This window comes from Sinohyriopsis cumingii, chromosome 19, assembly GCF_028554795.1.
Source record: "Sinohyriopsis cumingii isolate HCF-2022 chromosome 19, ASM2855479v2, whole genome shotgun sequence".
NCBI classification, from domain to species: Eukaryota; Metazoa; Mollusca; class Bivalvia; order Unionida; family Unionidae; genus Sinohyriopsis; species Sinohyriopsis cumingii.
Genome location: NC_142979.1, coordinates 38,228,372 through 38,372,550, shown reverse-complemented (window position 1 = coordinate 38,372,550; position 144,179 = coordinate 38,228,372). Strand labels below are relative to the sequence as shown.

The window sequence follows — 144,179 nt, the reverse complement described above, 5'->3', positions numbered from 1 at the left end:
AAGAGAATTTTCTTAACTAAATAACTGTTTCTTATTTTTTGTGCTTTTGTTGTAAAAGTCAGCAATAGACAAAAGTCGCATTGATAATTTTATTATTAATAGCCTGCACCGCCATCTTTATATGTTTCATTGTAGTTCTTGTGACTTCAAGAAAATGTCGAGTACGTAAAAATAATAAATGTGTTTGCTCGTGCTCCCCTATTTCCAATTGAATAGTTATGCCAAAGAAGTGAATATATATATATATATATATATATATATATATATATATATATATATATATATATATATATATATATAAGTTAGTGCATAAGCGTTAGTTTTAAGCATTAGGATTGTATCACATATTATGGCTGACTGTAACCAATTCTAAGGGTAAAACGCATATACGTTATCAAATATGGTTGATATTGGTGGCAATATTGTATATTACCTTTACACCTTAAGCATAGTCTTATTAATATTAAATATATGACTATATTTAAAGTGTACGCACTAGTTGCTGCACGTGCGATATTGCCAAAACCCACACACGTCACAAGCAATCGCATGCTGTCGTGGCCTAACTTTCGAGCACAATGAATGCAGTGAGCAAACGCCATCATACTAATTGCTTATCATTTTTTATAATTCGTAATAAATTGATAGACGGGTATAGAAAACAGATTATGGTGAAACAAGACGAAAAAATAAGTACCAAAAACTTAATTTTGTGTCGTTGAGATAAATTGTACACAGCAGGTAATTTAGTAAAAAAAATGCTAAAATTAAAATAAATAGAATGTAGTAAAGTTAGCTTGCAAATAAATCCCTAAGCACCTGAATCAGTGATCACCAGTAAATACTTTGCCGTTTATAAAGATATTACATGTTGTAATTATCTTATTATTTGTTGCTGCCATGCGCATGCACCTTATGGGAGTAGATGTTTTCTGGTCCCATAGGAAGTTTACAGACAATCGCCTTGGGTAGTTCAGTAAGGAGTGTCTCAGTAATCGTTACAAAAGCTTAAAATCGTATGACACATTCACTGTTGAGACTAGAGGCATGGGAAAGAGTTGTGATTGTAGAGACTTGAATTTGCGTCTTATCTGTGATTTACAAAGTTTCCTAACATATTAAATAAATCTGAGACAGAAAACAGGTAAAGGAAGTGTGAAAAGTTCAAGGCGATCGCTGATTCTTTCGTAATATCGGTACTACAATCTGCGTAATCGGTAAAGGTCTGCTGTTTGCTATCCGTGCTTTATTTTTGTCTAGGTGTTAATCCTCACTAACCAGTGCTTCAGTTTTGGCAGCTCAGTATTTTAGTAATATTTTGTAAAAATGTCATTGACTTAGAAGTGAATAGATATGGGTATTGTAGAAAAGCCTTTTCTTCTTCTTCTTCTTACTATTATTATCATTATTATTATTAATCAATCTTTTTAACCCAGGCCTTTTCCGTCGAGGTCCTTTCTGACTCGTACTGGCCTTTCTGGACCGGGCCTTTTTTAACCCGGGCCTTTTTGGTACCGGTCCATTCTGACCCATTACCGTCGGGATCTAGTCTTTCTTACCACCTGTGCTACTGAGTGCGGCCACCACAATCGCCAATTACCAAAATAACAAAGGAACAGGAAAACAAGAACAAAGAATAATAAAGAAGAGGAAAAGAATAGCAGCCCGGCAAGCCGTGAACAAAGTAAGTGCACAGACCTTAGGAACTCTCGAACAAAGGAACGATAGGAACACGCAGTAAAATAGTAATATAGTAATTTAAGCCTGCGGACAATTGCATTCTCTGTGCTGTTTGGAAGTATTTAAACTCGTTACTGTTAACACTACCCTTATATCTTTCTATTTTCTCTCAACTAACAATACCAATTTTATTCTATTGGCGCCATTATCCTAAAACAATTCCACTTTTCTCATCTCCACTAAGCAAAAATAAACTATTTAATCAAGAGTTTAAACCCAATTAAATAAACAAAATTCAATCAATACCTACAGCATATTACTGATAGCTCTACGTTACTACAACACTAATAAGAAATCCAGCTTACATAGGAAATTAAATAAGACAATACCATAAAACCAAAATTTACAATTAAAACCCTCAATTGAAATCAATCTATACACAAAGTTAACTAAACCTAAAACTAAAACTATCCAAACCTAAGGAACTTAAAAGAAAGGTCTCAACTTAATAGTAACAAATCATTATTCTCACTTAGTCAAACAGCTAGACAATATGGCTCAAAACAAGTATACAAACAAAATGGCGCTCAACGCCATAAAATAAATCAACATAGGCAACTTAACAATATAAAACTGCTCAACCAAATTTAGCAAAGTGGAAAACTACAACTCAGCTGGCAACAAGCAATTGTCATCCAAATCCCTAAAGCAGGTGAAGAGCGTAATAATATTAACTCGTATCGTCCCATCTCCCTCACTAATAACATATGCAAAATGATGGAAACAATCCTGGCCACCAGATTAAAACACCACCTAGAAAGTAAAAAGTCCTATCAGAAAACCAATGTGGCTTCAGTAATAGGTGCTCTACCACAGATCAACTTTAAAGACTAGAAGCGAATATCAGACTAGCTTTCAACTCCTAAAGAAAATCAGACAGACAATTTATAGCAGTCTTCCTTGACCTTGAAAAAGCGTTTGATCTTGTCTGGACCAAACGATTGATTGAAAAACTCAACCACTTCGGAATTACTGGATGCACGTTTAACTGGATCGAACAGGTCACAGAATAATTATTAGAGTAGGAAACACCACCTCAAAAGAATACCCCACAAGGGAGTGTACTCAGTCCTACGCTATTCAACATCATGATTAAGGACCTTGACCTCAACCTAGCGACAAAACGGGTTAACATGTCCCAATTCGCTGATGACAGCGGCATCTGGAGGGCAGGAAACCCTGCTATCAATCAAGTAGTCAAAGAAATCCAGAAAAGCCAAGATAACATAGGGAGATGGTCAGATAAATGGGGCTTTAAGATCTCACATGAAAAAAACGGTAGCAATTATCTTCTCCCATAAACGCAATAACCAGATAATTTAACCCAACTTCTATATTCAAAACCAGTTAATCAAATATGCCAAGGTAGTAAAATTCCAAGGTAAGTTCTTCGATAATCATCTAACTTGGAAACACCAGATTGAACAACTAATTCAAAATTGCAATAAAGATATTAATATCTGAAGAAAGGGATCCAATCAAGAAATCTTACAAACATCTATTGATCATATACCGTCGAAGCTAGAGTACGGATGCAAAGTTTACAACTCAGCGAAACAAGCATTATCTGTTTGCACTGGAACTCTACCATCGACATCATTGGACGAACTTCAAGTCCTCACCGCTGAACTGCCATTAAAAATAAGAAGACAGGAAATGCTCCTCCGATACTCCAATCGATTAACAAATCACCCCGACTCACATCCTACAAAAGTAACCATTAACAAACGCAACAGACCATTTAGCCGCAAACTAGTTCCTAACCCACCAGGTGGCAAACAAATCCTAGAACTCGGAGAAAAGCTGCCAACACTTGCTCTACAAGAAGAGTACACTCACTCCCCTGACCCCGCCCTTTGTACAAACCCTATCACTAGGATCAACACTAGATCACCACCTATGGAAACATATTGGAACAAGAATCTAAACTCAAAATCATCGTAGCAATGGAAATACAATACACCTACTCCGGCTTCTTAAAAATTTTCACTGACGGGTCCAAAACTACCGAACGCCCCAGAACAGAAGCTGCAGTGGTTTTTCCTTAGTTCAACATACAAATGGGATCTAGATTACCAGACCACTGCTTTACTTTCACCACAGAGTTGGGGGCAATATAATCATTAAAGTGGATTAAAGACCAAAAAGTTCCAAAAGCAGTTATCATCAGCAACTCACTTAGTGTAATAGAATCCATCAAATCTCACAGCACCAAACCAAGAGAGCAATTCTTGGCTGGAGATTTCTATATGCTTAAGGAATTATCCACAGCGGATCAGACAGTTGAATTCATGTGGATACCCTCGCATATAGGAATCCCTGGTAATGAGATTGCCGACAAAGTGGCAAAAACATGTTAGGAAACCCTAACCCTGCCCCACTCAGATATAGCATAACAGAAGCCCAAGGCATAACAAGGAACTATATTAACCAGAAATGGCAGTAGCACTGGAACTCCACTACCAAAGACAGGATACTCTACTCCGTTATAAAAGAAACCAATAGGTCCATCAAACCACCCAAAGTGAACAGCCGAAAAGAAAAAATATAAAAAACCTAAAATCATAAAATAAACAACCGACCTCACTTAAAAATATATTTCCACTAGCAGATGGGCATTCGTGACATGTCCTGGGGGACCTGAATACTCAGCTAGGGTGTCCCTATAGCTCAAAAATAACAATCTGTAAAACATACATAACCCACCCAAACACTCTCTAAAACCAGATTAATATATATAGACAGACGGACGGTTTTGATACGTCCCTGGGGACCTGAATACTCAGAAAAGGTTCCCGTCTTCTTAGATCACAAATATATCCTTAATAATCAACAACAAAATTTTTTTTACAAAATTTAAAAACAATATATATATATATATATATATATATATATATATATATATATATATATATATATATATATTAAAAAGAAAGAACCTATTCTTCTCTGCTCTCTACCTAGCCCTAACATGAAAGACAGCCAAGGTAATACTGCGGCCTACTTCCGTGATACAGACCATACTAACACTAAAGCAGCACATAGTTTTCCATCCAATCCAACCTAGTTCATCTTTAGAACAATTTCGGACACAAGAACCAAAACTCAAAATTCGTGCAAGTACATCCATTTAGACCAGTACCCTGGAATATGCGGACTCCTGCCTGCAGATGGTCGCCTGTCTGCCTGTCTGCCTGGTCACTTCCTCCTTTGCCTCAGTCAGACACAAATAAGCGTGCAACGCACATGAAACACCTAACATAAATAAAAGCAAAAATGAATGAGTAGCGAGTGCCGCTATGGTGCCATAATCCTCAAACAATTCTGTCAAGAAGCCCACAAGAACGACGCAGTCCAGCAGCTAGTAGAAGCAGATAACTACATTTCTACGCTACACAACTACCATTTTCCCGAAATTACCTGAGAGGAAAAAGGACTGCGGAGAAATTTAAAGAAGCAGAAGAAAAACTGGGAACTTTGCTTAAAAAGCCCTTCCAAGAGCTACCAATATTGCCTCTTATCCAGGGAACCATTTTGGCTTGGTATCCCGTTTCGATAAAACTATTATGTACACTAACTTGATCCTTCAATCCACTGCTTCAAAATTCAAACCTTGTATGACCCTAACAGTGACCAAACTTTTTATATGTCGCTCAGACATATTAGTTGTTAAAATTTTGTAGGGCATCTACAATGTACTATAATTTTTCCGATTGTTAGGACGTAGGAAAATTTTACAACTTATTTTGATTTGACCCATTGCACAAGTGGCCAGCACATTATTGGCATTTGTTATTGTCCTTTAGTACAACTAGATGAGATTGGGTTGTTTAAAAAATCTTGTTTGGGATTTTATTGGCACAGATAAATTCAGACAAGATAAGATTATAACTATTTGCGTTTATTGCTTTTTATATTGTAATAGGAAATGTTTACTTTCTATATAAGATTCATATATATATATATATATATATATATATATATATATATATATATATATATATATATATATATATATATATATTGCTATAGAATTCTTTAGAAATAAAGGTTTGAAAGGAAACAAAACTACTTATTCTTTATGTTGTTCCCACTTAGCAACATAATGCAGGTCAGCAAAATAAAGTTAGAATTTTTATTTTGTTCATTGAAATGACTTTACAAACTTGTTTCGTGTGATAAATTTTCTGGTTTTGTGCATGATCATTTTTTCTGGCTAAGATGTTTTGGAGGCTCTTGAAAGAGAAACCTTCTTTAGATTTAGAAAATGCATGTTTTATAATCTAAACTATTCATTAATTGCATTCAGTAATGGTCATATGGAAACCTTGAAAAAATTAATTTCATACTGGAAAAACCCTGGAAATGACCTGGAACTTTATCTTTAGAAAAGCGTGGGAACCATGTATCAGTGCCATTTTGTTGGAAACAAGAAGATATGACCAGAGGTAGAGGACCTGAGCAACACGTTGTCGTGTTTGATGAGAACCGCAAAGGAAAGGGCTTTGCAGAAGAATGCATATGCAGGCTCAAGTTCAAAACGAATAAGTATGCTCCCCCACCCACATTAAGATGGGGATGGAACTAGATCCAGCTAACGCAACAACGACATTATAAATTCTTTGCCCTGTCCACACTATTAGGCGGAGCGCTGAGTTGTTGGATTGTTAGGTCGCAAAAATGAACGGCTATCTGTAACAGCCAAATTTCCCGGATTTGAAATTTAACCAACTGAATTCTAGATGAGGATACAATCTTCGCCAAGCTGCTGCGAAAGCAGAGTATTACCATAGCCTTGATCCTCACAACGCTGGAGTACATAATGAATACAAATTGTGATCACGATTACAGTCTGCGCAGGCTTTCCAACGCGAACTCTCGTCATCCCTACGTCTAAGCTGGTCCGCCATTGAGTACAAAAGCAGCTGAAGTGACTGTCTGGGATGCTAAAACCACTAACAGAAAAGGCTTTTGCGGTGCAGCATGTATCATTGGCACCGTTGTCATTCTGTTAACAATAGCCGTGTCCTTTTCTCTATAACCGAGATTTTTATTACTCTCCGCTCTCACATTAGTAACCCATGACTGCATTGAGAGATCAAGGACAGCAGATGCAAGTGTGCTCATTGTTCAAGACTGGATAAACGTAATGGCCACAGGCCCCAACCAATGCTCGATGATGCAACTAATGCTGTTTTGATTGCATCTTGGTCTTTGACCTCTATAGATGCCAGCACATTTGTGTGGTGCCGATCTGTGTAGCACTTGTGTAAGCTTTGTTCGCATGCTAAAGCCTACAGCTTAATGTTCAACTGGCTTTGGTTGTGGCAGTGTGCCAGCATCGTTGACGGTATTCGTCATCCTTATCGTTGAGAGGCTCTAGTCTGGCTCGGGTAAGTCCTTGTGATGTGTCCAACATGAAATACACAAACCCGTTTGTAGCCCCGTTGCCCCAGCTGTCCAGTGCGAAGTAGTAACACTTCAGCTTCTTTGAAATGTCAAACGTATACGTTTTGGGATTCCATGTATCACATATCGGCTGGTAAGTTTACCTTGACACTATAGTTATATATTGTGTCCAGGCCATTGTTTTCGATGTGCTTCTGCCGTCAGTACGCGTGTTTATCCGCATTAAACTCGTGATAAAGGTGCTCTTAGGCTACGAAGTCTAAATCAGAATCATCTTCACGTTTTAGAAAATATAGAACTTGTAAGACTTTGCACCATCTTTAGTAACCTCGCATCCCCGAACAACAAGTGCTCGCGAACGCTGACGCCACAACCAGTGTTCGCGTACCAGAGAGCAAAGATTACTTGATTTTGCCCTCTTCCCCCAAATTAATCTCGCCTTGTGCCTGTAGTTTCGTAGTACTAACTGTCCACAATATTCTTCCACTGGGCAAAAGGTAGTGCTTTCTTATCGGCTGTGTCAGTAAATTTCGTCTGGTACGAAACATCACCATGCACAAACAGGTTGAAGCTGGGCAGCAGTTCTCTCTGCCTCATTATAGTTTAAAATGCCGCCGATTATGTACTGCGCGTCGCTATTAATGCGAAATACTTGCAACAATACCATGTGGGCCAAATAGGGTGGAATTTACTTAAACAAACATCAATATCGTAGCCTAAGACCGCCTTTATAACCGGTTTAATGTGGATAAACAATTGTGGTATTCCAAATAATTGCCACCGTTGAAGGTGTTGATATGCCTGTAGAGTCTGGTAGTCTATAATATACTAATGTACTGATGATATAAACTGTAATGATGTGCCAAAGGTTATTGTTGAATCACAGTAATATAATCCAAGATTTATTGTTTGCATGTACTATGATTCTTAGTTAATGTCTCTTTGAAAGAATAGTATTGAGCACTTTGTATTTCCAGAGAAAAATAACTGAAATTAAATAATTTCAGTACAAATCAAAATAATGAACATAAGAAATGATTCTGCCTCACGATCTTAAAGCACGAATGAATAATTTTTAGATAAACAAGATTATATCAAACAATAAAATATGACACAAGAAAAAAACCCGAATGTAGAACAAAAGTTTATTTCCAGAACAATCCAAGCTATAATTTGTCATGGTCTGTTACTAAAATTATAATAAAGAACATGGTAAACGTAATGTCCTTGATTCAGACCAAGATAAATATGTTTACTTCTCTTAACAATGATCCTACTATTAAACTTACACTCGAAGATAAAATATTAAATATGTATTAGTTGTTTAAAGATTTAAAATAAAATCAATGATTCTGGTCAGGTAGACAATGAACATGCTTTTGGACAAGGTCACATACACAAATCAATTTTACATAAACCATAGCATGTAATGAATAAAAAAAACTAACAAACATGCAAATTAAATACACAACACAATATATATGTATATCCAGCAAGGCATCGTGTGTGTAAGGAACTGATTAAGATAAATGTAATTAACTGACAACGAACATAACTAGCTTTCGACTTTAAATGAGTATTTTTGAAATGCAAATACAAAACACAGACAAAACAAACAGAGAACACAAAATCGTTGAGCTTACAAAATTTTACATGACTATTTCTACAGGAATAAAAACTTGAAGGTTTTGATGTTTCATCTAGTTGGCTTCAACTTGATTTTGATGCTGAAAAATATTTTATATTGACCTAGAAATCGGTAAGCCATATGACCATCTGTTTTTATTTACGATAATTTGCGTTACCGTAAATAATATCCCAGATATTTCATTGTTTTAGTAGTAATTTTAGGTCATCGGGTGACTAATAAGCAAATTGAAGCTGCAAAAAGATGATGATTTTATCTGTGCGTGGCTGTCTTTTTCTAGTCTTCTTGGTTTCAATATTCTAATGAGTCGAATCCAGTAAGATTCATTTTCTTTCCCTGGTTTGGGAACTCCGGTTGTGGTTCGAGCAATTGTACTGTGTTATAACACTGAATGTGTGGTCACGGGAAGAAAAGTGTTCTGTAACTGGACTTCTGTACACCTTTTTTGTCATCAAATCAGATCTGTGATGATTGATCATTTTGTGCGATTGTTTAGTTTCTCGGACGTACTGAAGGCTACAGATTTTACACGGGATGATGTCAATTACATTCTCTTTTTTGCAGGTTCTGTTTGGACCATTTATGTCCAGTTTTTTCGCTGTGCTAGAAAATGTGATGGTCTCTATCATATGTTGATAGGTTACTACTGGTTTGTTCGGAAGAATTAACTTTAGTGTTCACACGATTCCACGGTGGGCCAGTGTTTCCCGATGATTTTACCTACTTTGGGATTGTCTGGATGGTAAGTCAGAATAAATGCTATCCTATCACTATCAGCCTTATCCTTATCTCCATATTTAAGTAGGTCATTGTGGTTTGTTTGTTTGACCCTCCGCTATGAGGTCTTTGTCGCAGCCTCGGTAGCAGAAGAGAGGGTGATCAGACCACTATGGGTGGGGGGGTGGGGGGTCCAAACGTCGAAATAAGGCTTCTAACTAAAAAATATTTCGAGCTGAATTTTGCTTTAAAAAATGATTATCTAAACAAATTGAGGATTCTCCGGTTAGTTAGACCATTTATTTTCGTAATTTTTTTTTCTGATCTGAAAACTACTAGTACGAAAACGAACCAACTCGAGGTCGTCATCCTCTCTGCTGCTATAATTAAACCATCATCATATTAATACATGCCACCGGTTAGTAAATCTCACACCGCTAGATTAGCTCGAAAAAGACTAGAAGCAAGAAAGAAATTTATTCCCGTCCGAGATTCGGTGCGACAAAAATTGCAAGAACGTCAACAAGAACAAGTTGAATTTGCAGAAGGCGCAGAACAGTTATTTAAACCTGTTACGAAAGTTAGGGAGAGTCTACTTCCTCCGTTAGAACAAACTGTTAAACAAACTGAAAAGATAGCAAAACGAACTAAACAAACAAAAAAGATTTTACGAGATCTCCCAACCGAAATAGCTTCCGTACAACCTTATGGTGAAGTATTTGAAGGTATAGGCAGAGTTCGTGCTGACATAGATGAAATGAAAAGTCTTGAATCAAAACCAAGACAAGAGTGTGAACAAATTATACTGAGTGACAAATTCAAAATACTAGCATTCACTATATACGAAATATTGAAGACGTCGGTGCATTAGCAAATTTGCCGTGGATAACTTTGACGTAAAAGACAAATTTTTAAAATATGGATATAAACCAAAGAGTAAAATATATCATGAAACCTGGTACAAATGGATGTTTCGTATATATTACAATGAAAGTAAAGCTTCACATAGTGATCCAAAATATTATAATTTTCTCAAAAAAATAAAAGAATATAATGTAGAAAAACAAGACTTATTCACCTCAGCAGATGGAATTTGAAAGTCTTGAAGAGCGACAAGAAAAAGCAAGAGTAGCAAGAATCCAGAAAGAAAAAGATATTGAACAAGCAAGAAAACGAATGATGGATGAAGATCTCGAATCTGACAGAGTTAGACAAGGAAGAAAATCGCGGTCTTTACCAGGTAAGGCAAAAGATCTTGATGATGATCATCCTGGCGCTACTGGAAGTGGCCTAGGAAGTGGTCTCATTGATTGTCCGAATAATATTATTTCCGACGTAGATAGATTAGAAATACTGATTGGAGGAAAACGTGCAGGAAATAATTCTCCAGAAATTGTTAATGAAATATCTGATATTTGTCGAAGATTATTTACTGGCGATATTATGGATCTCAGCATTTATCGTTCACTTATTGATGAAATTGCTGATGCTTACTACAGTGAATAAACAACTGCTAGATATACAAAAAAATGATCATACACACTGCTCAACGTGGACCGATCATGGTCAGGTAGCAAATTCACGACTGCCAACTTACAAAGCAATTTACGGAGATGGACTTGGTGATGTTGTTCAAGGGCTATTTAGAAGGATGGCTCCAAAAGCTATACCGATTGTAAAAACAATTAAGGATGAAGGCTATTGAGGCTGTTCGTGATAAAATTCCTGGCGCTATTGGTAATCTTGCCAGTAAAGCGTTCGCGACAATCAAGGATAGACTAACTCGATAAATATGAAGAAAACCTCAGCAACCAGTGAAACTGGCCAGCACTGAAGTCATGCCCGCAAATGTCAGTAAAATAATAAATCAAGCCGCAAATAAAAAAACTAGCGGAATTATCTGAAGAAGCAGGAAAAAATATAGCTTCAAGTTTAATAGCAGGAAGCGATCTTCATGTCCTTGGCAAGTCAAAGTGACCATGATTTAGTTTATGGCAATTATAATAAATGTTCAAACGTGTATCCGATCCGGCGTTTGATATAGACGCACCAGTTCTCAAAGATGAATCGATACGGGATTATCAATTTTATTCCTACGACGCACGACAACCAAATCAACGTGGTCGAATCGAATTACAAGTTCATCTTACCTGCTGAAGTGTTTATTGAATTAGAAGGTGAAATTATAAAAGCAGATGATACAGAGTACGGAGGTGGTGTTAGAATCGGTTTTGTCAACATCGGTATTATGGCGTTGTTTGACAGTGCCACATACATGATTGATGGAAGAAATATTGAATCGATTAAAAAAGACGTTGATGTTGCCACAGCGATAATAGGTGTAGTAAGATATTCAGATGATTATACAAGATCAGCCTGTCCGACAGTGATGTTCGCCAAAGACACTTCTGATCACCCAGATCACAGAAAGTATAATATAAGATGACCAAGAAATTTTTGCCAATAACGCTGACGCTGATGTGTGGTCAGTTGTTCATGATGCTAATTCAGAGTTCAACTTAGGATTTTCATTACGACCATCGATGTTAAGAGGTAATCATAGAAATTTCGATGATGATGCAGTGACTAAAAGATATGTTGATAACGATTTTAATTCCTTGAATGGTAAAATATCAACATTGCAAATCGAATACTATGCTCATATATAGTATATTCACAAATGTTCGTAGAAATTTTTTCAGACTTAGTAGAATTGCCGATAATTTCTTCGGCACCCCGTAGACTATTGAAATAAAACTTTCTGAGATTAAAAGAAAAACATTGATACAACTAAAATAACATTAGATGATGTCTTAAGTGGAATTCCTAGCATCGTTAAAAAACAGGATTTGATTAAAATTTCTCATGCAAAAATCACTGACAGCGTATACATGATATCATCAATAGCTTTTACATGGTCCCGTCAAAATACTATTGTTGAACATATCGCATCAGTTACTGGTGTATATAGATTTTCAATATTTAGCAGCGAAAAATTCGAAATATTTACCACGTATCCATGGAGACATTCATCCGATAAGTTTTCTGGAACCGTGTCTATAATATTAAATTGGGGAGACACAGGAACATTTATATTGGAAGCATTTGATAAGGCACTGACTTCGGCAACAATATGGTGACGTCTGGAATTTGCAGCCGAAACACTTCAATTGGTTACTAATTAAAGTATATGGACACAATAGATTTTACGTCGCAAAATTACCGTTATAATCAAGCACGTGAATGGCAAATAAAATTAAAAGACACCATCGATCAATATACGGCAAAAATTAAAAGTTATCGTAGACGCATTATTGTCGTTGATGTAATTGTTTATTCTGTGTCTGCATTTGCTCCTGGAACCGGCTTATTTTTGTCAACAATGACTATGATGGATCCAGTAGCTGTAACTATTTGTATTTCTTCAGCAACAACAATTGCAGGTGCTCTCAATATTATTGCAAAAAAATCTGTACTTGCACAAATGTCAAGTTAAACGAATATATAATAAAATTACATATAGCAACTTCCGCGTACGTCAGTCTATCGTCATTGTTATCAGTAAGTATGAACGATGGAATAATTTCCGATTCTGAGTTCTCAAAAATGATTAAAATTTATCATAATGCCGCAACAGTTATAAATAAGTCCAATTTAAATGATGGCAATGTTAATAATGACGTCGCTGACAACGTCAGTGGAGCTATCCCGAGAATTACTCCAGCAAATCGCGACGAACACAACTCCGCCAAGAACCACGATGATATCGATAAGTTCGACTAATCCTGAATTTAATATTAATTTTCCAACTGCGATTTCAGTAAACGAGATCGCACTAGCGCAATTACGAGTTTATTTTAGTTGGCCTAATATCAGATCGAAATCATTTAATGGATTACAGGCAAATAATTCACTTGTGTACCGTATACGTATTATTCAAGTATATCTCATAGTCGGATTGGTCATGATTATAAACCAGCTGTTAATGACGATATATTTAAATCGTTGGCTAAAAAGGTTAAAGATGAACATGTGATTATTTCTGCAAAAGTAAAACAGTTGTTTAAAGATTATATTTTTGAATATCCTAACAATGATCTAAAAGAGGAAATAATTAAAACATTGCAGCACTTAAATCAAATTGTAGATGGCCTTAATCGTATTAATAAAATAACCGTCCATGATTTTTTATTTCGTGATCCAAATATTCCAAGCACCGGTATGAATACTTTTAAGAAGTTATTTCTATATTATTATAAAATAACTGAAGCAGATGCGTCAACGTTTGTAATGCCAGAATTTAGATCCGACGAATTAGGATCGTCAGTTACTAGCATTATTAATGAAAACTTTCATAAAATTGTCGATGCGTGGAGAAAAATAGTACCGCAGCACGATAACATTCTCAGATATAACAACGATCCACGCGGCGGCGGACGTCATGTTTCACAAGGAATAGTCAATATAACATCAACCATCGCGGTTAATCTTGTATGTGATGTAACTGATGGCAGCTATCAATCAGATCCTGGAAAGTCAAATCAGGCTCTACAAGGATACATTCTGTACACAGTCACTCCGCAAGTATCTCCAGGGGCTTTGATCGTGCAAGAACCAACCAATCATATTTATCTAAGGTGTCATAATAAAATATTATCACGAATAAATTTCAAATTCACTGTTTATTTGGGACACTTAATTGACGTGCGTGGGGAAGAACTGATCATAAATCTGTATGTGAAATCTTAAGATTTTTATCATAAGATCTTTAATCATAAGAATCCTAACTTTGTTAGGATCGTAGATCTTTGTAGTGTGAACATCAAATATGAAATAGAAAAAATAATCAACATTTCAGAATAATAATAAAATATTTCTGATAACAGAATAATAATCAGATATTTTTTTATTACAGAATAATAATAATATATTTCTGATAATAATACAATATTCCTTATAATAAATAATTCAGAATAATAACAAAATATTCCTGATGATAATAAAATTTTTCTGATAATAAATAATTCAGAATAATAATAAAATATTTCTGATAATAAATAATTCAGAAAAAATAAAATATTTATAATAACAGAATAATAAGATAATTCTGATAACAGAATAATAATAAGATATTTCAGAATAATAAATATTTCAGAATAATAATAAGATATTTCTGATATCAGAATAATAAGAAAATATTTCTGATAAAAAATAATTCAGAAAAAATAAAATATTTCTGATAACAGAATAACAATAAAATATTTCTGATAATAAGATATTTCTGATAATAATAAAAGTATTTCGAAAAGGAAAATCTGAAAGATTACACGTACTCAGTCACAGTTGTTTCGTTATCACCAGTAACAGACATAATTTTTCTTAATTGTCTTATACGAGTATAATCGTTTTCTTTGCTTCGTATTCACGAGATAATTCTGATCTAATTTTTTCTACTGCGGTAGAGAGAATTCCCTCACTTCGTTATCTTTTACTGCAGTTAGTGATTGAAACATCGCCGTTTGAATTTGTTTTATGAACTTGTATTCAGATGGTAGCGTGTATCCACCTTCATTTTTACGTTCTTCTAATATTTCAAAATCATAAATATTTTTTTCAGGATTCAGTTCATCAGTTATATTAATTCCATTTTATTCTTCTAATTTTTTTAATAGCAGAAATAATATCATTGATATATTCATGGTTTATTATACGGTATATGATATACTGCATATATATTTAAAAGAAAAACAAAAGATCATGGTTTATTATACATATATATTTAAATTGAATTTTTAGCAAAAAATAAACAGTAACATTATTCATGGGGTCGCAACATGATTCGAACCACTGACCCAGAACGAGAATCAGCAGGCCTCTACCACTGCGCCGTATTCTAATCTACTGGTATATGTTTCAGAAATTATTATATAGTTACCTCTACTGGGTAAAATTACAGCGTGGATTTATTTTCCAGAAAAAAAATTGCATAAACTAGTCACACAATGACATTCAAGGTTGAAACATAGCTATTTCTGTATCTAAAAGTAAATCACTTAATGGTGTTCTAGCTGAGAAAATCTAACAAATTCAGAGAAATAAAGATATTGTTTTGTCTATAAATATAAGATTAATGGCTCTAATCGCTAACAGAAGTATATCCCCTTTATAATAATGTTAAGGAACGTGATGTTGAATATGTCTTCATTTTTACTTCAAGGGCGAAATACTGAAAATGTAACGCCGATTTGGTTTGTTGTACCGGAGGAGAGAAAAAAAATCCAACCAAAACGATATAATTTATTCATTGTAAAATACAAGCAAGGTTACTCCTAACCAATTTTTGCGTATCCTTGACAGAATTATCTCCCTTCAAGTACAGCTATATGCATACTTGTCATACACCAAGAGTATTCTTGTAACTGATATCATCTCTTTACTGAATGATGAAAAAGAATAAAGTAATTACTCTACCCTAACAATAATGATACAGAATTAAATAAGAGTCTCCCGTCAACAATAATAAAATATTATGTTTTGTTTATTTTTCGAAAAGGCAGATCTGGTAATAGTATCTGCGACATATTGTACAGAACGTGGGTTAATATCAAAATGTCTGCCAGCTGCATTTATTGATCAAAATATTATTTATTCTCCAGTCTCTGTATCCAGAGATTTAATCGCACTCCTTGCAACTGTTTTATATATCCCAGCATTACCACGTACATAATTCTGAATCTGTGTGATAGCTTGTAAATTAATTAAAATATTATTAAGTTTTAGTTAATCAATGTGATCGACCACAATACCCTTCTCGATTAATCCGTTAAAACATTCAAATATGCATCGATGACAACAATAATTTTTCTTCCCTTCGCATGTGAATATGAGATAACCTTGATTATTAACAAAACCGACTAGTATTTTTCGTCGACAGTGTCTAATTACACCATCACGACTTGCATCGTAATTCGTTTTGATAGGATGTCTCACAAAATCGTTTTGCTCCGTTATATAATAATACTATTTGTCTAATTGATTATTTGTCTAAATCTTTACTTTGAAAATCATATCAGATAATCCTCTGGACTTACACACAAAAGCGTTTCTCCTCTAACACCGCATCGTAAGCAAGGTTTTGGACCTAGACTCCCCCTTTTCACGCTTTGCGAATGTTGTCCGCAGAATTCGTTTACACAGGATTTATTACAAGGAGTCGCAGAACCTTTCATCAGCCACTTGCATTTATTATTTATTTTAATCACTATATATATATATATATATATATATATATATATATATATTCAATTTAAATACTCGTCTTAATTATAATATGGGTGAATTTGAGAGATTATCGACAATCAAGCCTTGGAAAACAAAGTCTTCTGAAGATAAAAAATTTAATCTTGAGATAATATCCCCTGACTTACCGATGCGAGCTCTGGTTGAGCCGACGAATTAAACTTTGATAAAAAAAAATTCATGATGCCAATAAAGAATTTAGGATAGATGATGCATCTTATGAGTGGTCAACGTTTAAAATCATACGTGACACTAAAAATATCGATGCTACGATGAACGACCACCGAGCGGCAACGATCATTAACTACCTTGACAATCGAAAATATCTTTCTAAAGTCAAATTTGTTGGATTGTCAGAGACAGACAATTGGATTATCCGTGACAAATATGATCCTGTCTTTCACAATGAAGAAATTGCCATACTGAGTAGAAATTCCAAACCAGGAATGTTGACTGGTATTGACAAACCGTATTATGAAAGAGCATATCCTGTAACAGCTTTTATTTATGGAATTTATCCAATAAATGAGAAACCCAGTGTTGATAATCTGAAGCCAATGAAATTTTCAAAGCTAAGCTGTGTAGCCGAACGAGTAACAGAGCATTTTACAAATGCGATGCGTGGAAACGGTCTAACAGATCTACTCCGATAAATATCGTTGATCATAATGTGCGTGCGTGGACCAGCGCAGTCACAGTGTTTCCACGAAATCGAACTGTAAGATTTTACCCCTCAGAGAACTCTGGGAGAGGTATGTTTGATTTTATTAATGAAATAAGTAAAAACGATCCTGTGTCATTGTGGTTATTTAAAGGTTCAGATGATGACAAATATGATCAATTTGTACGACCTGTCAGTTGCGGCTCAATTTGCAAGAGAGAAAAATTCGTGGAAGGCAACACGATTTGAATTTCTCTAACGTACAATTAAGTTGTTGTGAATACGGACACGGCAGATTGTGGAATATTAAGTATAATTACAACGACGTTATTTCCGTTGATATGGTGGCGTGTTATCTATTAAGTTTAATTGGAATGGGGGGTGGGTGTTCTGGATATTTTAAAAAATGTGGACATCCCACACACGAGATGACTAGAGTATAAATAAATGGACCACTACCTGATTTTGATCTAACCGGATTCGCTCGTATTGTGTCATTCGAGTTTGCTAAGGGTCTTCATCCTATTTGTCATGTTTGGTTTGGTGGAAACTTTTCAGAAAACGTTGGGCACCAATAGTTTTAGTACGATATATGCTTGATTGTAAAATATTAATATTGTTGATCGTAAGCGAGGTAATTATATCATATCGGAAGCAGACCGAAATTTGGTTAACAGCCCATCAGAGTTCTAATGATGATGATGAAACCGCAAAAGATCTCGGTAGAAGAATAATTGGCAAGTTTACTCAAGGTAGGGCATATGATCATAAACGACATTATGCACGATTAATCATGGATGATGTTAAATATGATTTTATAATCGCCGACGCAACAAAGAGAGATATATTTGTAAGTCGAGAAAACGCTAACTTATCTGATGGAACACGGTTAGGTACAATTGTTGGTTATATCGATGGCGAGTAACCTCAATATACTCATTTAAGATCTTCAATGCTCGCTTATGTTTCTATAAATTTATTATCGATGATAAATAGATTCCCTGACACTGCAATTAGAGTTGCTACGGATTCGTTTTTTATCGAAAAAAATATTCGGAATTACTGACTCGTTTTACAACCACTGATGCATCATGGGGTTCGTGGAGAATAAAAGAAGAAATGTTATATAATTATTCCGAATCCGCAGATGTTGAGATCAAGGATATTTATTACAAAAATAATCAGATATCAGAATTATCGTCTGCGGCATCTGTGTATGATCCAGTATCTAGACACAAGACTGTTTATCTGGTAAGACGACTCGAGCGGTCGAATTATTTCGACAGAATTCAGATATGGTTGTTTTAACACCTACACACAGATTCGCAAGAGAAATGAAACAACGTGAAGTGCAATCATGTACCTGTCACAGCTTTTTTCGATACAAGGATGAAACATGGACTCCTGATCGAATGGGAGAGAAATACATTCCAAAGATTATCGTTTGGGATGAAATATGTACCGTTTCATTAGAAACATTAAAAAAAATTTCTTGATTGGCTATTAACAAAAAATACAGCTGTGATAAGGTGCGGCGATCACGGTCAACCACCACCTTTTGTTGGATTGTCTCCACATGATTGGCTGACGAATTTCGTTGATTATTATGAAGAAATAACTGATGATCATAGAACACTTGATCCAGAATTAAGTGAGGTTAAAACGTTAATCAGACTACAACCGAATAAAATTCAATGTGAAAACACTTCAACAGCGGTTGTTTTAGTTACATAAAGAAAAGTTTTCAGAATTACCAGTGGCGCTGTGTTATCGAGCAGCAGATACGCGACGGCAAAATATTGACGTTGATATAACAGGACCCCCTGACAGAGCCAGGAACAGAGTCAAGGAGGAAACACAATCTTGTGCTAAATGATATTGTTTTAGTTGGTGTCAATATTGTTGAATATGCGTTAAAAATAAATAAATCTCCGTGGACGCTAGGATACGCAATGACGATTCACTCATCTCAAGGGTTAACTATTTCTGATACTCGAGTTTGGATCGTCGATGATCGTATCGAATGGTCAAATTTAGTTTATCTCGCAGTGTCTAGAGTCAGGAGAATGTCTCAGCTGCGGAGAATTGTCATAGACGTTACAGAATCCAGTCGCGGCATCCTCGATGATAGTGATATAATAAGAAAAAAATTAGTTATAAATAGTGTGACAAAACAAATAAACGCGACTTTGAGCTTGATGTTGAATTTATCATAGCGCTGAAACAACAGCAGAACAATCATTGTGCGAGCTGTAATTGTATAATGTTGTCGCAGTATTCGTGTAATAATCCAAGACAATTTACCGCAGATAGAAAAGATAGTAGTCTTGGTCATACACGCGAAAACACGATGTTGACTTGTCTTGAGTGTAATCGGTGTAGAGGTGATAGTTAAGTGATCGCGGTGGTAATTGTGTATCTTCAGGAATCACCTGTAATTGTTCACGTGTAAATACACGTTGAGGAGCAGTTGAATCTAATCTGTAGATTGCGGGTCTACCAGTAGATCTTGTTATACTAGATATCCTGTGCGTCGTAATACTCCAAATAGGATCAGTCGCTCTTTTTTTACCACCTTCAAGTTCACCGGGCTCATATAAATATCTTACAGCAATATTACCTATTACTGGCTGCGCTGAAAAACAACGTCGTTGTATTGGTATATGTTTTTTTGTAATTGCATTAATGGGTTTCATGTTGGTTGTTCGAGTAATCTCATTATTTAACGCAGTTATAACACTTGGTAATCTTGCAACCCATTCGTGAGATCTAGTATCCTGAATTATTTCCTTCGCGTATTGATATCCAAATAACCGCTCAGCAAGTGTTCGATTAAATCATTCAAGAATTGCCTGATCACGATGAATTGCTGTGTGACCAAGTCTAATTTTAACATTATGTTGCTTCATTAACGATGATACTGGACCAAGAAATTCTTTGCCAGGATCAACCTGTAATAGTTGTGGCCATCGTAGACCACCTCGTTGATAAATTCGTTTAAACGCAGAAGAAACTTCAGTCGCTGTTTTAGTTGATAATGGTTCTGCCTCTTTATACCTACTTGCAAAGTCAATGACAGTTAACGCGTATTTGTACGTTATGTGACGTCTTCCAATTTTGATAGTATCGTGTGGTAGAAATAAATTATCCGCTTGAAGAACTTCATTAGGAGTGTTGACATCAAAATGTGCATGCTGAATTTTTTAAGGTGGTGGTAGTTAAATTTGCCATATTGCCTGTCGTGATAACCACGCTGCAGCGGCAGAACGCGTGACATTTGCTGTATCAGCGAGTTTACTAATTGCTGCTCTACCTTTCCAGTATCCCCTGGACTATAATAAATTGACTCCATTTTATAATAATTAATTAATTACCAGCCCCTAACGCCAGTTTACTTTCCATCGCGGATCTTACCAACCAATTAGCTAATGATTCTCTGATATTTGTATTTTTTATGGAATTTAGCGAATGAATCAACTTTACATCTGCAATATGTCTATGTTGTAGATCTTTATTGTTATATGCTACATCATGAACGTGACATGCTTTATCAATATCATTTATAGGATATTCACCTGGTTTTGGTTGATCTTGATTGTCAAGCCTGATATCGAGTCGAGTACCAGGACCACAATAATTATACCCTGTTAGATGTTTCATTAATGTAGCAATATCACCACCGTCTTTCGTTGAATTCTGCGTAAAAACGAAAATTTCTTCCTGTTACATATTGCACATCTTCCACTGTATGCTATTCTTTTACTTTTTATTGTAACAGTGGATACATCATTAATTGGAGTTTTAGCTCTACAACGTAAACAATATAAATCCATATAATTAGATATAACATGGATATAATTGATTTCTCAGCGACACGAAAGAAAGAACCAGTTAAACATCATCCAGCACTACCAAATTCTATCAAAATGATAATAATTGGTCCATCTGGATCGGGTAAGACGCAATTGCTACTTAATTTAATAACGAGATGGCTAAAGTGGGATAAGTTGTATTTAGTAGCTTCGTCAGTTGATGATCAGAGATGCTATGATGTGTTAAAGGATTTTAATACCAATGCAAAAAAATTGTTGGACAAAGATGGCGATGATAACATCATTGAATTTATAACCAATATTGATGAAGCGCCGAGTGTTGATGATTTAGACGGATTTATTAATAATTTAGTTGTATACGATGTTGTTATGCTGGACAAACAATCAAATCCAGCTAGGATTTTTTTCTCGAGGAAGACATAAAAACACTGTTGTTATTTATGTTACACAACGATATACACAAATACCAAAAGTAATACGAGATAACTGCAATATTTTAGTTGTGTTTAATGGAGTCGATACGCATACGTTGCGAAATATTCGTCAGACTTGGTGTGGTGGTGACATGGATATAATTAAATTTAAAAACTTCTTTTCACGAGCACAGTCAACCCAGTACGGGTTTATAACAATAAATTTACATGATCCTAGAACAAGATATCGTATTGGACTTAATAAAATATTTGGTGAATTTAATAGCAGCAGAGAGGGTGACGACCTCAGGTTGGTTCGTTTTCGTAATAGTACTTTTAATTTCACGAGTTTTCAAATCAGGAAAAGAAATTACGAAAATAAATGGTGTAACTAACCGGAGGATCCTCAATTTGTTTAGATAATCATTTTTTTAAAGCAGATATTCAGCTCGAAATATTTTTAGTTAGAAGCCTTATTTCGACGTTTGGACCCTATATAGTGGTCTGTTCACCCTCTCTGCTGCTTCGGTGAATCAAATTTCCAGATAACTCTTCATATCCTTTTTGGGAATGTTTCATCGTGGGAGCAGATTTTGCGTATCCTCAGTGCCTGTTTATGTGGGAGGTCCCGAATGCAGTGTTTTGTATGACAACTGGTTGGTGTTTATCAAGTGGTTTTGAGTAGATATCTATGTGGAGTTTGTTTTCTACTAGTCTGGTTGTTTTGTCCAGGAAAGCGTGGTTTGACTTGAAGACCTCTACCGTGAATTTTATTGAAAGATAGAAGTTGTCACATCAAAGCAGACACGATTTGCGTTAAAAAAAAATCGATAAAAGCCACGGTTCAGTTTATATACATTACTGTTTGATAGTGTCGAAAGTTGGACATACTGGCCTGATTTATAAAAGGTTTCAAAACATTTCTTAAATGTATTAATAAAAGAAATAACTAAATCTTTTCGTTACCATAAACACTGAATAGAAATGGGGCGGAGGGTATTAGAAATTCTAAAATGTAATAGCTCGTATCTATAATGATCTGATTTCGGTTAAGCTTGTACGAAGAATCATTTAAGAGTTGAAAATCAACCTTTGACGTTCTCTTAATATGTTTACGAAAGCAGAAAGAAATAAAATAAATCAGGTATGTGTTTTCTCATGGTCCGAAGCAACCCTTAATCTGGTCCGTATTAGCACGTAATTTGATCCGAATGAGCCAACATTCTCTTACAGTAACCTCGGGCAGAGTTGTCATACAAATCCGTCTCGCATTTTGTTGTTTTGAGTTGTTTTTGTTTTGTTTTAAGAAAAAGTTTTAAAATCTTGCTTGTGTTTACCACTAGTCCCATTTATCTTTAGCAAAGGCCCCAAAGCCCTGTTGAATCTGGTTTGGACTGAACCGTGCTGCGACTGCATTTCTTTTGAATTTTTGTTAGGATCAACCAGAGATATACGAGGGTCAAAGGGGCCCCGAGTGGTTGAGTGCTCACCGTTCCGAATCACTGCCATCTCACCTCTGTCTGCGTGGGTTCGAGTCCAAGGCTCGGCTAGCGTGGGTACGTGGGAAAGCCTGCTAGTAGCTTCTCGTGGGTCGGTGGTTCTTCCCTGGGTTTTCCGGGGTTCTTCCTCCACCAGTTATACTCACAGGTGCTCGACGCGAGCTTGATGTTAAGAAAAAAATAATAATCTAAAGGAAAAAAATCCTACAGAGTGACAAAAATACCCTAGATTACCCCGATACGATATCATAAAAGAGAGGGTCGTATGTCAGAACGGGTCATCGGGGTAATCTAGGGTATTTTTGTCACTCTGTAGGATTTTTTTCCTTTAGATTATTATTTTTTTTTTAACATCAAGCTCGCGTCGAGCACCTGTGGTTATACTGACCGCCATGTATAGCCTATCTTGTGCTGAAAAATGGCGTTAAACCCTAGAACAACAACAACAACAACGAGGGTCAAAAACATCCTGGCACCCTGGTTAGTAAGTTGCAACACTAGTTTTGGGGTGGCTCTGTATATCTTCGTATTTTGCATAAGAAGGCTCAAAATGTTAAGGAAAAATAATTTCCCTGGGTTTCTATACTGGTTATCGTATCTCTTTAAAAAAGAGTTTGCATGTCTTCTGTATTGTTTAAAGAACCTATAATTCGCTAATTCTAGTGTATGATTGATAGGTGTAATATGGGTAATACAGTATACAGCTTGGCCTTCAGATGTACGTCTCTAAAAATGATTGCTAGCTCCGCTTGTTCATTTTCACTTTCTAGATTTGAATTATAAAGAGAAAAAAAAAACCAATAACATTGTTTGTTTTTTTGTTGTTGTTTGTTTTCTTCATTTTATATATTTATTAATTCATTCATAGCACTCTCTGAAGCTGGTTTTTGTCTAGTACGGCAAAATTTATTTTACCTCTTTAAAAAATGCTAAAAATAGTGTAATTTGAACAGGATATTTTAGTTTATAAACCATAAGGGAGCAGAGCAGCAGGGGGGGGCGAATCCGACATTTTGTCCAATCGTTATTTGGCTTAATTAATACTTTCTGCAACTCAACGATCTAGTGTCGTCAGCGCCTGGTAAAAAAAAAACGACGTCGTCGTCGGGGGGATCGTCCGGACGTCATTTGGTTTAATTAACACCTTCTGCGCGCCGATCCCAGCGTCGTCAGCGTCCGGTAAGCACATCGACGACCGCGTCGATGTCATCGCCCCCCCTGCTGCTGATTTGATACAAATCCATGTGTAACATTGACCAGCATCGATGGGAAACTGTCCCCATCAATGGAGGAACTGTCATAGTTCCCATAAATAATTATTATGACATTTCCTCCATATGTGACGGATCAGTTTTGCAAAACAATTAATAATGACAGTTTCCCCATCAATGGAGGAACTGTCATAGTTCCTATAAATAATTATTATGACATTTCCTCCATATGTGACGGATCAGTTTTGCAAAACAGCATCGATGAAGGAACTGTCATAATTCCTATAAATAATTACTCTGACATTTCCTTCATTACTTTGTCATGTGGTATTGTTGTTGTTGTTGTTGTTTTACAAAATAAAATTTTTTTTTTATTAAATAATGCCCCATCGGCGGATTTTAACCGACGAGGATACCAATGAAATAATAAGACTCCTTGGGAAAACACCAATATCGGAAATAGCAGATCGATACAAAATCAGTTACCAGCGTATTTACAAAATATGGAAAAATGAGCCTGACAACGATATCAGAATGATTGACCTCAGCATCGACGATGAAATAAACCAAATTGTTGATGCGCCCAGTGATGCGAATTCATCCATGGACGCCATCGTGGATAAACAAACAATTCAGGACTTGCAATGGCGGCTAAATAATTTGACCAACGAGAATAAATCATTGCAACGACAGTTGAAAAACGCGTCAAGCACAGCCGATTATAATCGAGTACAACGGCGTTATGATTATTTGCAACAGCGTTATGACGATCTGCAACAGCGACATGATGATATGCAACGGCGTCACGATGATGCGCAACGACGTCACGATGATGCGCAACGACGTCACGATGACATGCGACGCATCATTGGTGGGCTTCAACACGAACTCGGAAATGTTCGGAAGGAATTGAATGAAGCGCAACACGATAATGCGCTACTGATTCAGCGAATCACCGAAATGACCGCTGCCCCCAGCGAGCCGGAAATAATCAGAAAAAAGAATAAACCCCGCGAGGACAGACCTCGCGAGGACAAATTTACGATCGACGAAATCCCCGGTGTGGTATCTCGCAAGGATATCAAGTTTGTAAACCGCATGGACAAGGCTCTTCAAGATGGCGACTAGGCCTTTCGTTCGGTAATTACCCATACTGTGCCAAATCGTTTGACATCATGGTCTGGGAACATTTTTTCATATTCTCGTTGGTAATATTTGTCGCGGAGACACAACCGGGCTTTCGCTGAACGACTTTCAAATACCATACAATCGTATTTATCCCCGCTGGGAAATTTCTGAACCGCATGAAATCTTCCGTTCTTGAATTTTACATTGATTGGCATTCTCGGGCAGGACTTTTTATAGTCGCTGATGACGCTGTCGAATTTCACCGGGTGATATTCCAACAACGACATTATAATTAAAGCCGTTATTTAATTAAATATTAAAATGATATCAGGTGGACGATCCTGGATGAACAATTGTGCCGAACACTTTTCCAGACAAGCTAGTTATTTCCTTGACGAGGTTGCCTCGGGGCGAATTAAACTAGCACCACCGAAATTACCATTATTTCGGTACGACAAAACCAGAATAATTTCCCCGGCGAAACAATTTTACAAGGACACTAGAGTCAATACTATCTGTTTAAATATCAACGAGAAAAAGATCATCGAATTTGATTCCACCGCGGAGACGTGTAAATGGTTTAACCTCAGTCCGGACACAATTCAACGACCCTTTTTTCAGGCCCGAGATGGAATATTATGGATCGTGCTGCGCGGTGATATCGGCGTGGAAAAGCGGGCTTGGTTCGATGACGTTGATACTCTGTTCAATAACGCGATTAATAGTCTTCCAGAAAAATATCGGCTGCGGGTCAATTATTTACTCGAGTCCGGGGAGAATAAAACAAAATACGGCCTCAACCCCAAAATACCCACGGTTGCTGTTAATTTAACTCAACGAACAATTCTGCGATTCAGTTGTATCAACGACGCAAATAGTCATTTTCATGTCAATACGTCGCGGAAGACGTTTTTTAAGTCAGCGGGGGATTATTGGATTGTAATTCGCGGTGATAAAAAACATTGTACCACCGAGGAGATAATTTCCGACGTGATGGAGAATTTAACACCCGACCAGAAAAACGCGATGGAGGAACTGTCATAGTTCCTATAAATAATTATTATGACACTTCCTCCATTGATGGGGGGGCTGTCTCCGCTGATGGAGGAACTGTCATAGTTCCTATAAATAATTATTATGACACTTCCTCCACTATCGGGAAAACCATCCATTAACCGACCACACATGAAATCGTAACATTGTAGTGTGTTCGTCCGTCGCGGTAACATTTCCCCCGGCGAATCCAACATCATCGATGGTCTCGTTGATCCACGCTGAATTATTTGCAAAATCAGATTCGGGCCAGTCGGGATAATACAGCACGTAATCGGATCGACCTGAGTGCTTAGTACCGTCCGATTGTAATCGACCGCCGAATCCCTTGTAGATCGATTTGATTTTTTCAACGATATTTTTTAGCGTTAATTTACCCCTTCTGAACCTCATGTCCGGAAATATATCGCCGAAATGTTTCAACAGCGCGTTGTACTTGTCAAGTCGGTCTGGTTGCGCCAGCATCTCAGAAATGCTATTGATTAACCCGGCGCGGCTCACAGGAACGCTCTTCACATCAAGTCGATCCGGAACTACATCGGGGAGTCTTAACGCGCCAAGAACGTTTCTAACGATGTTAAGTTGTTGCCGGGGGCTGATTTTATCGGACCGACACGGCGTCGTTGCCACAGCGTTACCGTTATTATACTCGTCGACGAGAACGCGCTGATATCGCTGCAGCCGCGAAATGTTTTTATTCAGATGTTCTATTCGGTAGTTATCTAGTTTTCTCACGTCGGTCTGAAACACGTAATTGAGATACGTCAATGCCTTTTCGTATGGCTCCAGCCGCTGTTCGGGGTCGTATTGGTAGTATTTATCACCAGTGATTTCATCACCAGTGATTTCATCACCAGTGATTTTATCGCTGATTTCACTATTAACCGCAGCAATTCTCTCTCCGATGGACGATTTTAAAAAATTATCTACGCGTGGATCACTATTAAGTACAGCGTCGCTGACTCGTTTCTGCTTTTGTTGTTTTTTTTTCCTTCCATATTTCGTATTCATCTGGTAATTCCCATTCAACTGAATAACCGGTTCGTTTCATCATTTCAACGAGTCTGCACGTGAAATAGCGTTTTGAATTGTTCTCGTCAATAATCGTGCTAATAAACATATGTCCGTAACCGGTATGCACGTCACAGCGATTTGGGGTTCTAAACAGCAACTCCGTCGACGATAAATTCCTTTCATGTGATTCGATTGCGGAAATAATATCATCGCGGGTCAATGGAAGCTCTGTGCGGCTCCGTTTTGTTGCTGAATAATGAATTTCCGAAATATTTCTGAAACGATGGATGGCTTGTTTGGTCGCCTCTACAGAACCTAATTCCTCGGAAAACACCGTCATGTACTTGAATCGCGGGTCCACAATGGATATCCCGGCCTCGACGGTACAATTATAGATCACCACGTCGATGTTTTCAAACGCCGCAGTGGTATCAGCGAAATCTCGCTGTTTTTCGGCCGGGTCGGTGTCCGCATGATAGTACTTTACTCGGTATCCTAAGTGCTGTAACAATTTGGCGAGCTTCTCCACAGAATAATTTCCGCGTCGTTTATTGTGCGCGAATACAACTACACGATTTCCCCGTCGTAACATGTCCAACAGTTTACTGTAGTTATCCCTGTGAGATTGTTCCACAATGAATTTTTTACCATGATCGGGCCGATATTCGTTGGTGATGAATTTCATGTCCGGGCGATTCAAGTATTTCCTGAATAATTCTAAGTCGTCATTGTTAGCGTCCGCGTCAAGTACAATTACCCGTTTCGCGGATGAAATCAGCCATGTCAGTGTTCCCCAAATCTGTTTACCGCGTCTTGATGAGACTATCTGTCGAAGAATTCCGTGCCACTCATCCAGCAATAGAACATCGGGAATTCCCTCGACTCGTACAATTGATTCTATTTGTGAAATAACCCTGCGATGCTTTTTTGTATCGAATATAATGTCTCCATGGATACTTTCGTACGATTCGAGATTGTAGTCAATGGCGGTCTTTCTGGTAAAGGTCTTTCTGTACGAGACGCACAACACAGACTGATCATCTCGTATTGATTTCCACGCCGACTCTGACTTGCCGAGTCCACAGTGGGATCCGTCCATGTAGTCGTCGTTGAGGATAATTTTACATCCCCGGCCGCCTTCATGAACGGGCGACTCGCGATAGGTGTAATCGGGAGTCCTCTTGGGAAACTCGCCACTGTAGTCTTTGCGGCGATAATTAAAACCCCTCACGTATCTCTCGTAGAGGGTTCTATCGTCATCACCAGTGATTTTATCACCATCACGCGGTATTATTATTTTTTGCGAGCTTCTGTAACAACCGATCACAAACTGATCAGAGTAAACGCGCACAAATGCGTCAATGGCCTTTCCCTCAATGAATCCACCGATCTCATTGTATCCGTGACGTCGCTGACATATATTGCAAAATGAGCCCGCAACTCGCCCCAGCGATATTATGTTGCCGAGTCGATTTGTAGTCCCGGTGATTTGATCGGGTTGTCCGGACAACAACGTGGAAAATTGTCGAATTTGTTCAGCGGTGATTTTATCACCGGTAAGATCATCACCAGTGATTTCATCACCAGTGATTTCATCACCGGTGATTTCAGGTTCCAATTGTTCATAACACGGCTGAATAGAAACAGGACAAGATAGCAGCGTGCCGGTGAATCCAACAGGATAAATCAATCGCTTATCAACGCTGTTTGGTTTCGCCGACCTGGTTCCGGACAATTTGATGCTATACAGTCCAGCTTGCGTATCAACATTCCATGCTGGTCTATCCGCGGCGACTTTCTTCAACAGCGATTGATGTTCCTCGAAATCCACCGGGATCGTTTTCAACATAATGTGATAACCGCCGCTGGTTTCAAAAACCAAAACATCGTTGATAGAATCAACTAACTCATGGAAATACGACAACAACTCGGCCAGCGATGGCGTCTTGGAATCCACGTCGATGGTAGGATATCTGCACCGGTGTTTCGGAATAATCTCATTAACAGCGGAATGTCCCTGAAATTCCCTTATGTCCGGATCATCTACGAATACATAGAATTTTCCCATTTGTTGGATGATTACTCCACGAAACCGATAGTTTGCAACGGTGAGGAGTTCCATTGCGGTCTTTTTACTGGAAACACTCCAAGATGGACCCAATTGTCTTCGGTAGTATTCTCGCACGTCGTGATACGTTTCCGGGGACGTAAAAAAGTCATCCGGGGACTCCTCATAGTAAGATGTTCCGCGCCCCAATTCGTCGATAAAGGTATTATTGGAATAATGATTATCCATTATACTGTATGCTTTTTAATATTTAATTGAATGTTTAATAATGGTTAATAATAATGGTTAATCCGGCGCTTGCTGTCAATAAATGCAAATGGCTTCCCCAGGGATCAAAAGCCCCATGTGGAAAAAACTGCTACGGTGAGTTTTGCGGGGTGCATAATAGTAGATCAAAACAGGGGAGCAAGGACGGTCCTCAGCCCTGTCTCGGATGTGGCACGGGAGTTCGAGGAAAGATTAGAATTTGTATCGGCTGTGGAAGCCCACAGTATCGGTCCGCGGTAGAATACTGCCAACGAAAGAATAAACCGATACCATCCCCGGAGGGGTTCTTAAAATCCCGGCGGGGTTGAATGGAATTAATGACCCGTCAACTGACAGTTTTCCCATCAATGAAGGAAATGTCATAATTCCTATAAATAATTATTTTGACACTTCCTTCATCGATGGAGAGTCCAAATACCACATTTTCGCCTCGCTGGAATTGGAATGATACCCCACTTTCCTACTACGCCGACCAACGGAATAAAAATTTGAAATTGTAATACTGTACATACTAGTAGTGTTACCATGCATACGTATTTGTTGATTTTGCTGGTTGCTACCACCGCGCATGCAGGGTTATATTTACCAGGAACCCCGCATAGTTGGTATGGTAGATCAAGTCGAAATTGCCCAAGATGCCGGGACTGCGATTGCTCTGAGTGCCCGCCCAAGCAAGAATGTCCCGTATGCAATTGCCCTACGTGTCCGCCTCAACGAACATGCTCGTGTCAGCAAGTGGTTGCTGAAAAAAATGGTGGAAGCGTTTATTCCTATGTCAGCAAGGACTGGCTTGTAAAAAACTGTGATTGCGGCATAAATATCAAAAAAAAAATTAATGGAGGATAAATGAATTACAAAAATATTTTTTTTTTCGCAGGAGAAAATGTCAATAGTTCTCCCATGGTTACCCCACCCCCCCGCGATGACGGTAACCGTGGAGGACTTATTACGTCGTGAAAATGGCTCTATCATCGATGAAGGAAGTGTCAGAATTACTATAAATAATTATTCTGACATTTCCTTCATGGCGGAGGCATTTAATGATTCACAAGTAAATTACCTATCGCGGCGATGAATTACAAAAAAATATCGCGGCAATAATTACAATTAATTTTTTTCTTTGCGGTAAAATATATCAGTTGTTTTTTATTGTTGTTGTTATTGCAAGGTCACTATTAGTAGTAACTGCTTAGGGGTCAATAACAACAACAATAAAAAACAACTGATATATTTTACCGCAAAGAAAAAAATTAATTGTAATTATTGCCGCGATATTTTTTTGTAATTCATCGCCGCGATAGGTAATTTACTTGTGAATCATTAAATGCCTCCGCCATGAAGGAAATGTCAGAATAATTATTTATAGTAATTCTGACACTTCCTTCATCGATGATAGAGCCATTTTCACGACGTAATAAGTCCTCCACGGTTACCGTCATCGCGGGGGGGTGGGGTAACCATGGGAGAACTATTGACATTTTCTCCTGCGAAAAGAAAAATATTTTTGTAATTCATTTATCCTCCATTAATTTTTTTTTTTTTTGATATTTATGCCGCAATCACAGTTTTTTACAAGCCAGTCCTTGCTGACATAGGAATAAACGCTTCCACCATTTTTTTCAGCAACCACTTGCTGACACGAGCATGTTCGTTGAGGCGGACACGTAGGGCAATTGCATACGGGACATTCTTGCTTGGGCGGGCACTCAGGGCAATCGCAGTCCCGGCATCTTGGGCAATTTCGACTTGATCTACCATACCAACTATGCGGGGTTCCTGGTAAATATAACCCTGCATGCGCGGTGGTAGCAACCAGCAAAATCAACAAATACGTATGCATGGTAACACTACTAGTATGTACAGTATTACAATTTCAAATTTTTATTCCGTTGGTCGGCGTAGTAGGAAAGTGGGGTATCATTCCAATTCCAGCGAGGCGAAAATGTGGTATTTGGACTCTCCATCGATGAAGGAAGTGTCAAAATAATTATTTATAGGAATTATGACATTTCCTTCATTGATGGGAAAACTGTCAGTTGACGGGTCATTAATTCCATTCAACCCCGCCGGGATTTTAAGAACCCCTCCGGGGATGGTATCGGTTTATTCTTTCGTTGGCAGTATTCTACCGCGGACCGATACTGTGGGCTTCCACAGCCGATACAAATTCTAATCTTTCCTCGAACTCCCGTGCCACATCCGAGACAGGGCTGAGGACCGTCCTTGCTCCCCTGTTTTGATCTACTATTATGCACCCCGCAAAACTCACCGTAGCAGTTTTTTCCACATGGGGCTTTTGATCCCTGGGGAAGCCATTTGCATTTATTGACAGCAAGCGCCGGATTAACCATTATTATTAACCATTATTAAACATTCAATTAAATATTAAAAAGCATACAGTATAATGGATAATCATTATTCCAATAATACCTTTATCGACGAATTGGGGCGCGGAACATCTTACTATGAGGAGTCCCCGGATGACTTTTTTACGTCCCCGGAAACGTATCACGACGTGCGAGAATACTACCGAAGACAATTGGGTCCATCTTGGAGTGTTTCCAGTAAAAAGACCGCAATGGAACTCCTCACCGTTGCAAACTATCGGTTTCGTGGAGTAATCATCCAACAAATGGGAAAATTCTATGTATTCGTAGATGATCCGGACATAAGGGAATTTCAGGGACATTCCGCTGTTAATGAGATTATTCCGAAACACCGGTGCAGATATCCTACCATCGACGTGGATTCCAAGACGCCATCGCTGGCCGAGTTGTTGTCGTATTTCCATGAGTTAGTTGATTCTATCAACGATGTTTTGGTTTTTGAAACCAGCGGCGGTTATCACATTATGTTGAAAACGATCCCGGTGGATTTCGAGGAACATCAATCGCTGTTGAAGAAAGTCGCCGCGGATAGACCAGCATGGAATGTTGATACGCAAGCTGGACTGTATAGCATCAAATTGTCCGGAACCAGGTCGGCGAAACCAAACAGCGTTGATAAGCGATTGATTTATCCTGTTGGATTCACCGGCACGCTGCTATCTTGTCCTGTTTCTATTCAGCCGTGTTATGAACAACTGGAACCTGAAATCACCGGTGATGAAATCACTGGTGATGAAATCACTGGTGATGATCTTACCGGTGATAAAATCACCGCTGAACAAATTCGACAATTTTCCACGTTGTTGTCCGGACAACCCGATCAAATCACCGGGACTACAAATCGACTCGGCAACATAATATCGCTGGGGCGAGTTGCGGGCTCATTTTGCAACATATGTCAGCGACGTCACGGATACAATGAGATCGGTGGATTCATTGAGGGAAAGGCCATTGACGCATTTGTGCGCGTTTACTCTGATCAGTTTGTGATCGGTTGTTACAGAAGCGCGCAAAAAATAATAATACCGCGTGATGGTGATAAAATCACTGGTGATGACGATAGAACCCTCTACGAGAGATACGTGAGGGGTTTTAATTATCGCCGCAAAGACTACAGTGGCGAGTTTCCCAAGAGGACTCCCGATTACACCTATCGCGAGTCGCCCGTTCATGAAGGCGGCCGGGGATGTAAAATTATCCTCAACGACGACTACATGGACGGATCCCACTGTGGACTCGGCAAGTCAGAGTCGGCGTGGAAATCAATACGAGATGATCAGTCTGTGTTGTGCGTCTCGTACAGAAAGACCTTTACCAGAAAGACCGCCATTGACTACAATCTCGAATCGTACGAAAGTATCCATGGAGACATTATATTCGATACAAAAAAAGCATCGCAGGGTTATTTCACAAATAGAATCAATTGTACGAGTCGAGGGAATTCCCGATGTTCTATTGCTGGATGAGTGGCACGGAATTCTTCGACAGATAGTCTCATCAAGACGCGGTAAACAGATTTGGGGAACACTGACATGGCTGATTTCATCCGCGAAACGGGTAATTGTACTTGACGCGGACGCTAACAATGACGACTTAGAATTATTCAGGAAATACTTGAATCGCCCGGACATGAAATTCATCACCAACGAATATCGGCCCGATCATGGTAAAAAATTCATTGTGGAACAATCTCACAGGGATAACTACAGTAAACTGTTGGACATGTTACGACGGGGAAATCGTGTAGTTGTATTCGCGCACAATAAACGACGCGGAAATTATTCTGTGGAGAAGCTCGCCAAATTGTTACAGCACTTAGGATACCGAGTAAAGTACTATCATGCGGACACCGACCCGGCCGAAAAACAGCGAGATTTCGCTGATACCACTGCGGCGTTTGAAAACATCGACGTAGTGATCTATAATTGTACCGTCGAGGCCGGGATATCCATTGTGGACCCGCGATTCAAGTACATGACGGTGTTTTCCGAGGAATTAGGTTCTGTAGAGGCGACCAAACAAGCCATCCATCGTTTCAGAAATATTTCGGAAATTCATTATTCAGCAACAAAACGGAGCCGCACAGAGTTTCCATTGACCCGCGATGATATTATTCCCGCAATCGAATCACATGAAAGGAATTTATCGTCGACGGAGTTGCTGTTTAGAACCCCAAATCGCTGTGACGTGCATACCGGTTACGGACATATGTTTATTAGCACGATTATTGACGAGAACAATTCAAAACGCTATTTCACGTGCAGACTCGTTGAAATGATGAAACGAACCGGTTATTCAGTTGAATGGGAATTACCAGATGAATACGAAATATGGAAGGAAAAAAAACAACAAAAGCAGAAACGAGTCAGCGACGCTGTACTTAATAGTGATCCACGCGTAGATAATTTTTTAAAATCGTCCATCGGAGAGAGAATTGCTGCGGTTAATAGTGAAATCAGCGATAAAATCACTGGTGATGAAATCACTGGTGATAAATACTACCAATACGACCCCGAACAGCGGCTGGAGCCATACGAAAAGGCATTGACGTATCTCAATTACGTGTTTCAGACCGACGTGAGAAAACTAGATAACTACCGAATAGAACATCTGAATAAAAACATTTCGCGGCTGCAGCGATATCAGCGCGTTCTCGTCGACGAGTATAATAACGGTAACGCTGTGGCAACGACGCCGTGTCGGTCCGATAAAATCAGCCCCCGGCAACAACTTAACATCGTTAGAAACGTTCTTGGCGCGTTAAGACTCCCCGATGTAGTTCCGGATCGACTTGATGTGAAGAGCGTTCCTGTGAGCCGCGCCGGGTTAATCAATAGCATTTCTGAGATGCTGGCGCAACCAGACCGACTTGACAAGTACAACGCGCTGTTGAAACATTTCGGCGATATATTTCCGGACATGAGGTTCAGAAGGGGTAAATTGACGCTAAAAAATATCGTTGAAAAAATCAAATCGATCTACAAGGGATTCGGCGGTCGATTACAATCGGACGGTACTAAGCACTCAGGTCGATCCGATTACGTGCTGTATTATCCCGACTGGCCCGAATCTGATTTTGCAAATAATTCAGCGTGGATCAACGAGACCATCGATGATGTTGGATTCGCCGGGGGAAATGTTACCGCGACGGACGAACACACTACAATGTTACGATTTCATGTGTGGTCGGTTAATGGATGGTTTTCCCGATAGTGGAGGAAGTGTCATAATAATTATTTATAGGAACTATGACAGTTCCTCCATCAGCGGAGACAGCCCCCCATCAATGGAGGAAGTGTCATAATAATTATTTATAGGAACTATGACAGTTCCTCCATCGCGTTTTTCTGGTCGGGTGTTAAATTCTCCATCACGTCGGAAATTATCTCCTCGGTGGTACAATGTTTTTTATCACCGCGAATTACAATCCAATAATCCCCCGCTGACTTAAAAAACGTCTTCCGCGACGTATTGACATGAAAATGACTATTTGCGTCGTTGATACAACTGAATCGCAGAATTGTTCGTTGAGTTAAATTAACAGCAACCGTGGGTATTTTGGGGTTGAGGCCGTATTTTGTTTTATTCTCCCCGGACTCGAGTAAATAATTGACCCGCAGCCGATATTTTTCTGGAAGACTATTAATCGCGTTATTGAACAGAGTATCAACGTCATCGAACCAAGCCCGCTTTTCCACGCCGATATCACCGCGCAGCACGATCCATAATATTCCATCTCGGGCCTGAAAAAAGGGTCGTTGAATTGTGTCCGGACTGAGGTTAAACCATTTACACGTCTCCGCGGTGGAATCAAATTCGATGATCTTTTTCTCGTTGATATTTAAACAGATAGTATTGACTCTAGTGTCCTTGTAAAATTGTTTCGCCGGGGAAATTATTCTGGTTTTGTCGTACCGAAATAATGGTAATTTCGGTGGTGCTAGTTTAATTCGCCCCGAGGCAACCTCGTCAAGGAAATAACTAGCTTGTCTGGAAAAGTGTTCGGCACAATTGTTCATCCAGGATCGTCCACCTGATATCATTTTAATATTTAATTAAATAACGGCTTTAATTATAATGTCGTTGTTGGAATATCACCCGGTGAAATTCGACAGCGTCATCAGCGACTATAAAAAGTCCTGCCCGAGAATGCCAATCAATGTAAAATTCAAGAACGGAAGATTTCATGCGGTTCAGAAATTTCCCAGCGGGGATAAATACGATTGTATGGTATTTGAAAGTCGTTCAGCGAAAGCCCGGTTGTGTCTCCGCGACAAATATTACCAACGAGAATATGAAAAAATGTTCCCAGACCATGATGTCAAACGATTTGGCACAGTATGGGTAATTACCGAACGAAAGGCCTAGTCGCCATCTTGAAGAGCCTTGTCCATGCGGTTTACAAACTTGATATCCTTGCGAGATACCACACCGGGGATTTCGTCGATCGTAAATTTGTCCTCGCGAGGTCTGTCCTCGCGGGGTTTATTCTTTTTTCTGATTATTTCCGGCTCGCTGGGGGCAGCGGTCATTTCGGTGATTCGCTGAATCAGTAGCGCATTATCGTGTTGCGCTTCATTCAATTCCTTCCGAACATTTCCGAGTTCGTGTTGAAGCCCACCAATGATGCGTCGCATGTCATCGTGACGTCGTTGCGCATCATCGTGACGTCGTTGCGCATCATCGTGACGCCGTTGCATATCATCATGTCGCTGTTGCAGATCGTCATAACGCTGTTGCAAATAATCATAACGCCGTTGTACTCGATTATAATCGGCTGTGCTTGACGCGTTTTTCAACTGTCGTTGCAATGATTTATTCTCGTTGGTCAAATTATTTAGCCGCCATTGCAAGTCCTGAATTGTTTGTTTATCCACGATGGCGTCCATGGATGAATTCGCATCACTGGGCGCATCAACAATTTGGTTTATTTCATCGTCGATGCTGAGGTCAATCATTCTGATATCGTTGTCAGGCTCATTTTTCCATATTTTGTAAATACGCTGGTAACTGATTTTGTATCGATCTGCTATTTCCGATATTGGTATTTTCCCACGGAGTCTTATTATTTCATTGGTATCCTCGTCGGTTAAAATCCGCCGATGGGGCATTATTTAATAAAAAAAAAATTTTATTTTGTAAAACAACAACAACAACAACAATACCACATGACAAAGTAATGAAGGAAATGTCAGAGTAATTATTTATAGGAATTATGACAGTTCCTTCATCGATGCTGTTTTGCAAAACTGATCCGTCACATATGGAGGAAATGTCATAATAATTATTTATAGGAACTATGACAGTTCCTCCATTGATGGGGACAGTTTCCCATCGATGCTGGTCAATGTTACACATGGATTTGTATCAAATCAGCAGCAGGGGGGGCGATGACATCGACGCGGTCGTCGATGTGCTTACCGGACGCTGACGACGCTGGGATCGGCGCGCAGAAGGTGTTAATTAAACCAAATGACGTCCGGACGATCCCCTCGACGACGACGTCGTTTTTTTTTTACCAGGCGCTGACGACACTAGATCGTTGAGTTGCAGAAAGTATTAATTAAGCCAAATAACGATTGGACAAAATGTCGGATTCGCCCCCCCTGCTGCTAGCAGTCCTTTTAGTTAGAGATATGCTTGGAACATGTACAACTTTCACAAGTCCAATATCCCAAGAAATTTCAGCCACAGTACATGAAAGTATCATAAAGGTGTACTAACGTTGTTCAAAACTGTGCATGCTGCAAATGTAAACAACTTGATCTTACACGCGCCACTCTCTCAGAAGTTCATAATATCTGTAGAACGCCCCCTTTAAAACACCAATCAGGGAACCCGGATGGAGTAAAAATAGCTAGTGGGGCTTTCCACACGACAGACGGAAACTCCCCAAAATAGATATATTTGCCATTTCTGACTAGACGAAAGAGGCCCTAAATTTCACATAGATGTAGATAAATATGTCCCTGTAAGAGGATTCAGTTTTGTAAGTATCTAGCTACGATGTCGTAGCCTCAACTTGATTTGTTGTGGTTGTCCACGAGGTACGAGTAAGGGTACTAATATTAGTACTAGTAAGTATCCTGCTGGATCATTTTCGTATTGTTCCCCTTTCGTCTTTTCACGTATGGTTTTTCATTTTGTCCTGTGCTTGACGCTTGACAGACTTCACAACCACTAACCCTGACAATCAACTAATGTATTCACAGGGGCTCGTATCGTTGCTTACAATTGACCTATCTTGCATTTACTATATAATAACCATAGTTATTATATAGTACATGTATGACAAATCAATTGTGAGCAACGATACGAGACCCTGTGCTTGTATTATGTTCAACGCACAGGTACCATAATAGTCCGATAAATCCACCACCCACCCACCCCATCTGTGTTGTTACTGATGGACGTTATACAGACGATTTATCGGCCTTGTACCAGTCATAATACGAGAGTAGAATGGTCAGATCATGAATATATAAATGAATATACGGAATTTTTATTATAATACATACCTTATTGCTAGGGCTCCGCCTTTTTTAAAATTCTGACATGGCCAGTCGCTACGAGTCATGTCAGAAAAAAAAGAGGAGATCTACTTGTTAGTATTATTATATATGAACCGAAAGGGTCATGTTTATAATAGATCATTTTTATGACTGAGTATGGTATCTTCACTACACATATACTGTTTCTATTCTATCACTGACCCATTTTAGTTACAAGCTTGTGCCAGATTCTTATGGTTCCTTGCAGATATATCCAACACAGTCCTGATATTCAGCATGTTGTGTAATAACACACGTAAGTGCACCTGTATAACTTTGTTTGAAAGTCAAAACTCCATTTGTGCTACTGCAAGAGACGGAAAATATTGCAGAATAAATTTACGGAATGACTAGGGATAAACATGATTTTCACTATAAATGTAGTGCACTGCAGTTAATGGACTGTTTGGAGCAGCCTTTACAACACCATGACACATCTCACTATACTGAATGCTTTAAGAGTGGACAAGTCTAAAGCACAATTATAATGAATGTAACCAAAAGAAAATAGATACACTTTGGCCATGCAGGTTCATTTAATAGACTATAAATAATAGTGTCCTATGTAGTTAAACTTAAATACTAACATGACCTTTGTGTAAAACATAAGCTATATTCATGATAATGCTTAAAATTTAGAATGATCATCAACTAGGTAAATTGGTAGGATATGTTGTCACTATTTATTCACCCTCATTGTCTGTATGACAATACATTCATGATATTCAGTTTCTTTTTATGTATTAGAGGTAAAAGAGTGAAGAAAAGTACACTGACTCATAAAATGAGTTAGCACAATTTATTTTCATTTTCGGGAAGCTGACTTGTGATGAAAATGACAATAATGCCAACAAAAGGAAAAGAAAATTAAGTGAAAGTTCCATTTGAGTGGTGATATTTGAGTATCAGTACCTAAAGTTTGTGTGAATTCTTCTAAATAGCAGTTCAACTCTGCAGTCTAAAGGTACATGTATTTAGGTACTGTACATGTATCGAGATTAATTAGCCTTTTCTAATGAGCCTAAGTAAGGTTGTATCTGACCTTTATCGGTTAGGGCCAACTCTTCAAGCATTTTACACTATTTTCTAATTAACATATTCATTTTGAGTAGTGTTTTTGCACATATGCTGCTTTGTATATTTTTTCATTCCTTGTTTACTTCATTTAATTACAGTAATTTTCATTTGGTGCAGTGTAATGCCAGGTGTTAACTATGTTTGTTTCTTTGGTGGGAATGGAAATGAGTTTTTACTTCCAGAGAAATTGCAAATAATCATTCTTGGGATTTAAATTTTTGTTGATCATTTTATTGTACAGTTGTGGTTTATTTTGGTTTTCACTGTGGTTGTAGGGGTAAAAATAACTATAAGTTTAACATTCTATTTACTTAAAAATATTTTGTTTTTAGTGTGATATTATAAATGACTAAGAAATCAATCCTGAAATGTAATTAAAAAAAAATGAGCATGTGCTTTTTTATTTTCTTTCTACCCTTTTGAAAGTGAGGGACTCCTATGTTTATGCCAGGGACTCTCAGACACCTCATCCAGAAATCCTGAAATACTTATAATAGTCACTCTAAAATTTATGCTTTATAATACTTTATCATGAGCCCAAATTGAAAGCTTTTTATGTCACACACTCCCCCAGCTCATAGTGAACACTAGACAGGTGATGCACCACTTGAGGTATTTAAGTCTACACTTTCAGAATTTCTGCTAAATGTTCTCCCCTGCATTAACTTAATCCTCAGATCTTTTTGGATTCTCTTTTGTTTTCCAGGATAACCAGCAATTATGCCAATAGAATCCTGCTTGAGGTGCCAAATACTTGCAGTCAGGTGATTGAATCTGGGACTGCTAACACTGACCAGATGCTAAAGCACTTAACTACCTGAGTTGACATTCCAGGCTTGTTCTACTGTAATTTATGTTAAGTGGTATGGATAAAAAATTTCATTTAAACTATAGCAAAGTGAAATACTTACTTGCGATAAGACTGTCACAAGAATCTGGTAATAATAGTGGGGGTGGATATTGACAGAGACTTACACAATAATTTGAAAAAAATGGTGATGGTGGCCATTGACAAATGCACTAACTGCCACAGCATTGTAATGAGGGAGTACAATACCAGACTCTATGACTTCCATGTACAGCATTGTAATGAGGGAGTACAGTACTAAATTGTATAGCTTCCATGTACAACACTGTAATGAGGGAATAGAGTATCAAACTGTGGTTTCCAAGTACAACATTGTAATAAAGGCGTACAGTACCAAACTCGATAGCTTCCATGTACAGCATTAAAATGAGGGAGTACAGTACCAAACTTATGACTCCATGTACAGCATTGTAATGAGGGAGGATGGTACCCAACTCTTTGACTTCCATGTACAGAATTATAATGAGGGAGTATAGTACCAAACTCTTTGACTTCCACGTACAACACTGTAATGAGGGAGTACAGTACTAAACTACAGCTTCCATATACAGCATTAAAATAAGTAAGTACAGTACTAAACTTATGACTCCATGTACAACATCATAATGAGGGAGTACAGTACTAAAATCTATGACTCCATGTACAACATTGTAATGAGGGAGTACTGTACCAAACTCTGACTTCCATATACAGCATTATAATGACATAGTATAGTACCAAACTCTTTGACTTCCATGTACAGCATTGTAATGAGGGAGTATAGTACCAAACTCCATGTACAGCACTGTATTGAGGGAGTACAGTACTAAACTACAGCTTCCATGTACAGTACTGTAATGAGGGAGTACAGTACTAAACTACAGCTTCCATGTACAGCATTGTAATGAGGGAGCACAGTAGCAAGTTTCATTAATTTCCAGGCAGCTATTTATGACTAAGATGTAGTAACAGACAGATAGACAGACAGAGGGTTCCACAGTATCCCAGTATTTGATGCAAAAAGCAAGGGGATAACTTTAAATTTTGCATTATTGCCACATATCCATGCCACTGTCACACTTACATTCAGATCCACCCTATATGTTAATACTTCTCTATGAGATACCAAAAGTTTCTAAGTTATGCCACTTGACAATACTTCTCTATGAGATACCAAAAGTTTCTAAGTTATGCCACTTGACAACACTTATCTATGAGATACCAAAAGTTTCTAAGTTATGCCACTTGACAATACTTCTCTATGAGATACCAAAAGTTTCTAAGTTATGCCACTTGACAATACTTCTCTATGAGATACCAAAAGTTTCTAAGTTATGCCACTTGACAATACTTCTCTATGAGATACCAAAAGTTTCTAAGTTATGCCACTTGACAATACTTCTCTATGAGATACCAAAAGTTTCTAAGTTATGCCACTTGACAATACTTCTCTGTGAGATACCAAAAGTTTCTAAGTTATGCCACTTGACAATACTTCTCTATGAGATACCAAAAGTTTCTAAGTTATGCCACTTGACAATACATCCACATCTTACATCATGCCTAATATGTACATGTCAGTTTGCCTTTGTATGCTGAGTGCATATCAGAACATCCTGAAACTACTGAGACCAAAATCTTTGCTTGTTTTGGTCACTGTATAGAGTGGCCAGTAAACAGGATTGATTAGCATTATTGTAACCAATTTAAGTGTATTCAGTATGTGAGAGGAGCTGCATTATTGTTCTCATTAGTCTCCAAGTTATGTTTTAGAGAAACAAATGTTTAAACTATACAGTAGCAAGTAGAAGACCAGCTACTTTTTGTGCCCCTGGGGTGGAGTATTTGTAAAGTGCCCAATGTACAAATATTTCAGTTTTGTTAGCTTACTGGACCAAGTGAGTTTACGAGATAGCCTTGAATCTGTGGTCTGTCACATGTCTGTTCAATTTTGATCAATCTCACAATATCAAGAGTTTGGACAAGTTAAGCTGCAGCATGACCCATGCATATTAATAACATGATCTTGCACCTGTTTGGCTTTGCCTTTTGCCACTCCAAAAACCAAATTTTAGATATAACTTTGAAAATGGGCTTCTGTCATTATATCCTCCAGCATATTTAATAACAAGTGAGATATGTATATATACTCAAGTTCTGATTTTGCATCTGAATTTTTGAGTTTGTTATTAGACTTGAGGCCATATATCTAATCTGATCCTGATCAAACTTGGATTATTGCATTATATCATCAATATCTTTGAAAGATATAATGAGTGAGATTCATGCATATGAAAAGTGTATTCCAGCATATGACTGACTGAGCATGTTACCACACTGGAGGCCATATTTCAGATCCAACTTTGGCAAAACTTGAAATAGTGTCTTACACCACATTGTTAATGTGGATAGATTTGCAGGAAAGTTTAAGAATATCAGAGAGAAAAGTAGGTATCTTAATTTCATATCCAGATCTGCCAGTACATGCATCTGTCAGTCCATTCATTCATAGATCCACTTATAACAGGAATTTCTTTTATATCTTTGACTTCCACTGATAGTGTGTTTGATTAATTGCAAGTAAATATCTCATACCTGGATGCCAATTGAAAAGTGATTATCTCATATCTGGTTGCCAATTTGAAAGTGAATACTGTTTCTCACATCTGGTTGCCAATTTCAAACTGAGTATCTCATATATGGTTACCAATTTGAATGTGAATATCTGATATCTGGCTGGCAATCTGAAAGTGAATATCTCATATCTTCTTGTCAATTCGAAATAAATATCTCATATTTCGTTGCTAATATGGATCATCAGCTGTTGGGAAATGCAAATTGAATTACATTATGATTTTATTAAATATCAGTTAGATAGTACATGTGTTATATTATATAATGAATATAAGGATAATCAAAAATGAAATGAGACTTTTAAAAAATTAATCCCATTATGTAACCATTGTAAATACAATTGCTCTTACTTTGACAAAGATGTATTAGTTCCAAAAGTGATTATCTTGCAATGGCATGCAATCACAATACCTCTACTTTTGTATTATAAGTACGAGTGATTATTCAGAAACTAGTTTCGTTTTATTTCTTACCTTTCAAAGCATATCATCATGGACTAAAAGTAAAACATACATTTAAATAAGCTAGATAGACACATATATTTCAATGCAGAATAAAGTTAACCAGAAAAAGACATATTTCTGACTCAGTGTTCAATACAGTTAAATTGAAAATCATTGTCCAGAGCTGGCATACTTAAGACTCCCATGCAGTCATGTAAATTTACACCAATGGCTATGACAGGCAAATTGACACTAATGTATAAGACAGGCAAATTGTCACCAATGGCCAAGACAGGTAAATTGACTCTAATGGCTAAGACTCATTACTTGATGCTCATTGCATAGACAGGTCAGTTGATGCTAATGACTAAGCCAGGTAAACTGATACAAAAGGCTAAGACAGATAAATTGACACTAATCCAGATAAATTGACACAAATGGTTAAGACCGGTAAATTAACATTAGTGGCTAAGACAGGACATTTGATGCTAATGGCTAAGACAGGTGAATTGATGCTAATGGCTAAGACAGGTAAATTGACACAGATGGTTAAGATGGGTAAATTAACATTAGTGGCTAAGACAGGACAATTGATGCTAATGGCTAAAACAGGTGAATTGATGCTAACGGCTAAGACAGGTAAATTGACACAAATGGTTAAGACGGGTAAATTAACACTAATGGATAGAATGGGTAAACTAACACTAATGGCAAAGACAGGACAATTGATGCTAATTGCTAAGACAGGCAAAATGACACTAATGGCAAAGACAGGTGAATAGATGGTAATGGATATGACACATAAATTAACACTGTATATAATGGCTTAGATGGGTAAATTGATACTATATATAATGACTACGAGAGTTAAATTGGCATTAATGGATTGAGAGTCTTATTCAGTTAAATTTATATATGCTTATATTTAATCAGGTAAGTAGCATGCAGTCTACACCATATTCACATGTGTTTGGTTTCCCAAATAAATAGGATACTGAAGATGCTTGTTCATTTCCAAAAGAGATTCTGGCAATAGCATTTTAGGATACAAGTAAAGGTCACTCAAGAATATATGATGTTCTTTTTTCAGAATTAAGTAATGATCAAATACTGAGCTTTCTCTTTGATTAATTTAGCACATTTGTTATACTCCAGAATATGCATTGAAGTACAATATACTATTCCATTTCAGTGTTTAATCTAGGGCATCAGTACATAATTTTAATTTAAAGAACTCTGGAGTATATGCAGTTGGATAGTGTACCCCACCTCGTGTCTGAACTGTCCTTTGATTTTGTTGTGTTTTGTTTATTAGCATAGTAGTTTATATTACTACTGCTCTTTAACTACTGGGAGTAAAGTCATAAACTTCTCACAGTTTCATCTGGTATAAACAATGTACATACCAATATGAGATCTTCACTAAAAGACTTCTGATTACTAGTATATGGTCCTAAACAAATTCCTTCTGAACAGATATTCATATTGACAGGGTTTTGACTGGAAGACTTTTAATGACTTACAGATGATCTTAAATGAGCTCTTTCTCATATGACATCCAGTATGGCTATCATGTTGACCATCTTGAAAATTTTCCTACTGCTACTCCTTCTGGAAAGATGGTCATAGGGATTTACATCAGAAGACTTTGTGTGCCATGTAAATGGTCTAAAATGAAAATGATGCTGATCTAACATACAACATGGCTGTCATAGTGGCTATTTTGCAAGTCTCATTACTGCTATTCCTAGTGCATAGATGTTCAGATTGATGGTAGGTAAATGGTCTGAAATAAAAACTTATGCTTGTCTGACATGTACAACATTACCACAATAGCAGTCATCTTAACAAATTTGTAATGCTGCAGCTGAAGGATTGTCATATTAACAATACGTTGGACAAATGACTTGTTGATAATAAGTTGGTCCTGCAGCAGAATAGCAAAGCATGACCTACCTATATAACCACCACAGCAGGTATTATGAAATCTTGTAATTGACATATTGACATAACATTTTCACTTAAATTACATTTTCCGTTATCAAATTGATCCAGTTTTAAATGATTCTAATCTAACATCAAAAATAGCTATTTTGGTGGTCATCATGAAAATCTTCTTATAGTTACTTCTTCTAAAGTGATGGTTGTATTGCAATGGGCTTTTTATGAAAACATTATAATGTTATATAGCAGCAGGTCCTAGATGAAAATGGTTCAGATCTGATCTCCAACGCAGTAATCATGATAACCAGCTAAACAGCTTAGTTAACACTTCTTCTCATCTAGCCATGGTGGCACTGGCTTTGGGTTTTACTCAAACACTTTGTGCAATTTGTAATTGGTCTTGAATAAGCAAAGTGCAGATTTGACACCCATGTCCACGCTGTTATTAATGGGTTTTAAAACTGGATCTACGCGACTTTGGGGTTAAGTTAGAGAACACTGCTTGCAGTATTGTACTTCATTTAGCTAATGAGTACAGTGACTTGTAATATATGAATGATTTTGACCAGACCTATATTTTGCTGTTTTTAATAAATAATTCAGTATGCTGATATTGATTTTAAGGTCAAAGGTCTTGGTTTGGGCTTTTATCTGAGATGGTTTGTGAGCATAAAAACACAAACAAGTGTAAATGAATGTCTCTTCAAACCAAATCAGTGGACATATGAAAAATACCTTCAGCTGTAATATTGTATCAAACAAGACATAGTATGTGGGATTGTCTTGATTATGTATTAGATGTGCTCACAGATCATCTATCCTTGACATATGTTCTGAGATCAAAGGCCATGATGGAGATTTTTTGTACTGCACTTTTTGTTGGAGCAAGTTCAAACATATAAGGAAATATTTTTGTTACTAAATTTGGTTTATTGGAGTTTGTTAAGAATATATCCAAGATACACACACACACATACATAAACATACATGCATACATACATACATACATACATACATACATACATACATACATACATACATAAATGGTGCTAAAATCTTGATTGCAATAACTGCATGAAAAAATAAAACATATTTTGTTTTTGTATTCAGATATTCAAGCATGAAATTATACCTAACACAAGCATAATGCTTACCATTGGCATGTCTATGTAAATACTGCTGATCTTAGCCCTCCCTTTATTTTATGCTATATATATATATAATCTCTGTGGATACTTACCATTGTCACATATATGTACATGCTGCTGGCAAACATTGATTTTACACCTCCCTTTATTTTATGTTAAATTTGTATTGCATGAAAAAAGTAATATATATATATATATATATATATATATATATATATATGTCTCTATGTACAGGGTAATGGCATATCAACACAATCTTGACTGTAATGTTGAGTAAATGCTAGATAGAAAAATTGGTAAAGGCAAAAACATATCACTGCCAAAATCAGCTGAAGATAAACCTAAAATCCAAACAAAAATTAATATGCAACATGAGATAAAAGAAGAATGGTAAAAATGCTGCAGAAATTCTTTTGGAATGCATACAAAAAGATCAAGGCATAAAAGTGTAAACTACATGGTGGAAACCTATTTTTGTCATATTCTTTTTAAGACATCCTAAGTTGGAATATCATTACGGGATGCATCCCATAGCAAATCATTTGCTTTAATTGCATCTTACTAAATGCTGAAATGGCATTTGACCTTTTCTATTCCAGTTAGTTGAGAAAATGGTGAAAAATTTTGAGAACGCTGTACAGACATGCTTTCTTACACTGATCCATTTGTATCACCCAACAGGCAGGAAACACTGTACAGACATGCTTTCTTGCATTGATCCATTTGTATCACCCAACAGGCAGGAAACACTGTACAGACATGCTTTCTTACACTGATCCATTTGTATCACCCAACAGGCAGGAAACACTGTACAGACATGTTTTCTTGCATTGATCCATTTGTATCACCCAACAGGCAGGAAACACTGTACAGACATTCTTTCTTACACTGATCCATTTGTATCACCCAACAGGCAGGAAATGCTGTACAGACATGCTTTCTTACATTATCCATTTGTATCACCTAACAGGCAGGAAATGCTGTACAGACATGCTTTCTTACATTGTCATTTGTATCACCCAACAGGCAGGAAATGCTGTACAGACATGCTTTCTTACATTGTCCATTTGTATCACCCAACAGGCAGGAAATGCTGTACAGACATGCTTTCTTACACTGATCCTTTTGTATCACCCAACAGGCAGGAAACACTGTACTGTGAGGCATGCTTTCTTACATTGTCCATTTGAATCACCCAACAGGCAGCAAACACTGTACAGACATGTTTTCTTGCATTGATCCATTTGTATCACCCAACAGGCAGCAAACACTGTACAGACATGTTTTCCTGCATTGTTCCATTTGTATCATCCAGTAGGTGATTTGCATCTTAACAGACAATCTAGAATTACATTTTAGGCTGTCACTGATTTAATCTGATTATTTTATGAATGAGGATAAATGCACATAACATACACATCTAACAGTTACCATAGATACATATTATTTTTTTCAGATTTAAGTTACAACATATATTTCTAGGCCATGACAGCAACATAAGCCATGGAAACAGAACAGTCCATTGGTTCAAAAATTTTCTTGCCAAAGAAATGCTACCCACGATTCAACAACTTCCAGAAGAAGTTACTCAGTGTCGGACAAAGGTTTCAAGTGACACTGGAAAAGTTTCACAAACTGACTAAAACTGAAGGTTATTAACCTTTAATAACAAATACCAATATTAAATGTATTAATTAGTTGTTAAAGCATACGTTGCAAATATATAATCATATTTTCTTGTGCAACTTTGATTTTATTCCCCGTATATCACTGAGGTGTATGTACAGTTTGATGCAGTCTCTATATTCATACATTTTCAGCAATATCATTGAACTACTCCACAATTGTTAAAACCATACTTGTGTCAATGAAGTAGTTGCAGATTGTGCCAACACTATAGGAAGTTTGATCTTGTCCATGGTGTGTTATAGGAGTAATAATGCGTATATTTCAGACAACACCTGAGGTCTGACATGCATGTTTTATCACCAAACATACGAATAAGCATTACAAAGCCTCAAAATAAGGCACCATAAACTTTCCCACAACCTGTAACACCCAACCAGGAACTTAACAGGCTGTGGGATATAATGTACACATTATGTAGATCTTCAACTGGAGATAGGATGGTAATGGGAAGATATGGAGATATGTGTTTCACATACACAGAAATCTTAACTTAAAGGGGCATTACAACTTTGCTCAATCCACGAACCCTATCCACACACCCAAATAAAAATATTGACAGGAATTAGTTCTTTTTCCACCAGCACCTAAAGCCTGGCATGTGCATTCATGGGGTGCATTGCTTGAGGTTGCTTGACACAATTAATATGCAATCATGCCAGAACTGGCAACTCTTTGACAGTAACAACCCTTTGACAATGGATCAAAATGTTTGTTGCCTCAGTATTCTGATTCTTTTAGTCGAAGCTTATATTATTACTTGGTGTATGTAGCACATCATTGATGTGCTTTGTGCATTATTTGTCAACATTTGCTCACTTCACTGGTTTAAAAAGACAATAACAAGTTAATGTAATTTTTTAAGAGAGATCATTTTGTCATATTTGACTTTAAAATCTTTTCCAATTTGTTCAACTATCATTAAGTATAGCTGCCATTAACATAAAAGAAAATGATAAATGACCTTTCTAACAAAAAATGCAGACAAAATTTGACAAAGCTGACTGCATTTAAACATTGCCCTGATAGGGTTTGCATATGTTGTCTGTTTACATATGGACAATGTTACAAATATTGAACAGAAACTTTTAAAATAAATTCTTATTGAAAACCTCTTAACAACATTCACGTAAACTTGTTGACAGTGGATCTGGAATCAGACCTCAATGCCAGGTGTGTACGATTGATACTAATTAGCCATAAACTGGCTTTAGAATTCAGTAATGATCGCAATCCAAACATAATGTTGAAGTGATCTTGCTTCAAATTGTCTTAGCTTGTTAACACTCAGGCGACCATATTTTTGATCAAGTTTTGATCAGACTTGGTATATGAGCTGGATTTATCATGATATCAGTAACGTTTAAATACAAGCGAAGTCTTCATATTTTGATACGTTGATTTTGCGACTTTTTTGCTGAGTTTATTATAATACTGGAAGTCTTATTTATAATCCATCCTGAAATATTGGCTTAGACTATCAAGATCTGAAATGAGTTTAATATTGAGAGAGATCCATGAATATTAATTTGATAATCTTGCATCTTATTGGCTGATCATGTCAACACTTTCATGACTCTGTTTATGCTCATATTTACTTAAACTTGGTAAATTAGATTATATCAATATATTTGGTGGGTTTTACTGTGAGCAAGATTTGCCCATATTAATAATGTGATCTTATATCTAACTGGTTGACCATTTTACAACTTGAAAGGTGGTATTTCTGGTCTGATTTTATTCATACTGGCTCCAATAACTCATCAAGTTGCTGGATGAGTTTCACTGCAGATGAGATCTATGCATATTCATGACATGATCTAGCACAGAGACCACATTTATGATAGGATTTGGATCAAACTTGTTAAATAGGTCTACGTCATCAAGATCTCACTAGAGTATGATCATGAGAAGGATCGAGAACAAGATTCACTATTATATATGGAAAAGCTGATTAGATTTTCAAGCCATTTTGAGTAAAAATATTAAACAAGGCAGACAGATGAAATTTGGTATGCTTGTTCAGACTCATATGTACCAGTATATGATAAGATTAGACTTTGAGATCATATTAGTAATGTTTTGAATTTTATATGGTTTTTCCAAAACTTTTTACTTTGAACATTTTGGATTGCCAAGCCCACCATAAGGGGGAGACTATTATGTTTTGTGTACGAGCTCATATTTTATTTCCACATAATAACTTCAGTTCATCCATCCTCCTCCATTACCAAGCTTAGGAAGTTGCTACTATTTGGAACTTGCAATAAAACTGATACATTTTGATGCATAAATTGTCAAAGGTTATGGTCATGAAAAAGGGAAAGCTATTTTCACACAGTAACATAAGAAATTCATTGATTTGGGGTCAAAAGGTCAAGGTCATGGTGACATTAAGAAGCAATATGGTTTCTGTATAATATCTTGAGCCTGTATCAAAAGCACAGAATTTCCTCAAAACTACTTATGTTCTATACCACATACTTTGAACTTTGTTGATGTTTTTTGCATATGAGACAAGGAATATGTCCTTTGTTTGGGGGTTAAAAGTTCTAAAATCAAGATCAGAGTGACTTTAAGAAGGTAAGCTGTTTCACAAAATAATGTAAATTATGTGCCACACTGCATGACCAAACTTTGAGGGTGGCTTACATTTAAGACAGAAAGGCCCCTGATCACATTAGAGTCAATCTGTCAAGTGTCAACATCAAACAAGACTGAAAGAAGAAAAATAGTGCCTGCAAGATAACTTGACATGATGGGTTTCTAGTGTACCACTGAACAAGTTAACCTGACATGACAGGTATATAATGTACCTTTTATGGTGCTTTCCTCTCATGTGTGTATCACAGTTAGTTTGTTTGATGTTTAGTCTGAATGTGTGTGTGTGTGTCTCTGTGTGTGTGTGTGAAAGAGAGAGAATATTATTTCATTTTACCCTAAGCACCTATTCTTGGGTGCTGTCACTTCCACATCTTTTTATTTTATTAGTGTCACAACTGATTTTATGCTTTGAGTAATTTCATATAAAGTTACAGAAATATATGAATACTAGAGGTAAAACTGCATGAATCTGTCTGTATTTCAGTCATTTAATATTTGAAATTTATTCATTTTTACCCATCTTTTTCACAGTTACAGAAGATCTGTACAAGATAATACAAACTGTCAAGGAAATGACAGATTCTCCTGTTGTCATGGTTGCCATCATTGGAAAGTTTCATGATGATGTGTCATCTCACAACTTGGTCCCTGCCAAAGACAGAAGGTACCTTACCCTTGACCATATTCCATCAAGACTGATGAGAAATGAATGCAAAGGTCTGTTTATGCAATCCAGTGATAGAGAGGGGAAGCCAGTTGTTTATGTCTACATTGCATATGTGGATGAAAATGACATTTTGCAGGCAAGTTCAAATATATAGTGATATCAAGATTATATTTCATTATTTTAACATTGTCACAAAGGAATATTATGAAGATCCTCACTCATCTAAATGATCTTAAACATGTAGGGTACCAACAGCAGGGCACGACAAGTCACCTCATAGTCTTAAGAAATACACTTGACAATGTCTACTCTGTTTTCATTCTGTGTTAGGTCTGGCTGCTTGTCAATCTTGATTGTCTTGTCCAGGATCTTCAAAATATTGATTGGAGTGTCCTCCTGATCAATGGCATTCTTCACAAACACTATAAATGGTGCATCAGCATTTTCTTGGAAATACTGGTGTCCTTTTCACACATACACACACAACATGTGACTGGTTTGAGTCTCGGATTCAGCCAATGTGGGTATGTGAGAAAGCTTGCCAGTAGCTTCTCGTTAGTCGGTGGTTCTTTCTGGGGATTTCCCGGTTTCTTCCTCCACCATTATACTGGCCGCCCTGTATAGCTTATCGTGTGCTGAAAAATGGCGTTAAACCCAACAACAACAGCACATGACTAAGAATTAATGTTACATTTCATTTGAACTTATTTTATTCATTTGTTGCAAACAAAAACTTGATCAGCTGAAAAAAAGTTTGGCTTGAATGCATCGGTGAAATAATGTAAACCTTTATTCTTTCAACTAACATTCACCAGAGAATAATTAAGCAGCTTTAAGTCTCTCCTCTGCCAGTTACTATCTCCATCAGCTCTATAAGTCTCTCCTCTGCCAGGTATTATCTCCATCAGCTCTTTAAGTCCCTCCTCTGCCAGTTAGTAGCTCCATCAGCTCTTTAAGTCTCTCTTCTGCCAGGTATTATCTCCATCAGCTCTTTTAAGTCCCTCCTCTGTCATTAGTATCTCTTTAAGTCCCTCCTCTGCCAGTAGTATCTCTTTAAGTCCCTCCTCTGCCAGTTAGTATCTCCATCAGCTCTTTAAGTCTCTCCTCTGCCAGGTATTATCTCCATCAGCTCTTTAAGTCCCTCCCCTGCCATTAGTATCTCTTTAAGTCCCTCCTCTGCCAGTAGTATCCCTTTAAGTCCCTCGTCTGTCAGGTAGTATCTCTTTAAATCCCTCCTCTACCAGGTAGTATCTCTTTAAGTCCCTCCTCTGCTATTAGTATCTCTTTAAGTCCCGCCTCTGCCAGTAGTATCTCTTTAAGTCCCTCCTCTGCCAGTAGTATCTCTTTAAGTCCCTCCTCTGCCAGGTAGTATTTCTTTAAATCCCTTCTCAGCCAGGTAATATCTCTTTAAGTCCCTTCTCTGCCAGGTAGTATCTCTTTAAGTCCCTCCTCTACCAGGTAGTATCTCTTTAAGTCCCTCCTCTGCCAGGTAGTATCTCCATCAGCTCGGTGATAGCATATAGCTTCTTTTTCATCCTTCAGCATTTCTCTCATGTTTATGTGGTCATAAATGGTATTTTTGTTCTGACTGGTAATACAACTTGCATGGGAATGAAGACATGTTCTGATCAAATCATCTAATGTTCTTAAACTGATGTCTGTTCCATCTTTTCCAGTGACTGCATCACTGGATTAATTATCAGTCACTTTCCGTCTCACTGTTGGAGGTTTTATCCTCATGGTTAAAATTATTTACATAAGCAAGAGATCATCTTTCCCTTTCCTATGGGACAGCATCATTGTCTAGAACTTCCAGCGGGGAATTGGCTGTGGCTGTAGGAATTCTTCCAAACTGAACTGCAAATAGATCCTCCATTTCCTATTCAATGAATAAGTGCAATTTACACTTAATACACTAAAGGTCAGACAAAATAATAATTATTATTTTTTTTAATCATTTACTGTGCAGTTAATTCTTTTGTTTCATTTGAATTTGTGGTCATGGATATTTTTCCAAAAATGTAGACAAAAATTGTTATCTAGATAGCCAAATATTTTTGACTGCTTTTCATTAAATAAAAAGATATTACTGAAAAAAAATACCATAATTTACCTGAATGCACCCGCTAGACATACCTGCTGGAATTAAATCACAACAAAAGTTTATATTCAAGGTCCAGAAATATTTTGTCCTAAATTACAAAGCTACCATTTGCCTTAGTAAAATATATACTGAATCTGTGTCTTTCTGTTCCTTTTTTTTTTAACTCCACTTTCTTTTCATATTTAGGATTAACTGTGTGGACTTCTAGAAACTTTCATTGCAAAAACGTCTTTATAATAAAATCCAAGATAAACATGTTAATTTTGTCATCTTCTATTCTTTTATAATTGCAATATATATATATATATATATATATATATATATATATATATATATATATATATATATATATATATAATAGTGCCTCAATTTATGTCATATGGTTGGTTTCAATACTCAGCAGGTGAAAAACAATCAAAATGATATGGACACAGTGGATTCCTACAAAATTCATTGAAAAGACACATTACTAAACATACCAGCTCTAAGAAATTAGAATTTCATGGAAAGTTCCAAGTAAAGGTTAACTAGTTTCATATTTCATTTTTTTTTATCTATCTTTAAGCAATATTAATAAATAATGGAATAATCAACTCAGTCGAGAGAAAACAACATCACAATAAACAGTTTTACAGAATCTTTGTTAAGGTCCAATTCTTTTCCTGTATAGGTTGTTCTACAGAGACAATTTGTTCCAGACATTTAAACTTGGAACTAGCAAAATTTTGATCGCTAGAGGCAATATTCAGAAATTTGGATGAGAAACCAAACAAATATGAATAAAGTTTAAAATTTTTACCATGGTTAATACATGTCTAAGTACATTTATTTAACTATTTGCAGCAGTATCCAGTTTGTTGTTCTCCAGGTGTGCTGTTTGATCATAAAATCCTTTAATATTCCTTAAAAATGCATGTTTTAAAATATGTGCTGTACCAATCGGTTACTGCATTAGTATGGGAAAATATGAACAAGTTTTTTGGATGTAAATAATACACAACCTTGGGAGTGCAGTATATCCATCTGACAAAATGAGTTCATTTTTTCACATACAAATGCAGTAACCTTTTTAATATACGCTCCTTTCCTTATTGTACCTAATGCTTAATTATATTAACAAAATACACTTCAAGAAACAAAGTAACTGATTGTATGCCGTATTCCAAATTAAATACACAAGTGTAGATTCATCATTATACAACAACAACATTATTACTGCACATATAACTCCGCCCAGATAAATTTGAACTTAGTTGCACAGTAGACTTAACTTTCAAAAGAAAATGGTGTGTCTAATTAAAATTGAAATTTGGAGTCATTGTGAATGAATGCGCATTGCAAAAACTATTCCATTTGACTGGAATTAATAGATTTTTGTACTTTTTTTTCAATTTTTCGAAATTTGTAAGTGACAATTCCACATGAAATACATTGGATTAAAGAAACAGAGGGAGAAGTGTGTTGACATCTGCAAATGTGTTTTTGTTTCTGTCATTGAATGTTTGAAATCATAATGTGGGAAAAATATGAAGTCTTTCAATTTCAATTATCAAACAGTTGCTATGGAATTTAATGCTTATTTGATTTTGAGTGCAGTAAGGAGAATGTAATTGCACTCAGGGATGGTCCTGGCTTTTAAAAAGCTATCGCCAAAAAAATCGCCAACCTCAATATTTTGTCGCCAATTTTCAAAAAGTGTCGCCAAAACAAGTAGTTTACATTTTTCCAAGTGTTACTTTAGTCTATTAATGTAACAGGCAATGAAAATTACAAAAGATGGGTTAGTTAATACTTTAATTACAACAAGCATTAACAAAATGTTACAAAGTGTTACATGAAGATCTGTCGCGATTTTAGGACTGCCCACTTGTTGAATGCAGTTTCAAAGTCTAATTTTTCACATCTGTACATGCTGATTCTCATTAAATTCTCGAGAGATGAGATGCAGAGCTTATTTCTGATGTCAGTTTTTATGAGGTTCATCTTACTGAATCCATGTTCACAGTCTACAGTGCTGACAGGTGACACCAGTGGTCTCTCAGCAGCCCCACCCCACCCCCCACCCTTTTATGGCTAGCTTCACAAAGCTTGTAGTGAATTGCTTCCTAAATCCCAAGAATGATCACTGAATGCTGTTTAAATTTTCTCGACAAGCAAAATGGGATCTCCATTCCCACGAATGAAACTTACACGAGCCAACACCTGGCAATATTGGACCGTATATATAAGCATAAATTCACACCCAATTTAGGGATTCTTTCACTCCTGTATTTTGCGAAATAAATAATTATTAATTATGCAAAACTGTTTTTTTTTGGTGCTATTTCTTTTTGCGAAGTTTAAGTCTCTGCAGCCGTAACACGGAATTGATGGCAAAAGGAAAAGATCAATGAGTAAAATGCTGCACTGGTGACAGATATAATTGTGATTGAGATTTTTTCCATTTGCTTTGTATTTATACACAGTAGGTACTTCAGATGTTATCAGTTTTCTATAAAGGTTCAGCAAAACTATTGTATTGGTATATGTAAAAAAAAAAAAAAATAACACAGAAGGATTAGCCATACAATTAATTGTATCTGTTCTATTCGCGTCTTAAGAAGTCGGTCAGTTGTAGGTATAGTGCGGTAGCATGATTGACCTTCGCAGCATACAGTACTCAGCCCAGATGTCAGCATTATCAGATTATGATGTAACAATGCACTGTAAAGATGGGGTCGTCAATAAGAACAAAGGATCGTTTGTGTAACAGATTGATTCCAATGCATTGCTTAGTCAAGTTTGTGGCTTCCTTTCGTTCTCCCTTTTAATTTATCCAGTACAAATCCATGATTGTAAGTACAAATTAAATAACCAAAAAGTATGTCGCTAAAAAAATCGCCAGATGGGATATTTTTGTCGCCAATAAGGGAAAAAAATCGCAATTTGCGACATTGGCAAAGCCCAGGACGATCCCTGGCACTTATTTTTGAAATTAAAGTACAATTTCAAAATGTGTAATCAAGATTGGGAACCTATGACATGGCTCATGTAATTCGGATTTGCAGAACTAAGAATTTACATTTTGAGGAAATTCATGATGTAAAACTGTAAGTATATTTGTTTGCCATTCTTATTACCAGCTAAAGATGACAGTTTATTCCCTGTTACTTGTATTTTATTTGTAAGGACCCTTTTTTCTGGCATCAACTGTATTATAGCTAACCTAAATCCAAAACATTGTATCAAAAAAGTTAATGCAGAATGTGCCAAAGCAGGTGGAATGTGGCAGTCCATGAAACATCTGCTTTACTTCATTCAGAAACAAATTTAATCAACCAAATCATAAAGCGTCTACTACGCAAGTGTACATGATTTGTTTACAAATCAAAAGTGCTGGTGTCTGCATCCATTGTTTGTTTACAATAGAAGTTAGTTCCTAAATGCAATATGAAGGTGTGCAATATTATAAAATATTGAATGATTCTGACAATGTAAAGTTAATGGAGAATAAAATGAGTATATAATAAAATGTAATACTTTTGTTTTTGAACATTCAGTACAAATGGCCTTATAAATGTGATCTCAGATATAAGTAAATTAAACTTGACATTTTACCAAACGGTTTGAATTTAAATGCCATAACAAAGCCCCATGCTTTTTACATGTATTTAGATGTCAGAAAATAAATTCTGCATTTTAGGGGACAGCTTTCTGACAAAGTGTGCCACGTAGTCTTAGAGCAAAAATCCCGTTCTCACCTTCCCCCTAACTTCCTTACTGTATTTCCTTGTGGCCTTTGTAACACAGCACAAGGTAATACTAAGAAATGTTGTTGCATACAAATTTTTTATTTACCTTTCATTAATCTTTTTCATGATTTTTCAAAGTAGCAGTGGTTTAAAATATAAACAAATGATGATTAGTATAAATATGAGCGATTTTGATCTTCAGACCAGAACAAAAAAGTAACAGCCATCTTGCTCTGCGGTAGCATAGTATAAATGACCATTATGCTGTCTGAGTATGTGAAACTGATGTAAGAAAGACGATTTAGCGATGGGTAGAAAACAATTTTAATGTGTCAGCCAAATATTTGTTTGGAATATGTTGGGGTGAAAAGATATACTGCTCAGTAATTTCTTCTAGATGACTATGCAGCAGTTATATTACTGAAGCTTGATCAAAGTTTTTTGTAGCTTTATCAAAATGGAAGTCTTTAGCCTAATATTTATGCATATTTAGAATCCAGAATATAGAAAAGTAGAGGATAAAATCTGGAAGCCCAAACTCTGACACTGTAGATATTGGATGTTTGGACCCCAACTAACATGGCCTCTGATTTATGTCTGTTTTTCCCCACAGGAGTTGGCACAGAACATCCAGAAAGATATAGAGTTCCTTGGCCTTCCATCTCTTAATAACCTACTGATACTAGTTGGGTTGGATCCTGTCCTTGAAATAGAAGAGTTTGCATTTAGAAGCTTTGAGAAAACTTTGAGGAATATCTTTTATGATACAACTGAAGGAAAATCGTATGATGAGTTTCATGTCTTTTTCAAGTCATCCACATATGAAGATTTGATATCATCTGAGGGAGAATTACCTAAACTGATCCAGTTCCATCTAGAATGGAAAGTGATTCAGCCATTGCAGGATATGAGAGAAAAGATTAAAGCAAATTTCCAAACATACAAGAGGAATACTGAGGAAATCTTTCAGGGTCCAGTTGCAGTGAAAGAGTCCCTGCAGGAGAGGTTATTAGTGACTTTTGAACACAATCAATTGTACTTTCAGGATATGCTTCTTGGTAAATTTATCCAGCAAAAAGGAGAAATGGATAGAGAAAGTATAGTAGAAATACTTCTAGAAAGCTTTACCAGAGTTTTTCAATGCCTCATGGTTCAAGTCTTAGCCAGAATATATGGGATCAGAGAATATCATCTTTATGACACATTATTCAAAGAGATGGAGTTCATGAAAGAGTACCAAACCATAATAGAAGATTGGATTAAAAAAGATGTCATTCTATCTCTTCCCCCAGGTTCTATAAAATATCCATGTGCAGATCTGAAAAAAGATGAGGAGAAGACAAAGTTTTGCAAACTCTTTTCTAAAACTTACCATAAAACATTTTTTAATGAATTAAAGAAAATGGTTGACAAAAATTTGATGAATATTGTCTGCAAACTTCATGAAGAGTTAGAAGAAAAGTTCATGGCTACAGAAAGAAATCTAGCCATACAGCAAAAGTTGAGTTTTGAGATTGAAAGGATACTCATGCAGACTGATGCCTCCAACTATGAAACCTTCAGCAAGCCATCACAAGCCAACCTTACTACAGAACTGAAGAAGGACCTGTTGAGGTACACATCTTTAGCTTTTTGCTCTTTTTGTGTAGCTTTCATTTTATTTTGTTAAATGGAATTTATTAATTGATAATTATTAATCACCATTTTAACACAGCACATGAAACCTTGCATAATTAAGTCAGTTATAAATCTTGAGTGGATAATTTTTATGCGCAGCTCAGTTTTTGATATCTGAACATTTGCATGTCATTATAAAGACTGATGAGATCAACCCAGAACCACCATTTTGCAGTTAGAAACTTGCAATGTTTATCTGCTTCAGCTTCAAATGTTAATTGAATCTTTTTGTTCCCATGCTTTTCAAATATAAGGTAGGGATTGCATTATTCTATGTATGTGTGCTTGCATGCATTTGTAAAGCCATGCAACTCCTACACCATTTGGGATAGAGATTTCAGACTTTGAGATATGATTGTTTGTAGTCTGCAGATGCGCGCAACATTTTGGAATTAAGATCCTTTCCCTGGTTGTGAAGCTTAGCAAGATGGGATTGGGTTATATATTTAAAGAAGTGTGTAGTAATAACTGACCAAAATGCTGTGATAATGCTACTTTACTGTGGACTTAAAGTCATATTATTGAGTTTTGCTGGGTAATAAATTAGACAGTAAAAACTGCCTTTATCAGTATTTTGTTCACAAATAGTCTGATTATGTGCATTTCATTAAAGCACTTCTTGTAAATACATACAAATCTGTTTTGGGTCATATCCATCCAAATCAGATATCTCTTGAGTTCGACTGTATTTGTTTAATCTCATTTTTACAATCACAGATTCCAGTTTTAAAAATATAAAAGTTGAATGTACTTCCCCAATACAGTCAAGGCTGCCCTAACAGCCACCCTTGCACAGTGGTCACCTATTCACAACAGCCATTGTAATACCCCTCTTAGAAATTTCATGGATAAATGTTATGTATGTAACAGTCACCCACATTTTGCTGTCAGCAGCAGGGTGTTTACTTTTATTGGTTTCACCCCACTCCAAGAAGTCAATAGAATGATGTATCAGCTGTGATCACTCAGTCTGTGCAAACTAAACTTTAGCCTCACAAGAAAGGCATTGTTTATATAAATGAATAACATGTGAACTGGCATACAAACATTTCTCATCTTGTTTGTACTCACATTGCTCCAGTCACATTGTCAATATAACTCAACGGTGTCAAATTTGCAAGTGAGTCAGATTTATGATTAGGCTAGAGGGTTGAAGCAATTTGATTGCAGCACTGCGGGAATAATAGTCATGTTATTGCAGCATAAATGGAAGAAGAGACTTTGAGTTACAAGCTTTCTTCTTAGGGTCAGTGGTCATTCAGTATTGAAAACTTGTCTGAATAGGCTGGCAAAGTTTCAGTTTATGGGTCAAAATGAATAGCAATATATACCTGCTTTTGATTCCCTATATATCATAGGCCACTCACTTAAGCCAACTCACAGTATCTGGGCTTAATGAACTAAGCAGCTGAATAATCCATATATTGTTTTTGAAGTACGAACAGCTGTTTTGAAGCCTAATTGGGCGTCAGATATCCATTTTACAGTCATATGTAAGCTGTGAATCAGCAGTAAAATTCAGGTAAGGTACATTCATGGTGCACAAAACGCACTAAAATCAGAAACTATTTTAAGTCAGTGATGATTTAATTTATGGATCAAAGTGATCTTGTGTGGAACATAAATTTGGGAGAGAACAATATATACACATACTTTATGATTTTGTGCAATAGTTCACATACAATAATCTTGATAAAGTAATACAATTAATAATAATAAGAATAATAACAATAAGAATAATGATATTTAGTGCATGGTATTTGTTCAGAAGCCAATTCAAAAGGTTCTGCACATGTGTACAAATGCAAGGTTTTCCTTTTTCGATAGTTGGCTGCTATCGATATAGTGCCAATATACACATTATTTCAGGCTGTTGGCATCAAAGCCTAGTCGTGAGAGTAACATCTCTGTATGGCAGTATTACTGGTTCTATGTTTTTAAATGATATTTTGGGGTGACTTGTTAAAACTGATTCAGGATCTTTCGCAAGTCACATACTTAGACTTACCATTTCTTCTTTTGCCAGGATTAATGGTGTTGAGGGAACCGTGATGGTCTGTGGGGAGGTTCAGGTCCATATCTCAAAGTTTCCATCTACTGACAAGGAGCAAGCCATTCTAAAACAGATACATGATGCCATGATGAGATATAAATATTGGCAAAAATACAGAGTAGGTGTCATCACTAAGAAACCTGAAATGTTCTACGCAGTTGGGAAAAGCCTCATATGTCCCAAGTCAATAGACAGGGTACCCTTGGTGGGTTCATGACAGATTTTGATGAAAATCTGTATTGCCTTACATGTGCTCCCATTGTTCTTGATAATGTTGATGTTCAGGTTGAAATTGGAGGACAACAAGTTGGACCAGTAGTGATAGGACAGGCAAGTGTGGTGCAGGGTGTGCAACAGGATTTCAATATGTATGTGGACACTATTGATATTACAGCTGTAAAGGTGAACCCAGACAACAGATGGTGATTATGAGGACAGTATGATGTTGCCACCGTTTCATGGCTCTTTGGGTCATGAACATCATCATGTCTACAAGTGGGGTGCCACAACAAATTTAACCCAAGATATCCTTCACACATGTCATGTGATGGTGTGCTTGATCAGTACACGTACATTTTAGTTGAGCCTCTTCCAATTGATAGTGAAATATGTCTCAGTCACTTTGCAGAGTAAGGTAATAGTGGGGCCATTGTCTGCCAAAAGAGAGGATAACATGATACAAACTATTGGCATGGTCCAAGGTAGAAATTTTGAAGTAGAAATGTCTTTGAAAATATGAAATATTCCATTGGGTTTTATTTGTGGACTGGTCTTGATAAGATGGTCATCAAATCAGGTGTTTGCTTAAATGCAGTGCCATTTTCTGAGGAAAATCTTCAAGAAATGCTGGAAGTTAATCTGATGCAGTTTGAGATGAAAACTCTTGAGACAACTTGCTGTTTGCATCCTAATCATATTGTGTCCTAATGAATAATGTGTGATACTGTATTAACATTCTAACTTATTTGTTTTTAGGTGAACTTATTGTATATTTATATCTGCAGTTTCAACCATTAGACCCACGTTTATAAGTTAGCACTTCGCTTGGTGTCTCTTAATCTACCTTAATTACATTAAAAAAATAAAGCACATTGTTTGGTGTCTCTTAATCTACCTTACATTAAAAAAATAAAGCACATTGTTTGGTGTCTCTTAATCTACCTTACATTAAAAAAAATAGCACATTGTTTGGTGCATCTTAGTCAACCTTACATTTTATAAATTTTCTCCTTTTAATTACCATTGCATAAATATGGGAGGGGAAGATAGGTTTACCCTTGTCTGTCTGTCATTATATATTTCCATACAAACGACCACATGTTGTAGACGTAGTTATCCAGGCATTTTCAGGCTCAGAGTCATGCAACTGTGTATGTACTTGTGTTTTGGTGAGTATGACACATATAAACCAAATGTAGGTCACTATAAGCAAATCATTCACACTCAAGTAGATCTGGTTAGTATTCATTTCATCCTTAAGTTTGGCTAAATTTATGTTTAGATCAATATATCTGCTGATATTGGCCACATATAACTGCAGCTTGGAGCGTGGATGAGTCTTTGCGAGAACAATAACACACTACCAAGTTTAGGTGAATGTGACCTACATTTGACAAATCATTGACTTTTAAAATGTGTTTAATGCACATGTCTTTTTTTCTGGCATTACTTCCCACATAGTACTTCAACTCTGGCATTACTTTCCACATAGTACTTCAACTCTGGCATTACTTCCCCCATAGTACTTCAACTCTGGCATTACTTCCCACATAGTACTTTAACTCTGGCTTTACTTCCCACATAGTACTTCAGCTCTGGCATTATTTCCCACAGTGTACTTCAACTTTGTATGTAGATGTGTCTTATTGAGTACAACATCATCTTGCAAATGTTGGTCACTAGGACATAACATTTTGCACTTTTTGTTGGTTTGGCTAAGTTTTGTGTTTGTGTCAGCTTCTCATGGGTTTTTGACCGCAGAGTCATGTAGCCTTATGGATGCATCTTAGTGAGTACAGTTCCACCATACCAATATTAAGTCACTATATTTTATATCTTTGTTCACAAATGCTGGCTGTAACTTTTCAAGAAAAGGTCTCCTCCTATGGGACAGGAATATGAGCTGTCATTAAGTTTAAATGTAGACATTTGGACAATTTTGTTGTAAAAGTAAAATTGTAAGCCATCCTTTATTCTGTATAACAAATTATAGGTTACCTGTATCTCAACACTCACATACATGTTTATATTATAAGGTAATGTTTCATCTTTAACTAGCTTCATTTTTGTGCTACAAAATGTGCTTCTAATGCCACAGATGACTAAATTATCTTCTATTGTTGGTATTAGGTAACCATTCTAAACCAAATAGTTGTCAGATATTCTTTAAGAAAGGGTGGGGGGGATATTGCAGTCTTGCCAAAAATAAAAATTGTAATAATATGGCATATTTTTTATGCATCTTTTATTTTTTATTAGCATTTCATGTAAACATCTGGGAAAAATTGTATGCTGAGTGAAATTTGGAAACAATATGAGGAAGATAAATTTAATTTAGTAGGAAGATTTGAATTTATATTTAAATGACCTGATTAGAATTTTAGGTCATTACTGAGATTTTTCAATTTTGTACATATTTCTAGTGTTGCCTTGGGTACTTAGAGACTTTTGTCACTGAATTTTGTATTATATGGTTCTTTAAACAAAGATCACTTGAATACAAATTAAATATGGGTTCATGCCTGATTAACAAAATCGTCCAAATGTCTACATTTAAACTTAATGACAGCTCAAATTCCTGTCTCATAAGAGGAGACCTTTTCTTGAAAAGTTACAGCCAGCATTTGTGAACAAAGATGTAAAATATAGTGACCTTTGCCTGGCAAAGAACAAATGGATTTATGGGTAAAGGTCTGTGGGGAATTATTAATAGAGGAGTAAAGTAGAAGGTGCACTTTCTTTTTAAAAAATCATTACATGTCCAGAAATTTGGATACACGATTTTACACCCAGGAGTAAGAGGCAAAGCAGTGTATGAAAGCATGTAAGTTTGCCATTGCCTAGAAATGCAAATCTTTCCAAATCTACTAGAAGGGACATATGCATTGCTTTTCTCAACACACAATCAAATAGTTTGAACTACAGTGAACACAACAGTGAATGGTCAGTACTATGTAACAATAATCAGATATAATTAGTGTGAGGATATTCACAAAAAATATTCAGACCTACTGAGGGATGGAATCAGTTTGCTCCAGGATAATGGCCCTAGCCTCACCCATGCAGATATTTACTACAAAGCTTACAAAACTTGGCATTGAAACCCTACATCACCTACCAGTCAGGCAATTAAGCCCAGACTGAGCTCTTTGAGATGTAGCATTTGCCCCAAAATTGAAAGAATACTAATGGAAAACCAGTATGAAAGCAAAGAAAATTAATATCACTGAAGTCTGTTACATAATGGACAACATGTAATCAGGAGATCGGTCATCAGATGAAGGATGTACATTAAGAATAAAGTACATACACAAAGACTTCTACAATTATTGCCACAGCTGAGTAACATTTTTACAGTATTTATTATAGAATTTTTTGATTAACCCTTAGAAAACAATCATGTTTCAAATAATTCTTGAACATCTTCAGTTGTAAAAAATAGTCTCTAACTTTAAACACTTCATGTCGAGAATTTTTACATCATATTCTCTAATCCATGTATATACATTGTCTGTTTGGGGATTAGTAGTCTCTTTGGACCAGTTAAGAGTGTTCTGACAATTCAAGACTCTGTTCAGGCTAATAAAGACAATGTTTGGGCAAAGTGAAAATCTGTTTGGGCCAATTAAGCATCTGTTTGGGTTGTTTACAAGTCTTTTGGGCTTGTTAAAACAATGTTGACACTTCTGTTTTTGTGTTGGAAATCAGTAATTAGTTGGCTCACAGGTATTGAAAAATTCTGCTGGAAGTATCACTTGTCTTACATTTTTACGCATCAATATTGACATTGCCTTTATTGTGTATTGGCCTGAAGTTGGTTCTGAAGAATTCGGATGCTTGCTCTAATAAGACTTTGTACCATCTATTTCAACCGATTGTGAAAGTATTGTCAGCTTTCTTTTGATCCTCAACATTACCTTCATCCTCCAACATAAAGGAGTAATACAGAAGTCATGTCTGAAGTGTCAAATAAGGAAACAACAGATTGATAGGGGAAGATAATGATTTCTTTTATGGAGGGGAAATGTTTGCTTTTAAGTTTTGCAAAAACTGTTTCCTGTTAGAAAATATATTTTCTGATTTGGTTTACTATGTTTATAGTTTCTGCAATTAAGTTTTGCATGTGTTGCATTATATATGCATGTGTGCAAAATGTAATAAGAAGAAATGGTATGTGGAGGCTTGTAGGTAACATCAAAAAATATTGTTCTAATATTATATATATATGATGATCAAATCTTCAATATGGATGTATATGTAAGCATGATTGATCAATAATACTTTTTGTCTTATTAATTATACATGATTATCAGGATAAATTAAATATTTTGCCAAGTGTTGCAAACATAAATGTATATTTAGTATATGTACCATCAATCAAGCAACAAATATCTGGTATCTCCTTTAACATGACACCAAAAATGGAAATTATTTCTGAAATGTCATTAATATATTTTTATTTAATTTATCTGGCAATTGCCTGCCTTTGACATATGCTGGGTGCAGTGGAGGGAGAGGAGCAAGAAGTTGTATCAGTTTTAATGAGACTATGTAGTAATATTTTGGTCTGCACAACCATATGTTGACTTTCTGTAACCCTGGAGGCTTGTTTATGAAATCCACAATTTGGAGGCTTTTCAAAAAACAATTGTAAAATTAAATCAAGATAGAGAAAATTTATTACTAGACAAACAAGACTTGGGGATTTCTGAAAATCATGACAAATTACTACTTTAATGATTTACAGATATGATAAATAATGGTGCAAAAGTACATGCATTGAAACCACAGTAGTTAGAGAGGTTATTTAAATATTACTCCTGTTTTTGTATCAAAGAGCAATGTTAATATCTAAAAATAATGCCACTTTGTTTAGAAGTTTGGTCAGGATAAAAAAATGGTGATAGATAGTTGTGTTGATGAATGATGAGAGCATAATAATGTTGCTTTTTGATTTTCAAACATTAAAACTGATGCAGAGAGAAAGAGAAAAAGAAGAAAGGAAATGCAGTTCATATTAAAAGAAGTAGAACTGGCAGGCAGAAAGAAGAACTCTTCTCTTTTACACACAAGGTAAAGTTTGGATTATACCAGAAACATTATGTTAGTATGCCTTATACAGAAAAAGAAGTAGATCAATATTTTTCCTTTTTTTGGAGACAATTTATGAGCATTTGCAGTGGCCAAGAGAGTATTGGACTATATTGGTATAAAGTGTACTTATTGGCAAAGAATTGTAAAGTCTACAGTTCACTGTCTGAACAAAAAAATGCTGATTATGATTTGGTAACAGAATGTATTTTAAAGGGGAAGGAGTTGGTACCAGACACATATCAACAAAGATTTAGGAATCATAAAAAGGAAACAGGACAAACCCATGTCGAATTTGCAAGGGGAAAAAAAAAACCTATTTGATAGTTTTTCTGAGCCAAGAAGGGTGGTGAAGATTAGGATAAACTTAGCTCATATTAGTTGAAGAGTTCAAGAACTATGTCCATTGTGATGTTAAGACCTTCCTTGATTAGCAAAAGGTAGAAACTTTGGTAAATGTAACCTATTCAGTTGATGACTATTCCTTGACTCATAAAATGTCTTTTGTCAACGAGTCTTCCTCTCATCAGATTTTGGGTAAAATGTGATCTGTCACATACATATGCTTCCAAATCTCAATCTCGCACAATGTTTAGTAATTAAACTTCTGGTAAGACTGATCAGAAATCCTTGTCTCTTCCTAACTGCACTAATCGTAAAAAGAAATGGCATGTTTTTTCTGATTCCTATGGACTGAAAAGTAAGCAGCAGAATAAAGACATTAATCCAAATGCTCTTATTTATAAGAGGTCAAGTTCATGGTCTGGTATTGAAAGCAATACATTTGTTGGGTCAAAAGAAAAACAAAGTTTGATTTTATTATGGAGAAATATGAACCATTTATGTCAAAAGGTTCTCTATCACTTATTGATGATTTTACCAAGGTTACCTCTATTGAAATATGAAGGGCACACGAGTTTCCCAGAATCTTTTATTATCTGGCACTTTGCCTTAACCTGAGAAGTCTTCTTCTAGTGAAAGTATTCATAATTAGTTACTAGACTGTAGCTTTATTAATTTATATCCCTATTTTCACAAAATAACAAGCTGATACTTATATGGCTTCAGTTTCGCTAATAACCCTGTCGTAGCTCTAGTAACTACACATACAACCTACAAAAAAGGGATTTAATTTACAATAAGAGCAATTTACTGATCTAAACAAGGCTTGTCAGTTACAAACGGATTAACCACAACCTTATCTCAAACTAGGTCACCAGAAAGTAATAAAGAAATCTTGTCAATGGCTAAAGAAGTCATCACTCCTAAAGTCACGGGTCATGAGAATAACTCTGATTATAAATCGACACAAGGGATTTAAGTGTATGGGATGTACATGTTATGTATAACTATATCACTGTGCAAAATTCGGAAACTAGTCAAGTTAAGTATAGTCTAAATCTGCCTGTCACTTTGTGAAAGGCACGCAATTACAAAAAATGCTGACAGAAAAGACGATCCTCCGAGGAACAGTTTAGGAGTGGTAGCAATTATTTGTTGAATTTTACAAACCTTGCTGGTTTTCACTCTTTTCTGTTATTTAATTCAAGACCCTAGCGTCGTAGCATAACACACGGACTGACGGCAGGCAACAGTCCATACCATCAGCTCTTCTGGTCTATGATGATGAATATAACGAAGCTTAAAGCAAACGTTCAACGTTATTTTTTACAAAAGTATATATAGACTGATTGATTGTGCATTAACAAGGCACCAACACTGTAGGGTTATTTAGCCTAACTCCCCTCAAGAAAAAATACATAAATAAGAAGCAGCGGGGGGGGGGGATGATCAGACCACTTTTTATAAGGGTCCTTTTTTGAAAACAAAGCCTCCTACAATAATGAAAATACAAACGTCACCGAGGCCTCTAACCGACCAACCGGGTTTACGTTTTTGTGTCAGATTTATTTACCTACCTGGACACTTTCTCTTGGTCCCCCACCCCACCCCCGCTGCTGTCTCTTAACCAAAATTTTGTATCGAGACCTATCCAATATCGTGACCGAGGATCATGTGCATTTATTGTGATAAATCCGTGTGAGGTAGCTTGTGCGGCCGAGAAAAGTTTTTAATCATATCCATATCCCCTGAACACCAAGTCTGATGGATGTTTCGCAGAGTATGTGTATCAACACCATTTAAAACAACCTGAAGATTGCTGTTATCCCTGATCACTTTAAGTACTTGTGTATATCGCTGAGTGACATACATAACATGTGTTTTTGTGTCTCCCTCGGGAAAATATCCGAGCTAGATTTGATTTATCTAGCATCACATCATCGTATACTACGAGATTATTAATGCATCCATCAAGATCATGCACAGATGGAGCCTAATCGATATTGGTAATAAACTCAATAATATCATTACCGTCCTCATCCGATGACTTTGCTTCTTCATTAATATATTTAAGCTTATCCTAGCATTGATGATCATCTACATAGGCGGCTCAGACAGAGGGTATCACTAAATATAACTTATCCCACCTGAGCCATCTCATTATCAGGTTAAGCAACAACTGCATCTTACCAGTTCCAGATGAACCGATGATAATGCCTCTGATAGAATTTGGTAGTGCTGGATGATGCTTTATTGGCTCTTGTTTTCATACCACTGAGAAATCAATTATATCCATGTTGAAGAAATATAATAATTATATGAATTTATATTTTCTTTGATGCAGAGCACCCGCTCCCATCAGCGGATTAAAAAAACTAACGACGAAGAATAAAAAGTCGTTCACTTATAGGCAAATGTGTAAAATGTGGTACAAGCAAATACAAATGTATTCGTCTTGTATGAAGACGGGCGGAGAAATTGCTGCATTACTGGGAAAATTACCAACGACTCCATGGGCTACGTATGCTGGTGAGAAGCATCTCTTTGGATATAATTATTGTGGTCCTGGAACCCGACTTGACGAGCAAGACCAGCCAAGACCTGGAGAGTATCCAATAAATGTGATTGAACTAGCGTGCCACTTTCATGATGTCGTGTATAAAAATCCAGATAAAAAACAACGACATACTGCAAACATGAAGTTGATTCATACTTTAAAGTCTGTAAAAAAAAAAATCTCTAGAGAATCGCTTGTTAATTGGCTAGTAAGATCTGCGATGAAAGGTAAACTAGTGTTAGAGGGTGGTAATTAATCATAGATAACTATTATAATGGAATCGATTTATTATAGCCCAAGAGGATATTGTAGGGGTAGAGCAGCGATTATTAAACTTCTGATGCAGAAGGTGTCGAACATTCTGTTGCTGCAAATTGGTTAGCACGACAGGCAATATAGCAAACTGTATCTACCACCGCCTAAAATAATTCAATACGCACATTTTGATGTCAGCACTCCCAATGAAGTTCATCAAGCAGATACTTTGTTTTTACGACATGATAGTATTAAAACACATCGACGTCAATCGCGCACATACAAATGCGCGTCAACTGTCGTTGACGTTGCAAGTAGATATAAAGAAACAGAACCATTATCAACAAAAACAGCAACTGAAGTTGCATCTGCGTTTGAACGAATTTATCAACGAGGACCCTTTATGATGACCACAGATTCTAGAGGTTGATCCTGGCAAACGATGTCTTGGTGCGGTAACGTCGTTGATGAAACAACATAACGTCAAAATCAGACAAGGACACACCGCAATTCATCACAATGAGGCAATTTTTGAGCGATTTAGTCGAACACATGCTGATCAATTGTTTGGATATCAGTATGCGAAGGAAATATCCATCGAACTTAAGTCTGGGGATAAGATATCTCGTGAATGGGTTGCAAATCTACCAAGTGTAATAGCTGCATTAAATAATGAAATCACTAGAGGAAATTCTATGAAACCTATTAATGCGATTACAAAAAAAAAAAAAAAAAAAAAAAAAAAAACCACATACCATTTAAGTGAAATGAATATCGCTCAAAAGAACCAGTACAAGGTAATGTGACAGTCAGATATTTATATGAACCTGGTGAACTTGATGGTGGTAACAAAGAGCGACTGATCCAGTCTAGAGGGTAACCATTCATACAATTTCCAGCGTGGTAAGATCCACGGGTAGACCTGCCATCTATAGACTTGATTCAATTACTCCTCAACGTGGATTTGTACGTAAACAATTACATGTAATCCCTGAAATAACACAATAACCACCGCCTTCACTTCTGTAAAAGTAAGACACCAGCGCCCCCGATTACACTCAAGACAGGTCAACATCACATTTTTGCGTATATGGCCGAGACTACTATTAATTATATCCACAGTAAACTGTCGTGGGTCATTACGATAATACTGCCACAACATTGTTGTGTTACAGCCAGCACAGTGATTATTTTAGCGTCATGATAAATTCAGTATCAAGATCAGTCACGTTACATTTATTGTCAGGTTGCTGATAACCAGCTAATTCTTTCCTTACCATACCATCGCCAGTATTTGCAATGAAGTCACTGTGCAGTCTATGATAACCCTCCGTAGCTGATACATTCTTCTGACTCTCAACACTGCCAGATAAACTAAATTTGACCATTTGGTCCGATCATCAACATTCCATATAGTTGTATCGGAAACTGAATCTTTGTGAAGAATGAATCGTTATAGCATAGCATATAGTCCATCGAGATTTACACATCGTTAACGCGCTCTCAACATCACTTACAGGAACAACAACATCATAAAGAACGAATTTTTGTTTCTCATTAATTCCAGGAATCTCAACCTAATTGTTTTGTTTGCGCGTATCTGCTGGTCAATAACACACTGGCACAGGTAAATTTGAAAACGTTTCCTTATGTTACAGAAATAATTGCACTTGAAGTGTAGCACGAACTATTTTCCTACTTGCAACTATCAAATCATCTGGTCTCCACATATTCCAAAAATCACTCCTCACAGTCTCTGGAATTACTTCACGCATTATCTCACATGGACTCGTACAGCTGCAGTCTGCTTAACTTTTTAAATATCCATCAGCTATTCATCAATAAATCTATGGTCATCAGTTATTTCCTCATAATAATCTATGAACTTTTCTAGGCATTCATGCGGACATGACCCAAGAAATTTCTCGTCAACAACCGATCAAGAAATATTTTTAATACCTCCAAGGATACCGTGTATATTTCATCCCAGATAATGATCTTAAGGATATATTTCTGGCCCATTCGTTCTGGAATTGATAATCTCTCTTCCATCTAAAGAAACTGTGATAAGTGCACGATTTTACTTTGTGCTCGCTCATTTCTCTAACAAGTCTATGTGTGGGGGTTGACACGATTATATCTTAATTTCTAATAATTCAATCGCACGCTTTTTTTTACCAGAACCTCCAGATCAGTTAAGATAGTTTTATGTCTAGCTACGGGATTACATATCGATGGAGCCGATAACGACGCTGACATAAAAATATTTTTATAATAAATATCCTCGTGACTATAATCAGGAGATTCAGAATAACTAAGTATTTTTCTCGCTTTATTCTCCATTCGCCGCATGATGCATCAGCGCCAATATGTAATTGTTTTAACAATCCTGTGTATTTTTATTGATATAAAATTAATCTGGGGCGACTCTAAATGCGTTATCAGGAAATCTACTTATCATTGATAACAAATTTATTGAAACATACGCGAGCATCGAAGATCTTAAAAGAGCAAACAGAGGTGAGTCACCATCAATGTAGCTCACAAATGTATCTAATTTAGCTCCGTCCGATAAGTTAACATTACTTCGACTTACAAATATACTTTTCTATGTTGTATCAGCAATAATAAAATCGAGCTCAGCATCGTCGATAATTAATCGTGTACAATGCCGTCTATAATCATATGATCCTCCTTGTGTAAATTTACCAATTATTTTTCTACCAACATCTTTTGCGAGTTTATTTTCAAAATCGGAAACCTCTGGATTTTCATCAGGGGAATATTTATTCTGTTGTGGTAACCAAACTTGTTTCTACGGATGATATGATATAATTGCTTCACTTACAACCAACGATATCAATAATTTTACATCAGGCAAATATCGTAATAACACTATTGGAGCCCAACCCCGTTCTCTAAAATGTTTTCCAAACCAAGCAGCGACAACCTGATGAAGATTACGTGCAAACCTTAATGCCTCAATACATGTAAATCCAGTAAATCAGAATCTGGCAAGGGTCCATTTACCGCAAATCTGGTCATCGCGTGTGTTGGATGTCTAAATCTTTAAATTACTTAGAACACTCTCTCATTGCAAGAAGTTTTCCAGGACAATATGCAGCCATATCAACTGAGATAATAGGTTATAATCGTATGTATTATTCAACAATCGGCCCTGTCCGTATTCAGCACAACTATTTTGGACATCTTCAAAAAAACTCCGATCTTGTCTGTTTCCATAACATTTCCTTCTGAGCAAAGTGAGCAGCATCTAACGGAACGGTAAAACAATTACAGAGTAATCGTTCAATAACACAAGTATCGTTGGTGTATAGTATAGTATAGTTGGGGATTGTTCTTTTTGCTCGTCCCCATGTGTGGATAGTATATTTGTTGTTTGTATGCGTGCGCGTATGTTTGTGTGGATAGTAGAGTGTGTGTTTGTATGTGTGCACGTACGTTTACGTGTATAGTATATTTGGGTTAGTTTTTTTCCTTCCAGAGTGTGGATAGTATATTTGGTTTTTGTTGGTTTTTTTTTTTTTTTTTGCTCCTTCCCGTGTGTGGATAGTAAATTTGGATTTTGTTTTCTCTCCCGTATGTGGATATTACATTTGTGGTTTGTTTGTTTTTTGGGGTTTTTTGTGCTCCTTCCCGTGTGTGGATAGTAAATTTGGGGTTTACTTATTTCCTCTTCCCGTGTGTGGATAGTAAATTTTGGGGTTTGTTATTTGCTCCTTCCCTTGTGTGGATATTAAATTTGGTTTCTCTTTCTTCTCCTTCCCGTATGTGGATAGTATATTTGGTGTTTGTCTTTTCCTCTTCCCTCTGTGTGTGGATAGTATATTTTTGGGTTTGTTTTTTCTCTCCTTCCCGTGTGTGGATAGTAGATTTGGGGTTTGTATGCGTGTTCGTACGTTTGTGTGGATAGTAGAGTGTGTGTTTGTATGCGTTCGTGTACGTTTGTGTGGATAGTAGAGTGCGTGTTGGTGTGGATAGTATAATGTGTGTTTGTATGCATGCTTGTACATCTGTGTGGATATTATATTTTGCTTTTACTTTCTGGTTTTTTTTTTGCTGTTCTTTCAGTGTGTGGATATTATAGTTGGAGTTTGTATGCGTGCGCGAACGTTTGTGTGGATATAAGAGTATGTGTTTGTGTGTATAATAGAGTGTGCTTGTATGCGTGAGCGTACGTTTCTGTTGATAGTATATTTGTTTTTTCTTTGTTCTTACCTCTGTGGTGTGCGTGTGTGTGTATTTGTGTGTTTGTATACATGCGCGTACGTTTGTGTGGATATTATATTTGGGGTTTGCATGTGTGCGCGTACGTTTGTGTGGATAGTAGAGTGGTGTGTGTTTTTATGTGCGTGGGCGTACGTTTGTGCGGATAATATATTTGGTGTTTGTTTTTTCTCCTCTTCCCGTGTGTGGATAGTATAATTTGGGCTGCTTTTTTGTGTGCTCCTTCCCGTGTGTGGATAGTATATTTGGTGTTTGTATGAGTGCGCGTTCGTTTGTGTGGATAGAAGAGTGTGTGTTTGTATGGATAGTCGAGTGTGTGTTTGCATGCATGCGCGTACGTTTGTGTGGATAGTACATTTGGTTTTGTTTTTTCTCCTCTTCCCGTTTGTTGAAAGTAAATTCGGGGTGGGGGTCTCCTTCCCGTGTGTGGATAGCATTTTTGGAGTTTGTTAAGAAAATTGGGGAAGAATAAGAAGTTGGTGGAGAAAAAGAAGAAATTAAAAGAACAAGAAGAAGAAAACCAAAGGCCCTTTTCAGGGCCACTCATATGACTCGAAAAGATATTTATTCTCTTTGACTAAAAATATTCCGGGTCTTGACGGGGCTTTTATCGTAGGACAGGGCGGTAGGCAGGTAAATTTATAGTGATAGTGGAATCTTTCGGGTCCGGTGGGGATTTTCAGCGCTGGACAGGGCGGATGGCGGGTAAATTTATAGTGACAGGGAAATCTTCTGGGTCCCGTAAGGACTTCAATCGCTAGACAGTTCAGCCTTCCTATCTGCGTTAAAATGGGTTTGAAGATGATTTTCCTTCCTTGGGATTTACTTCTCCTGAATATGAGTCAAGGCATGTGGTTAATTTATTCAGTCAATATGGGCAAGCAGACGGAAGACACTCTGTCAGGTTTGGTAAAGAATATTCAAAATTGGCATAGTTTATGCACTAGTTCAACTTTGCCGCCACCCGCTACCCGCTGAACTAGCTGAACTTACCCGCTACACCATGTCACTGTTTGCTGTTTGGCCCGATTGAAGTCAGCTTCTTGCCACAGTGTTGCCAATGTCTAGTATCGTTACGTCACATCGCCTATTCCATCTTCCTTGTCGCCTGGGGCGGATTAAGGCTCACTGGTGCCCTAACCACTGACAAATCTTGGTGCCCCCCTCCTTGTGGTACACCTGGGAAGATAACCCTAGGGTGCACCATGATCAAGAAACAGAACATTATGATCAATTTACACTAGTTTTATCAATTTTTTTTACATATCTTCATTCCTTTTTTTTTTCGTTTCACCCTTTTCTCAACTTTGTGGTGCCCCCTTTGGCCCTGGTGCCCTAAGCACGTGCTTAGTCTGCTTAATGGTTAATACGCCCCTGCTTGTCGCCATATCACCGTGAAAGGCTATAATGCTTGTCGGGGCGGGTAAGTTTAGATAGTTCAGCGGTGAAACTATACGAATAAAACGATGCTTGGCGGTGCGGGACATATAACTAGATAGAATGATTGGCGGGTCGGGACATATCACTTTATAGAACGCCTGATAGACATTGCTGCCCATGTCCAGTACCTTGACGTAACCTCACTTATTCCATTCCTATTATCCCTATACAACAACCCCACTTTCCCTTGTCCGTAAACAGTCCCAACATTCCCCATGTTCAATTCCCACTGTTCGTAAACGTTCCCAGTGTGAGCTGAAAAATCTTGTCCGTAAACGTTCCCGGGTGTGTGTGTGTCTATAATGTTTAATGTCTGTAATGTATTTTCCCATTGACCCAAAACGTGTCCATTGTCATTTAAAAAGCGTTGACCCTAAACGTGCCCACGACCTTTATACCACTGAATTTCCATTGACTCTAAACTGCCCTACTATACTACTAACGCTAAATAAATCTATCTGGATGAACCTAGAAGCCGATGTCCTTGTCAGAACCTGTTCTCTCCAAAATGAATATAAACACATGGAAAGCTACGATGTATTCCGATTGCAAGAACCATATGATTAATCACCCAATCGCAGCGTGTCAGCTTGATTAGTGGCAGTGACTGAAACACGGACATGGATTAATTTGATTTTGGTGAGCTTTAATTGTACCCAACCTGTACATGCGCACACGCACATAGGAAAAAGTGTGGGGTGGGTATTTTCCCTGGATTCAAGCAACATAAGCAACCAACGAAATAATTACTGGTCAGTCATTTTATAACACTATTTATCCCACTCTATATTACTAAGAGGAAATTAAAAACAATATTATCATATTTACTAATTAGTAATTGTGTGACTCTTTCTGATGAGATAAGGAGAATTACTGCTTGTGACAGTTTAATATAAAATTTTGTTTACAGGCTGGGTACAATTAAACCTACCTTCAAAATCTAATTCCTCTAGTAAAATGTTGTCCGCATTTCGGTCACTGCCACTGATCAAGCTGACACGGTGCGTTTGGTTGATTATTCATATGGTTGTGACAATCGGAATATATCGTAGCTTTCCCCATGTTCAAATTGGTTCTGGGAGAGGATAGGTTCAGGCGGGGACTGGTTCTGATGAGCTGCGGATGCTTACAGACTGATGTCAAAAGTTCGTTTTGTCAATGTCGTACCTCATCAGAATCTTGTATGTCATACCAATTTTGGCTTTTCCAGTTTTATGACAAAAATATATCAACTATCTCACTGCTGACCAAACAAAAAGAGTTCCAGATTTCAGACAGAGGTGAATAAATGTGTCAAAGTAGGAAGATTTAGTTTAGTAAGTATTTTCGTATGTCCACCTTTTTTTCAAGACGACGCGTAAGACGTCGACGCTGATATTTATGTTTTGGGCGTCTCGACGCCACAAAACAATATCATCATCGAGGTCTTACATGTAGGACTACTCCCACCCCATCCTCACCCTATTTCAAGGTCAAGACAAAAGCGAAAGTTGAATGCAGACTTATTCCGGCACATTACTGGTATCTAAAAAGATGCTTAATAGAACACATAAATCATTTTTATTGTTGTATTATTTTGTTAGACCATATCGTGCCTCTTGATTTGTAAATCATTCACTCATATAAAATGTGAATGATTCAAGTTGAGAGAACATGTGTCCAATCCCATTGCGCATTATTTAGCAATACTATACTGGGTGAGAAAGGTAATAGGAACTCGTACTAATTTTGTTAGGTCTCCTATAATTAGTTTGGACCATACATCAGGACATGGGTTCATTACACAGGCACTTGATTCTGTGGAAACTAATGCGTATACTCACTATATAACATAGTTAGTATACGCATTAGTTTCCACAGAATCAAGTGCCTGTGGTTCATTACAAAGAAAATTAGGATTATCCAACAATGAATCTAGGGATGGGAGGTCTAACCTGTAACAGGTCAGACCTCCCATCCCTTGATTTATTGACAGATACCTAATGAACCCCTGTGCCCTAGGATGTATAACCGCAGCATTGAGGCTTCATGTACCACACAATCAGATTATCCTGACACCAGGCCAATCAGTCCTGACATTAACCTCTTAATGCTGAGCGCCAAGCGAGGCAGCTGCTAGTAACCTTTTTATAAGTCTTTGGTATGACTCTGCCAGGGTTCAAACACACGACCTCCCACATCTGAGGTGAACACTCTAACCACTAGGCCACCAGATCAGTCAAACCATATAAAGAAGAACGTCGGTTCACCATAGAATTTTATATAAAGTGACACTTGATCAAACTAGCCAGTAGCAGCAGAGAGGGTGAACAGACCACTTAGGGGAATGGTCACCCTTGTGTTTTACCAAAAAAAATAGTGACCACTCATAGAGGTCAATTACCACGTCTACGATTATTGTTTGTCCCAAACAGAACCGTAGACGCCCCTCTCTGCTGCTATCAATATTGGGAATCATCATCTGAATCATGGGAATCTTCATCTGTTTCATCTTCATCTGAATCTTTGGAATTTGTTCTATGTTTCAAGTAATATTCAAGTTCTGATGGTGGTTTTTCTATTTTGGGATTTATGTTCTTTCTTTTTCTGTAATAGTTCATCAAACTTCTGTATTCCTCCTTTGCTGATATTAATTAAATTATCATGTTATAATAAAATGATACATCCAGAATCTCATACTGCAAGAACAGCTGGAGAACGATTAGAAGCAATTAAAAAATTTCTTCCTGTCAAAGACTCATTTAGAAAAAATCTACAAGCGCAGCAAGAAGCAAAAGTTGAGTATGAAGAGGACACTAAAAAACTGTTTAAGCCCGTCACTGCAGCTACTAAGAAAGTTAGAACTGTCATCAAAGAAGATCTTCTTCCGGTATCAAAACAAACTGCAGCGCTGACTGAACAGACAATGGAGATTTTACGAAATCTTCCAACTAATATAGCTGCGGCTCAGCCTCCACCTGTTGGTGAGAAAATACTTGAAGGTATTGGAAAACTTCGTACTGAAGTCGCCGATGTGAGAAAAAAACTTGCATCTGAACCCAAAACAGCAGAAGAGAGCTTAAGATTAATTGCAAGATTTAACGAAGGAGTTGTTGAGGAAATTAGAAAAACTGAAAGAGAGAAATTACCTGAGATGATATCAAAAAATATATCTAATAAATCTAATTTTTTAAAACCCTTTTATGGAAAAACAAATGATGATGATTTCATTAAATGGATATATCGCGTATATTACAATAAAAAACAAGCTAGAGGTCAAGAATTTAAAAGACTTAAAGAAGAAGTAGAAAGATTTAGAGGGGGACGGGAACAACCAAAACAAGGAGAGTCCTCCCAGTATCAGCTTCCTCCACCTCTGCAACAAATAGAACAACAACAACAATCTTCTTCGCCACAGCAAAGGTTGTTGTCGAAAATTAAAAAGGCTAAAGAGTCACTTAAATCACCCTTCTCGAAGAAAATTTCTGCACCGAAAATGACATTTACACCGACAGGTTCACCACATGGATTTCGAGAAGGTGAATCACCCCCGGACACCACTGAAGTACCTACTCCGGTAATGCAACCACCACCCCAAGATGAACCTAAAACAGGACGTGGTTTATGTCCTGATAATATCATCAATGACGTGTCACGGTTAGAGGTTCTCATAGGAGGAAAACGAGCTGGAAATAATTCACCAGAAATAACCAATGAAGCAGCTGATATTTGTCGGCGACTATTTCAAGGTGGTATCATGGATATCGGCGTTTACCGAGAACTTATTGATGAGCTCGTTGATGACTAGTTGTTAGATAAATGGTAAATAAAATAAGATGATTGTGCATGATAATCATCGTAAACCCACACAGGTTAGAGCGGTAAACTCACGATTACCAATCTATAGTGTTATTTACGGAAATGGACTTGGTGATGTCATTCGGGGATTATTCACGAGGATAGCTCCCAAAGTAGCACCAGTTGCAAAACAATTATCGATGAAGGCTATTGATATTGTTCGTGATAAAGCTCCTGGTGCAATTGTCAATGTTGCTGGTAAGGCGTTCTCGGCGATCAAGGAAAGACTAGCACGATTATTGCGACGAAAACAACAACCACCGGTGAAACTGGCAAGTACTGAGGTGATGCCTGCAGACGTAAGTAAAATAATAAATCAGGCTGCAAATCAAAAACTAGCGGCGATATCTGAAGAAGCAGAAAAAAATATAACAGCAAATTTAATAGCAGGGGGCGGTTTTCGTCGACGATGATCATCATTTGGAAAAATGGTAACTATAATAAAATGTTCAGGCGCGAATCAGACCCAGCATTTGATATGGAGGCACCTGTCCTTAAGTACGAGTCAGTACGTGATTATCAGTTTTATTCTTATGACGCAAGACAACCAAATCATCAGGGGAGAATCGAATTACAGGTTCATGATACAAGTAGATATTTCTTGCCCGCTGAGGCGTTTATTGAAGTAGAAGGTAGACTTGTAACGAATGTTGCAGCTAATACGCCATATGATGCTAATTTGCGTGTTGGTTTTGTCAACAACGGGATCATGGCGTTGTTTGATAGCGCCACATACATGATTGATGGAAAAAATATTGAATCAGTTCAGAAGGATGTCGACGTTGCTACAACAATAATTGGTCTGGCGAGATATTCTGACGACTTTACAAGATCAGCTGGTCCAACAATGATGTTTGCTAAGGATATCACCGACAACGCTGATCATATCAGGTATGCTAAAATACGGACACCGCAAGATACTGCAGTTGATCCACAACCAGTTGACTTTGAACACGCAACCAGACCAGCTGCTGCTTTTGATATTGTAAAAGGTGATAGCGCGACTTTCAACTTAGGATTTGCAACACGCCAAGCAGCGCTGTCAGGAGATAATAGAAATTTTTCGTGTGCAATTCCATTATCTCATATCTTTGGATTTTGCAGAAATGTTAGAAAAGTCATCTTTGGAGCTAAACACACAATTGTGCTCGTAAGAAAAGGTAATGATAATGATGCAATCTGGCGAGGTGCTGGTATTGCCGAGGGTAAAGTAAATATATCAAAACTTTCATTGTGGATGCCAGTAATGACTCCATCTATTACTGAGGAACAAAAATTACTATCTTTTATGGATCAAGGTGGTAAATCATTGCTATCATGGTTAACAGTAACCACAGATGCTGCTCAAAGCAATATTAATGGTTTATTTACATGGCATATAGCATCACAACAGGGTGTTTCTGCACCACGACATATTTTTATTGCACTGCAAAATATTAACCGGATAAATAATCAACAACGTTCACATATGATATTTGACAACCTTGGAGTTAATGAAGTTTCCTTACGGATAAATGGACATCAAGAACCAGCCGAGGATATACAACTAAATTATGCACAAAATCATGTAGCGCGCGCATATCATCGTTTAATGTCATTCATGGGACGTGATCAAAATATAGATACCGGGTTGCAAATATCACAACTAGATTTTACAGGTCTATATCCGATTTATTATTTTTCACTAGAACATCTTGATTTATCCAAACAATCTGTTGTTGATATACACTTTCGAGCTCATGTTACTAACCCTCCTCCTGATATACCCGGTCCACCAATTGTTCCCGGCTTCTACAGAGCGATCGCGGTCATACTTAGCGACAAGGCCATGTTACTTGAAGGTGGCAGTGGTCGAATGAGGGTCGTTGATGCACCGGTGGAAAATCTTTAATCGTGCTATTTAGAAAAACATATTTTATATAAAAATGTCGTATAGTCATGTTAATGTTACTCTGACCCCGGGTCAGGTAAAAAAGCTTCAATCAAAAACCGCCAACAAATGCGGAACTAAAATATCACTAAAACGAGATCATATTAGTGGTGGTCCAAACAAATTATCGTTGACAAATAATCAGATTAAACATTTCAATAAAGCCCTAGAATCAAAAACCGGAGTTCAATTCCATCTTTCTCCGAGCGCCATCAAGGACATGGTTAAAACCGGTGGTATATTTCCACTTCTTGCGGCCATTCCGGCATTAATAGCTGCAGCTGCTCCAGCCGTAGCAAAAGCGGCCGCGTTAGGTGCTGTTGGAACAGCCGCTGGAATGGCACTAAAGAAAGCAACAGGGCAGGGATACAAAAAAAAGGGACGCGGTCTAAGATTACCGGGATCTCGTTGGGGGAGAGGCCTAAGGCTTCCAGGATCATTTCGTTAGACGTTCCAGCATCAAATTTTGATTTACTTGATGCTGCTAAAAAATTAAAAATATCTGCCTTTAGAGGTGTTTTTATGCGAGATCAATTACCGAAACAACCAAACAAACTAGAAACAGGTATTATTAATCTTGACAAACGTTCCGGACCCGGTACTCATTGGGTATCATACGCGATTGATCCGCGTGGAATTGTTTATTTTGATTCGTACGGGTTAGCTCCACCTGTTGAATTTATCAAGTATGTCGCACCACTTCACGCAACAACCAGAGGTTCCAGAGTTTGGTATTCAACGCTACCCACACAAACAATGACAGATCCGCCAATATGCGGCCGTGAAGTAATTAATGTACTCGACGCAATATCAAAATCATCCAGGCCGCCACATAAAGTCGTGCACGATTATACAAGCAACCGATTTGTTGCGCGTAAAGCATTTTAAACAACGGATCTTATTATAATGGTTGACATTTACGGAAGATCTTCTACTAGTAAGAAAATAAAATCCGACGTTGATCTGTCAAAATATGCGACTAAAGATGACCTCGCTGATATTATGAACCTTGCTGGAGTTGACCCAGATGAAGTTGTTATTTTTCAAGATCGGTATGGTAAACTAAAAACCAGCAATATCAAATGGAATGATATAGTCCGGCGAGTACTTGGTGCAGTTACAGATAATATTCCCGTGTTTACTGATAGCGGCAAAATCAGAGATTCAAGTATGTCACTTAAAACCATCAGAGATGAAATTGCAAGAAGTGTTGCTAATCGCGTGAGAAACACCGGTGACACAATGACAGGTGAACTTAGCATGAACGGGAACAAAATAGTAGTTTTAAAAGATCCAACATCTGACGAAGACGCAGCAACAAAAAAATACGTCGATGTCAACTATGGCACCGTAGACGGTAAATTATCCACGTTACGGGCTGAGTATGACGTTCACGCAGGAGCTTTTGGAAGATTTCGAAGAAATTTTCAAAAAACCGATGATACCATAGATAAATTCTTCGGTACTCCACGCGCCATTGACATGAAACTCGTTGATATCAAAAATAACCTAGACACGATCAAACAAACACAGCAAGACGTCGTAGCGGGAATTCCTGAGATTGTCAGCAAAACCAATTTGATTAAAATTCCAGCTGGAATAACTCCCGGGCATATCACAAACATCGTATGCACGGTATCATCGGGATTTGCAACATGGTCAAAACAAAATAATACCATCAAATATACCGCAACAAACACTGGCGTGTACAGGTTGTCTGTGTTCAGTGCTGCAAAATTTGAAATATTTACAACGTTTCCATGGCGTCATTCCACAGACAGGTTTTCCGGGGTTGTATCTGTTGTATTAAATATCGGAACCGAAGAAATATTTATTCTGGAAGCAGCTGATAAGAAATTAACCGCAACATCCTTCTGGTGGTGTTTGGAATTTGTAGCTGAAACACCTCAATTGGTTACTGCATAAAAATATATGGACGGTGCACAATACAGATACAATCAAGCGCGTGAATGGCAGGCGGCGCTAAAAGATCAAGTCGATCAATATACAGTAAAAGTAAAAAAATATCGACGACGATTGGTTATCGTTGATGTGATTGTTTATTCAGTATCCGCTGTTGTTGCTGGAACCGGTGTAATATTATCAGCGTTGACAACGATGGCACCAGTAGCTGTAACTATCTGTATTTCAGCAGCAACAACTATTGCAGGTGTGCTTGGTATCATCACAAAAAAAATATGTACTTGTACGAACGAAAAATTATCCGATTACAAAATAAAATTACATACAGCGACGGTAGCATGCTCGAAATTATCCTCGTTGTTATCAGCGAGTCTCAGTGATGGAATTATATCTGATTTCGAATTTTCAATGATGACCAAAATATACGATGAAGGTATTAAAGATACAAGTATCAATAATGACAGAATTACTCCAGCAGATCGTGACCAACACAACTCCGCCAAAGATAACGATGATCTCGGTAAGTTCAACTAATCCTGAATTTAGGGTTAATTTTCCTATTGCAATTCCAGTAAAAGAAATAGCACTAGCACAATTACGAGTATATTACAGCTGGCCAAATATCAGATCAAAATCATTTAATGGTACACCAGCAAATAATTCGCTCGTATTTACTAACAACAACAAACCCGATGGAACACCTGACTGGGTTGTTGTTGGAATACCAACCGGCAGTTACCAGATTGAAGAGATCAGTGAGGAATTTGCGCGTAGAATAAAATCAATAACGGGAAAGGAATCAAAAATATCAATAAACGTTCATGAGCCGACGTTGTCCTCGACGATTGAAATAAACTCGCCTGATTATGCCGTTGATATTTATCAATCTTCAATCAGATCCGTGCTAGGATGGCCTGAAATATCACCACCGATAACACCGATACCACCAGAACCGAAAAAGTCTGATTATGTCACGGATAGACAATTATATCATCAAATTTATCCATCATACGAGGTGTTACTAAGTATTTTAAAAAGTAAATCGATGCTTGGCGAGTTTATCTTTCGCGAAGATATTGAGACATGGTCTTTTATAAATCAGGGGGAGTGGAAATATGATGTGAGGTTTGATCGGAGTGATATTATTAGATTTTTTCAGGAAATCAATCAAGAGTGTAAAAAACAACTAGATCAACTAAATCAATATTTTAACGAACATATTTTTGACATATCAGCGTCATCGCGTGAAAAAATCATCACGCGTGTGGAAAGATTAAATCGGCTTATATCAGACATGGAATATTTTAATAACCGAATAGTTCAGGCGATGGTTAGTCTTTTAAAATCACCTAAAAATTCTGATGCAAAGGCATGGTTAGAAAAATATAAAATAACAGAAGCCGATGTACCAAATTATAAATTTCCCGGGTATAGTGTAACCGAGTTAAGAAAATCTGTCAGTGATGTCATTGATGAGTTTTTTCCTAAAATACTCGATGCATGGAGAAAATTAATTCCGCCTTCAACTGTTCTCAGATATGATAATGATCCACATGGCGGCGGAAGACACGTATCCCCGCGGATCGTTAATATAACACCGACGGTCGCGGTCAATCTGGTTTGTGACGTAATCGATGGCAGCTATCAAATAGATCTCGGAAGATCAAATCAGGCTCAACAAGGATACATCCTGTACACGTTCACACCACAAGTTCCCCCTGGAAATTTAATCGTGCAAGAACCAACTAATCCCGTGTATTTGCGGTGTCACAATAATATGTTAACACGAATCAATTTTAAACTCACAGACCACCTTAATCGCTTGATTGACATACGTGAAGAAGAGCTTGTAATAAATCTGTATGTGAAATCTTAAGGATTTTTGTCGTAAAGACTTCCGTCTTAAGGATTTCTGTCGTAAGACTTCCGTCGTAAGGATTTCTGTCCTAAGACTTCCGTCGTAAGGACTTCCGTCGTAAAGACTTCCGTCTTAAGGATTTCTGTCTAAGGACTTTTGTCGTAGATCTTCAGAATCAAATTCGATCAACTTAAAAAAATATTTTATTATTACTAGCACAAATTTGTGTTTGGTACAAATTAATCGGCCCAGGCAACTAAAAAAGCTAGTCGATGAAAGTAAAATTAAAATTTCTATCACAAAAAAAAATAATATTTATTAATTTTCCTGATTTTTACTGAAATTGTACAAATTACTTGATTTTGACTACCAACTACCCCCTCAGAAACATAAAAATGCACGAACTACTTGATTTTGACTACCAACTACCCCGTCAGAAACATAAAAATGCACGAACTACTTGATTTTGACTACCAACTACCCCGTCAAAATCAAGAAAGTTCTAACCTTGTCAAAATGTTCCTAACAAATTTTATTTATTATAAATTAATTTTATTTATTAATAATATTATTTTTACTGAGATTTTTATTTTTTTTTACTAAAATACAACGAAATTGCTCAATTTTCCTGATTTTGACTACCAACTACCCCGTCAGAAATCAAGTAGTTCGTGCATTTTTCTTTGATTTTGACTACCAACTACCCCGTCAGAATCAAGTAATTTGTGCATTTTTCTTGATTTTAGTAAAAAAAAAATAAATCCTCAGTAAAAATAAAATTTATAATAAATAATATTATTAATAAATAAAATTTATTAGGAACAAATTTGACAAGGTTAGAACTTTCTTGATTTTGACTACCAATACACGTGGTCAGCGTTGACTTGGACCCCAGTTACCAAAACTTTCATTTTCATTATCATCAGTAACGAGGTTACTCTGGATCGTTTCATCAGTAACGAGGTTACTCTGGATCGTTTCACCAGTAACGAAGTTACCTTGGATCGTTTCACCAGTAACGAAGTTACCTTGGATCGTTTCACCAGTAACGGGGTTACTCTCTGACATAATTTTTCTTAATAGTCTTATGCGAGTACTAATCGTTTTCTTTGCCTCATACTCGTGGGATAATAACGACTTAATTCTTTCTACGGCGGTAGAAAGAGGAACGAACTCCTTCACATGATCATCTTCTACGGTAGCTAGCGACTGAAACATTGCCGATTGAATCCGTTTCATGAGACTGTATTCAGATGATAGTGTGTGTGTCCCCATGGTTTTACGTTCTTGTAAAATCTCAAAGTCAGAAACTATTTTTTCAGGATTAAGTTCATCAGATATATTAATTCCATCTTTTTTTAATTTTTTAATAGCGACAATTACATCATTGATATTTTCATGGTTCATTATATAATATATAAATCTTTAAAATAAAAAAAATATCCCTAGAACACCTATCGAGTGTGTTAGCGAGTTCGTCGGGATGTTTCAGGGACAGCACAACATATACAATGAATGAAGAGCTCCTATCGAGTGTATTAGCGAGCTCAGATTATGAATGAAGAGCCCCTATCGAGTGTATTAGCGAGCTCAGATTATGCTTGGACGGCACAAACATATAACTTAACTAAGGAAATGGATATATACAATGAAATGAATGATATACAATGAATGAAGAGCCCCTATCGAGTGTATTAGCGAGCTCAGATTATGAATGAAGTACAAACATATAACTTAACTAAGGAAATGGATATATACAATGAAATGAATGATATACAATGAAATGGTTATATACAATGAATGAAGAGCCCCTATCGAGTGTATTAGCGAGCTCAGATTATGAATGAAGTACAAACATATAACTTAACTAAGGACAAACATATACGCTCAGCAAAATCACACCCACAATAATTAATCCAGTGGGTGATACGAAAATATGTATCAACCACAAGTCAATATGTGGATGAATTTTGCTGAGCCGGGTGGGTTCTTGCGGTTCCCCCCACTATTATAAAAATCGCAATTATGCGCACCACCGACAAATTGTCAGCCATGGGGGTTTGATCCTGGACCGCGAGCGCCACAGTCCAATACCATACTGATCGAGCTATCAAACATTGTTACGAACATATGTTTCGGAAGTTAATATATAGCTAGCTATATAGCTAAGGAACCAATATTTACAGTAAACAGCGGTTTCTGAATAATAACGGTTTCTGTATTTAACAGTTTCTGTATTTGTAGCGGTTTCTGGATAATAACAGTTTCTGTATTTATAACAGTTTCTGTATTTGTAGCGGGTTCCTAAGTAGACTGAGAATCAATAATAACAGTTTCTGAATAATAGTTTCTGTATTTGTAGCGGGTTTCCTAAGTAGACCGAAAATCAATAATAACAGTGGCATTAATGCACAACTGCAGGTCGATTACAATGAGCAACGGTTTCTGTTTCACACACAGCTTCCTACGGATCAATAATATTATCATGTGTTGTATGATGGGGAAATATTTAAAAACCATAAATAATACTTATGAGTCTAATGAGTTAGGTTCGTCGGCACTATACGATGTAATTAGTTAAACTGACTAATTACGATCATAAAAAACCAACCATCTACGAAGAAAACTATATATTACAAAGTAATCTCCCCTTATGTAATCAAAAATTCAGTAGTGTATGGAGGACCTACTGTGACATAAATTAAAAAAATTAATTCAATGTGGTGATGATAGTTAATAATGTGGTGATGATAGTTATTGATACTTAAAGATAATTTTCTGTTTATATTTTTTCGATAAAGCTGTTTTATATATATTTTCTGCGACTTTTTGTACTGATTGCGGGTGAATATCAAAATATTTCGCAGCAGAAGATATTGAACGAAACATAATTTCTTTGCCAGTTTCTATGTTTGAGGAAATTACCGCCCTCTTTCCGATTGTCTTACATCTTCCTGTATTACCGCGTGTATTATTCTCGCTGTGAGAGATAGCTTGTAAATTGGATAAATTATTGTTTTGAGTGTCCCCGTCAATATGATCAATAACAAGACCATCATTGATCAAACCCTTGTGACACTCGTATGTAAATCTATGACACAGATAATGTTTCTTTTCCCCCCCCCCCGCATGTGAACATTAGATAACCAGCATTAGTAATATAACCAACTTGTTTCTTCAACTTGCAGTGTCTGATGATACCATTAATATTTGATTCATAGTTTGTTATGACAGGATGTGGGACAAATATATTTTGCTCCATTATAATAATATTATATGTTTAAATCATTGTTTGTCTGAAATCTTGATATATAATCCTTCACGGATTTTATAGCGTTTTCACCGCTATTATTTTTTTTGTCATAATATCTTTTAAGTTCTCTGAACCGTTTCCCGCCGCACTTTCCACATAATTCTGTCTTTCCTCGCACTCCAATACCACACCGTAGACATGGTATTGGTCCTAGACTTCCTCGTCGTATGTTTTGTGAGTGCATCCAACAAAATTCCTTTCTACAGGATTTGTTGCATCGATTTACTGAGCCGATCATCAACCATCTACATTGGGACATTGTATATATATATAATTTTCTTTATTTAAATATTTGTTTTAATTATATGAACGAGTTTGAGAGATTATCCCAAACTAGGCCTGTTAAGTATAAATTCAACCTTGACAGATTATCTTCTGACTTGCCAGTACGAGATCTGGTTGATCCGAAAAATAAAAGTTTGATCTCGAAAATTCATGACGCTAAGAAAGAATTTTACACGGATGGTGCATCTCATACATGGTCAACGTTCAAGATTATACGCAACACTGTCACGGACGCTACAATGAATGACAAGCGAGCGGCAACTATCATTAACTACATCGCTGAATACGAGGGCAATCAAAAATATTTCTTCAGAGTAAAATTTATTGTATTAACAGAAACAGATAGTTGGATTATCCGTGACAAATATGATCCTGTCCTTGGTAATAATAAAACTATCATATTAAGTAAAAATTCCAGACCGGGTCTATTGACTGGTATTGATAAACCGTATTATGAGCGAGCGTATCCTGTAACAGCAGTTATTTATGGAATTTATGAGATAAATAAAAAACCCAACGTTGATAAACTAGCGCCGATGAAATTTTCAAGGTTAAATTGTGTAGCTGAACGAGTAATAGAACACTTTACAAACGCGATGCGTGGAAATGGATTAACTGATTTAAGGCGTGAAAAAATAAACTCGTGGGCTGATTCAGTTAAGGATACCGGTGCTACAATAAAAGATGTTGCTGAGTTAGGAAAAATATTAAAATTTCCAATAACTGTGGCGACAATAACGGGAGAAGTACTGTACCAGTCGAAATATAAATCGAAAGGAGCTCCAATAAATATTATCGATCATAACGCGCACGCATGGACTAACGCAGTAACAATATTTCCACGTGATCGAACTGTTAGATTTTACCCCACAGATATGTTTGATTTTATCAACGAAATAAGTAAAACCGATCCTGTATCGGTATGGTTATTTAAAAGTAATGAGGAGGGTGAATTTGATCAGTTTGTCAAACCGAACGGTGAAATATATCGCACAGAATCCCTCCATGACGAGATGAAAAATCTTGCGACGTTTTTACAGTGCAAGCACGCGGAAAATACTGACAAATTACTAACTAATTGTTTTACCGTTCCATCTGTTGCGGCTCATTTCGCCAGGGAACGAAATTCATGGAAACCAACACGATTTGATTTACTCGAGGACGTACGCGCAAGTTGCGTCGAATATGGACATGGCGGATTATGGAATACCAAATACAATTACAATGATGTTATTTCGGTTGATATGGTTGCATGTTATCCAGGAAGTTTTCTGGGATACGGAGATTGTTCTGTGTACTTTGAAAGATTTGGTCACCCTACAAACGAGATGACGCGAGTGGCAATTAATGGACCATTACCTGATTTTGATCTGACTGGATTCGCCTGTATTGAGTCGTTCGAGTTTAACGAAAATCTTCACAATATTTGTTATGTTTGGTTTGGCAGACATTTTTGTGAAAAACGTTGGGCACCTATAGTTTTGTTGCGATATATGCTAGATTGTATGATACTGACATCGTTGGTTGTCAGTGAGGCAATTATATCATATCATGCACAGACCAAAGTTTGGTTGCCCATGTCAGATTCTGAAGTTATCAGCGAGTTTAAGGACGATATTCCTAATAAACTCAAAACCGCAAAAGATCTCGGTAGAAAAATTATAGGTAAATTTACTCAAGGTGGTGCATATGATTATAAAAGACATCACGCACGATTAATTTTAGATGATGCCGAGTACGATTTTATAATCGCTGATACAACGGCGAAAAATACATTTGTAAATCGAGAGAGTGTTTATTTATCCGACGGAACAAAATTAGGTACGATCGTTAGTTACATAAATGACGTATCCCCGCAATATACTCATCTAAGATCTTCCATGTTGGCTTATGTTTCTATAAATTTATTATCGATGATTAATAGATTTCCTGAGACCGCAGTCAGAGTCGCAACGGACTCGTTTTATATTTCAAGTAAATATTTAGAACCTGTTATGAAATTTACAAGTAATGATGAACGATGGGGTTCGTGGAGAATAAAAAAGGAACTATTACACAATTATACAGAATCAGCAGATGTTCCAGTGAGAGATTTTTATCGTGAGGGTAATAAAATATCAGAAATGTCGAAGGCACCATCGTTGAGTGATCCAATAACCAGATATAAGACAGTATATCTCAATGGACCTGGTGGATGCGGCAAAACAACTCGAACGATTAATGTTTTTAGAAATTCAGATATAATCGTGCTGACACCCACACATAGACTTGCACGTGAGATGAAACAGCGGCAAGTACAATCGTGTACGTATCATAGTTTCTTTCGGTGGCGCGGAGATACATGGACTCCTGAACGGATGGGAGAAAAATATATACCTAAAATAATTATTTGGGATGAGATATGCACGGTGTCATTAGATACATTAAAAATGTTTCTTGATTGGTTGTTGACGAAAAATACCGCCATAATAATGTGTGGCGATCATGGTCAACCGCCGCCCTTTGTTGGACCATCTCCACATGATTGGTTAAAAAATTTCGTTGATTATTACGAAGAAATAGATGATGATCATAGAGCTCTTGATGCAAATTTGAAGGAGTTTAAAAAATTAATCAGATTACGATCAAACAAAATTCAGTGTGAAATATTACGTGGAGTGATCTCAGAGACATCAATGAGTGATTTTTTGAACTCATGGAGACCCAACGATTTGATCGTAGCAAGTAGAAAAATAATCAGAGACGCTTTACAACAACAGTTATTTCAGCTACATAAAGAACAATATTCAGAACTACCCGTACCGTTGTGTTATAGACCATCAGATACACGAAAACAGAATATTAATGTTGATATTCCAGGACCCTTGACAGAGTCAAGGAAACAGAATCTCGTATTAAATGATATTGTCGCCGTTGATATCAGTGTGGTCGAAGATGCAATACACGCTGACAAATCTCCATGGGTGTTGGGATACGCCATGACAATCCACTCGTCACAGGGATTAACTATTTCTGATACACGAGTCTGGATTGTAGACGATCGCATCGAGTGGTCAAATTTAGTTTATTTGGCGGTATCGAGGGTCAGAAATATATCTCAATTACGTAGAATCATAATTCCTGAAATCGTTGATAAATTTAACATCATCGATGATGATATAATAAGAAAAAAATTAATCGGATACAAACAATCTGACAAAAAAAATAAACGCGACTTTGATCTTGATGTTGAATTTATTATTAAGTTAAAACAGCAGCAGAACAATCATTGCATCAGTTGTAATTGTATAATGTTATGGCGGTATTCGAGTAATGATTCAAGACAATTTACCGTAGATAGAAAAGATAATAGTCGCGGTCATACACGAGAAAATACCATGTTAACCTGTCTTGAGTGTAATCGACGTAGAGGCGCTAGTGCTAGTTAAGTGATCGAAATCACCGAAGTGATCGCGGCGGTAGTTGTGTATCCGCGGGAATTATTTGTAGTTGTTCACGCGTAAATCCACGTTGAGGAGCAGCAGAATCTAATCTGTAGATTGCAGGTCTGGAAACGCCTACATTTCTTCCAGTGGATCTTGTCACGGTAGATATTTTGTGTGTGGTAACACTCCAAATAGGATCAGTTGCTCTCGCGCTACCACCTTCAAGTTCACCAGGCTCATATAAATATCTGACTGTGACATCACCTAATATTTTTTGTTTTCCAGCATCTTTCCGTTGTGTTGGTATATTTTTTTTTGTGACCGCGCTAATGGGTTTCATGTTGGTTGTTCGTGTGATCTCATTATTTAATGCAGCTATCACGATTGGTAATCTTGCAACCCATTCACGAGATCTTTTATCCTGAATAAATTCCCTCGCGTATTGATATCCAAATAACCGTTCAGCAAGTGTTCGATTAAATCGCTCAACAATTGCTTGATCACGGTGAATTGCAGTATGACCTCGTCGTATTTTGGTATTATGTTGTTTCATCAACGATGATACTGGACCAAGAAATTCCTTACCAGGATCAACCTGTAGTAGCTGTGGCCATCGCAGACCACCTTGTGGTCCAAGTCCTCGTTGATAAATTCGTTCAAACGCATCGGCTACTTCAGATGATGTTTTCGCCGATAGCGGCTCTGCTTCTTTATATCTACTTGCAACATCAACTACGGTTAGCGCGTACTTGTACGTTTTTCCACGTACAGTATCATGCGGTAAAAACAGAATATCAGCTTGATGAACTTCATTAGGAACACTGACATCGAAATACGAGTACTGAATTTGTTTAGGACGTGGTAGATAAATTTGCCATATTGCCTGCCTGGACAACCACGTTTTAGCAGTAGAATGTTTAACCGATGCTGCATCAGCAAGTTTACCAATTGCTGCTTTGCCTCTCCAGTATCCTCTCGGTGAATAATAAATTGATTCCATTATTAATTACCAGCCCCAATCGCTAATTTACCTTTCATCGAGGATCTTACTAACCAATTAGCTAATGATTCTCTAATATTCTTATTTTTTATAGAATTTAATGAATGAATTAATTTTACATCTGCAATATGCCTATCTTGTAGATTTTTACTTTTATAAGCTACATCATGAGCATGACAAGCTCGATCAATAGCATTTATTGGTTCCTCGCCTGGTTTTGGTTGATCTTGATTATCGAGCCTGATATCAAGTCGAGTACCAGGACCGCAATAATTATATCCCGGTAGATGTTTTTCTCCGCTGTATTTAGCCCATGGAGCACCTGGAAACTTTGACATCAAATTAGCAATATCACCACCGCGCTTATTAGGTAAAAACGAAAATTTCTTTCTACCGCATATAGAACATTTTCCACCGTACGCTATTTTTTTATTTTTTGTTATAACCGTGGCTAAATCAGTAGTTGGAGTTTTAACTCTACAGCGTAAACAATATAAATTCATGTTATAACATATATGGATATAATTGATTTCTCAGCAACTCGGCAACGAGAGCCAGTTAAGCATCATCCTGCGCTACCGAATTCCATCAGAATGATTATCATAGGACCATCTGGATCGGGTAAGACGCAATTATTACTTAATCTGATAATGAGATGGTTGAAATGGGATAAGTTGTATTTAGTAGCACCATCCGTTGATGATCAACGATGTTATGATGTACTTAAAGATTTCAATGAAAACGCGCGATTACTGGATGAAGATAATGATGTTATAGAGTTTATAACCGATATTGATGAAGCACCATCCGTAGATTCCATAGACGGATTTATTAATAATTTAGTTGTATACGACGATGTGATGCTAGATAAACAATCAAATCCAGCCAGAATATTTTCCCGAGGTAGACACAAAAATACAGACGTGATCTATGTTACTCAACGATATACACAAATTCCGAAGGTGATCAGAGACAACTGCAACATTTTAGTTGTGTTTAATGGCGTAGACACACACACGTTGCGAAATATTCATCAAACTTGGTGTGGTGGTGACATGGATATAATTAAATTCAAAAATTTCTTCTCACGAGCGCAAGCTACTCCGCATGGATTTATAACAATAAATTTACATGATCCAAGAACAAGATATCGTGTGGGTATTGATAAAATATTTGGGTAACAGGGGTGATGATAAAATTAAATTGAATTAAACAGATATCATTAATATAATGAACAACTGTGCGTGGCTGCGTCAAGGAACAACAGATAAATGCAACAAAAGGTGCCGTGGAGAATATTGCAAGAAACATAATTATCTTATAAAGAAAAATCCTCATGCTGGTCCACGAAGATGTGTTGGATGTAACAACGGCGTTAGAGGATTATATCAGATTTGCAAAAATTGCGGTGGAGATCGATACAGAAGTTTGATGATATATTATAAACACAGAAAGAACATAAATCCCAAAATAGAAAAACCACCATCAGAACTTGAATATTACTTGAAACATAGAACAAATTCCGAAGATTCAGATGAAGATGAAACAGATGAAGATTCCCATGATTCAGATGATGATTCCCAATATTGATAGCAGCAGAGAGGGGCGTCTACGGTTCTGTTTGGGACAAACAATAATCGTAGACGTGGTAATTGACCTCTATGAGTGGTCACTATTTTTTTTGGTAAAACACAAGGGTGACCATTCCCCTAAGTGGTCTGTTCCCCCTCTCTGCTGCTCCAGTCTGTAACCCAATACTTTCACCAACTGGACATATACCAAAATTATTTCAAATCTTGCTTCACTACTAATCTGGCCACCTTTATAAAGTGACCAGAACTGTCAGAGTTTATTGGCCAATCAGCCTCTGGTTTTAAGCTGTACATTTGCCCAGCATAGAAAACAAACCTACTGGTACTGGTACCTTACACAATCAGGGTCTTTACTAGAACTGAGAAATTATGGCAGAAACACATCCTCCCTTCCCATTTAAAAACCAAAGTGTAATCAATGATAACTCTGCTCACTTTTACAAAGACTCAAGTAGTCTCCATAGGCCATGTAAAAATTAATCATCCTCCATAAAATATAATCGGACTAAGATGATATTGAGAAAAAATTGCTTACCCCTGTCATAATAAAACAAAGGTTTCTTTGCTTTTTATTTATGTTTATTGTTTTAACTTTTAATTGTCATTATGATTGACAGAACAAGAAAGATTAATTTTTTTAATCGTAGTTAAAACTCTGCTTCAAAACTCACTATCAGAAGCCTGAGAAGGTCTTCCAATTTTGCCCTTTGCCATTCAGTCAAGTCTCAGTGCCCAAAAAATTTACGGTGGCAATAGGAGGAGTTATCATCCACCCAAGATCACTGGGGATTCCTATCCTCCAGTATTTTGATGACTGGCTTGTCCACATTGGCCATTTAAAGTCCCTAAGTCACAATCTGTAACACTGCTGACTGTGCCTTTTATCAAATCCCATAGAAATCAGTTTGTTCCATCTCAAGTTTTCATATATGTGGGAATGAATTTCCTTACAAATATTAGACAAGTCCATGGCCCATGGAATATAGTGGACATGATCTTGGCTGTGTTGGAAGTGCTTAGGGCTATGAATTGGTTGTTTGCTCACTTATATCTTTATCTTCTAGGGACCTTGAAGTCTTCCTTGGGTCTGTTTCCTCCCCAGTTTCTCCTCTTGTAGAACTAAGAGTTTTAATGTCTACAGAACAGACTTTCACCATCACTTGGGTTGGTGGGAAATTCAGGACTTGATTCATATTGGAGTTCACAATTCATGCCCTTAAGCTGCAGGCCTATCTATTAACACAAATGCCTATCTATTAACACACATGTCTAATTTGGGTAGAACATGCACTTGAAGCCAGACAGAATAGTTCTTAAGGGGATATGGTCTGTCCTCCACATCAACAACCTGAAAATGAGAGAGATGTTTGTTCCCAACAGGGTACTTCAACACAATATGAAGTCTTTAATGTGATTATCTCTTCTGACATTGTCAGTTGTAGCATATGTCAGGCAACAAGATGCCACACATGCCCCTTTTCATTGCATTGACATATGGTATCTCCTTCACTGTACAGCCTTGGTGGGAATGACTATTCAAATTCATTATATCACTGACAAATATAATGTTTTAGTGGACAGTCTGTCAAAGAAAAATAAGGTAGTCATCACAGAGTGGTTGTTGCACCAGTTTGTAGCTGATGCCATGCTCAGACTGTGGACAGACCCTCAAGTGTTAGGACTTTTCTTAAGTTCAAAAGAATGTCCATTCCACATAAAGTACAGGGCAACAACATAAATGCCTTGTAATGCAAATTGCCTCATTTGACAGTTCATATCTTGCTAATAACAATGGAACATTTTTGTTTTCTACTAGGTTGTTCGGAATTTCACAAATCCAGTCTCCTTACAACATCCAGTTAAAGTTGAAACATTTTGTCAAAAAGTTGACAATGTATTTATTTTGGTGAGGATTAAAAAAAGTTAAACAGTTGTTGTACTGTCAAATAATTATACCATTTAACTCAATAACCAGCATCATTTCTCTACCTATTGCCAGGCTTCAAAATTACCAGTCAATTTCCATATCCTTCATTTAATTCTGTGATACTTTTTATTATTAAAGGCTCAGTCATATCCGAATTTATGATAATTGGTCATTGGTATACGTGTGATTTTGACTCAATATTTATGCTAGCATGTCTCCATGTCCATATTTTTCTGGGTCAGTACCATGAAATGAGCTTGATTTAGGTTCAACCTGCATAGACTGAGTGAGCATTGAGAATTAGCAGATATTGGGGAAAAGGCAACCAAGCTCCCACCCCGCCTTGAATTCTTTTCTTCTTACTTGAAACAATACTCAAGCGACTTGAATAAAATTTGTCAGGAAGTGTCCTAGGTTGAACACCTTACAGATTTATAACCTGTTCTGCAATCAAATATAACTTTCCTTATTACACATAGAAACAACATAAAACTGAAAAACATTTAATCAGCTTTATCAAAGTAATCTGCAGAAAAGAATTTGTCACAAATACAGTGTCCTTTCAATGTTGGAAAAGTGATGTTGATGTGCCATCAGATATGGACAACAATACAAAAACTAGAGAACTGTTAAATACTTGTTTTCATAACATATGCAGTCAATATCATTGGAATAAATTTCAACAGGTAGCATATCATACTGACCCATATATCTCTCCTAAATGCTTTTGCCTTTGGCTGTTAGGAACATGTCAGACAGGTGAGTGATCTCAAGCCCACATAGGCTTCCTGTTATGAAAGTGTATTAGAAGTTTAGGGAACATTCTACATCTACGTGTTCTTTTATTAATCCATTTGCGTCATCCATGAGGTATTTTAGCAGTTAAAATGACACATCTGAATTACATTTTATAATAACATTTTCCTATTTTTTGTATCTAGTAATATTTTAATATTGATACATACTGTTGTGTATATTGTTTCTTAGTTTTATTTTATTTTATTTCATAACGAGCTGTTATAATGTAACATTTAACATTTTATGCTGGACTTGACCTTGTCCAAAATTGAGTTAATTTCTGCTTGGCCTGAGCAATTTTTCTCTTTTTATTTTATTCATTTTAACAACTAGTACATAGCTAAATTATTCTCTCAGTGTATGGGCTTAATATCAGGACCATTATTAATAGAAGAGGTAAAATATGTTTATTTGGGTCAAAGTTTAGGAGTTTCCTAAGTAAATTATACACAATCCAGGTTATTGTTTTGTAAACATCAGGATTATTCTAGAAGGTTATTTTCCATTAGATAATGTTTTTTTTTATAGAAAATGCTAATTGTGAGATGAGGTCAAGTAGAGAACTATATATATTATAACTCTAAGGACTTGGTCATTCATGCTTTAACATCTAGCATTTTCAAGTTGTATATTATATGTTGTGACCAGTTGTCTTGGGCTGGAATCTTTTTTTTTTCAAATTATTGAATTTAAGTGATTTTTTTCTCTGTAAATACAAAAGTGCTCAGAAAAAATTATTGGATAAAGACATTAATTGGAATTTATACTGAAGTCAAACCTGGAATTATATTACTGTGATTCAACAAAAGACTGTTGACACAGCAACACTTTAATTGCTACCACAGACATATCTGTGACTTCAATTTCTAGATTTCTTCAGGACTTTTACTGAATTTTATTCAGGACTTTAAATTATTAGGACTCATGTCTGTAATTCTTGTATTATTTTGGGATTTAATTCGCAATACTGTAAGTTCTTCTTTCTCATTTTCACTTTGTGTTGTAGGTAAATAAATTATTTGTTAAATTTTACAAAGCTTGTTGTCTTTCACTCTTTTTTATTACTTATTTTAAGGTCATAGACTCATAACAATACAAACCATATGTCTATCTAACCATTGATATACATTATCATTTTCAGGTTATTGTGACACATTTTTGGACCATGACGACAAAAGAAACCATGGAAATAGAGCAGTTCATTTGCTCTGTATTTTCCTTGCCAAAGACATGCTACCCTCGATTCAACAAAGTCCAGAAACAGTTGCTCAGCATTGGCCAAAGGTTTCAAGTGACAGTGGAAAAGTTTCATAAATTGACCCAGACAGAAGGTTATTGTCATTTAATAATCAATCACAATGAATTATTTGTAAAACACAATACACTTATTAGCTCATGTAATCTTCTGTAAATTTGATTTGTTTTAGTTCTGTATGTAATGCTTCTGGTATTACATCTATATTTTAAAGAAAGAAACAGCTTTCCTACCAATTACCTATCACAGTGAGTTAATGTAAGGTGCCTTTCTTGAGGGTACTTGAAACAGGCAGTTGATTTTAAGAAGGTGACTAAGGCTGTGACATTTACTGTATTGGTGAAAATGTAAATGAATATGTACACAGCTGTAAGTGACACAGGAACTACCCATTCCAATTAATTGGTATATTTCCACATCTATGCTTAAGAGGAATCTTTAATATGATTTTTCTGTTAATTCTTTTCTTTAAGTATTATGACTTCACATCAGATGTGGCATCTGGAAGATAAATTCAAAGGTGATTAGAATAGATTATATTGCAAATTACACAGCATTATGCATCAGGATGATTTACTGAAAATGCTGATAAAATTTTACTTACACTATTTTATTTATCTTTGAAAAGTATGTCTATTAACAGAAACTTTGGATGCTAACATTTTTATTTTTGTAAAACATTGTATCAAGTTTTTAAACCATCATATATTGTCTTCATGATTGTGTATCATATAAAAGCATTACATGCACATGTCCATACAGTATGTCAAGTTGTATTTTTTACTTATTTCATCATATAAATGTATGTAGCATTGGAAAATATTTTCATGATGATTCTAGTGAAGATTTGCCTATTAAATTGTTAGACATATTCAACAATAAGCAGTTGTTGTTGTAGTGTTTAATGTCATTTTTCAGCACATGAGAGGCTATACATAGCAGTCAGTATGATTGGTGGAGGAAGAACCCGGGAAATCCCCGGAAAGAATCATTGACCCTGGAGAAGCTACTGGCAAGCTTTCTCACTGAATCCGAGACTCAAACCCATGCAGACAGAGGTGAGATGGCAGTGATCTGTAACACTGAGCGCTTTAGACCACTCGGCCTCTCTGGGGCCCCACAATAAGCAGTACATGACTTATTGCAAATTGAACAATCATAAGTTGAGAAAGGTATGATATTTATGTAATAGCTGTAGTTGTTCAGTAAACCTAATGGATAAATAGGTGGAGTTTCTAATCATCTTGATTAAACAACATAATTTTGTTATTGCAAACTGTACACATTTAGATATTTTGGTAAATGTTGTGGCCTTACTGGTAAAACACTGTCTGTGGATCAGATGCCTGTCTATTTCCTATAAAATTATCACAGTTAGTTCTAGGTCATCTGGCCTTAAGACTCGTTAAACATACAGTATTACCCAATGTCAATTGTTTGTCATTTATCAGCATTAAAAACCGATGACAGTAATTTAAACTTCATTAAACAGAGAACATCCTGGCATTTACGATTCTAATATTTATAGGAATGAGGATTGTCTGCCATCAGATATGCTCACTTTTAGTATAAACACTCAAGAAATTTTAAATGATTCTTCAAAAACTTTCACCAGAAATTGACAACATTTCACATAGTGTCTTTTGGTATCAGTGCCTTTCAAAGTCTTGTAAATATTGTGCATTCACAAATAACAACTGTTTAAAAAAAAACTTAAAAAACCATTGATGAATTCTCCTTCAGTGGAATTTAGTAAAATGAGAAAGAGCATCAAACTTGATATAATTTATACTGTTTACTATCAAAGATAACTAAAATAAATCTTTGAACTTGCCTCGCAACAGCTGTTGATCTTAAAAGAACAAGTTTGGTAGTATCCTGCACCAACAGAAGCAAAGACATTACATTTTTATACAAATTATTTAAAGCAACCAAGGAACAAAATAATGACACTTTCCCAAACAACAAAGGCATTTTAAGACTTGAGGACATCTGTAGATACAAGCCAGGTGCATTACATGTAAGAATACTTGCATGTTGCTTTGTATTTACCATAGTTTATAAGTTATGGATTTGCTAGGGGGAATAACTCCATCATCCTGTCAGTGACATTATTTCATTACATTGCAATGAAAACTATAGAGGACTTGTTGACTGAAGATAATAGCACATTTGTGTTAAGGTAGTATTCAGTATGCTGGTTAATACTTCATCCTTACATAATTCTCAATCGTACCACCTTTCACTGAATTCCTTTGAACAGTTCTTGGCTTGTTTAGTTCACACAGACACACACACAGAGGTGTGATTAGCTAACCCCAGAGCTGTGATGTTTGAGCTAGAAAAACTATACACTTGATAGGACCCATTAAAGCAAGAAACTTGACTGCAGTGGGAAAGTGAAAGAAATGAGAAATTTTAAGAATGAATACACAACATTACTTTAAAAAATTAAAAAGTTATTTTATATTTAGTGTTTGTAACTAAATACATTCGCAAGTCTTACCTGCTAAAATAACGTAAGGAATGATAATTATGCTTGTATCTTGAAGGGCTTAATGCATAATTTACCGTCTTGTTTCAAAGGTAGATTGAGATGTTTGACATGGTAAAATCACATCCCCTGATTGCTGTATGTGAGTGTATGTGTGTGTTGTTATGAATTTACATGGATGTTTTGGCCTATGTTTGTGTGCGAGAGAGAGAGAGAGAGATAATGCTGCCATCTGTTGCATTAATACTTGTTACTTCTTTGGTTGGTTCATTATTAATCTCCATGTCTTTAAATGTTTCGATGCTGTAATTCTTTCATAATAATCTGTTAGAGTTAACTATTTATTAATGTCATTCTTTCATTATTTCATTTTTTTAAAGATTCTTTTTGTATATAACAGTGACAGAAGATTTTCACAAGATAAGATACACTGTCAAGAACATGACAGATGCCACTGCAGTGCAGGTTGCCATCTTTGGAAAATTTCATGATGAAATATCGTCCAGTAACTTGGTTACTTCAAAAGTTAAGAAATATCTGACCCCAGACTGTACCCTATCAAGACTTACAAGAAAGGAGTGGATGGCCAAGTCTATGCAGTGTAGTGATACTGAGGGGAAACTAGTTGCTAATGTCTACTTTGTTTATGTGGACAAAAGTGACAATTTGCAGGCAAGTTTTTGTTTTATTTTATACAATTAATACAATTCTCTAAGCATTTTCTGAGAAGAGTTAGTATTATTAAAGACTTTTTATTTATTTCTGTGTATTTTGTTAAATTATAAACAGTAACAATCCACCATACATTATGAAAGAAAATTTTTATCACAAATAAAGACTAATAAATAGCAGATTTTCCCTTATACAAGAGCTACACAGTAAGAATGGGTTGAAAAAGCTTAAATAAATCTGCCAAAATCGTAAGAGAGATTCAAGTATTAGTGTACCCATTTTGGAGATAAGCATGAAAGTACTATATAGCAAAGCATACTTAAGGATTATGACAGTGAAATTGAAAGCTGCAAACTTTTACAATTAAATGAAAAGACCCTACATTCTTTAACCTTTTTGAGAATCAAACTCAAACTGAAAACCCGAAATTAGATACTGGAACTAAATCTACTGTTACAAGTCTAGGCTCTTACAAAACGTAACAGAAAAAAAGTGAAGACAACAAGCTTTGTAAAATTTAAAAAATAATTTATTTCCCTTGAATTGATCATCAAGTGAAAAATGAGAAAAAAGCACTTACGCTTTTACAAATCAGATCCAAAAATAATCCAAGAATTTAAAAAATAGAAGCCCTAGTAATAAAAAGTCCTGAATGAAACTGAGTTCGAATCCCGGTGAAATCCAGAATGGAAGACCATGCTGTCTGTTGTAACATGCAAAGTGCTGCAGTGCTGAATCACAAAAAATGTTATTCCAGTTTTTGAATTCTGTATAAATTTTGATGAATGTCCTTGTCCAAGAATTAATTTAGAGCACTAGTATTGCCAGGGAGAACAATCACTTAAAATTCAATAATTTGAAGAAAATAAAATCTCAGCCCAAACTGGTCTCAACAACACAACTTAATGTATCAAAAGTTTAGACTACTTCTATACAAAACATAAGGTATAAGGCTAACTTAAGACGCAAAACAGTTTCCCAGATGGGGGTCAACCTTCTAGAAATGGAAGTTTGTTACATGATAAATATCACATCATCCAGGAATGGCCTTGACTTAACTTAATAATTCTTACTCTGTGAAAGAATAATTTTAAAAAAAAAAGTTTACTAAAACTATCACTGGTTCTGAATCAAGGTCAGAAACTAAATAGTGTTTCTATTATTAGTTGTTTACGTCAAAAATATATTAAAAAAAAACAGTCAGAACTGAATTCTATTCCAGACAATATGAAATCCAGTAAACAAAGTTATGTTACAATAGCATGTAATATATTTAAAAATATTTAAAAACTAATAAACAAATAATTTGAAGTCTAACTTCCATGCTAAAAATGATTCTGTAATACAGGATCAGGACTTGAAGCTTGAGATTTTATATGATAGGAGCTTCAGATGAGAAATCTGCTTGATGCCTTCTCTTTTACACCATAGGAGCTGGCTCAGAACATCCAGAAAGATATAAAGTCATTTGGCCTTCTGTCCTTCAATAACTTGATGTTACTGGTTGGGATGGATCCTTCCATTCAAGCAGAGGCTTCTTCCATAAAAACCTTTAAGACAGCCTTGACAAATATCTTCAACCATGAAGAAAAGTTTCATGCATTTTTCACGTCATCTACATTTGAAGATTTTATATCATCTGAGGGAGATGTGCCTAAAATGATCCAGCTTCATCTAGAATGGAAGGTGATTCAGCCTTTGCAGGACATGATAAAACTTATTGAATCAAATACACACACCTATAAGAAGAATTCTGAGCAAACCTTCAAGGGCCCAGTTGCAATTAAGGATTCCCTGAAGGCTAGGTTTTCAGAGACTTTCTTAAATAATCAGGGATATCTTTTGGATGTGCTTCTTGGTAAGTTCTCCAGTCAGCATGGAAAAATGGACCACAATAAGATAGCAGAAGTAATCATCGATAACTTTGCACAGGTTCTACAATGTCTTATGGTTGAAGTCCTGGCAAAAATATATGGAATCAAAGAATATCATATTCATGAAATGTTAGAAGGAATGACATTTAAAGAACAGTGCAGAGTCACCATAGATCATTGCATAAAGAAAAACTTGATTCCATCACTTCCACCAAGCTATTCCAGTTATGATTGTAAAAAGTTGCAAATAGAAAAGGAGAGAAAACAATTTTGCAAAGTTTTTTCCAAAGTTTTTTCCAGCACTCACAATAAATTATTTTGGGATGAATTGAAGGAGAATGCAGATGCTATTTTTGTGAAAATTGCATACAGAGTTCATGAAGAGTTAGAAAAGAGGATAATGGCTATTGAGAGAAATCTGGCCATACAGCAAAAACTTAAGTTTGAGATAGAGAGCACCCAGAAGCAAACTGTCACCTCATGCTATGAATCTCAACAGCTGCCTCCTGGAGATGGGCTTGCTAAAGAGCTGAAGGATGAACTGCTGAGGTGAAAAATAACTTTTGTTTTTTAGAAGAAGAAAAAAATCAGTTTCTGGAAAAATAAAGTATACTTGTTACCCCTCTGCTTTTTTAAAAAGCATCAAGTGATATTGTGATGGTCCATGTATCTGTCCATCTGTCTGCATATCAGCTGTTAATCCATTAGGATGATGGTCTTCATATTTGGTACATAGGTTGCCATTGTAATAACATCTGTGAGAGGTGGTAAACGTTTGGGATATATGGGATGAGTGAAAAGTCAAATATAATGAACTGCAGTTTCCATAAGATTAGTAACTGTTTGTCACATTTTAAACATGTCATAGCAGGAGGATACATAAATTATGTGATGAGTTCTGGGCTATAACCACTGGGACAAATGGGGGTGGGGAGAATGGTGGGATTGGATAGAATATGTAATAAAAAAGCATGAGGGTTTTAGTTTAGTTTGTGGTACAGATGAAACTGTTTGAACCATTGACAAGCTGCAGGTAGAGGGTAACTTTATTAATGATGCTATTAGGTATTTAATGTTTAATCTCTTCAACTTCAGATTAAAAAGCTCTAATTAGAACTTGTATATTTTTAGGGTAATTTGGAGGGTAACAATTCACATCTTTAAATGTTAGGCATGTACTGAAATTAAGCGTTAGCATATGCTTACTTTGAAGGATCTCAGAAACTCTGAGAATATTTTTGATTTGAAAATGGAATAGAGGAACTGGGTCTTTTGCATAGATTTGTGGTACATCAGGGTCCAACAGATATTGTGCATGTAGTCCAGGGGCTACCAAAATCCCTGGTCTGTGCTACTGTATATTCTGGTCAAGTGGACCACTGTTTTATTCCATGGCTGCAATATTCTGATGACATTTACAGTGCAAGAGAAAAGACTGTATTGAAGCTGAAAGTTTTTATTTATATGGCTTCTATAGACAGCTGAATTTCAGCTGGGTCAAAGGATCATTCTTCTCATAGTCTGCTGGGATACCATCTGATTTTGAAATTTGTCAGCTTAGACTCTTAATCTCCAAAAACTTTTGAAATCAGCATCTGCATGTATGAATCGAAATTGCAAAATTTTGTTCCAAGTACTTGGCTCATATGCACAAATTTTAGTGTGTAAGCTTTCTTTGAAATAAACTTTTAATCAGAAGATGGAATAGGAGACCAGTTAGATTAAGTTGAGAGGTTTAAATTCTACTGGTCTTTTGACCAAAAAACTTATGGGATGGTCTGTTGTCTGTCATCCATCTGTTGTTGGTCATCTCTTTATTATAATTAGTCCTCCTAAAATACATGGAGGATTGTCCTGAAATGCCATATGCTGCTTCAGTATTTCATGTACATTTAAAATTGAAATTCAGTTATTTTGTTTCTTTATCAGGATTGAGTGTGTTGAGGGAGTGATGGTGGCTTGTGGAGAGCTGCAGGTCCATGTCAAACCATTTTCCTCTGTACAGAAGGAGAAAGAAGTTCTAAAGCAGATTGATGAGGTCATTAAAAAACACAAATATTGGCAAATTTACAAGATTGGTGTCATTGAAAAGAAACCTGATCCATTTTATTATGCTGGTGCAACCTTGCATTGTCCTGCACTTAATAGAAGTGGTACTCTTGGTGGATTTGCAATTGATATGGATAATAATCTGTATTGTCTTACATGTGCTCATGTTGTTCCTAGGAATGCTGATGTCCAGGTTGAGATTGGAGGACAACATACTGGGCCTATAACCATAGGAAAATCTGTGAGTGTGCAGGTTCCAAAACAGCTGCTGCATATCTCAGTGGACAGTGTTGATATTATGGCTGTAAGGGTGAATGAAGACCAAAAAGCCAAATGTATTCCTTTTTCTAGAACAGCAGATGGAGAGTTTGGGCCAAGTATTATGGTTCAACCATTTGATTGTTCATTGAGAGAATTTCATGATGTTTACAAATGGGGAGCAAACACTAACCTTACACGTGGACTATTACATGAGGGACACTATAACAAAGAACTGTTTGCTGCTTATAATTTGACTGATCACCAATACATTTATGTTTTTGTTGAGACTCCTCCAGTGGATGATGATACTAATGGGACCTTTGCATTGCCAGGTGACAGTGGGGCCATCATTTGTGCTGAAGCAGAAGACAACTATATACAGACTGTGGCTATGATCCAAGGTGGAGATATGCATGTAAGGACAGGTCCAGTAATAGATAATTACACCCTTGGATTTTATCTGTGGTGTGGTCTTGATAAGTTGTTCAGGTCTGGTTTAAACTTAGTTACAGTACCAATTTCAGAAGAACAGCCAAGGCAGGTTTCACAACTCTGTCAAGAGAATCTCAGGCAAGTTCAGCAATTTTCTATAGAGAAACTCCAGCAAGTTGTGCAAAACAATTGTCCAGCCAGAAAGAGTGACACAGATGAAAAGAAATGAAAACATGAGGATTGTTTCTGTCTTTGTGAACAAGTTATTGACATTTGCTGTTTTGTAATAGTTTTGTGAATGGGACTTGTCAATTGCAAATAACAGTTTTCTGAACCTGAAAATCATATTTATTTGCACCATGATACATGTATCATTGGGTGATGTAAAGATTTCACATCCTGAACCATGATCTCGATACTATTGTTTGTGTTGACTTACTATGAATCCATTAATTTCATGGGTATCAACTTTCATGATTTTGTGATAAATGACATTTTCTAAAGTACCTAAATTTATGGATTTTGAAACAGCTGTATTGTTTGAATAGGAGAATCAGCATTTGTTTGGTATTTATGATCAGAATACAAGACAATTCGTTGATTGTATTCAACAAAATACAAGACTATTTCTGTCTTTCTTCCCTACTGTCCCACACATTTTGCTTCATATTGTGCCATAAAGAGCTCCCATTGTCACAGATATACTTTATGAATTCGTTATCTTTATGTCTTTATTAAGTATTACATCCTTTCATGTGTCTGGAAATTCTTGATATTTTAATGCTGTTGATTTTATAACAGTGAAACCTGTCATTACCAGCCACATATTTGATCTGAGGAAAGACATTTTTTGAGATAGGTGATCACTTAACAAAAGTTTAATTACTACAGTAATTAATCTCAAATGGTCTCAGAAACAGTTTTTACAACAGATGCTTTCCAAATACTTATAATTTCTGAAAAGGATTTGACTGTGAATAAATGATTACTGGAATACTCTGCACACTTCCCAACACTATATATTTATGTTCCAGTTTGTAGTTGGTTTGAATGTATATCCTTTGCAGTGTATAATGTAGACATATATATGTTATGACTCTGATGTGATGTGATGTGATATTGATTTTTAACATAGCTTTAACAATTTTTCAGTCTTATCGCTACAATGTCAGCAGTGTGGCAGTTTATAGTGATGTTTAGCACTGGAGCATCATGCCGCAGACATGTAGCATGATGTCCCACCCAGTCACATTATCCTGACACCAGGCCGACCAGTCCTAACACTAACATCTTAATGCTGAACGCTAAGCGAGGCAGCTGTTAGTACCATTTTTTTAAGTCTCTGGTATGACTCGGCCGGGGATCAAACCCACGACCTCTTGCATCCAAGGCGGACGCTCTAACCACAAGGCCACCGGAGCAGTATTATTATGACTCTATGGACTTAAACAAAGTGACATTAATGAGCAAATGCCAACAAGTTCTGTAAAATTTGACAAATAATTTCCTTGAATGCAAAGTTAAAAATGTAAAAATAAATTATGGTATTGTGAATTAAATCCAAAATAATCCTTGAATTACTAACACAAGTTCTAATGCTTAAAGTTCTGAACATTATTTTAGATTAGCACTTTGTATTTCCAGTGAATAAACAATTTGAATAAATAAATTCCAGTCAAATTTGAAATATTGGGCACAACAATGAAAATGATTACTGCTTTAGATGCTACTGAATGTTTACACAATAAAATATTAGTTAGAATTAGAAGGTCTAGTACTAAATTATAATAAAGAACATGGTTAACAGAGTGTCCATGACTTAGACCAAGATAATAATCCTAATATTTATCCTTCAGTCAGAAAAAGGTAATGTTGTTTACAAAACTGTCACTCATTTTTGGACAAGGTCACCTATACAATTTTACATTGCCCAAAAAAATATGAAATTTTAAGAAAAATAATTAAATAATAAACTAATAAGTAATGCAAATTAAACATACATAACACCTCCCCTCATAAAAGAAAAGAAAGATTTATGCAATTAAAGCTTTCTTTTATCTATTATTTAACTATACATTTGATAATTTTACATAAGATCTTATGAATGATATAATTATACATTAATAATCTGTGATTTTTGTTTTACATCTTAAAATAAAATTTAGAATTTAAGTTATCTACTCTTTTAGTTATTATTTAGCAGCCTTCTGGTTCTAACCATTGGATTTCTTTTTTTCTGGTTACTTATATATCTAATTTATTTTTAATTACTGCCTTGTTAAAAACATGCTCTGTTTGCTTATATTTATGTCCTTTGTGATTCTTCCCATTTTATTTGTGCATTATAAAGTGTTGATTGATATTTTTGTATTTATGTCAGTAAGAAAGTTCATTATATACCCCTTTCCAATATTATTCTTTGAGTTCTTCATGTTTTTATACAGAGAGTCAATCTGGTCTGGCCAAATGAAAGTGCATAAAGTAGATTCATTTTTCTTTAATTTTATGTTCAGTGTCCATGAATAGGCAGTACTTTATCACAAATGTCCGAATACTACCCAAACTGTCCAGTGACTTTTACCGATGTTTTGATGTTTTTAAGTTACCTGGACTGTATTCAACACATTCATGTCCAGTTATATTTAAATAAAATTATATATCAGCTGTAATTTTCATACCTATAAATTAACCTTTATTTAATGTTTTTGAGTGAGCATCACATTAACCTCTCCCTCAATACTTATGCAGAATGGGGTCCAAAAACAGCGACCAAAGTATAAGCGAGGGTGCAAGTTACTGAGGGACCTCTGAAAAATTAAGAAGGGAATGTCATCCTGGCTGGACATCAACAGTGACAAGATGGGGAGTACTGTTCAATTGTTTGATACTTGTTTTATAATCGTATTAGGAATAATTTGTCAATAAAATGTGTTTTCGCATGCTGTTGTTGCTCTTTTGTATAAATTACCCTTATTATGAAGATAATGAAACTTTGAAAAATCATCAAAACTTTACTTTAAGAGGTTTCAACACATTAACATGTGCGCATGTGAGAACACTGTACATTATGTCACTGCTTTTGTTTGTCATTGTGAATATACCTGGGAGTTAGTGTTGATCAAAGTAGAATACTATTTTCTTTTTCAGAAATCAGGACATTTAATTGGTGAAATAACATATTAGGTAAATAACAGATTAGGTAAATAACATATTAGGTAAATAACAGATTGTGTTATGGTTCTCTTAGTTAAATACTGATGCAGCAATTTCATTGAAAATAATTTCTGCTCATCTTTGAGAAAACGTCTGAGTGCCAATTTGGGAGTTTTATTTTGATTGTATCTGTGAAACAAAGCTTTTCATCCACTACCTACACCTTTCCCTTGCTTCCCTTGATATCTTTAATCACATTTCCTAATTAGTAGGATAAAATAGTGATTGATTTTAGAAACTTTACTTATATTACCTACATAATAATATTTAGAACTGTGTTCAGTTGTTAAATTGAAATGAATTGATCTGTCACGCTAATGTAACCACTAGACTCTTACACTGTAGGATGTGAATGCCAGTTACAACTCTATGGTCACAAACTAAATAACAGAAAGAAGCAAAACCAAAAAGTTTTGTAAAACTTAAGAAACAATTTAATTATCAATGTTATAAATTAAAATGTGAGAAACTTAACAGTATTATGAAGTGAATCCTAATTAATCCCGATAAAGTTGTATGAAAGTCCTAAAGTATGAAACGTTATGTACACATTTCAAAAAAAGAAATGTACTGTTAAGCCAAGAGTCATGAAGTTGTCAAGATGGCGGTGTCCAGATCACCTCTGAATAAATCACAATAGTTCCAGAACAACATTATAGTCCAAATAATGAGCACTTTATATTTCCACTGAACAGTCCAAAATGTTTTTTTTTCTGGAAAAACTAAGTACAAAACAAAACACGTCTGCAGACTAGCAACAGGAATAGAGTACATGAGGATGACTGTGAACTAGGAATGAATCTGATCGCTCGGTTCTCTCCTTATATGTTGTTGTTCTATGGTTTAACGCCATTTTTCAGCACAAGATAGGCTAGGCATGGCGGCCAGTATAACTGGTGGAGGAAGAACCCTGGAAGAACCACCGACCCACGAGAAGCTACTGGCAGGCTTTTTCCCACGTACCCACATTAGCCGAGCATTGGACTCGATCCCATGCAGACAGATGAGATGGCAGTGATCCAGAACGGTGAGCACTTTAGACCACTCGGGGCCCCCTCTCCTAATATACAACTTTTATTAGTACTATATTTCACAGCATACCCCATATGATAGATATTACTACTCATTTTATCTCGAACTTTACTATTCATGTGTCCTAGCCCAACCAATGGGAAGTTAGTGAAATCTTCTAGAATCGTCCAAACCCGATCTGCCAATGAAAAATAAACCCAAAGCAGTCATTAAGTCTTATTATTAAAAGTATCATTACTAATTTTCAACACATATGTAAGCATCAATTTATAGATCCTATGTAATTTTATGCACTTAACAGACCCTGTCATGTAGATAATCTGTAAAATGTACAGCCGTTAATAAAATTACAAAAATTAGATAAAAATCATGTACCTGGAATTCTTAAAAAAGGTATAGATATACATAATGCCTTTTAACTTATTTTACACCCCATCCACCCACGTTACTTGATTTGACACAAAATACGTAATTAATAATAATAATGTAGATCTACTTTTAATTGATTGTAACAATAAAACAAACACTACCAGAAAATGTAGATCTAATCACAGTTAGCACTTAAATTCTCATGAACACTTGTGGACATAGTTGACTGACACGATGCATATTTGAATCAATGACGGCATACCATGTTTGTGATAATTACACTGAAACAGAAATAAAGATATAAATAAAACACAAATTTCATTTGACAAGACTTATTTAATTGGTATTTCTTAAAGGGCTGCCACCAACAGGCATTAGGGATATTTTCATTGATCAAAATATTGAGTATTGCTATTTAAAGTGTCCTGATAATTTTTTACTAAAGAAAATTCAACAAAATGTAGGACTTTTTATTAAAAGTTGCAAATTTCACGATACTGATTCAAATTTCCTGGCACTAACGGCCATTGTCGAAAATAAACTAAGTGATATATCAACGTATACTTTGCCAATTTGTATAATGCTTTTCTGCACCTTCAGTTATGTATATTTAATTTGCATTATTTGTTAGTTTGTTTTTCCTTTTTTATTTCATGATATACTATAGGTTATTTGCAATTTTATTTTTGTAGCTGACTTTGTCCACAATCAGTGACAGTTTTGTAAATAACATTAGTTATCATTTTCGGACTGAAGGATACATATTAGTATTATTATCTTGGTCTGAGTTAAGGACATTGTGTTTACCATGTTCGTTAGTTTTGTCTTGTAACATTTGAAACCTTCTAGAATGAAATTTTCATTTAGGTAATAGGTTTCATTTAGAAAATGCTAATTGTGACCTAGGTCATGTAGAGGAGTATACAATCTTGTTTATCGGAAAAATTATTTATTCCCGCAATAATATCTGCATCAGAAATCAGTCTTATTGTTGTGTCCACTATTTCATTTAGACTGGAATTTTTTATTCAACTTATTCGCTGGAAACACAATGTGCTCATCTAAAAAAAATAATCTTGGAAATAGAGATGTGGGTTTATAGTGAATTTCAATTAAGGATATATTCTTGGATATTAAAGACTGTTGGCAAATTCTATGATTTTTTTCATATTTAATTTGCAATACTGCAAGTTTCATTTTTAATACATTTTTACTTTGTATTTTAGGGAAATAAACTGGTTGTTGAATTTTACAAAACTTGTTGGTTTTCACACTTTTCTATTGCTTAGTCGTAGCACAGTAAATAGGGGGCAATTCGCTTGGCATTTTCTATGAAAAAAACTGGGATCCACTACTGACCCCATGTTACAAGTAGGTTTGCAATCTATCCAGGCACGAGTTGTTGAGGAAGAGGTATATTTTTAAAAAATAATAAAAAAAATAATGGAACAAACATTACTGTGAGATCATCATGCCATGATAAACTTTACTCCTCTCGTGCAAGTGGATATCACCTTCAGGGCCACAGGTGGCCAAGTCATGGACGCTCTCTTTTACAGATCACAAACATCTTGCCTCTGTCTGCATGGGTGTGAGTCTCGTGCTCAGCCAACGTGGGTATAAGAGAAAGCTTACCGTGAGTTGGTGGTTCTTCCTGATATTTTCTCAGATTTTCCCTCCATCTGATATACTGGCTGCCATGTATTACGCATCATGTTTTGTCAAAAGACATTAAATGTGCAACACCGATATCCCTTTCACTGGGCACTGTAAATCTTAAAACTTTACACACATATTCATCCCATAGTCTAGATGGCCTAAATGAAAATGATTCTGCTTGGACATCCAAAATGGCCACAACAAAGGCTATATTGAAAATCTTACTATTGCTACACCTGAATGGATGGTCATATCAATATTGATTTTCACTAAAGGACTTATGATTGACAGATGGTTCTAGATTAAAAATGTGTCAGTCTGATGTACAATATTGCCACTACAGTGACCATCTTAAAAATTATTATCAAACCTCTCCTGAATGGATGGTGGTATCAACATAGGGTAGTTACTAAACATCGCAGGGTAAGTTGGTCCTTAGGTGCCATTCAGATTTTCCATATTCTGCTTTCCATAGTGGTCATCTGGAAAATCTTGTTATTATTATTTCTCTGGAATGAATAGTCATTTCAGCATGGGGTTTTCACTGAAAAATGTCTTATGATGCATAGTTTGTCATAGATGAAATTATGTCAATCCGACTTGTAAAATAACTGCCACAATGGTCATCTTTTAAATGATCTTGTCACTACTTTCTATAGATGGATAGTCATATCAACATTGTGCATTTTATGATGTCTGCTTGGTACTAAATAGAAATGGTGCCAGTCTGATATTGAATATGGCCAGCATGGCATCAACCTTGGAAATCTGATTAGTGTTGTTTCTTTGCTTCTCCAAAATGGACATTCATATCAACATTGGGTTTCCACCAGAATACTTTTATAATGCCCCATTTATCCTAAACAAAAACTGGCAAACTGATGTCCAATATGTCCACCACAGCAACTAATTAGAAAATCTTGTTATTAATGAAGAATATCAGAGAGACTTTCAACACTTAGCAGTTAAATGAAGAAATGTTCTTATCTTGAGTTCTTGGAAATTATTCTCAGCCAGTAGAGCATCAGATCATTTGAGGGACTTTTTTCTGATTAGATGAGCTTCTATTAAGTACAATGGCACCTTTCTCACCTTTTCACTAAATCTTTGAAATTTTAAAGAAGTAATGGTTATTTATGAATCCACTAAAGTTTTATCTGTATTTTATATTTTTTAAAACTTAAAAATTCTGCATGATAAAAAGACTGCATTTAGTGCTGCATTTTTTATGTACAGTTACAATGGAAATTAATTAAATTATTTTGTTTCTTTATCAGGATTGAGTGTGTTGAGGGAGTGATGGTGGTCTGTGGAGAACTTCAGGTCCATGTCAAACCATTTTCCTCTGTACAGAAGGAGAAAGAAATTCTAAAGCAGATTGATCAAATCATTAAAAGATACAAATATTTTCAAAACTACAGGATTGGTGTCATTGAAAAGAAACCTGGTCCAGTCTCTTATGCTGGTTCAAACTTGCATTGTCCTGCACTGTAAAGATGTGGTACTTTTGGTGGTGGTTTTGAAATTGATATGGATGGAAATCCGTATTTCCTTACATGTACTCATGTTGTTCCTAGCCATGCTTATGTCCAGGTTGAGATCAGAGGACAACATAATGGACCTATAACTATAGGAAATTATGTGTGTGTGCAGATTCCAACAGAGATGCTGCACATTTCAGTTGACAATGTTGATATCATGGCTACACGAGTGAAAGATGACCAAATATCTAGACGCCTTCCTTTTTTCAAAACAGCAGCAGATGGAGAGTTTGTCCAATTATTATGGTTCAGCCTTTTGATTGTTCACTTGGAGAACTTCATGATGTTTACAAATGGGGAGCAAAAGCTGACACAACACATGGAATTTTTCATGAGGGACACTATAGAAAAGAACTGCTTGCTGTTTGTAATTTGATTGATCACCAATACATTTATGTTTTGGTTGAGGTCCTTCTTGAATCCTACTTCCTGAGCAACAAGTTACATTAAGCTTGTTTAGTCAGTGCCAAAAGATGAGTTCCAATTTTCATATCCACCATGAGAATGGTAGAGCCTTCATCCATACATTTTCTGACTTAAAAAATTGCCCCAAAAGAAAAGAAAAATAAAAACCTGTGGAACATTTTTTTGTCTCTGTGAACAGGTTATTGACATTTTCTGTTTTCTAATATTTTTGTAAAATGGGATTGTCAGTGTTGAATGTTGTTTTCTTGAGAAAGTGCTCATTCTTGCTTTAACACCACAAAGCAGAATCAGTCTTGTTATGTTCATTTTTTGTTTGGGTGGAATTATTTCTTCAAATTCTTATTCACTGAATTTCAAAGTACCCAATAATATTCATGGACAGAAACATTCATTTAGAATGATAGTGAATTCAGACAAGGACAGTTTTGGATTATATTATTGTGATGCATCAAAAGACTATTTGTACATAGACACACTCCTGGCCACTGATGCACTAGTACCTTCGAGACTACGGGCACATCATCACGTTCGGTATTGATCTTATTTGAAATGTCACTGGCATTCAGTTGGAACTTCATACAGTCACAATATTGTAAGTTCTTTTTAAATTTTCGCTTGGTATTCTAAAGAAATAAATTATTTGTTAAATTTTACATAGTTTAATACCATATATATGCTAACAGCCTTTTTGTATCTCATCTGGCATTTAACATCATTTAAACTATTTGCTTTCCCTTTTTTGTTTTTGGGTTATGTCTCCAAGTGCCCATTCATACTTCCTTTTTCTGTTTTTGTCATATCCACCCTTAAGTGCCCTATTCATCCTTCCTGTTTTCCTTTATTTTTTATGTAAGGCTTAACTTGCATATCTACATAATTTTAGTCATAAATGTAAAACTTGTGCTTCACTTCTTCAAAATTTAACTTATAATTTGTCTACTCTTTTAATTGTTGTTTAGAACCCTTCAGGTCCTAACCAGTATGTTTCTTTAATTCTAGTCACGTTTATTTGTTTTTTTACCATACAAAAACATTTATCTAAGTCATTCACCTATGGCAGTTTGTACATGTACAGTGTATTCATAATCCTGTCATAAGTCTTTTATCAATATATTGACATTAATCTAAATGTTCTACTTAAACAGAGACAATACAACTTAAACAAAATAAATGTTTATGGTAAGTCAGTGTCTTTGGTCACTGGTAGTGCATCAAGTTCATACAACATTGCATTTGAAACTGCTTTATTCACTCATATATGTATGTATGTATGTATGTATGTATGTATGTATGTATGTATGTCTCAACTAAAAGTGACTAATTAAACTGTTACAATTGGTACACATTTTATTGCGCTACTCTTTCTTGATTACCTGTCTCTAAGTGTCAAGTGTCATATAAATGTATGGGAAAAATGCTTACTGTGTGTTGAAAAATTCATTAAATATGCAATTGTGAATAAAGATCATATAAAATGCATATCATTTTTTTTACGTGCCATATTTTGTGATGTTCATTAGTTATAAAATATGGGTTACTTACGTTACTTGGTCCCAATAATATGAAATCAAAACCAAAGGTTTGAATAAACCGTTCGAAAATGTAATTTTGTTTCATATATGTCTAAAAATAAAATCTTTATAAATCTATCAAGTAATATTTTGACAACTTTTAGCATAAATAATGCTTAAAAATACGTACATTACCGATACATACATCACAAAGATATACAAAACTACACGTGATGGTAGCCGGGCAAGTTTGCATGCTGAAAGGTGTCATGCCACCATCTTCAAATTATCAGTAAAAAAAAACTTAAAGTACAACGAGGACAAGCCAGTACAGCTGTTTATACTCTATGTACTAAAGACCACCGATTAAGCGATTCAAATTAAAACTTTTGATTGACACTTTCTTTTTTATTCGAAAGGAATCGGTGAAAAAGAAAGAGTAGATATACATTAATATATAGTGACCTCAGTGTTTATAAGCGATGTAATTACTGTGTATAAAGTACTGATACATAATTTACAGAGCGTTACGTGTGTATTAAGACTTAATCCAGAACAAAAATGATTATCAGTGTAAAATATGAGTACAATTTAGGTCTTTAGTTTAGCTCTGCTATACAATTATTCTTAAAAACACAATATTGGATAAAAAAATTTAAAAGTTTTAAAAGTGACTATGAATGACGAGTATATTCGGTAACTAATGTTTAAAGGACTAGCATAAAAACAAACAAAAGAAGAACAAATCTTTAGTGCGAGTGTACATTATAAACAGACTTGGAAGAAAATCAATGCAAAGGTAAATTAGAAACAAATATTTTTTTTAAAAAAAATTTATTTCAACTATTCCAGATATTTCACATGATAATTTGGAAACGTATTATCGATACTTACGTAATTAGTCCCCTGCTGGTTAAACCGGAGTGATTCTAGATTTGCACTGACTCGTTCTTGTTTATTTTATAATGGTCAAAAGAAGAAAGGAAATTCAAAAGGCCTACATGGGACGCCAGAAGGCTAAAGGTCCGGAGTTCCTCCAAAACAAGAAAGCTTGGCAAAGGCAGTATTATGTGTCATCGTCACAAGTAAGTAAGAAGAAAAGGGAAGAGAGAAACATGAAAAATAAATTAAGAACAGACTTTCACGGCTGAGGAAAAAAGAAAGAGAAGAAAGCAACTAAAGGATAAGTGAACAGACCAGTGGAACAGACCAGTGGATATGACAGTGATATTGTACCAAGAAAGGAAGAGCAGAATGATCACATGATAGTAAGGATCTCATTTATTACTAAAAGTAACAATGGAAAAGGTTTGTAGATGATAAGGCATATGGCTCTTGCGCGTGCCCACAGAAGTATAGGTATTCTGAGATCTGACGTTTCATACCTGAGACGTAAGATAAAGACAAAAGACAAGAAAATTGAGCGACTAAGTAAAAAAAACAAAACTCAGACTGTTGACAGCACCTAAGAAATTAACACCAAGTAAACCAGCCGATGCAGATGTTGAACATTTATATCTAACCCCAAGAAGACGGAATATTATAAGACGCAAACTCCTTGTATGCAGTTTTGTCTGAAATAAAGGCGTCAAAGGAGTCTCATTCTTTAAAAAGACGCCGTGTTCTACCTTAGATTATTTCTGGATCGATGACGAAAAGGTATCGATGTTAAAAAAAGTTAAGTAGCTTCACAGGCTTATGTACGCGCTAAGGGAAATGTAAACGACAAAAGGTCTTGCCTATTTTAAAGAGAGACGACAATGCCTCCCGCGCTCAATTACATCATCAGTCCGAGATTGTATGATGCGAGACGATAATAGTCGTGCACAGCGGGGCAAGGCAGATTTCAAGAAAATGGAAGTAGTGAAGTGGGGCACTATAGCCTCAATGGGAATTAGCATTACAGACCCCCCCCCCCCCGGGTCACTATAGCCTCAATGGAAATTTAACATGGAGAAAAATCGTGGGTCACTATAGCCTCAAGGGGAGTTTAACATGGGAAATAGTCTTGGGTCACTTTAGCCTCAAGGGGAATTGAACATGGGAAAAAGTCTTGCGTCACTGTAGCCTCAAGGGGAATTGAACATGGGATTTTTTTTTTTTTAAAAATAAAAAAAAAGGGGTAGGCAATTGAAAGTCATTCTCTTTTCGAGAAATATGGGTGGCCCTGAAAAGGGCCTCTGGGTTTTTTTCTTCTTCTTCTTCTAACTCCTTAACTTCTTCCACCATCCTCTTATTTTTTCCATCATTCCTTTCTTCTTCTTTTCTGTTTCTGGCATCCAGTCCGGGTGACCCATGGCTCGGAACTTCTCTTGGATTTTCATCCAATTGTTGTTAAGCCGCTCAAACTCTTCCTTTTTCTTTTTGTTTTCCACATCTTTTCTTTCTTCCAACCATTTCTCTTTAATCTTCTCTACTTCTTCCTCCATTACTTTTCTCATCAGATCTTCCCCTTTCTTCACCTTGTCCAACCCCCATTTTACATTCCTCCACTCTGTCCAGTACAATATTTTTTCTAGGAAGCACCGGACTTTGATGACATGATCCAGTGCTTCCTTCAAACTTCCCACTCTGAAGTAAGGTGGGTTAATGAAGCCTCTTCACTTATTGACTTCTTCTTCAATCATCCCTGCTATGATATCTCTTGCTGTCTTTAGGCCTTGAACTTGACTGGTTACAAAGTCTTTCATATCTCCATGCCTCCATTCCTCTTCTATTCTTCCTACAACATATTCTACATCCATTATCCAAAAATAGATGTCTCTCAATAGATTAAATAGAACTGATACTTGAGTCATTTTGTCTCAGTTATTCCTTAGAATGGTTCCAACATCAAACTTTGTGGGTTCTTATAGTGAAAGCGCGGACGTGATGGAAAACATCCCCCTAAAAACATAAAATTGATCTTACCTAGATCATGACCAAACAACGCGCGGACGTGAAAGAAAACATCCCCTACTTTTCTCATTTCATGTAATATACTATCCACATAAGTGAACCAACATTTAACAAACCCCAAATCTACTATTTACACACGCAAATCATTAAAACTAAATCCATAATCTACTATCCACACAATCGTACGTGAGCCGTTACAAAACCCAAACTATACTCTCCACATACGCTAAGAAACAATAAAGAAACCCATAATCTACTATTCACACCAACTTACGTGAGCAGTTACAAACACAAACACACAAACACATACACTCGCACTATGAAAAAAAGAGTGTTTATATTCACACTACTCTACCTACACACACACATTGGCAAATTGATGGTTATTTCTTTTTTAGAGTATTGGGTAGCCCTGAAAAGGGCTGTTGGTTTTTTTTTTGAACTCCAGATGCACCTATCTAATGATGGCACCTTCCTGGCCTGGCGCCACACACGCATCTTCTTCCCCAGTCTCCTTTCACCTTTCTTCTTGGGAGTGCAGAGGCGGGATGATTGGCTTCAGCACCCCAATCCTCTGTCTCTGGTATGTTGTAAGTCATCCTCTCTCCTATTTTCTTTTCCTCCTCTTCCCTCTCTCTTCTCTCCTCCTCTTCCTTCTTTATTCTTGCCTCTTCTACTATGGCTTCCGCGGATAGTTCATTTACTATGCGCCTGGCATATTCCAGGTGCATCTGGAGTTCTAGCAGTTTCACAATTCTGGTGTTCATTCTTCTGGTGGTGTTGATCAATCAACAAGGGTAGCTAGACTGCCGAGCGAGTTTCAATTTATACTGAAAGCGCGGACGTGATGGAAAACATCCCCCTAAAAACATAAAATTGATCTTACCTAGATTATGACCAAAAAAAAAAAACAACGCGCGGACCTAAAAGAAACACTCACTCACATTTTATGCTACCCATTACTATTTTAAATTTTTTTTCATGAATCACTTCAATAGACTATCCACATACGCAAAGCAATCCAATCTAACCCCAAGTCTACACCTCAAACACCAAAAAAAGACATCATTTTAATCTACTATCCTCACCAACGTACGTGAGCACTTACAAACACACAATCTTATACACTAACACATACCCTCACATTTTTAAAAAAATAGTGTTTATATTCTCACTACTCTACCTACACACATTGGCAAATTGATGGTTATTTCTTTTCTAGAGTATTGGGGTAGCCCTGAAAAGGGCTGTTTTTTTTTTTGTTTTTTTGTTTGCTATGGCAATCTTTTTTAGTTTCTAAGAATGCGATGTCCTCTGAGGATAGACTTTCTGGCGATAGGTCTGCTTCTTCGAAAAGAGAAGAACTCTTTGGTGTCGATACGACAATCGACAAAGCCTCTGTCAGGTTCAGGTTGCTGCTGCTGCTGTTGTTGTTGTTGTTGTTGCTGCTGCTGTTGCTGCTGCTGTCTCTGAAGTCTGTACTTCTCTGTCCATTCTTCTTTTTCCCTGTTCACTTCTTCTCTGAAGAGCTCTTCTATCAGGTCTTCAGTGACTTTTAGCATTCTCACATTCTCTATCTCTTCTGGCTTCGGTATCAGACTGTGTCTGACCCTATGCAAATTCACGTAGGCTTCGTTTAGCTTAGCTAATTTGGAGTACATCTTCGTAGGAGGATGAGTCGACAATGGATGGTTAGACTGGAAACAACCCGGTTCTTAAAGTCAAAGCGCGGACGTGAAGGAAAACATCCCCCACACGGTTTTCGAGTCGCAACGTTCAATGAGTGTCATGAGAGGGATAGTAAGAAATTAAAGAGCATGAATCAAACATTCTTATAGCTAAACAAACCACAAAGGCATTTTTTTTCAAAACACAACATTTTTTATTCAAAAATCACTTAACACTAAACAACAACAACTCTAACATTTTTTAACAATAATCCAACATTATAACATCAAACATTTTTTTAAAAAAATGACAAACATTTTTTCTCAATTGACAGTCTACCTTAAACAGGGCTGACAACGTTGTGAATGAAATTGTGATTTCCACTGATGGAAATCATTAGGCCATTGATGGACACTACGTTTCCTAGCTTGAGACAAAAAGATAAGCATAATGGTCACAAAACCATCGATCTACTTTCACATCGTTTCTAGAAGAATGACGAGCATCAAAATGAGTCACTAAATGTTCTAAGGAATAGCCCAGGCTGCGATGATGCAGAAAATACACACAGTACTGTCCACACACCAAGGAATCTGTGCCTTGTAATTTCACATTATTGAATTGGGTGGTTTGAGCATTTCTTCACATAAAGTCAATGATATCGTCTTCCAAAGGGGGCAATCCGTACGAATCGAAATATTCCACACGTCCTTCTTGAGGAAAGTAGACGGCTACCCAGTGGGTTCCTGGGAGATGACTGTCGTCCGTGTTGATGACATAAGCTTGATGGTCTTGAGGTTTGCGATGAGGGAGTTCATCTTTAACACAGACGACAGGATTCCAAGAAGCCGTATACGAACTGTGGTTCAAAAGGTAATAAAGTTCCCAGGTATCCATTGTTTTGTGTGTTGTTTTTTTTCTTCTTCACAGGTAATAATAAGTCATCAATTCGATCCTGACTTTTTGCTTGAAAATGTCTGACAAATAACCGTTTCTTCGTTTCGTCTCCTCACTCTGATTCAGGAGAGCTTCGATACGATGGATCTCTTGAGTGGTTAATGGTGGACAAGAATGTTCACGCAAGTCTTTATACCACTGATGCCACACATCTTCGTCCGAGATGAGACTCCAAGCTTCGTCCAGGTACTCGTCCAATTTTTCTTCTTGGCTCAACATCAGGCATTTATCGTGTTGAATTTGACTGGGATGATCGTTTTGACATCCATAACACTCTTTCTTGATCAATTCCGTCATTTTTTCAGCCAAGTGTTTGGCAAAACAGCAGACTAAATGGGCTTCTTGTTCTGGCCATCTCGACTTCATCATGATCACTTCTTCTTTTTCCACGGTCTCTTCACATTTCATGTCCAAAGTTTCTCCACTAGGCAAAGAGGGATAACAGTCTTCCATGGCTTCTAGTAATCTAGAATGACTTCTCTCAAACTGTTGATTTCTATGGTATTATCGAATTCTGCATACAGGATGACGTTCACCGTTACATCAGGTTCTCGGGTTGCAAACTGAATTTCCACACGAATTTGGCCAGATTTTATAGGGTGGAAATGTCCCTCGTCCCTGCCTTGGTCTGGAGTGAAATCGAAAGCCCACAAAGCATAGCCTTTTGCATAATCCTCGTACGTAATGCCGTGACTGGTGTTGGTTCCTAACTGTCCCGTGGCTTCGTACAGGGACAAGTACGATCTCAAGTAATTCTTCTTCTCAAAGTCAGGCTCAAAGGGTCGGGTACACAAGGTCTTGCCATCGCGACTGACTTCGATCTTGGACACGCCAAAGTTTCGAAAGTAGAAAGGATTTTTAGCCAAAGCTCCGTTGAAGGCTTCATTCTCGACGATACCAACGATCAAACGTTTGGGTAGCTGTCCTTGGAACAGATGATCTTCGATCATGGATCGCTGTCCCTTGGGAATGGTGAAGGTTTTCACTTCCACGCGTCGGATCGGATACTTAGCGGTCGTTCTGCTCAACGTCTGACTGATGTCGTTACCCACTTTAGGTAACACTTCTACGCGTCGTACGTGGAGCCTGGCTTCCTCCATGACAGTTTTGCAAGGGGTAGTACCTATCAAATGGAAAGCGGCACTGCTACGATTCAGTCTTAGGCGAACATTCACCCCGTTCAGCAAATATTTCTCTTGCAACCACATGTCCAAATGCAAACGATCCATCAGTTCTAAACTTGTGTTGGCTTCTATGATTCTGTTTCTTCGTTCTACAAATCCGTCATTGTTTGGTGTTTTGCTTGCATTAATTTCGAAATTTTCAAACTCTTCAGCTTCGTCAGCTTCCCATAGCACACAGGCATTGAGATGGGTGTTCTTGGCGTCTATTCCGTATGTCAAAAGATTTTCCAGGTACGCTCGATAAGGGTAAGTATCCATGCTGCTGCTGACTAGGTTGTTCTTCAAGTACAAGTCCACTCCACTGAACAAGGAATGCATGAAATTGTTGACGGGAGCTATTACCTCATCACCATCTGGGGGCGTATTATCCTCATCGACAACTTTGACTTTCAGGTACAAGTAACTGCTATTCAGATCGATGTAATCGTCGGGCTGTCCTTTGATTTCAAACTCGATGGGAGCTGAGGCTGTCAGTGAGGAGACGGGATGAAATTCCACCCACTGGGATTCTTGCATCGTCATCATAGTGGGGGGCATGGCAAACAGATCCAGTTCCGACTTGGAACAAGCGCAAGACTCTCGGTGCATCATTTTTTTCTTGTGTGTTTCAATAATCGAAAACGTCTAAGTCTCGAACGGTTCTTCTTTTCTTGGCCTTTCTAGCTTGAAATCTGGTGAAAGGGTGTTTTCTTCGTCGTCTCTTTCTGCCTTGTCCTTGCTGAATGCTTGACTCGGTAGCGTGCAGGGTATTTATAGGTGTGTCTCGTCGGCCCAAAATGTCTTTGCCCGTTTGTAACAAGACATTTTTGCCTGCCCTCATGAAGGCTTCTTTAGGGTTTTGCTTGTCGATGATGACATTTTGGAGAAATTCTTTGCCTTGCGTCAGTGCCGCATCTTTCAAGGCGTGCAATCCGCGTGTCACCATCGGTTTCAACACCGGGGCCACCGAACGAAAGGCCGATTTTAACATATCTCCTAAACCGTGTCCTCGCTGTCGTGCAACCCCTCGGTACATTGGATACATGATTTACTTACGAGTCGTGAGAGAACCGTTTTCGAAAATGGAGTTTCACCGTGACTTTTCCTTTGGTGAATGGAATATTTTGTCCCAAATCTCCTTTTATAGTAATGTTGACCGTGTCCAAATACGACTCGCTGACAGGCAAATAGTGAGGATGGACAAATTCGCGGTGGACGTGGTAAGTGTTTCCACCTTCCTCGTCAGCGTTCGTGGCAGAATCCACTTTGAAAGGAATGACACGCAGTAACGGTACGGAGGTGTGTCCCACCACGTTGTACTCCACCACATCGGAGTACAAACATCAAATTCAGTCCTTGATTCAGTTCTACCGGGGTACGAAATAACTTGCTAAAAGATTCGTTGTCGTAAACGATGGGTAATTCGTTTTTCTTCATCATGGTCATTCTCATGTTTATGTCTCCGCCCAACATGTCAAACAATTCTGGACAAAATAAGAAAGACATGATTTTAACCCCCTCAGGAAATTTCATCAGGAAGCGATGAGCTGTTTTGTGGTATTCCAGGGTGACACTTTTTTTGAAATACTCCAAAGCTTTCAGAAACACGCCATTAAACCTGGTGGCTATGGTGCTGACCAAATGTTGACCACTAAAATAATAGCCTGGGGGAATGAACAAGTGATAGGTGGTGTGCTTTTGATTTTGTGCACGAAATTTCTTGTCATATTTGACATGGGTATTAAACCACTGTTGCATTTGTTCGTCATGAACTTCCACATCAAATTTATTTTGATTGGGAAGGACATTGAGGACTTGGGTAGGGTGAATGATTTCCACTAAAGCCACTTCCCAATGGGCTTCGTGATCTAAAGGGATGGCCTGAGGTAATTTGGCCGTGTAACAGCACAACGTGTTGTGGGGAAACACCTCCATGGAACTGTCACTGGGTAAGGTTAAGTAAAATTGGTTTTGGTGACTCATAATTCCAGAGTTCTGTGGCTGTCCGAGGGGTTACTGGACGTCAGAGGCGTGTCTCCGCCCAAAATGGGGTTCTGGTTGTGATTGTTGTGGTTGGAGTGGTGACTGGCACTGGCACTGGACATAATGTTCCCGTGGTTCCCGTTGGAAGAGAATTTCAGGGAGGGATTGGGAAGCAGGTAACCGATGCAACTGCTCAATAAAATGGTCCACAATTGTTTGTCTCCTTGTTGCAAACTCAAATTGGCAATGGCTGCCCCGATGACACAATACACCACGAAGATTTGGCAGAAAAAGACGATTTGCGTTTTAGGCACACGTTCTCCACACCACACCCACAAGGGTTGTTTTTGTAAATCTTGCACAGAAGAACTAGGTGAAGGAGGAGTGGTCGACGTAGCTGCGTCTGTGTGAAAAGGCATGATGGTCACTTCTTTTTATAGTCGATGACTTGCGAAGCGTCGATCCAAGAATCAAAACTGGGTGGATATCCTTTCCAACGTACTTTGACTTCTTTGACACGTCGTTTGCCTACTTTACGGGTTCTGCGTTCGAGAATGCTTTCGATGTCGTACACGTCGTCTTCTTTTTTGGTGACACGTTGTAACTCGGGCAAATAAAACGTTCCTTTGAGCACTTCTCCGTTCATGTCTTCCAATTTATAGACGGCAGGATGACGGCCATGCACTCGTCCAGTGACGCGAAACAATTCGGTTGTCCAGTTAGGTAAGTAACCTTTGTCGAAAGTGCGTTTGGTTTTGCCAATGCGCACCCATCTCCTACGGCCAAGTCTCCACTTTTCTTGGGGACAGCCCTCGTCGGGGACGTACCAAACAGGTGCTCAAACACCAACACTTCGTTGTCGGGAGTCACGTCTTGTGGGGCACGTCCGATGCTTCGATGGTAAGATTGGTTGTACGCTTGCACTAGGTGCGGTAAGATGTCGATGTACTTCAGAGTGTGGTGATGCGTAAAATATTTCCACATGCGTTCTTTCAAAGTGCGTTGAAAACGTTCCACGATGCTGGCTTTGGTTTCGGGATTCTCGGTGGTAAAAAAATGAATGTCACGTTTCTTTAATTCTTTTTGGAAAGCTTGGTTCAGAAATTCGGTGCCTTTGTCCGTTTGCCATCGAAGAGGGTGACGACCACTTTGTTTCAACACCCGTTGCAGGGCTCGCACTAACTCGCTGCTCGATTTGGAAGTCAAGGGCACGACCCAGGCAAATTTGGAAAAGACGTCGATGACACAAAACAAATATTTGTAGCCACGATTGTAGCTGGCCAAATGAGAGACATCGGCTAAATCGGCTTGCCATTGATGATCGATGCCTTCCACTCCGGTGCGACTTCTGGCAAACTTGCGTCGAATGGGTTTGTGTAAAGTGTAGGTAGCTTGTTCTTGTAACCATCGTTGCACTTGAGGTAAACGGAGACTTTTCAGTCGACTTTTGGCAGCACGATACAATTTTTGAACTCCTGCGTAACCTGCAGGGTGCGAGGGGTCGTAGTAAATGCTGGCTAAGACTTTTTCCATTTTTTGTATTTGTTGGTGTGTTAATAAGTCACCCACTCTTCGGTGATGCTACTTTGGATGGGTCGAAAGGGTGGTTTAGAAATGGATTTACGTGTCCGATGGGCTACGGGAGTAGAAGTCGAAGGTAGTGGTGGTAGTGGTGGAGGTGGCAATGGAATGGCTTTGGTTTTCTTTTCTTTTTTCACTTCTGGTTTCCCTTCTTTCTTTTTCACTTCTGTCGAAGGAGGAGAGGACATAATCTTTTTAGCCCAAGCTTTCATTTCTTCTCGTTGGGGTGTGGGGGACGGGGTCAACAAGGATGCTGCAATCTTACTCGAAATGGGAGCTGCTGACGGTGTTTGAAACACTTCTCGCATCTCTTCTTCCTCAGGCCTTCGTGGGGTAGCATCTCTGGTGACTCCTGGGGATGGTAGTAGTGGTGGTGGTGGTGGTGGTAATGATGATGGTGCTGGACTTTTCATCAAGGTCTTAAAATCTTTCAGAGTGGGTAGAGCTGTTTCGTCTAAAGCTTTCTGGTGAAAGAGTTGCAGTCGTTGCAAGAGTTGACCGTACTTTTGCGATTTTTCTGTTTCGGACAAATCTTGGCGATCCATCAAGGACTGCAATTCGTGTTGTAACTGGGACATCTCGCTCAAATTGGGATTGGGAGGTAAATGCGGGGTGCGTTGTTCTTGCCAACGATGGTATTCCATCCATCGTTTGTAAGGCACTAAAGCTAGTTTTCGTCCTTCCATGGGGTTGTCAGGGGTCGATTCTGAGATCTTGGGACTTCCGAAGGCCTTTTTATCTTGCTCCCACCAGTCCTCCCAACATGGTTCCCAAGACTCCTTTCAGTATGGAGCCTAACAAGAGAGGCAAAATGCCTCCACGTTGGACCAACATCTTCTTCTTTTGACGAATGGGAATTTTCTTTTGAACCATTTGGCGAAGAACGTGACGATGTTTGCTTAAGCATTGTTTCTGGTGTTTGGACAAAGGGATCGTGCCTTTCAAGACGTTCAAACAGCATTCGCACACGGTATCGATGACCTCTTTGGAGGCCGATTGAATGAGTTTTTTTCGTAGGGGTGGAGAAGCTTTGGACAGGACAGATAACATGTCCCCATGTTTGACTAAACGTGGTGGTAGTCCTTTTCTTTTCTTTCCTTGGGGTTTTCTGGAGGGTGACATCTTTGAGTCTTCAGGAGCACCAAAAAAACACTGATACCCCCGACTTGGTCACACACCTTTTTTATACTGGAACGCGTCGCCACTGATTGTCTTTACGTCGTATCAGTTTGAGGACAGGCATGACACGTCGTGGAGGGGTACGTAACGGACTAAATCGAGCCAGTTCTTGCTTGTACAAATCCAGTAAACTTTGTAACATGCCCGATCTTTCATGGACTTTGATTTTGGGAGAAGGTACTTTGTGAGCAGCAGCCACTGCCACTAAATTGGAGAGTCCTGCCACTGGGGAAGTTCTTTTTGGGATCATCAACGGAGAAGTTCTTGGTGTGATCAACGTCTCCAAGTACTCTTCAGTTCTTGGTGTCATTAATGGAGAAGTAGATGAACGTGAGGCTGCCGGTGACCGTGTCACTGCCGTGGCAGGTCGTGGTTTGCGAGTCTAAGGTTGCGTCCTGGCCGAAGAAGTGCCTCTCTTGCGACTAGTTTTCTTCTGTGGGCTTTCCTTTTTCTGGGGACTTTTTCTCTGTTTCTTTTTCTGGGGACTTCTTTTCTTTTTCCGGGGTGGTGGTTTCTGGTCAGAGGAGGGTCCAGCCACGGGAGAAGTTTTTCTTCTCCTTGGGGACATGGTCTTTTTCTTTTTCTTCTTGGGGCTTCGTTGGACTTTTTTCTTGCGGATAACTTTGGGGGCATTAGGATCCCATCTTAAGAGAGAGCGAATGATGACCCCTCCTAGAGTACCGCTCCCTCCAGGTTTCAAAATGATTTGTTTTTTGGTTTGAGTGTCGATGCGGGGATCGGCCAGTTGGACCAAAGCGACTTTGTTTCGATCGAAAAAGCGTTTGGTTTGATGAGGAATCTGAATGATTCCTTGGAGTATTTGACGTGCCGTCACCGTGAACCATCGTAAGACTTCTTTGAGACTAGCTTCTAAGACACGAGCTCGTATTTGTGGATTTTTTTCTCGACTGATACCATACAAGGCACGAATCAATTTGACGGGAAGATGCGACTGAAGGGACGTCATGTTCACACTGTGTGTGAGACAGACGAAAAAGGTCTGAGGTTTTTATAGATTTTTTTATGTGGAGTGAAATTAAGTCGAGGACGGAGACGTGTACAGGACAGGCCCTCCGTCTTGGCACCAGTGGTGAAACAAGTGGGTACGAAATCGCAAATCCTCGGGGGTTGTAGGTTTCAAATCGACGAGTAAATAGGCATGTGGCGTTTGAGTGGCATCGTCGTACGCCTGAGTCAGCCAAGGCGTTCCTAACTGTTTGGCTAACACTTGCACTTGCGATTTATCTTGAGGGCTTTTAAACAAGACCACGTAATGCGCATTGAGACTGATGGTGCGATGGGCTTTACTTTGTTGAAACAAATTTTGGGTGATGTAAACGACACTGGCATTACGGTGATGCCCTTTGCGCGTGAACCACAGTTTAATTTCTTCTTCGTCTTCTCCTAACATGTCGTCAAAAATGACCAAATGGGTTTGACGGGAGTCAGAGACGATGCCGTCGTCTTCTTTAGGAATGCCTTCCACAAACACGATGGAATCGCCTTGACTTTCTCGCAAGAGGTTGTACGCCGATTGCCACTCTTTGTAACACCACACGATCCGTTGAGGTGGCCGATCGATCAAATGATGTTTATGTTCGATCATACGTTTGACGAATTCGGTTTTGCCTGAACCGCTAGGTCCAGCAATGAGCATGTTAAAGGGATGGCGAAGATACAAAGCCTCCCAACTGGCACGATCTAAGTGTTCGTCGATGACTTTGACAGTAGAGGGAGAGGGAGCAGAGACAACAGAGGTAGCCATAGTGTGAGAAATGTCACTTGTGACACGAAATCAAACAAGACAAGAGTTTATATACTTTTTTCAGAACACGTTTATTGAATGTTTCAAACATGAATACGAAAGACAAAAATACATAAAAGCCAAAGGCTTAAGTACAAGAATAAAAGGCATATGATAACCATTAACGTGGAATAAAAACAAGTGTCTGTACAACAACATGTTTTGGGTAATGTTCTAACCAGTTCTATAGTAGGATGTAAGGTCACACAAGTGTCCTCCCGAAAGGGTCTTTCAGGCCTGTTCACGACAGTCCCGTCCTGGGTGACGGGTTCTTCCGGCACCGTCACTAACACGGGTTGAAAAGTAACTTTTTTCCTTGAACAACTCTCGTGCATACTGGGCCACTTCTTGGGTCCAAGCCTCAAAATCCCATTCTTTCCAGGCACGGACATCTGTCCAATGGGGATGTAAGTCACAAGCTACACACACATCGTCATACACGTCTTGGGAAGCTAAAAGTTGACGAATCTTTTTCTCCTGTTGAGGTCGAGAAGTATCCAGATTAAAACGCAAGGCTTTGAACAAAAGGAGTTTTTCGTGACCATTTAAGGCCATTGAGGTGGTAAGTACTGATCGTAAAGAGTCCACAAAAAATCGGCTGGTAAACGAAATCCCAGAAAACAAGTCACTAAGACACACACCACTTGTCGACCCAAATTGAATGGATACAGTTCTTGTAATAATCGATGGTAATGATCCACGGTTTGAATATGGTCATTGAGTTCCTTCCACGGAATCTGTTCAATCACTTGTGACATAATCCGTGGCATTTCAGCCTGATTTTATAGTCTCTTTGTTTCGGAAGCAATACAGCTCTCGGTAAATCCTTTCAACTCCTCAGGCAAGCCCAAAATGTTCTCTTGTAAAGTATCCATAAGTGTACACACTGTTTTTGGAATCCTTGGGTGGTGGCCAATAGCCTCGTTTACCTTTGTGCCTGATGTAATATCCACTCATAATCAGTCTTCTTATACTTTGGAACAGTGCATAATTTAAAAACGGTTCAATAACTTTGAGTTTGCGTTTCACTTGTACTTTGATCAGTTCTCCGTAAATGCGTTCTCTCAACTCCACAGGTAAAACACGAATGTTCTCTAGCAAAGTATCCATGAATAGGTCATACTAAATCCTCTTTGGTCTAACACAAGACATGTACTGTTTGCACAGACATGGTTTCAATTCATTGTCGAATCTAAATCGTTTAGTTACTAATTTACACGCTACAATTCGTTCAGAAGTTTCCTCTTTCACTAAGTTGACATTGTGTACAAGATGTTGGTAATTCGTTAACTCTTCCCCTGGAATTCGATGCAGTACGTTTACAAAGTAGTAGATAGAATCGTCAATACCAAACCATTCCTTTTTAAAACCAGGGGTTCGTTGATCAATGTCTGTCCAATAGAACACTTTCAACTCAATCAGTCCTTGTATAGCATTCAGGTACCAGTGGTTCAAACACCGGTGACGTAACGGATGCAATTGTTCTTTACGTTTCACTTGAATTTTCACCAGCTCTCGGTAAATGCGTTCTCTCAACTCCACAGGCAAAGCACGAATGTTCTCGTGTAAAGTATCCACCAACAGATTATGGTAAGTTACTTCAATGTCTCGGTCCCACTAAGTGTAAGTAATGACAATTCGGTGACCATCGAGCATGTTCTACGTAGGCCGAATCTTGCGGTTCCCAGTGGTGAAGTGACACACCACAAATGAAGCACTTGACTTTATCTCCTTCGCCCAAGTAGAAAAATCCGGCTCTGGCTAATTCTTCGGGGGTCGGTCCTCCCAGATACTTAGGTAATTTTCCTTTGAACGATTGAAGACGATTTTCAAAGTCGCAGTATTCCGACAAACGCACAGGAAACGAATATTCGTCTTTCACAGGTTCGTTTCGATAAGAGTTGGGTGACATGAACAGGAGTTTACTCAGGGCTGGATGACATCCGTAGGGGGTAGACGTGAAGGTGAACATTCCCCTTTAAAACGAAACCCAGTCAAATGTCCAAGAGGACGAGCGGCATCGCTTTCGCATCCCTCAGGTTTGACACGCACAGCATCCCTTTCCATGATAGTGGTAGTGAGAACAAAGTTCCCATGATGCTTTACGGCATCGCTAAGGTCACAACGTACAGCATCGTACCCATCGCAAGGCTCACAATCGCATTCCACTTCAGAAGCCTCACACTTGAATTGTGCCTTTCTAAACAACTTGTTTTGTGTTTCTCTGAAAGTATTCATCTTGTTCGCTTGGTCTTGGTAGTCACAATGAACTATCGATCTTGCCTAGGGTTCCTTTTTACATACAGACCAATACCGATGTGACCGTACGGTAAGGTGAAATGATTGGGAAGTCGCACTCGCTTCTGGTACACGATTCGATAGACTTTTTCCAAGGGCAGACTGACGATGTGATGAGTGGGTAAACGTACAATCTTGTTCGGTTGATAGGTGGTCACTTTAAAATTTCCATCCTCTCCCGATTGCAAGGCTTCTTTCAATACCCCAAAGTTGACCACACGACTGGTACGATAATTCAGAGTCAGTCCTTTCACTTTGCACGTCGTGTGCACTTCTCCTTGTTTGTCCCGGTATTCGTAGCCGTAATTTTTGGGACCGCCACTCACGAAACTTAGAATCTTGTCGTCGGGATGCTCGTCTGTCCAGGCTCCTAAACGGTCTCCTTCGATGTTAGGTTGCTGTTGACTCGGGTGATGGATGTAAATGCAACTGTCCGTGTCAAAGTACAGGACGCGTTCTCCTAACAGTTCTAAAGCTTCGTACAATTTTAAGCGAGCATGGGCTGTCACGTAAGCCGCAATGATGACATTTCCAAAAGGGTCGTCTTGTACAAAGTCCAGATCTTCTTCGTAATTGACCAAGATCAAATCCTCACGAATGACGTCCACATGTTTCATGTATTTGGTTTTGTCGTGAATCATTTGGAAGTAGCGGGAAGGTTCTGTCAAATACTCCGTCTTGGGTAAACACGATCGTTGTGCCATTTTACCCCACAAGCAATTTAACATCACTTTGGCAAACGATCGCCTGCCTTCGTTTTTCTCGATCTGGTCTAAAGAGATGCCTTCTTGTTCATAGTATTTCTCTTTGAATTGTATTTGGTCTTCGGGAGTGTGACACCAAGACGGATAGCCGCTGGCTTCTTGCTTCAGTTTCAAAAAGGCATCCACGTAGTCAGCGAAAATGCCTTTCTGACTGGGATCACCCTTGTGGTATTGTTGTGTCTTGGGAAAGTGGCAAATTTCGTACACTTCTAACAGTTGGTATCCCATGTCCAGAGCTTTGAACAATTCTACGCTGACCCAAGTTCCCGTCAAGGCACGTTCTTCCTGGGTGTGATGGCAAGGCTGGTCTTGGTTGCACGTTTCAGCACAAGTACGGCACAAAGGAAACCAGTTTGCCTTGACAATGGTGAGGTAAGACGGGATGGTATAGGTTTGTGGGAGGCAAAACTTTACACTTGATCAAGCCTTCGTATTGTCGAATGTTTTTCAGGTCGATGTGTTCCGTGAACAATTGCGGGTGCCCTACAGGAAAGCGACAATATTTGCATACGTAGGGATACAACGAACACACGTCCAAGTATTTGATTTCTTCTCCTTTCTCTTCGTCGGCTTGGTACAGCAAACAGGTGGCATTGGTCCTTCCTCCGTACAAACTATCCCTCGGGTTCAGCGGGTCCATGAACTGGTAACTTTCCACGAGGCGTTTAAACTCGGGATCGGTTTTGATACGGTGATCGTACTCGTGTTCCCACATTTCCACCACTTGGTATCCTTCCTGTTCCAACTTTAGGCGCCGCTGACAAGTGTCCTGGTACAAGTCTTCCATGGTCCGTTGTAAAAACTGATTTTTAGTGCTACGGTCAGGGTAACAGACCGGACATCCGTGAAATAAGCAACCGTTAAACTCGTACACGATCTTGGGGTTTTCTAAGTCCCAGCCATCGACCGAATACGTTCCGATGGTCTTTTCACCCCCTCCGTTGCGAGCATGCTGAATCCACTTGTCTTCCTTGTCGCACAAGTAATGTAACCAACGTAGGGCTTTGGCCGAGTATTGACGTTTGACAAAGTTGGTCGTTTGAGGGCTGATGACAGCCACGGTGTTTTCAGGCATGAATCGTTGTCGAAACACTAAGGAACACGCTTTGGCAATGGTGCAAGCTTCTTTCAAAGTATCGACCCCTCCGTGTTCCATGAACAGTTCTCGAAATTTTCCACAGCAACGCCGTAAAATGTCCACGTCGGAACGACAATACTTTAGCATTTCTTCCTGAAAGTCGAAAGGGTCCGAGGCGTGAGCCTGGTACCAAGCGTAGAAAGCTTCTCGTTGTTCGGTACGCATGTTGTCGGGGTCGTAATAGTGAGCCTCAGGTAAATGGGCTAGAACGGCGTGTTGATTGGCTTCCGTATTGAAAAAGTGTGGAAAGTACCCTTTAGCCATTTCTGTCATTCCAAACGTTTTAGGCATTCGGTTCAAAGGCATGGCCAAATAGCTCATCAAATCTTTAAACTGTACTTGTCCCACTTGCATGAAAATGATTTTGGCTCCGTTCAAAGTCACTTTAGGACGCTCGGTGCCTTGTTCCGTATAGTATCTCAAAAGAAACTGTCCATCGTATCCGGAGAAATTGTGAGCCATCACTGTGGCATGACGATGACAATCTCCGTAACGTTCGATGTCCTCTTGGCTCCACGTCTTGTCGATGGGGTCTAAGACCCATTGGGCAAAATCGGCTAACGTGTTCGGTCCCCGACAGATTTTTTCACGCCCTCCGGGAATCTTGCTGCAGTGAGGGCAATGACTGAAGATAGGTTCTTGAATGCACTTCTCGCACGCTCGATGAGCCACGCAGAAATTAGGAATGTGAATGCCGGTCTCTTGCATGCATTCGAAATCGAAAAAGATGAAACTGCCTTTCTTCTTGTGACCGTCCTCTTTCTCTGGTGGGGGTTGGTATTTTTGCACGTAGCATTGGTGTTCCAAGTCCACGATGTGGTGACAAATGTGACATTTTTTCTTTCCTCGACATACGTGTGCCTTGGCATTATTGGTAAGTATGCCTTGTCCACATGTAGGGCACAATCTCAGGAGTTGACAAGCACATTTCTGCTGTGAACCTTGCGTCTTCAGATGTTGTTGGTAACAGGTAGGGCTGACAAACGTGCGCAGACAAGTTGAACAAGGCACTGGTCCTTCGCTCAGACAGGGTGGAGAGGCCAAGCATCCTGGGCATTTCATTCCACAATGTTTGTGTTGCTCTCGATTGTTATAACTATAATCACATTTCTCACAATAATAAACATATCCCAGGAATGCTGTGATAGTGGTAATGGTATCGAAATGGTCATCGTGATAATAAACATGAATGTATTTTCCGTCCTTAAAATCTTGGCCTTGAAACAACAGAGGTCCGCGCACTTCTTGAGGGTGCACTTTCAAGGTGTAGCATGGAGCTAGGGCATCTTGCAATTTTTGCATTTCAGGAATGCCACAGGGTGTGTCTTTGGACAGGCCAGATTGTTGCAACAGGAGTTCTGCTTCGTTTCGTTGTTTGGCTCGGTCCGATTGTCGAATAGTTTTCCAGGCTCTTTTCCATTCTGCCGTGTCGTTCTTGTTGGCATAGGTTCGTCCCACCACGATGGCTCGAGGTAAACACATCTGGTCTTGAGGATTGTGAATTTGGACAAGGCTACGCTTAATGCTGCGAAGCTCGTTCACCAATAACATCTTTTTGCGTCCGGTCCCTTGAGGAGGAGAGACGTGGGTCATGTCCAATGTGGCTTTTCCATCGGTGATGTCAAACTGGTCATTAGATTGTTGCACGTGTTGAATCTTGTCCATGACTTTGGAAGCGGTCAATTCTGCAGGGGTGCTAAACTCGATCCAAACTGGGGATTTCAAACCGTCATGTTGTATGGAAAGTCTCAAACGATCGTCTTCTTTGGGTTGACATTGTCGCTTGAGTGCCGTGAACAAAGAATCCCACACCCCAGTGATGAACACTTCTGCTTTCTCTAAGGGCACTTCAGCCTTGAAATCTTTAAACTTCACTGTGTATTTATAAGCCGTGGTTCTAAATTTTCTAGAGGAGCGCTTTTCGGTCTCTCGAATGGAATAGTATTTTTCAGGGTTGACTAAGGGTGGTGAACTTGGTTTAGAGGTTTCAAATTCTGGTTCACTCATGTCCTCTTCAAAATCACTGGCATGAATTTGTGCCAAGATTTCAGCTCTGGTACGAGGCGATAGATCACGTTTCTGCCTCTTACTTTCTTCTTCATCTTTCTTCTCGAATGAATAGGATCGTTTCATCTTGAGTACAAAACGTCAAATGACTCAAGTTTAAACACCATAGACTAATTTATAGTCATGGCAGACCAGCGTATATAAAAGGGTGTGTGTCTTGTCCTTTCACTATTCATTTCACTCTCAAGCCGAGCACAACGATGGAAGAGACTAGCCAAATCGAACGTTTCGTCAGAGCTTTGCGAGGGGTCATTAGAAAATTCTCTTCAGACCAGCCGACAGACTACTCTCCTTCCTTTCGAGATAAAAGTCAAGATACTTGCTATATCTGTCAGAAGAAAGGGCATTGGTCTTCAGAGTCTCCAGACCGTCAAAAAAGAAAAAAAAAACAGGGGCTAAAAAAGACAAAAGTCAAGATACCTGTTATTATTGTAAAGAAAAAGGACATTGGTCTCCAGATTGCCCAAAAAAGAAACAAGAGGAGTCAGAAGAAAAAATGGATTCTTCAGAAGAAGAGAGGGATTTTTCAGAGGAAGAAAGCAGACAGGTGAAGAAAAAGAAACAGGAGAAGAAAAGAAGGGAAGAAAGTGAGGAGGAAGAAGAGGAAAAGAGTGTGACGGTGAAGAAATTTAAAAAACAGAGAGACTAAACAAGGAGACAGAAGAAGTCAATGAACTTTATATTAAAGTGTTCTGTTGTGAATTGGATTGTAACAATGGATAAAAGAATAAATTAATTATATAAGGTAAGTGTCTTTGAGTTTTGATTTTAAAATAAGAAGCTACACTCACGCACTTATACAAAGACACGTACTATAGGGGGTAAAATGGGTTGTTTTTTTTTTTCGAGTTATTGGCAAATTGAAATTGTATTTCTTTTCGAGAAATGTGGGTGGCCTGAAAAGGGCCTTTTTATTTCGGTGCAGGGGTGAGTTCAAGCAATCAACTTTAACTGCTTTAAGCCTTTGCCACGGCCAAGGCCTACTTCTGGACTGCGTAATGTTGATGATGATTGGGTTGAAATCACTAAGGGTGGTACGGTAGGCTTAGTCACAGGGTTGACGTGTTTAGCTCGGGAAGGTCGTATTCTCTTCGGTCGTAATAAAGAAGTCTGATACATTTGTTTCAGACTTCTTAACTCCGCTAAAATGTCCGACAGTACCGTGACCGTTTGATTTTCACCCTCTTGTTTCTTTGCTGCTACTTCTTCTTGCTGTTGTTGCTGTTGTTTTTTTCTTACCTCTTCTTCTTGCTGTTGCTGTAGGAGAAAAGCTTGTTCCGCTTCCTTTTGTCGTTTTATAAATTTCTCCAATTCTTCTTTCTGTCTCTGTCTAAAATTCTCCACTTGCGGTAATGAAGAAGGTGACGAAGGTTCCGGAACAAATTCAGGTAAGAAAATCCACAAAATCCCAATTCACCTCTTCTGAAAGTAAGTCCGGGTTCCCTTGGGCAGTCTCCCCTGCTGGTGCACCCCAATGGATCGTTTTCTGAGTTTCCGTCATGTTGAATCACTGTCGCATAGATTGACTGTACACAAGCGCTAGCGAATCTATATAGACCAACTGACGTCACAGACTGCTCTCTTCGGATTGGATGCGAGCTGACTGAATTTTGTAACGCGTGTTCGGATTGGTGAATGAACTCAATCCGTTTCAATCCTTCCTCTACCTATAAATAAGCGCAGTTCACTGCATTGATTCACCTGTTCTCGTCGCTTCAAGATGTGGACCACAGTCGAATCATCCACCCTTGTGTCTTCCATGATGTTTAGGACGGACATGCTCATGTATGTCCGGTCCAAGTGGACCGTTGTCGACAAGTCAAACACCAGTCTGTGGATACGAAGAGTATACGTAGAAAGATAAGGTTGCCTCAAGAGGACACTGATTTATGGCCCTCGAGTAAGACGCAGCTCGAGGACAAGAAGATGCCGCTGATGCCCTTTATGTTAATGGATACATTAACATAAACCCAAAGGCCCTTTTCAGGACCACCCATATTTCTCGAAAAGAGAATGACTTTCAATTGCCTACCCCTTTTTTTTAAAATTTTTTTTAAAAAAAATCCCATGTTCAATTCCCCTTGAGGCTAGAGTGACCCAAGACTTTTTCCCATGTTCAATTCCCCTTGAGGCTAAAGTGACCCAAGACTATTTCCCATGTTAAATTCCCCTTGAGGCTATAGTGACCCACGATTTTTCTCCATGTTAAATTTCCACTGAGGCTATAGTGACCGGGGGGGGGGGGTCTGTAATGCTAATTCCCATTGAGGCTATAGGGCCCCACTTCACTACTAATGGATAATGGAGAAAAATTACAGACACGGTTCCTGAGGGATTACATCAAGAATCTTCTCTACAAATACAGATGTGACAATCCGAATCACAGTATTTCTCTAACTACATTCGGACGTTTGAGACCAAAACATTTACTGCTTGCCTCATTCATTTCCGGAAATCCTTCTCAACGTATACACCATCAAAGCATGTCCCTCAAAGTTCAAGCTCTAAGAAAGAACGGAGTGAAAATAAGTGAGAATCCTAAAAATCCAATCGGTAATGCATATGACTTTCATGAAAGTCTCAAAACTCTGCCCAGCAATGTTATCTATAGGACCTTGAAAAAAAGTAACACTTGAGAACGGGAAAATCAAAACGAAAATCATGGAAATCGAATGTCGATTAGAAAGCTTCAAAGAACATCTGAAGAAGCAGTTAGAGCTTTTTGACCAGCAAGTACAGAAAGTCCGTGACCAGTACCAGCATATAAAGCAGCTAAAATAATCTCTTCCTGAAGATGAAATTGTTGTACAGATGGACTTTGCAGAAACTTTTTCTTGTAGGTCTTTGGATGAAACACAGACGGCATGCTGAAATCAGTCTATGGTTACCCTCCATCCAGTCGTTGCATATTGCAAAGAAGACAATTACCTAAAACATAAATGTTTCGTTTTTGTCAGTAATGAAATGTTACATTCTTCTGGCACAGTTATTGCATTTCTGGACACGCCCATTTCGGCTCTGAAGGAGATTAAACCTAATCATAATCTTATCCATTATTGGACAGATTCACCGTCAAGCCAGTACAGAAACAGATTTATATTCTATTTGATTGCTAATCACAGAAACCTCCATTGGTGCCAACTGGAGTTTCTTCGAAGTAGGGCATGGGAAAGGGCCATGTGATGGATTGGGAGGGACATTTAAAACAATGGTAGATGAAACCATACGACATGCAAATGCTGTAATCCAGGATTCTTCGGATTTTCATGCATAGGGAACAAAATCAAGTATAACTGGAGTACGCGTCATCCACTTATCCAGTGAAGCAACCAAACTGAAACAATATGAACTAAATTCAGTTAAGACAAAACCGTTGCGAGACACAATGAAATATCACGCAGTAGGCAACACTGATGACCCTAAAAATTTGGTGACCCGTGAAACCTCCTGTTACTGTTCAGTGTGCATTATGGGTTCTTACTCCGACAGCTGGACCATTCAGAATTTTTCTTGGAGTCAGTTGTCCACTTTGCAGACGAAAGCACTTCGTCAGTCACTGTCAATGACCCACCAAGTGGTATCCTTCCATCTGTACAGTCAGACGTAGCCGTGGATCCTACTGTTATGTATATGTTATTTAATTTAATTCTTTGTAAGTTTTAAAATCTTCTTTTTTTAATTTCATTATATGTCAAAATAATGTAATTTCGTTTAATAGGGATTTTGATGTTTTCCAGATATTAGTTTCATTTGATCGTTTCGACGTAATCACCGAACATGTATCTTTTGCTGACTTAATTCCTGGCCTTGATTGAGGGTCAAGTTAACAACTTCTGTTTTTAATTCATTTTTAATGTGTGAATGATTGAGGCTGTACTGGACTACGTGCCATTAGACTTGTAGATACCATCTAAACCATTTTAGAACTTAATCACTTGACCTTCATCCGGGAATCTGTTTTGCGTCTCAAGTTACTGTATAACCTTTGTTTATAGAGAAATTAGTCGGGCTTCTAAACACTGGAACGTAAAGATGTTGGTTTTGTTGTGACAGTTTAGAGTTACAATTTAATTTTTATTCTAATTATTTGGATTCTTAAAGATTAATTCTTTTTCCTGGAAATATTTGCGTGATAATAAAGAATTCTTGGAAAAAGACATTTATTTAAATTTTATTCGGATATCAAACACTGGAATATTATTTTCAGTGGTTGACAAAGGACTGTAAACATCAGCACTCTACTGACTAAAGTATACGTCATCGCCTTCCAGTTTGGATTTTTCGTCAGGCCTCGAACTTGAATTAATTAGAACATTTCGTTACTAGGACTTCAATAATTTGATTCGTGGATTATTCTTGGATAACTTTAAAATTTGATTCTTAAAACCGTCAGTTCTTATCTTTCATTTTTACATTGTTTATTTTCCGGGGAAATAAATAATTTGTTAAATTTTTCAATGCTTGTTGTTTTCACTGTTTCTTTTGTTACTGTTTATTGGGCTTAAACTAGTAACATAATAATTGGGGCCTCGTCCTTAGATTTTTTAATTTTGGCAAATATATCTCAGAAAACTTGAATTTGAATTGACCTAGTTTTTGAAATCTTTAGTGAAATCGGCAAGCTTTTTCTACAATATCGTCAAAGGTAGACAATTTCTTGAATTTTGAGTGGTTGTAAATTTTGAAAATGAAATTACAGCTAAAATAGTTGGAATTAGAAATAAGACAGGTTCAGTTTCGGATATGAAAAATACAAATGCAAAGAGAGATGGAAGTAAGACGAACGCAGTTCCAGAAAGATAGAAGGGAGATGAAAGACAAATGCAGTTTCAGAAAGAGATGGAAGTAAGACGAATGGAGTTGCAAAAAGAGAGTGAGGAGAGAGAAAGGCAAATACTTTTACAATCAGAGGAGGTTGAAAGGGAATTTCAAACTCTGTTGAAAGAATTAGAGTTGGCAAAAGGAGAAGACTCCACTACTTTTTGATGTTTGAAGAAATATCAAATTAATACCTCCTTTTCTGGAAGAAGAAGTAGACAGATATTTTCTACGTTTTGAAAGAATTGCTGAGAGTTTTAAGTGACCAAGAGAGGACTGGATTATATTACTACAATGTGTACTAACTGGTAAAGCAAGCAACTCACTACCATTAGAGCAGAGCGCCGACTATGATGTAGTTAAGGACTATATCTTGCTGGGTTATGGGTTAGTCTCTGAAGATTATCGGTAAAAATTCAGAAACTATACAAAAAGAAGCTGACCAGACCTATGTAGAATTTACATGGGAAAACGCACGACAATTTGATAGGTGGTGCTCTTCTAGAAAGGTTAATAAAGATTAAGAAACTCTCATACAACTCATTTTGGTTGAGGAGTTCAAGAACTGTGTCAATAGTGACATCAGGATTTATCTTGACGAGCATAAGATCGAAACCTTGGAAAATGCTGCTCGTGCCGCTGATGAGTATGGTTTAGCTCATAAAATTTATTTTGTAAATAAGACTTCTACTCAACAGTCTTCTGGCAGAAAAGTATTTCAGCATAATACAAACCCATCTAAATCTCAAACTGGCACAACTTTTAAAAATCAAGCTTCAGATAACCTTGACCAAATATCCTTGTCTCTTCCTACGTGTACCTAACGTAAGAAGAAAGGACACGTTAATTCTGATTGCTAAAAATTGAAAAAAGGCATCAGAATCAAGACACTCCTATTCCAGATGCTCTTTTTTCTAAGAGATCAAGGTCACGGTCATGTATTGAAAGCATTACATTTGTTGGGTTTAATAAACCCCAGTCTGATTTTATTATGGAGAATCATGAACCATTCATATCGAAGGGTTCTATATCACTCGTGGGTGATTCGGCCAATTCTATCCCTATTAAAATTTTAAGGGACACAGGAGCTTCTCAGAGTCTTGTATTGTCCAGTACTTTGCCTTTGTCTGAGAAGTCTTCTTCTAATGAGAGTGTTCTTATTCAGGGGGTAGATTGCGGCTCTGTTAATGTTCCTCTCCATTGTGTAAATTTGTCACCAGACTTAGTCTCAGGACCCGTGACAGTTGGGACAGTGTATGTTTTACCTGTTGAGGGCAATTCATTTCTTAGTAGGCAACGACCTAGCTGGAGACAAGGTTGTGGTTAATCCACTTGTTACTGACAAGACTTGTTTGGATCAGAAAGTCGATCCCATTGAAAACTAATTCTCTGATTTATTCCCAGCTTGTGCAATTACCAGAGTTATGGCAAAGAAAGCTCTTGAGAATGATGCTGATAAGGAAAGTATTCCTTTAGCTGACACATGTATTGGTCAGGCTTTTGGTGAAGTTACTTTCACTCATTGTTTAGATCAGTCAGAAGGTATTGATCACAGTGATCCTCTTTTAACTACTCATTCTCTTTATTCTAATCAGGGTGACAAACGACAATCACTTGTCGAACAGGAAAAAGATCCGGAGATCTCTTGTTTGTTTCAAAGGGTCATTAGTGAAACTGAAGCTACTGAAGTTGCTGTCTGTTATTTCATTAAAATAGAATTCTTATGAGAAAATTGAGACCCCCCCACCCCGTACCTGCTGGTGACGAATGGTCGGTGAACTATCATATTGTAGTTCCAGAATCTTACAGACAGGAAATACTTAGTCTGACCCATGAAACTCCTTTGGCTTGTCATTTAGGGATTAATAAGACTTATCACAAGATCTTGACTCACTTGTATTGGTCAAAAATCAAAAGGAATGTTGGTAAATACTGTAGATCTTGTCATACTTTGTCAAATGGTAGGAAAATCCAATCAGAAGATACATAAGGCTCATCTACAACCTACTCTGGCCTTTGACGAACCATTTAGTCGAATGATAGTAGATTGTGTTGGTCCCTTACCTAAGACCAAGTCAGGTAACCAATACCTGTGGTCCATTATGCGTGCCTCAACGAGGTTTCCAGAGGCAATTCCTTTGAAGAATATATAAACTCTGATAAAGTTTCTTAATCAATTTGGCCTTCTCAAATTTGTCCAATCGGGTGAAGAGTCAAATTTTAGGCCTGGCACATCAAGGGAAAAGATGATTTAATAGCAGACGCGCCTTCCCGTGTATAACAATGTATTATTTCATGTACGCTGTGTGTAATTTATATGAGTTCTTTGTAACCTCATGTATAATTAGTCTATGGTAAAAAGAAAGCTTTATCATACAAAACTTTCTTTTTCTTTATGGTGGAAGTGTGATGTATATTTGATATAATTTATATCTGATTTAATTGTTTGTAAGTTTTTAAAAAAAATTAATTTCATTATATGTCAAAATAATGTAGTTCTGATTACTATGAACTCGATACCTTTTCCATAAAATAATTTGACCTTGACTGTTCATTTTTCTAAACACATAAGGCTGACCTTTCCCGACCTTAATTCAAAATTAGTAACAGTCACGTGAACAAGTTTTTTTTTTAATTTATTTTTTATTATGGGAATAATAAGGATGAAATCGAGGCTGCATTGAATACCTTACCCTTGGCTCGTAGATAGTTTTATTGAAGTAAACAACTTTTTATAAATTTTATTTTTAGAGTAAACTGTTTGGTTTTCGTCAAGGCCATGTTTTGTGTATGTAATGTAAACATCATGTGACCCTCATACTGGCACCCATTCTGCGCCTCAAAATTACCGTATAATCATTGTTTTTTTTATAGAAATAATATCAGTCGGGCTTCTAAACACTGGGACGTAAAAATGTTTCTTTTGTTTTGTCCTTTTTTCGAATTACATTTTAATGTATATTCGAATTATTTAGATTCTATGAGATTAATTCGTTTCTCTGAAAATATTCGGAGTGCTTATTTTCACTCTTTCTTGTGTTACTGTTTATTGGAGCCAAACACGTAACATAAGACGCCTTATTGGTGAATTTGGGTCATTTACGGTCGTTACTCTGCTCGATGACACGGTACTGATGTAGATCTGAGCTGATTTGCCACCAAAGAATATTTGTCTCAGTTTGTCAGTCATGTTGTATGCGTCGATCCAAGGGAGCATGTGATTTTTGAAGATCAAACTGGTCATTGTCAAGTTGAAAGACGCTGTCGCAAAGAACCACGCCGAGGTCACTGAAAATGGTGAAATCAGAGACAGCGGTGTGTCGATTACGTTTATAAAAATAAAAATAAACTTAAAAAAAAAACAATAAAAAAACCATGATGATACTAATGCAGCAACAAAGCGACGCGCGGATCAACAAATGTCTGACATACCTCCAAAACCACGAGTAGTAACTATTGTGAGCGCAATCTGGAGAATATTAATCCAAGCAGGAGAGGAAAAATATATGGCCCCTCAGTC

The 144,179-nt window shown here is 37.4% G+C and overlaps 2 protein-coding genes across 6 annotated transcripts; both read left to right on the top strand.

Annotated features, from left to right (window-relative positions):
* Window positions 1–38,212: 38,212 nt before the first annotated feature.
* LOC149775521 (uncharacterized) lies at window positions 38,213–62,604 on the top strand. Of its 2 annotated transcripts, none has more exons than XM_089943416.1 (6): window positions 38,213–38,336; window positions 40,682–40,838; window positions 48,448–48,642; window positions 51,813–52,084; window positions 58,397–59,397; window positions 61,487–62,604. In XM_089943416.1, the coding sequence occupies exons 3-6, from the start codon at window positions 48,495–48,497 to the stop codon at window positions 61,728–61,730; spliced, it is 1,665 nt and encodes a 554-aa protein (XP_089799542.1). In that variant the 5' UTR covers window positions 38,213–38,336; window positions 40,682–40,838; window positions 48,448–48,494; the 3' UTR covers window positions 61,731–62,604. The 2 variants fall into 2 exon arrangements, with proteins under 2 accessions (XP_089799542.1, XP_089799541.1); XM_089943415.1 differs by lacking the exon at window positions 38,213–38,336 and adding an exon at window positions 39,745–39,862.
* A 13,981-nt stretch (window positions 62,605–76,585) lies between these two features.
* Window positions 76,586–109,529, top strand: LOC149775520 (uncharacterized). 4 transcript variants are annotated; one of them, XM_089944468.1, is made up of 6 exons: window positions 76,586–76,981; window positions 98,695–98,884; window positions 101,703–101,974; window positions 103,406–104,397; window positions 105,778–106,573; window positions 109,339–109,529. In XM_089944468.1, the coding sequence occupies exons 2-6, from the start codon at window positions 98,719–98,721 to the stop codon at window positions 109,399–109,401; spliced, it is 2,289 nt and encodes a 762-aa protein (XP_089800594.1). In that variant the 5' UTR covers window positions 76,586–76,981; window positions 98,695–98,718; the 3' UTR covers window positions 109,402–109,529. The 4 variants fall into 4 exon arrangements, with proteins under 4 accessions (XP_089800594.1, XP_089800593.1, XP_089800592.1 ...); XM_089944467.1 differs by having other exon boundaries at window positions 76,586–76,945; window positions 105,778–109,529; XM_089944466.1 differs by having other exon boundaries at window positions 76,594–76,981; window positions 105,778–109,529.
* Window positions 109,530–144,179: the final 34,650 nt, after the last annotated feature.

What these genes read in the sequence shown, in the direction of transcription:
- LOC149775521 (XM_089943416.1), top strand. Translation starts at nt 48,495, where the DNA reads ATGGAAACAGAACAGTCCATTGGTTCAAAAATTTTCTTGCCAAAGAAA. An exon ending in CAAACTGACTAAAACTGAAG is followed by an intron (nt 48,643 to 51,812) that starts GTTATTAACCTT and finishes TCTTTTTCACAG; the next exon opens with TTACAGAAGATCTGTACAAG. An exon ending in ATGAAAATGACATTTTGCAG is followed by an intron (nt 52,085 to 58,396) that starts GCAAGTTCAAAT and finishes TTTTCCCCACAG; the next exon opens with GAGTTGGCACAGAACATCCA.
- LOC149775520 (XM_089944467.1), top strand. Translation starts at nt 98,719, where the DNA reads ATGACGACAAAAGAAACCATGGAAATAGAGCAGTTCATTTGCTCTGTA. An exon ending in ACAAAAGTGACAATTTGCAG is followed by an intron (nt 101,975 to 103,405) that starts GCAAGTTTTTGT and finishes TTTACACCATAG; the next exon opens with GAGCTGGCTCAGAACATCCA. An exon ending in CTGAAGGATGAACTGCTGAG is followed by an intron (nt 104,398 to 105,777) that starts GTGAAAAATAAC and finishes TTTCTTTATCAG; the next exon opens with GATTGAGTGTGTTGAGGGAG.